The 136,867-nt window shown below is 66.8% G+C and overlaps 2 protein-coding genes across 7 annotated transcripts; one reads left to right on the top strand and one right to left on the bottom strand.

Annotated features, from left to right (window-relative positions):
* The first annotated feature begins 43,064 nt into the window (after positions 1–43,064).
* On the top strand, positions 43,065–98,230 carry SHISAL1 (shisa like 1). Of its 2 annotated transcripts, none has more exons than XM_070053028.1 (5): positions 43,065–43,379; positions 64,367–64,465; positions 66,506–66,719; positions 73,348–73,665; positions 97,077–98,230. In XM_070053028.1, coding segments are annotated over exons 2-5 (600 nt in total). In that variant the 5' UTR covers positions 43,065–43,379; positions 64,367–64,398; the 3' UTR covers positions 97,078–98,230. The 2 variants fall into 2 exon arrangements, with proteins under 2 accessions (XP_069909129.1, XP_069909128.1); XM_070053027.1 differs by lacking the exon at positions 43,065–43,379 and adding an exon at positions 57,885–60,908.
* A 16,580-nt stretch (positions 98,231–114,810) lies between these two features.
* On the bottom strand, positions 114,811–134,121 carry PARVG (parvin gamma). Of its 5 annotated transcripts, none has more exons than XM_070051517.1 (13): positions 133,836–134,121; positions 132,491–132,640; positions 131,305–131,369; positions 130,015–130,117; positions 129,162–129,302; positions 128,477–128,592; positions 127,753–127,808; positions 127,053–127,075; positions 124,678–124,736; positions 124,350–124,418; positions 121,823–121,924; positions 119,651–119,723; positions 114,811–115,241 (listed from the first exon to the last, which is right to left on the bottom strand). In XM_070051517.1, the coding sequence occupies exons 1-13, from the start codon at positions 134,017–134,019 to the stop codon at positions 114,859–114,861; spliced, it is 1,524 nt and encodes a 507-aa protein (XP_069907618.1). In that variant the 5' UTR covers positions 134,020–134,121; the 3' UTR covers positions 114,811–114,858. The 5 variants fall into 5 exon arrangements, with proteins under 5 accessions (XP_069907618.1, XP_069907613.1, XP_069907616.1 ...); XM_070051512.1 differs by having other exon boundaries at positions 132,491–132,568; positions 133,836–134,110; XM_070051513.1 differs by lacking the exon at positions 114,811–115,241 and adding an exon at positions 118,749–119,181 and having other exon boundaries at positions 133,836–134,102.
* Positions 134,122–136,867: the final 2,746 nt, after the last annotated feature.

The following is a 136,867-nucleotide window of genomic DNA, read 5'->3' as shown; positions in this document are numbered from 1 at the left end:
ACGCCTGCCCTCCCCAAAGGAGCGCCCCCGCCCCTGCCGTGCTGGGGACCCCGTGCAGCTGCACCTGCCTGCCGCCGTCACCCACACTTCTCTTGGGCACTTTCAGGGTCTCAAGGCTTCAGGCAGGGCTGGCAAAGGGCTTGGATCTCAGAAGCCACCGGAGCCCGTGGACAGAGGCTGCCGGGTCTGACCTGAGGAGACCCTGGGGCCTGCGGGGGGTGGGGGTGGGGAAAGCTTGTTGGCAATGTCTCCAACGGTGTGGAGGCGCGGGGTGGCTCAAGGGCCAGGCGGGTGCCGGGGCCGGCGATGGACGAGTGCAGACCCCCATGATCCCCAGGAAAAGTCATGCGGCCTCCTGAGTGTCACGCCCAGTGCTTGCTGGGCAAGGCATCGGGAGGAGGTGACCGTCCGAGGGTCAGGGCGCGCCCAGGAATGACCCCAGCCCGGAGCTGGGTGAACCTGCAGGAGGCCGAGGTCCCGGGAACCTCTCAGCTCCTTGGGCACCCACGGCGCTGTGCAGAACCAGCCCAGCGCTCCCCGACGCAGGTGAGAACAGGCGAATGAGGGAGAGCCTGGCTCACAGCCCAGAACCCCCGCCCCAGGCTGAGGGCTGCCCTGTGCACCGTCCAGGAGCTGCCCACTCGCCTGGTGGCTGAGCAGCTCCCAGTGGCCTCCTGGTGACGTGGGAATGGCCCTGGCACTGTGACGGCAGCTGTGGGTCCCTCACTCCATCTTTACCCAGCCCCTGTGAGAGGTGAGTGTTGCTGTTACGGTCCTCCCAGCACCACCATCATCACCATCACTGCCACCATCACCCTCACATCACCACCATCGTTGTCACCACCATCACCACCACCATCATCAATATCATCACCATCACCACCATCACCACCACCACCATCACCACCATCACCACCACCACCATCACCACCACCATCACCACCATCATCACCACCATCATCATCACCATCACCACCATCACCACCATCAATATCATCACCACCATCACCACCATCACCACCACCACCACCACCATCACCACCACCACCACCACCACCATCACCATCACCACCATCACCACCATCACCACCACCACCATCACCATCACCATCACCACCACCACCACCACCATCATCAATATCACCATCACCATCACCATCACCACCATCACCACCATCAATATCATCACCACCATCACCACCATCAATATCATCACCACCACCACCACCACCACCACCATCACCACCATCACCATTGCCATCAATATCATCACCATTACCATCACCATCACCACCATCACCACCACCACCATCACCATCACCACCATCACCACCATCAATATCATCACCACCATCACCACCATCACCATCATCACCACCACCACCACCACCATCACCACCACCACCACCACCACCATCACCACCACCACCATCACCATCACCACCATCAATATCACCACCACCACCACCACCACCACCACCACCACCATCACCACCACCACCATCACCATCACCCAGCGTCCACTCCCCTGTCCTCTGTGCCACACTGCCTTCTGTTCCTCCCATCCAGGGCCCTACAAGAAGATTCTAGAGAACGGCCTTCGGGGGACACATCTTTGTCTTCAAGAAAGACCCAGTATTTGGGAGACGAGCGGTGTGTTAATCCACTTTACATTTTTATAGTGAAATAAAACATCTAAAGCAAAGACTCCACGCAGGTCCCGGGTGAGGGCCGCACCTGCGCCAGGCAGCTTCCTGTCGTTCTAATGAAGTCCCTGAGGCAGGCTGGCTTTGTCAAGACAGGAGAGAGGCTGGCAGATCCTGCGGCAGGGTGCCGAGGCGGCAGGGGGCATCTCGGCCCAGAGGCAGGGGCTGTGTGTCTGCCCGGTCTCTGTCCCTCTCCTTGCGAAGCCACCAGGGCTCCACCCTGTGACCGTGTCTAACCCTGGTCACCCCCAGGACCCCACCCCAGGACACCCGAATTGGATTAAGTCCACAGCCTCTGGGTGTCTCACAGTGGGGTCGGGTGAACACACAGACCCTCGCGGGTGCTCAGATCACAGCCAAGCCTCGGCAGGCAGACTGCGCCAGTGCCGGCTCCCCAGGGCGCATAGCACGCCCTCCCAGGGCCCGAAGGGGAGGAGCCCCTGGGGCCTTCCCCCGGGGTCGCGAGCCTCAGGCCAGGGTCAGGCTTCAGGGCCGGGGATTTCTTCAACCCTGCCCGCCTCTGGGAGCGGAGCAGAACCAGCATCAATTACGAGGCATTGTCAGGGGAAGGAAGCCGGCACTCTCGGTCTGGAATTTACAAACCGCTAATTAGGCCTGCAAGAGGCACACCTCTGCCAGCCACAGACGGTGCCGTCTCCCGGGGCCCAGGTGCCTGCCAGCCCAGGCAAGGAAGCGCCAGCGCGCGAGCAGGGGGCTCCAGAGTGTTCTTCCCTGGGCTCCAGCGCCGGCGGCACCTTATGGCTGCCCGGGCCACCCTGAGGCCACCGGCTCCTCCCAGGGACGTCTGTGGTCTGGGACGTTGGCACCAGCCTGTCCTCAGAGCCCCCCAGTGACTTTCCTGTGCAGCCAGGGCCGACGACCACAGCCCCCTGGCGCCAGCACTGCCCGCTGCAGGGGGCCTGCTGGAAGCCCCTCCTCCAGGCTGCGCCCCGCGGGGCTGCCGGGACTTCCTGCCTGCCTTGGCACGGCTCCCGTCAATGCCCGACGAGACCCCCGGGCAGGGCTGTCGGACTCCAGCCCCTCGCCTGGGCCTCGCATCCTGCTCTCTCTATCCCGCATCCCAGGCCTGCGGTGCTGGCTCTGCCCTGGGCCAGGCGGGGCGTTGCTAAGGCTTTGCCGGGGAATGTGGCCGGGGGCGGGGGGTGGGGGTGATGCTGAGGGAGGCGGAGCAGCAGATGGCGGAGGAGCTGCCAGAGCGGCTCCTGCCTTCTCTCACGTGAGAAGTGCGGTGCCTTCACCCCTAGGAAGCAGTTCCCAACGACCCAGCGTGCTAAGCAGTTGCTGGGGGGCTGGGGGAGGGGGGGCGTTGGTCCTCGGCAGGTGGTCGTGCTGTGCACGGCAGACGGTTTTACGCTAAACTTTTTACAAGCAGACAGAGCACACTCTAAAATGGTGATAAACAGGACAACCAGTAACGCACCGGCCGGTACTGCATTGCTTAGCACAAAGCACCGTGTGCTATATAATTGTACCTGCTCCGGCGGGCACGACTGGGAGCACTGTAGGGGGTTCACACCAGTGTCACACGCGTGCTGCACGTTCCACAGTGGCATGTGGCAGCCACTATGCCACCAGGTGGTAGGAACTTCCTGGCCCCACCGTAACCTCTCAGGGCTGCACACGTGACGGACATGTGCTGGCCAAGATGTCGTGGTGCGGCCCAGGACCGTGCCTGCCAGGCCCTGGGCCCGGCGCGGGGACGAGATGAGGTGGGAGGGGCACAGGCTTCCTCCTGCCCCCTGGGGAGCCTGCTCTGCTTGGGGACACAGAGATAAAAGCCACGTAACTCACTGGGCAGCATGGCGGCTTCAGGTAGCAAATGGGCCAGGGAAGCAGCGGTGACGGGAGGAGGCCCTGAGAACTGACGTGGCAAGCGGCCAGGCGAGGAGGTGGGACAGACGGATCCGGTGGAAGGAAGGGGTCGAGAAGTCCTCGGGGGCTGGCCAGAGCTCGAAGCATTGGACGGCCCAGGGGCCACAGCCAGACTTAGAGGTGGAGAGAAGCGGGGAGAGCAGAGCGGTCAGGAGACCCTCAAAGACCACCTGGGCTCCCCCACACAGTGGCACTCAGCGTGCGGCCAGAGGCCAGGGCATGGGTAAAAGGGGGAGGGGAGCCACACCGTGGGACCTGAGCCCCTGGCCAGGAGAGAGCCACAGGCTTGGCCTTCGCCTTTGCAGTCAGCAGGTGCCACGTCGAGTTCAGCACACGGGGCTGCTCCTGTGGGGGACCGGAGACCCCGAGAGGGGACGTCCTCCATCTGCAGCCCCCTTCTCGGGTCTTCTGAGGACTGCATTGCAGGCAGAGCCCCGGGGGCTGTGACGAGATGGGAGGCGGCTGGGGGCAGCAGAGCAGTGCGTCAGAGAGGCGGAATCTGCATAGACAGGGAGCCCGCCGCTGGGGACAGCTGCTCGTGCTCAGGAAGTGGACACCATGGGACCAACGGGGGAAGGGAATCGTGGGAGCTTTGAACTGAGCTGAGTAGACTATGAACTGGGAGGAATCTGGTCTACGCTTTGCTAACACCCTGACGCCCAGCTGAGACCCCAGAACTCTGGCGTCAGACTTGCTCTGGATCCCTCCTGTCCAGTCCCTGCCAAGATCTACAGGGAACGGATTCCTGCCGGATGAGAAGGGCTTAGGGAACACATCAGTTTCCTTGTCCATGCCAACAGCGTATGAGCCAAGTCCATGTGAGTCAAAGTCGGCAGCTAGTACTTTACCTGCTCACAAAGCAAGAGACACTCCTCGGAGGAAGACAGCAGAATCTAGGGTCTCTGCCGTACGGGACCCACAATGTCCAGCAGCCGACCAGAAAATCACTAGACACGACAGGAACACGAGCTCGACGAGGAATGAAAGCAGTCAACGGGATTTAAACCTGAAGGTCCTGGTGTGGAGCTCAAAAGACAAAGGCTCTCTACAGCCGCGATAGAGTCATTCAAAGAAGTAGAGAGAAAGCACCCCAGAAACTGAAGACGCGTGGCCGGGCCTTGTGGCGCCGTGGGTCCAGCCGTGGCTCGGCACACCTGCGTCCCAACCTGAGTGCCGCTCTGTGTCCCGGGTGCTTGTTCCTCATCCAGCTTCCTGCCAGAGCATCCCGGGGGCAGCGGCTGATGGTCCAAGTACTCGGGCCCCGACTGTTCACAGGGCAACCCAGGTGGAGTGTGGGCAGTGGGCAGCTGAGCTGGGCTTCTAGAAGCTGCGGCAGGAGCCCAGGGCCAGGATGGGCCCAGGCTGGAACAGGCTCACGCCCCCAGGCCACGGGCTTGGTGACCCTGGCTGAGCCTGGGGTGGGGGGGTCAGGGCAGGGGCAGGAGAGAGGAGCTCAGGTCCCCGCCTGGGTGGGGAAGCACAGAGGGGCGGGGAGTCAGGCAGGGGCAAGGAGGGGCCCCTCCCAGGATACCAGGGCTCTGCCTTCCCTCCCTCCGAACGCCAGCAGTGAACACGCACCGTGGCACAGAGCAGAGCAGCCAGACAGGGCCCTGTGGGCTCCCCCTGGCCCTCCAGAGAGGGGAGTCCAGACGCACACATGTGGCTCTGGTCATCAGAGCGAGGGGGAAAGGGCTATGATCCCCACCTCCCCGGGCGGCTCTGCAGGACAGGCCCAGAAGGGACCACCCACTCGCTTCAGATGCCCCCTGCTTCTCAGCCGCTGGAGGGTGGAGGAGGCCCTGGTCGCCTCCTGTGTTGGCTCACCTGTGTGCCCACCTGGGGGAGGCCCCGGCCAGCTCACCTGTGTGCCCACCTGGGGGGAGGCCCTGGTCGGCTCACCTGTGTGCCCACCTGGGAGGAGGCTCCAGCCAGCTCACCTGTGTGCCCACCTGGGGGGAGGCCCTGGTCGGCTCACCTGTGTGCCCACCTGGGGGAGGCCCAGGCCAGCTCACCTGTGTGCCCACCTGGCAGGAGGCCCAGGCCGGCTCACCTGTGTGCCCACCTGGGGGGAGGCCCAGGCCAGCACACCTGTGTGCCCACCTGGCAGGAGGCCCAGGCCAGCTCAGCTGTGTGCCCACCTGGCAGGAGGCCCAGGCCAGCTCACCTGTGTGCCCACCTGGGGGGAGGCCCTGGTTGGCTCACCTGTGTGCCCACCTGGAGGGAGGCCCTGGTCGGCTCACCTGTGTGCCCACCTGGGGGGAGGCCCTGGTCGGCTCACCTGTGTGCCCACCTGGGGGGAGGCCCAGGCCGGCTCACCTGTGTGCCCACCTGGGGGGAGGCCCAGGCCGGCACACCTGTGTGCCCACCTCGGGGGAGGCCCAGGCGAGCTCACCTGTGTGCCCACCTTGGGGGAGGCCCAGGCCAGCTCACCTGTGTGCCCACCTGGGAGGAGGCCCAGGCAAGCTCACCTGTGTGCCCACCTTGGGGGAGGCCCAGGCCAGCTCAGCTGTGTGCCCACCTGGGGGAAGGCCCAGGCCAGCTCACCTGTGTGCCCACCTGGGAAGAGGCTCCGGCTGGCTCACCTGTGTGCCCACCTGGGGGGAGGCCCTGGCCAGCTCACCTGTGTGCCCACCTGGGGGAGGCCCTGGCCAGCTCACCTGTGTACCTAAGTGAGAGGAGGCCCTGGCCAACTCACCTGTGTGCCCACCTGGGGGAGGCCCTGGCCAGCTCACCTGTGTGCCCACCTGGGGGGAGGCCCAGGCCGGCTCACCTGTGTGCCCACCTAAGGGGAGGCCCCGGCCGGCTCACCTGTGTGCCCACCTGGGGGAGGCCCCGGTCGGCTCACCTGTGTACCTAAGTGAGAGGAGGCTCACCTGTGTGCCCACCTAGGGGGAGGCCCAGGCCGGCTCACCTGTGTGCCCATGGCAGGAGGCCCGGCTGTGTCCCTGAGGCCCCCACAGTGGCAGCTGCATCAAGCGTCCAGCACGTGGCCTCCTTTTCCTCAGGAGAGGATCAAGGGGACAAGAATCCCCAGTGCCCAGCCCCCTGGGCCCGGCCTGAGCAGGAAGCCGCGGGGCCTGGGGGCACAGCAGGTCTACGCGGTACAGTAAACAAACAGGGTGGGTCACACCTCTCCCGTGAGCTGAGTCCGCGAAGGAGCGACCCTGGGGTTGCAGAGCTGGAGGGTTTGCAGCCGAGCCCCACGCCGTGCCCACCCCCAATGCTGGCAGAAGGCGCCCAGCCGGGAGCTGGGGTGAAAGTGAGATCTTTGTGGACAGCAGTTGGGGCTGAGAGGGGCTGGACTGGGGCTCCTGTCCTGCTCCTGGTTGGTCCCTGGTGCTGGTGCCTTGCTCTGATTGGTCGGTGGTGCCAGGCTCTGTAGGGGGTATTTACCGTGGTCTGGGGGCTGCAGGAAGGTGGAGCTTCCCCTCCGCCAGACCTGGAACTCCCCGAAACAGACCCTCGGATCAGGGTTTTATCCACTGGAGAGACAAAGGGCGCCCTCAGCTGGGGGACCAGGACCCTGCAGGGCGGCTGCTCCACCCCTCAAGCCAGGGAATTGACGGACGGGCAGGGCCACCTGGGGCTGGGGGGGCAGATGAGGGGCTGGGTCCTGCCTGTGTGGTGGGGACATCTGTGGGGGGGTTCGGGCTCACCCACGGCCGACAGGGCCACCTGGGGCTGGGGGGGGGCAGGCGAGGGGCTGGGTCCTGCCTGTGTGTCAGGGACATCTGTGGGGGGGGTTCGGGCTCGCCCACGGGCCTGTGCGCCTGGCACCCCCCCTTGTTGTCACAGCAGGCCCTGGGACGGGAAGTCACCGCTGGCTTTTACGGTGAGCGCCGGGGGGGTCAAGCGGTGTCCCAGGGCCCCAGGTGGAGACGGCTGCAACCAGACAGCACCCCCTTAGGGCAGCCAGCATGGCCCAGGGCCCGGCATGTGCAGGACCCACGGGGGCGGGCAGGGGATAGCAGCAGCTGTGGGGCTGGGGGTGAGGCCCGAGCATTGCCAAGGTCAGGCAAGGGGGTGGGCAGGGGGACCAAGGGACCAGGAGGCAGGCTGGGGCGTGGGAAGAAGCGCATGAGCCCTGGACACTGGACGTGGTGGCCGGGCAGGTTGTCAGGAGCCTGGAGGAGTCCATGTGGGGGACGGGCGCTGGACACGCGGCCCCTGCCCGGCCGGGGAGAGGCTCAGACACGCCCCCTCCCCGTTGCCATCTCTGCTCCCGGCCCTGCCGCCTTCATGTGAGCCTGCTTGTTTTAGGTGAGGACGCTCGGGTAGCACGGGGAGGGTGAAGCCCAGTCTGTCTCAGCTGAGACCCCAAGGACCACCGCCTCCAGAGGCCCCGCCCCTCTCTTCCGGAACCTTCTTGTTCTTTGCAAGCCTCGGCTCAGCCCGCGAACGGGCGAGTTTGAGCCGCTGGGACTCAGCCGGGATCCTGGTGTCTGGGGAAGGGCCCAGCTCTAAAAATAACCTGCTCGCCTCCGAGAGCCCCCGGGCAGGGCCTGGAGAGCCGGAGCTGCCGCCTCGCAGCAGGTGGCCGTCAGGAATATGTGACCCTCGACCCCTGGAGGCACCCACGCCCACAGGCACCCTCACAGCCGGGCCCCAGCCCAGGACGAGCTGCTCAGAGCGAGACACGGCCTGCCCCAGGGAGAGAGACACGGCCTGCCCCAGCTGGTCTCCGGCTTCCTGCTGGACAGAGAGAAGCCTCCCCACAGGTAGGGACGGCTCCAGGCCGAGGGCGTCCGCGGCTGGGGCAGGGCAGGAGCCGCGCTGCCCGGATTCCTGCCTCCTCCCTCCACTCCCACTGCCCCTCGGCTTCTCCGGCTCGGCACCCCCAGCCCACCGCCTGCTCTGGGTGGGTGGGGGGGTCCTTGCTGTGCGTGTGCGCACTAGAGGCTGTGCACTGGGAGGAAGGTGGGCCCCGGGGTAAGGCTGGGCAGGATCCAGGTGGAGCGGTCCCCAGTCCCGGGAGGAGGCCGGACAGGGCTGCGAGGAGCCGGTGCCTGGGGGGTCGGATGACAGGGGTTTGGGGGAAGGCCTGGCCGTTGCAGCCGAGGCCCTGCCGTGGACGGCCCGGGCAGTGGGCGTCTCTGGGAAGAGGGGAGAGGCAGGTCCCCGTGTCTCTACTGTGCCGCAGGCCCAGGACTGGAGGCTCGTTTTGGTGGCGGCTGCTGTGGCGTTGAGGGAGGGGACCCGCCTGGCGCCCCCGACCCCGAGTGCTCGGAGGGGGCCCCAAGCCTGCCTTTCTGCCCAGGGACTGGGCAGGGAGTTCTCCCCGAGGCAGAGCGACCGGGGCTGAAGGCCTCCATGGAGGGGGCCTGCTGGGGACCTGGGAGGGCAGAGCCTGCGGGCACAGCTGGGGGGATGTCGGGGGGGTCTGCTCTCCTCGGCCTCCTCCCTCCCTTCCAGCTCCGCCCCCGACCCAGCAATGCCAGAGACAAGGGACAGGAGCTGGGGGGGGGGGCAGACCGGACCTCCTAGGGGCTCTCAGCTCAGCCCTGCGGGCACCCCACCACCTCGGCTTGGGGCCTCTGGTCCTCTTCACCCTTGGCCGCCGGGCTTGAGGCCCAGGCTGTCCTCTGCGAGGACTTGGGCTCAGGCAGGTCAAGTTCAAGCCGCCTGAGTGCACTTGGCCGTCTGCCAGGCTGGCCCCTCAACCTGCCCCCCCCCCCACAGTCACCCGGGCAGGGATGTGTCTCCAGAGCCCCGGCCGACTCCTCCGGGGATGTGACCCGTCGTTGCTGGCTGGCCGCTGACCCTTGGTCCTGTCCCCGGCTCCTTCCCCAGCCATGCCCAGGCCCCATCCCCCAGCACTGGCCAGAGGTCAGACTGACCTGTGGACAGGGTGGGTACGTGGGGTCATAGTGAGCACGGGGGGCCTGCATGCAGGTAACTCCTTCACCAGGGGTGGGGACCCCAGAGGCCAGGCCCAGCTAGCTGCTCCTTCCAGAATGTTCTCTCTGCCCCTCTGCCTTGTTGGTCACACAGCCGGAGCTCATGGTAGAAGCTTGCGTGACCGCCAGAGCTGGGTGAGCCTGCTTCTGTCCTGGCTGTGACCGGGACGATAAGGCCACTCCTGATGCCGCTCTGGGCCCTGCCACCTGAGTCCCGGGGGCGCTGCAGCCTCCCTCCCACCCTGAGTCCTCCACGATGCTGTTCCCTCTGCCAGAAATTCCCTCCCCTCTGGTCCCCGCCAGTCTCCTGAGTGCCCCTCCCACCGCCACGTCTCTCCCCTCCCCCATCCCTCTTCTCGTCCTCTGTGGCCCCCGTGTGCTTTCCGGAAGGCACAGGGACGGGGCCTGGGGACTCCTGGTGGCCAAGGACAGCGGCTCCCGGGCAGCCACAGAGGGACCCTTCTCCAACAGGAACCCATCCGCCTCAGCACAGGGTCCTAGAGCGGGTGCCTGTTCTGCCTGCGCTGCCGCTCAGGCCGGCCCCAGAGCCCAGGTCCCCACGCAGAGCCCAGGGTCACCTGCTCTGGACTTCTGAGACACCTAATGGGGGAGAACCGACTGAGAGAGATGGGCAAAAGGAGGAGGCAAAGGAGTGAGCGTCCGTGGGCCGGATCAGGCCCTGGGCCTTCCTGTGCAGAGCGGGGGATGGCGGCTCAGCCCCCACCCGGCTGGGGCGGCTGCAGAGGGCAGTGAGCTGGGATCAGGGCAGCGGGAGAGGCGCAAGCTCGGGGCAGAGGCCCAGAGGGGACTTTGAGCAGGGCAGGCCCAGGAGGAGAGGATTTGGGTTCCCTGCAGGCGGGGGAGTGAGTTTCACGCCTTCCCATGTCCTCTGAGACAGGTGGAGGCAGGGCAGCCTCCACCGTCCGGCTGTGCTCGGGGGGCGGAGCTTGTGGGTCAAAACCCAGGCGTCCTCCTAACCCAGAGCCATCACGGCCCCGCGCCGGACCCTCCCTGGCGCCTTCCAGGTTCTCGTCCACCCCCTGCCGAGCCCAGGCCGGGTTCTCCCCATCGCCCGCCTGGAGAGCAGCTCGGAGGCCCGCAGCCCAGCCCCCGCCTCGCTCAGCAACTCCGGAGCTCTGTGATCTCCACAGGATCCCTGGCTCCAAGGGCCGAGCCGCTCCTGGCGCGCTCCGACACGCCCGCCAATTAGCCGCGCGGAGGTCTGCCGGGAGAGAGTGGCTTACAGAGGAGACGAGACCAGGAGGCAATCAAAGCCAGCCTGCCTGCATGCTGCCGGCTCCGTGGGTGGGCAGAGCCGAGGGGCCAGAGGCGCCAGGCGCCAGTCACCGGCGTGTCCGCCTCGGGGAGACGCTGGGGCCGAACCCAGCTCCTGCCCGCTCCAGCCCTGAGTGACTGCGTGACCTGGGGCTCCCCAGAGGCCGGCGCGGCGAGAGGGGCCTGGCCCACGGTGGGGGCTCAGGGACTGGGGACCGACCCGGATGCAGGCAGCCTGGGTCATGTCTGCAGAGCTGTGCGCGGTTACGTGCCGAAGCAGGGGACTTGCCGCGCAGACTGGGATGTGCTGTGCTCCGGCCGGGCACATGCTAGGAGCCATGCAAGCATGTGCGGCCAGGCGGGGGTCGGTGCTAGGAGACGCTGGGCTCCGCGCGCTCTGCTCGCTCTCCCAGGTTAGGCCCGCCTGGGCTGTGTCACCTCGTGGGGGCCACTTCACCTGTCTGTGCCCCAGCGGTCTGGCCTGAAGCCGCAGGCAGAGGGGAGACGCCGTGGCTCAGGTCCGTGGCACTGTGCGTCCCCTTCCGGTGCCTGCTGCCTCCGTTGCTCTGTGAGACCTGAGGCCCCTCCAGTCCCAGCACGCGCTGTAGCTGCCCTCCAGGGCCCTGTCCACCTCCCCCGCAGTCCTCAGCCTCCCACGCTCTCTCCGCCAGTGGAGCCCCCTGCTCTCTGGCCCTGCCCTGCCCTGCAGCCTCACCCCTACCCCAGGGTGCCTGCCCGACTCCTCTGCCGGCTGCCTGGATCCCCTCCCAGCCCCCCTCATACCAGCCGTCCTCGGCAGGCCCACGCTGGGGGCGTCAGGGGACCCGCAGCTGAGCGGCTGAAGCTGGGAGGGCAGCAGCTGGCTTCGTGCCTCTCCGCAGCCCCTGGGAGCCGGGGAGGGCTGTGGCGCCAAGTGGACAGGCGGCGTGGACGAGCTCCGGCGGGGAGTGTGATCTGACACTGACAGCTGTTTGTGAGGGCGCAGATCCGAATCCTCGCAGGGCCAGGCGGGGCACTCTCCCCGCTCCTCCTGCTGCCACCCACCCACCACCGCGGGGACGCGCACCTGCTGGGTCATGCCCAGGTTCGCGAATTCACCCGGCCTCATGGCGTTCCTGCACTCCAGGGGCTGCCCCAGGCCCCCGTGCAGCCAACAGGACGCACCCACTCCCCAGAGCCTCTCCACCTCTGCCTGGGTTTCCCTGTACCCAGAATGCCTTTCCCTGGCCTTCCTGCTGCAGTTGGCTGCTACCTCGGGGCCACCACCTGTGCCACCGCCCGTGCAGCCTCTGGGCGGCTCCTCTGCTCTGTCTCCAGGCCGGGGCTCCTCCCGGACAGGGCCCCGCCCTTGCTTCTCCCTCCATCCCCGAAGCCAGCACAGGGCCTGGCCGGGGCGGGTGGCTGTCCAGGCAGTGGAGAGAAAGGGTCGCTCTGGCCGAGCAGGCGACGCTGAGGCCCAGATGTGCTGGAGGTGGCCGTGGGACAGCCCCCAGGGCGCGGGAGCTGCGTGCAGAGACCTGGGGGGGCAGGGGGTGTGATCCCCAGAAAACTGCTGAGACCCCCAGGCTGGGGCCAGGCGCTCTCCGACAGACCAGGCCTGGAAGCAGCTGTGGGCGCAGGTGTCCTGGGTCACCCTGTGCGACGGTGCAGCTGCAGGTGGCCCCTGAGCCGGCAGAGGGCCCCGTCCTGCCCGCCTCCCCTGCCCCAGGCCGAGCTCGGCTGGGAACTCGGGTTTCGGTTCGTTTTGCTCTTTTGCCTTGGCGAGGGCCCTGGACTGTGTCCCAGCCTACACAGCGAGGCTCTGCCTGGCCACGGCTCGTTCCAGGGCTGGGGCCTTCTGGTAGGAGCAGGACTCACCCCTCTGCCTGCCTCGGTTGTCTCTGCAACCTGCTGGACGGGCATGGAAGCTTGGGCTGGCAGCAGGGAGTGGTGACAGACAGGTGGCAATGGGGCTACCTGGGTTCAAACCCCAGCTGTGCCGTTCGCCAGCTCCAGGTGCGCTGATGGAGCTCCAGGCCTCAGTCTTGTCATCTGCAAAGTGGGCACATGTATGCAGGTTTGTTACGGGGTGGGTGTCCTTGGTTGTGTTGTTCTGAACCCTGCAGTAATGGAGGACTCACCGTGACCAACGGCCCACTGCCCCGTAGCCTCACTTGCTCGGCCTCGTGCCGCTTCCTGTCTGACCCACACGTGCCCCTCGTCCAGGCTGCCCTCCCCCGGTTTGTTGCTGTTCCCCTACGGTCCCACCGAGTCGGCAGCTGGTCCTCCCTGCAGCCCTGGGCCCCCGCGGCGGGGCCTGCGCCCAGCCCCACTCTGCCCTGCCGGCCCCGCCCCCTCCTGCCCTCCCACTCCTAGTTCCCTGTGCGCTGTGAACCTCACAGGCAAGCATGCAGGGGGAGTGCCAGCTCCGCTCCCATGCCCCACCCAGGCCCTCCTCCCGCAGCCCCCCACAGCCGTGCCCAGCGCCGGCCCCTTTGTAACTGAGCAACGCCTCCAGCTCTGGGCTTCACAGGCTGGCTGCACCGGCGCCCTCCCACCCTGCCCCTGGCCCGACTGCCCCCATGTCCCCCCACCCCCCTTCCACATCCCCACCATCAGGCCAAGCGCCCCAGGGGGCCCTTGGATCAGGGCTCATCCCGAGCTCGGATCCCCAGCAGCTGTCCACAGCGCCCACGTGACCTGGGCCTGGGGCCTCGCGAGCCCGCCTTGCACCTGTCTCCCTGCACATGCTGGAGCCCTGGCCACCCCATTCTTCTGCCCGCCCCCTCCCACTGCCCCCCACTGTCCCCCAGGGGCGACCATGTCCGAGGCCCCCGGTGATTCTCACCCACGTTGTCGGGCTCCTTGTCGATGCTCCCGCGGGAGGAGCCGTGACCGTGGTGGCTGGGGCAGGGCCTGGCCCTGCGTGGGTGACATGAGGACGGCCTCGGCCTCTGGCCCCTCTTGGCCAGCACCGGGGCTGTGGAAGTCACCCCCACCCTGCCCCCGCCCCCGCTACACCACCTCAGCGGCTCCTCTGTGGGGGCTGAGGGGACCCACGTGAGCAAGCGGTGCTTACAAAACAAGGTCGCGCCCCGAGGAGCCACAGCCCCGGGGGCGCCTGTCTGTGGACTGGCCGGGCTACCCCAAGGCTGGAAAACGGCCCTGCAGGAGGAGCCGCCTGCCTGAACTCACACACACCGCGCTCTGCCTCGCCCTGCGGTCCCTGTCCCACTGTCCTCCCTGCGCTGCCTGGATACTGACAGCCCCGGGCTCAGGTGCACGTGGGGGAGGGGAGGGGGAGCAGGTGCTTCCTCTCGGCCGGCGCGTCCCCGCGGACGGCCCAGCCCTCTGCAGAGCTGTGCTCCTGACCCTTCCCTCAGAAGCGTGGGAGCCGCAGCGGCGGGGGAGCCCTGATAGCGGCCGGCAGCTTCCCTCCCCCCACCGGCGTCACCGCGGAGTGGCCCGGGCGCGGGTGCTTCTCCCTCCTTCCCCTGCCTGCGACCTGAGGAGCGCGGCGTTTCCGGCGTTGTTGCTGGAGCCGGGACGTCCCCTCCCCCACTGGCTGCGGCTGCCGGGTCTCCCCCTGCCATGGCCTTGCCTCGCGGTGGCCACCAAGTTGCCTCCTGGTCCCCCAGAGCCACTGTGAGCTGCGGGGACGAGCGGTGATGCGTGGCTCTGCTGCTCACGTCCGCAGTCTTCAGTGTGGCTGCTTTTTTAATTATTTCCTGAAAGGCAGAGTGACAGAGAGCCAGAGAGAGAGAGATCCGTTACGCTCCGCTTCTCTCCCCAAATGCCCCCACAGCTGGGGCTCGGCCTGGCCACAGCCGGGAGCCTGGAAGTCCATCCCGTCCCGTCTCCCATGTGGACAGCAGGGGTGCAGGCACCTGAGCCCTCACCGGCCGCCTCCCAGGGTGCGCATCGGCGGGGCGCTGGGTGGGAGGGGCCGGGACCCCATCCAGGCGCCCCGCGGTGAGATGCCCGTGTCCCAGCAGCGGCGCCAACCGCTGCCCACAGCGCCCGCCGCTTCAAGGGTCCTCAGTGTGCCAGCTGTCCGGTCCCTTTGCTCTACCACACAGCTCCCGGCAGGACCGGCCTGGGCGCATCGTCCCTGTCACCAGCATCTCTGGTTAACTGGGGGAGGGGCAGAGGCGCACCCCCTGCCCCCACGCTGTCCTCTCTAGCTTTGCCACGCCCGACCTGGGCTGTTCCGGGGCTCCCGGGGAGACCGCGCTCTCGCCCGTCTGCTCCTCGGCGCTGCTCCGTGCTGTCCCCTCCGCAGGGACCCCACCCATCCCTCTGTACACCTGCTGCTTCTGGCCGGTCTGGGGACTGGCGGGGGGCGGGGGACGGGGTCTGGGAGCCCAGGGTGCCTGTCCTGGTGGGGCTTCTCTTGGCGACTGGATTTGTTTTTGTTGCTTCCACGGAAGTAAATCCCAGGGCGCTGCTCTCCCCGGCTCACCCTCCGGCCAGTGGCCGGGGGCCGTCTGCTGTGTCACTGCCCGTTTTCCAGCCGGGTTGGCTCTCACCGCCCCAGCCCCATGAAAGGGACTTTGGTGGCTCCCCACAGCCCCCTCGTCAGCATGACAGCCTGAGGTCTCACTCAGCGCGTGTCCCCGCTGCCTTCTGTGTGCCAGGCCCTGGCTCAGGCACCAGGCAGGCGCCCTGGACGGAAGGCAGTGCCGGGCTCTGCAAACCGGTGACAAACGGAAGCAAGTCCTGGGGCTCAGGCTCCTGCCGTCTGACGAGGACAGCCAGGGACGCCAGGGTGAGACAGGGGAGGCCCACCCAGCCCCAGCAGTGGCGAGCCCTGCTCATCACCCCAGCTGGCAGACGGGAAACTGAGGCTCGGACCCGCCTGTCCACCTCAGCTCCATCCGTGGGAAGGCTCAGGAGCCAGGGCCGCCAAGGCCATCTACTGTACCTCACTCAAAACCACGCGGGCGGGATTCGCCTGGGGCAGGGGCGAGGGCAAACGGCTGGAGTTGCTGAAATGCAGTGGGAACTTGGAGGAGAGGACGGGCTGGGGACTGAGGCCAGGGCGCTGGGACCGGGTCCCCAGGGCGTCACATTTGCATCGTAAAACCCACCCAGAGTGCAGAGAGGGGAGCCGGCAGAGGTGAGTGCGTAACAGGCGGCAGCCAGCACCCAGGACTCCAGCGTGGGCACCCAGCCCTGCCCGCCCACCCTGCTTCCCTGAAAACGGTTAGGATGTAGAGGGAGGAGCAGCTGGGCCCAGGGCCTCCGACCCCCGTGTGGCCTTCCGGAAGCCACAGATCCCGCTCCTCTCCTCTGAAAGTGCAGAGGGCATTCCCGCCTCCGGGAGCTGCAGAGCCGCCCGAGAGAGGGACCCCGGGAACAGGTCCCCGCGAGCAGGAGCAGCCACGTCAGCCTTCCCCAATCCCCTCGTGCGTCCGCGTCCACGTCCACGCCCACGCCCACGCTCTACGCGGGGAGGGCTCCTTGCCGCCCGCTCTGGCCTCTCCCGAGTCCCGGCCACGCGCGGTCAGCTGATTGGACTAGCGCTTTGCGTGCGAGGCAGTGGGGGCTGGAGAGTGGTTACCCAGCGAAGCCTGGGGAGCACCACGCTCCTGGCTGCCAGGCCTGGCCGAGGGGGCATGGACGGCGCCTGGGTGCCTCCTCCACGTTCTGTCCGCAGTGGAGAAGCTGAGCTGACTGCCGGGGAGGCTGAGGCCAGGCAGGGCCATGGCGCCCAGCCCAGCCTTCCCCAGGCGAGGCAGGCAGAGGAGGCGGCGCCACCACGGTGCCGGTGCTTCCCGGTGGAACGCTCTCTGACCCGGCTCCACCATCTCCCACCCACCCGTGGCTTTCCCGGTGCCCCGAGGTCCTTCCAGGGCCTGTCTGATCTCCCCTGCCCCAGCCCCTCCTGTGCACACGTCCTGTGGTCTTCTTTCTGCCCGTGTGCCCCTGCCTCAGTTCCCAGCCTCTCTCTCACCCCTCACATCCAGGGACTGCTCCTCCGGCAGCACCCCCCAGGGCTATTGCTCCTCCCCAGTTCCCATCGCCCACTCCTGCAGCCCCGGGCTCGGCACTGACTCCTGCAGCTGCCCCGAGCGGGGCAGACACAGGGAGGTGCCACCACCGCCTGTCCGGCAGAGACAAGTCCCCAGCACTCCTCACACCAGGTCGGATGGGGCGTGGCCCCTGGCAGAGCTGCAGGGAGCCGTGAGCGCAGCCCGCCCCTCCCCACCTGCCCGCCCACCTGGACCCACCCCCCAGTGCATCCAGCAGAGCCCTGTCAGTGTCACCATGTCCGCAGCCACCAGCAGCTGGAAGCCTGGAGGAGGCTGGGGTGTGGTGGTCGGGAGGAGACGGGGGAAGCTGGGGTGCGGCGGGTTGGGGGAGATGGGGGAGCTGGGGTGCGGCGGGTGGGAGGAGACTGGGGAGCTGGGGTGCGGCGGGCGGGAGGAGACTGGGGGAGGGGGAGGCTGGGGTGCAGTGCGTGGCGGGAGATGGGGGAGCTGGGGTGCGGCGGGCCGGGAGGAGACGGGGTCACGGCCGCTCACGCCTGACCTGCACCCTCGTGCCTCCTCGCCCTCCGCGAGCCCATCCGGCTGCTCTCGCTTTCTCACTGTCTTGTAGATGGGGGGCGGGGGTTCAGAAGGCCGGGTCCTGCGCCCGGAAGTGGCAGGGCTGGGGTTCCAGCCCAGGCTACCTGGCCACGGAAGATGGACAAGGTCAGATCTGCACGGGTGCTGCGAGTGTGGGCTGAGGGCAGCCGGGCTGGCACTGCGCGAGGTCCGAGGCCCTGCCCACCAGGCCCTCCAGCTGCCTCCTGCACCTGTCTCTGCCAGCTTTGCCGACACGAGCTTGCTCGGTCCCCATCACCATCCCGCGGGTGCGCGGGGCCTGCTTAGCCGGGAGTGGGACTGCTGTGTGCATCCCTGTGGTTTGCATGCCTGGGCGGACAGGTGCCCACTACCACCCTCCCTGCTCCTTCCTGGGCTGCAGCTACTCTGTCCCCGCCCCGCCCAGGGTGTAGGATGATCCAGGGAGAGCGCTGGGGGCCCCCTCTGCCCCTGTCTTCCTGGTCCTGCCCCTGCCCTGCCTCCTCCTTGCCAGGAAGGTAACAGCTCCCACAGTGACTCCCAGAATCCCGTGTGCCGTCTACACCGCACACATCACGGCACTGCCATTTCACAGCAGAGGACACCCAGGACCCAGAGAGGCTGAGGCCCTGACCCCGGGGTAGGGAGACCGGGGGTGCCAGGGCTGGCTCCTAGCCGTGTGTGCAGCCACGAGGCCCCTGCCCCGCGTTTGGAGACGTGCAGACAAGCCCCGCCCCCATGCCGGGGTCTGGGGTCTGGCTCCTCTCTCCACAGAGCCCACCTCCCCTCGCTGGGCCCTGCCCCCAGGCGGCCGCTCCCACCAAGGCCCTCTTTGTCCCCTGACTCCAGCTCCAGCAGCGCTGCTCCGGGCCCTGCAGCCCGCTGGGCCTTCCCTCCCTCCGAGGCCAGCGGCCACTGCCCGTCCCTGGCTCTCCGGGGTGCGCCTCCCAGGCGGGGCGAGGGAGAGGGGAGCCAGTGTCGGGTCTGGCGTGATTGCAATTAGCTGGGTGAGTGGAGCACGCCCCCTGCTTCCTGGGGAGAGCGGTTGTTCTGTGTCATGGTGCGCGGTGGGAGCCTCAGCTCAGGGGGACGGCGGTGACTCATCCACTCACCACCCAGGTCCCTTCCCACCCAGGGCACCCAGCACCACCAGGAAGCAGGAAGCCTCTGGGGCGGGGGAAGCCACAGCCTGCCCCTGGGCGAGGACAGACCGGCCACACGGCCCCCATTAGGCTGGCGCCCGGGGTTCCTCTCCGGTCCAGGCCAAGGTCATAGAACTGGGTCTGTGTTTGAGCCACTGGCCCATGTGACTTTGGGCAGGCGGCTTCCTTTCTCAGAGTCTTGGTGGACCCATCTGTCCAATGGGATCACAACAGCCAGCTTGCCAAGCTGCGCTGGGGACTGGGGGGGGGGGCTTGCCAGGCGCTTCCCCCAGCCCGCCCTGGCCTGCCACTTTCTGAGCTGCTCGTCCCCCTCCTCGTCTGCACGCCGAGCTCCAGGGAATCGTACCAAAAGACGCTGGTCAACAACCACAGCCTGCTCTCTACTGGGTGCCGTGGTCAGGAGACCCGACAGGGCACAGCAGGGCGGCCTCTGCCCCACACCCTCTGGGAAGACCTGGGAGGCCCCGTGCCACTCGGGGTCGGCTGGGGAGTGGCCGTGGGAAGCTCTAAAATCGCGTCTCAGATGGCTGAACAGTGCAGGAGCAGCCCTGCGCCGCGCGTCTCCGTGCTCAGCCGGGTTTCCCAGGAATCCGTCCACTTGCACCGCGTTGTAAACTCCTCGGCATAAGGAGGTGCCCACAGCCTTCTTGGTGGACGCTGGAGGAGGCCCCGGGAGCCGTGCCTGCGCGCTCCTGCCGCTGTGTCCTGCACCTGTCCCATGCGACCTGGGCAGGGGCCCTCAGGGCTGCCGACGAGCCGCTGCCGTCCCTCCTCCCTCTACCTGGCTGTCCTCTGACCCTCCTCCCTCTTCCTTCTCGCCTTCGGTTTCTTTATTTGCTGTCGTCTGTGTGGTTTGGGGCTTCCTTCTGCCTGTGGAAACAGAATTTAGCAGCAGGGGGCGATGGTCATTTGGGAAGTGAGCCAGCGAATGGAAGACCTCTCCGTCTCTCCCTGTCTCTGTAACCTCGCTTCTCAAATAAAGTAAACTTAAAAAACCACCAAATACTTGCAGCTGGCATTGTGGTGTAGCGGGTGAAGACCCAGCCTGTGACATGGCATCCCACGGGGGCTCCGGTTCAAGTCCCGGCTGCTCTACTTCTGATCCAGCTCCCTGCTAACGCGCCTAGGAGAGCAGCAGAAGGTGGCCCGAGTGCTTGGGCCCCTGCACCCACGTGGGAGCCTCAGATGAAGCTTCTGGCTTTGGCCTGGCCCAGCTCTGGCCCTTGTGGCCATTTGGGGAGTGAACCAGCAGATGGAAGATCTCTTTCCCTCTCTCTCCGTAGCTCTGCCTTTCAATAATAGAAAGAAAAGTTAGGGGGAAAAAACCCCCAAACCCCAGATATTTAGATAACTGCTCTTCAGCCTTTCCCCACTAAAATACACGTTTTGAGACAAAGTTTTCTTCTAAACATTGCGCCAGCTGCCTGAGCCTCAGTGTTCTGTCTATTGTGATTCCTCATTCGCTTCCTCTGTGAGCACAGAACTGTTGTAACGGCTTAAAGGTGCTGCGGTTCACTCGTGTGTGCGGCAGGTGAGCTGCTACGGGGAGCACTCTCCCTGGGCGCCCCCACCCCCGCTGGTGCCCAGGCCATCAGCGGTCAGCGGAGAGCTGTCCTTCAGTGAGAACGCGTTAGCTCCGCCCACCGTGAGCGCCTCCTCTGTTCCTGCTTTTTGCTCTGCCGGGTTTGTGCTGTTTTGAGATGAGGCTCTGCATCCAGGCAAATTTGGAAGGGTTGCATCTCAGAGAAACCAGTCCTCTGGCCCGTCTGTGATTTGCGCCTGCAGGTCGAGCTTGCCTGAGGGCGCTGTCACTAACCCCTCTCTTCTGGCCGGAGTCGGGGCTCGGCCAGCCTTGTGCTTTGTGCCCCCCCAAGCCCTTTATTGGAGATGCCCCTTCCCAGGAGCCGGGAACAGGGGCTGCTCTGAGTGAGCACGAGGGACGGGGCGGAGGCCTCGGGCCCCCAGCGAGGGCGCAGCTCGGCCCGTGCCCGCTGTGCTGTGTCCCTCCCCCTCTGCTCTGTTTCGCGCGCACACGTGCCTTTCTCCCTTTCTGCGGGCGGGCTGGGTAGCTACGTGTTCTGTAATCGTCCTTATAGTGGTTACTCGAGCGGTGACAGCGTCCTTGGCAACCTGCAGTTTAATTCACACTCCTTTACCACGCCCTAAAATAAAAACGTGGGAGGGTCTGGGGGCACTTGAACTGGACCGGCACCTCTGTCTAGCTTGTGGCTCTTCTGTCCACAACTCCCCCTCTCCCCCTCCCCCTCCCCCTCCCCCTCTCTTCCCTCTCCCTCTCTCCCTCCCCCTCTCCCCCTCTCCTCCCTCTTTCCCTCCCCCTCTCTCCTCTCTCTCCCTCTCCCACTCTCCTCCCTCTCTCCCTCTCCCCATCTCCCCCTCTCCCACTCTCCTCCTCCTCCCCTCCCCCTCCCCTCCCTCTCCCCCTCTCCCACTCTCCTCCTCCTCCCCTTCCTCCTCCCCTCCCTCTCTCCCCCTTCCCCCTCCCCCTCTCCCCCTCCCCTCCCTCTCCCCCTCTCCCCCTCTCCCCCTCGCCTCCCTCTCCCTCTCCCACTCTCCTCCTCCTCCCCTTCCCCCTCCCCTCCCTCTCTCCCCCTCTCCCCTCCCCCTCTCCCCTCCCCTCCCTCTCCCCCTCTCCCCTCCCCCTCTCCCCCTCCCCTCCCTCTCCCCCTCTCCCCCCTCTCCCCCTCTCCCCTCCCCCTCTCCCCCTCCCCTCCCTCTCCCCCTCTCCCCCTCTCCTCCCCCTCCCCTCCCTCTCCCCCTCTCCTCCCCCTCCCCCCTCCCCCTCCCCTCCCCTCTCCCCTCCCCCTCTCCCCTCCCCCTCTCCCCCTCCCCTCCCTCTCCCCCTCTCCCCCCTCCCCCTCTCCCCCTCCCCTCCCTCTCCCCCTCTGCCCCTCTCCTCCCCCTCCCCTCCCCCTCCCTCTCCCCCTCTCCTCCCTCTCCCCCTCTCCCCCTCTCTTGTTACAGCCCTCCCCCTCCCCGGGACACATTTCCTTCCTGGAGGCTCCCTCTCCTCCTTCTGCCGGGAGTGACTTCTCTGAGTTCGTGTTTGTCACAAAGTATCGTCCTCACCTTATTCTTCCAGGGGATTTTCCCAAGCGAGCTGGTTCTAGGCGGGCGCTCTTTCATTTCTAGGTGATTTCTCTGGAAACGTCTGGGCTGGGCAGATAAGGATGGCAGCTGTTCGGGGGTGCAGAGCCACCTGGGGTGACGGGGCGGAGCCGTGTGGTGCTGGCCGCCTTCGTTCTCGGCTGCAGCCTTGCTGTCGGGGGCTCTCTGTCCCCGGTTTCTCCCACGGTCGCCGCGATGTCGCCGAGGCTCCTGATGCCTCCTGAACGTGGGCTTCGCGTCTCATCACGTCCTGACACTCCTAGAGCTTCTGCTCGCCGCCGTCCTTACTGCTCTCCTTCCTGACTTCGATTCCGTGGCCGTCGGGTCTTTCAGCTCCGCCCCACTCTCTTAGCTCGCGGGGCTCCCCAGTTATGCTTCTGCCCCGCCCGGTCCAGTGTGTCCGCGACGCCCTCGGTGGGCTCTCGCTGTCAGTCGTGTTTGCGGGCAGAGCTTCGCGCCGTCGTGTCTGCTCCAGTATTTTGATCGGCAGGGAGTCCTCTCTCTAGGTCACTTCTCCCTCTTGCTCCTATCCTGATAGGCCTGGTCATTCTCCAAGCAGCCGTAAGCACTGTGTGAGCCCTGTTCCAGTCTTCTCTAGAGGCGAGCCCGGGTCCCGCCGATCCTAAGTCACTTCTAGACCTCCGCGGGGACTCTGTGTCCGATTCGCAGGAGCCCCTGGCCCTGCCGTGGGGGGCGTCTCAGGCATTTGCAGTGTGTGCCTGTAATTGTAGATTGTTTTGTCCTGCCCATATGTTCTTAGGATAAAGCTTAATTTACACGCTTGACACAGTAAGATATTAAAAATAGTAGCTAATACTGGTGTGTGGCACAGGGGGTTAAGCCACCGCGTGTGACACCAGCATCCCGTATCAGAGTCTCAGGGGGAGTCCTGGCTGCTCTGCTTCCAACCCAGCTCCCCGCTGACGCGCCTGGGAGGGCGGTGGGAGACGGCCCAAGTGCCTGCGCCCCTGTCACCCACGTAGGAGACCCACAGGGAGGCCTGGGACCTGGCTTTGGCCTCACCCAGCCCTGGCTTGTTGCACCCATTTGGGGGTGAACCAACAGGTGGAAGATCGCTCTCCCTCTCTCTTAACTATGTAAATACATTAATTAAAAAAAATAAAACAACTATAGCAATAGACTGTAACGGAAGTCGTGTGAATATCGTCTCTCGTGAGACATTAAGACACCAGTGACTCTCAGACCCCACTGGCTGCACATAGCTGGGACCCTGGGACGTGCAGCTGGAGAGGTGGGGGCTACAGAAGCCTGATTCCAGGGGTCCAGCTGAGACACCCCCCCCTCCATGGTCCCTGCCCTCCAGTTCTCCCTGAAGCTGCGGGCCTGCTCCGGCCGTCTGCCTCCCAGCAGCCATTTCCTGCCACACCTGCTCCCCTGGGATCAGCAGGGTCTCCAAGGGAGATGCAGGGGGGTTTGCTTTGTTTCTCCTCCTGGATTTGGCTGCCCCGGCCCTGGGTGCCCGGCTCTCTCGGCCACGCCCACCTGCACGCTGGCAGACCGTGGCACAGCCTCGGCCCCCAGGCCTGGCCACCTCCCCTGTGGGCTCGCTGGGTGCTACCTCCCGTTCCTCCTCTCTCCAGGGACCAGGAAGGAGGACAGGCGAGCGGCGGCGCTGGTCCCGGCGGGGCAGGGGCTGACAGAGGGAGAGGAAGAGACAAGGATGAAGGCAGTCGTGTGTCGCTGAGGGCTGGGCAGGCCTCTCCCCGCGCTGCAGCCCTGAGCCCCCCCACCCCGTGTCCTTGTCCACTTCCCGCAGCAGCTGGAGAGGGCTGTGTCCCTTGTCCCAGGGCTGCGGGCACCGAGCCGGTCACAGCCCACTGAGGAAGCGCAGATCTGCTGAGCTGGGCTTGGTGAGGTGCGTGCCTCCCACATCCACCGGCGCCTGAGCCCCCCCGCCCTGCACCCAGCCTGGGCGCCCACAGAGCCGTCCCCAGGCCCCAGCCCGTCTGTCCCCTCAGCAGCTGGCGTGCAGGGACCCAGCTGTAACTGGGCTGCCGGACCGGTCCCCAGGCCGTTCCTGGCCCATTCCCCAGGCTCCCAGCTGTGCCCAGCCCTCACTCCCAGAGGCTGCCGGGCAGGGATGGGGGAGTGTGTGCTCCACTTAGCAGGATGCGGCCCCGGCCTGGGGCACACAACAGAACCAAGGACAACACAGTGACAAGCCCTGGGATCCTGGAGCACCAAGCTCCCTGCACCCCCCACCCCTGCCCCGCCAGCCCCTCCTGCCCGACCCCAGCAGGGCTTTGTCTGCCAAGGGGCCGGCATCCCCCGTGGGGCAGGAGCTGAGCCCCAGGTGCAGCTCACAGGGGAGCTGGTGTGAGATGGACACAGCCTGGGAGCGAGTGTCCCCCCAAGAACCGTCAGTCGGTGTCGCCCGGCGCTGAGAGCACTGTGGGTGGGTTTGGGCAGGGAGGTGGGGAGGAGGGGGCCGAGGGTAACAGACTGGGGTCTCAGACGCTGGACTCAGGCTCTCTCCTGAGATTCCAGACGCCGGTCCTTCCGGCCTCTTCCGGCTCTCCTGGTGCGGGCTCACCGACGCCGCATCACTCCCGCTGCCTCCCCGTGGCTGGTCCTCCCCTGCACGGGGGAGGGGGGAGGCCCCCGCCAGCCTCTTAACCAGTTACACCTGCAGAGCGCCTGCCCCCGTCCTGAGCTTCCAGTCACCCCAGGACAGGAGCTTGGGGGCAGCTGTGGTTGAGCCAAATCCACTGGGAGGCGTCGTGCCTTCCACACGGGGTCCCATGCAGGGGGCTCCCCTCCCCGCCATGGCTGCCCCCAGGACCCGAGCTGGGGCCCCTCCCCCTAGGCCACCCTGCGAGGCCCTGTGCAGGGCCCACCCCTAGGCCACCCCGCGAGGCCCTGTGCGTGCCACAGCCCTTCCCCCGGCATCTGGAGCCGGTTCCCAGCTGCACAGCCACAGGAAATGGGTTCCCGATGGCGGAGGCATTCACAGGTCATTAACAGCAGCCGCCACATCTGGTTTGGATGCTGTGGGAGAGGCCCCGATGGCTCCCGTGCCCCGCAGGGCACAGGCTGCCGGGAGACCGGCCCGGGGCCGTCCCCCCCATGGCACCTGCCCTCCCGTGACGCCCACACATCGCTGCAGGCCCCGGCGCCCTCCGTCTCGCCTTGGCCCACCCTGGGGATTCTCCATTGCTTCTAACACGGCGGGTCATGAAAGTTCATGGAAACCGCCCACTATGGAAACACTGTGCGCGTCCCTGGGGCTCGTGTGTTGAAAGCTTAGTCCCCAAAGTCCCAGGGTAGCGGCTGACGGATCGGGGTGGGGGCTCAGTCTGCTCGTGGGGTGTGCAGGTGGGCTCTTTGGGAACTGAATGGGGGGGGGCTCGGAGGCTGGGTGGGGCCCCCGGGGTGGTTGGACAAGGACAGACACGGGCTGGGAGGACCAGCGTCTCCGTGTCTCTGCTCCCTGAGTCACCTCCCGTACTTCCTCTGTGTGAGCTCCACCATTCGCTGCCCTGACCTGACCGCAGACCCTGGGTCACCTGACGTGGACTGGGAACCTCCAAGGCCGTGAGCTGAGATGAACCACGTGGAACTAAACTGCGTGGCTTCCCTCGGGTGTTTCAGTGGTAAAACGCTGACTATTTCAGGTTTCTGAAATCTTCACCAAAGTAAATGTGCCTCTGACTTCCGTTTCCCCACCAACTTTTTGAAGCGCCCTTGTCCACCCTGGGTCCTGCCCTAGGGCCTTTGCACAAGCCGACCCCGCAGGCTGAGGGTGCTCTCCCCAACTCTCTCCATGCAGCCAGTTGACTCCTCTCCACAGCCCAGTGTCCTCTGCATGAGCCTGGGCCAGGTCCCCCCGATCCCCTGAGAGACCAACTGCACCAGGGCTGGTGCAGCGCCTCCCCCCTCGGACTGGCATGGGTCCCACCTCACATGGGCACCGCGAGAAGGTTTGTGAAAGGGGCAGCACACATCTGGCCCCCAGCCCGACTCCCTGTCCTGCTCTCTGGGTGGCGCTGGCCGGCCCCCTTCCCCTGGAGCCTCGCTCTCTCCTGCTGACCACTGGCCTTCTCCACCCTGGCCTGGTGCCGAGGCCGGAACCAGCTCATGGACTCTGCCCTTACTGGGTCATCACAGGGCTTGGGCAGTGTGGCTGACCCTTGGGCAGAGGGGAAGACCCCGCGTGGAGTGGACGCCCCAAGGACGGCAGAGGTAGTGGGGTGGTCACAGGTGAGGTCCGGGCAGCGGCTTGGGCGGGGCTGGCCCGGGGGAGGCCCTGCGCCCCCACCCTTGCAGTCAGGGTGACTGCCTGGTCACCCGAGGCCGGGCGCTGTGGGGCTCCCCAGGTGGCCTCTGCAGGCCAGCTCTGAGGGGTCCTGAGCCGGGCCTGCCCCTCCCCCTGGGAGCTGTGCAGCCCCCCACCCCCAGAGGCACAGGGCAGCCCGTGGCTGTGGTCCTGGGTGGGCCTCAGTGACCCGCCTGTGCACCGTGGGCATAATGCATCCTTTTATCCGGCACTAGGGGCGGGGACCCGGGCGCACACACCCCTGCCCTGCGGGGCCAGCCGTGCGGGGTGTGAGGCCTGGGGCTGGGGAGCTGCCAGAGACGTCTGAGCTGGGCGGGTGACGCTGGCACTGGAGGTGGGAGACTAGGTGATGACCAAGGTCCCTTCCTGTAGCCGTGTGACCGGCTGGGGGGCCCAGGCCCACACCCCCGGGAGCTGCCACCCGCGGCTGTGTGCGGGAGGCGGGGCTGCATCCACTCGCCCCGATCCACTGGGCCAAACTGTGGCATCTGCTGGTTCCTTCCCCAATGCCCGCGATGGCCAGGACGGGGCTGGGGCAGGAGCCAGGAGCTGGGAACTCACCCGGGGCTCCTGTGTGGGTGGCAGGGACCCAGCCACGGACTTGAGCTGCCAGCTGCCGCCGGCCGGGCTGCAGTCGGGGCTGGAGGTGAACCTCTGACACGGGCGGTGGGCGTGTTGCCCCTTGCAACAAGCGCTCGCCCTGCTGTGTGCGCCGCGGGGCACGGCGTCCTCACTGCGAGCCCGGCGGCCCCTCCCAGGCGGAGAACTGCTGCGGCACCTGGGAAGCATGTGTGAGCATGTACACACGTGTGCGTGCGGGGTGTGTGCATGTATTTGAGAATAGTGTGTTCATGAACACGTGTGTGTGCATGTGAGCATGTGTGAGCACATGTGTGTGTGTGGCTGTGTGTGCTCCTGTGTATGAGTGTGCATGGCACGCATGTATACGTGCGTGTGAGTGAGCACATGTGAGCACACGTGTGCACGCATGAGTGTGTACGTGTGTGCTCGTGCGTGTGTATGCGTGTGTCAGCAGCCACGGGTGGGCTGGGGCAGACGAGTGAGGCGGAGCCCAAGCCCGGAGGCACCGCCTGTGCCTTGCGAGGGCGACTTTCATCCCGCGCCCAGGCTGGGGCTTTGAAGACCAAAGATGCTTTCTCAGCCGTGTGCGGCCCAGGGCTCACAGACCCCAGTGGGAGAACAGCCCCGTGAGCTGGCACCCTGGGGAGTCGGGGCACAGAGCCCTGCGAGCCGGGAGGGGCTGCTGCCTGGGGGGACCAGGGCAGGGGCTGCCCAGCCGACAGTGCTGCGGGCAGAGCCACTTCTAAGCCAGCTGGGAGGCACTCGGTCAGCCCCGTGCCCACCAGCTGCCCCCACCAGCCTCACCCCGGGACCCCGTCCCCTTCCCGTGGGTCTCCCATGTGCCGCTGACCTGCTGGACAGTCACCTCAGGACCAGAAGGCCACAGCCCGGGTGTCCCACGGCTGCGCTGGGGTCTCGGGCCGAGAACGGGGCGTGGACTGCCCGCTGCCCACTGCCCACTGCCCGTGTGACTGGGGAAGGCCCCTGCCGCTTCCTGTCAGCACACAGCCCCCGAGCCCCCTCACCTGGGCTCAAGATGGTCAGGAGCCCAACGACCCCTGCATTCAGACCACACGGCTGTCCCTGGCGGGGGGGTCAAGAGCCGCTGTGGTCCTCACACCTCCCTCCTGCCACCCCACCCACCTGCCACCCCATCACACATGGCACTCCCATCACACATGTCACCCCATCACACATGTCACACCCATCACACATGTCACCCCATCACACATGTCACCCCATCACACATGTCACCCCATCACACATGGCACCCCATCACACATGGCACTCCATCACACATGTCACACCCATCACACATGTCACCCCCATCACACCTCCCACCCATCACACATGTCACCCCCATCACACATGTCACCCCCATCACACATGTCACCCCATCACACATGTCACCCCCATCACACATGTCACCCCCATCACACATGTCACACCCATCACACCTCCCACCCATCACACATGTCACCCCCATCACACATGGCACCCCCATCACACATGTCACACCCATCACACCTCCCACCCATCACACCCCCACCCATCACACCTGTCACCCATCACACCCCCACCCATCACACCCCCACCCATCACACCCCCCACCCATCACACCCCCACCCATCACACCCCCACCCATCACACCCATCATACCCCCCACCCATCACACCCATCACACCCATCACACCTCCCACCCATTACACCCATCACACCCCCACCCATCACACCCCCACCCATCACACCCCCCACCCATCACACCCCCACCCATCACACCCCCCACCCCTCACACCCCCACCCATCACACCCCCACCCATCACACCCATCATACCCCCCACCCATCACACCCATCACACCCATCACACCTCCCACCCATCACACCCCCACCCATCACACCTGTCACCCATCACACCCCCCACCCATCACACCCCCCATCACACCCCCCATCACACCCCCACCCATCACACCCGTCACCCATCACACCCATCATACCCCCACCCATCACACCCCCACCCATCACACCCATCACACCCCCACCCATCACACCACCACCCATCACACCCCCCACCCATCACACCCCCACCCATCACACCACCACCCATCACACCCATCATACCCCCACCCATCACACCACCACCCATCACACCCATCACACCCCCACCCATCACACCACCACCCATCACACCCCCACCCATCACACCCCAACCCATCACACCTGTCACACCCCCACCCATCACACCCCCCACCCATCACACCCCCACCCATCACACCCATCATACCCGTCACACCTGCCACACCCACCACCCTGCCCCGCACACCCCAGCCAAGGCTGCTCTGGCAACCACAGGTGGCCTCAGTGTCCCTGTCTGTGAACCGGGAGCAGGGAACCAGCCAAGCCAGGGCTCCCCACTTCCCTCACACCCGCCCCACCTATGACATGAGACAGTTGCCTTGGCCAGTCCGGAGCGGGCGGCCAGCTGTGGTGCTGACTCAAACAGCGTCACACGGGGAGCCGGGGCGGGGCTCCAGGAATGCCCAGATGACGCTGGGAGGCGCCCCGGCCTGGCTGCCACCCCCGCGGTGTCTCCCCAGCCTGCTGGGAGCCCTTGTCAGCCTCGGGGCTCCACCCTTCTGGACAGCTGGGAGCCATCAGGGCCAGGGAGGACCCTGGCAGAGGGACAGGCCGGGCGGTCACCATGACCTCACGTCCTGGACATGCGCCTGGGTGGGGCTCTGGAGTGCTCGGCTGGGCTGGAGGTTCCCTGAGCCGTGAGCCAGAGCCGGGGAGGGGGCAGGGCGGGCGCCCCACAGCGCGGGGTTCTCACGGCCTGAGCCGGGCCCTCCTGCCCTCGCGGGAGGCTCCTGGTCACTGGAGCTCAGCGAAGCCGACAGGACCTTGCTGCTGGCCCGGGGCTGGCTCGGGCAGAGCTGCACCCGGCATCCCCGCATGCAGCCACTGGGCCCCTCCGGGCCTCGCTCTCTCCTTTTGTAAAGTGGGCTCGCGGTCCGTGCTGCGGGATCTGGGTGCAAGCAGGATACGAGTTACCGAGCAGGGGCTGGCGTGTGCCAGCGTCGGTGAGGAGGCGTCCTGGGAGGTGACTGTGGAGCCAAAGTGGGAGAGACACAGAGCCTGGGGGCGCAGTCCGGGGGGACCCCTGAGGGGGGCCAGAGGAAAGGCCAAGTGCCCAGGGCATCTGGCGGGGGGCTCGCGGCCGCCTCCTCCCTGGCCTGGCTGCCGCCCACCCGCCCGCACCGCGGCTCCCTGAACCCTTTGCTTCTGCACACGGTCGGTCTGGGCACCAGGATGACGGCACCGCAGACGTCTGGGCGCCTAGAGCAGCCTGGGGCCGCTCCCCGGGGCGCGTGCCGGGCCTGGCGGTAACTGAACCCTGGCTTTGCTCCACCAGGGGGCAGCGGAAGGTGGGACTCTCGAGAAAACCGCTGGGGGACCACGCCTGCGAGCTCAGGGGGTCCCGTGGTGTGTACCTGACCGGGTCAGCCAGGGTCCCATGGCTGGCGCTCCCCCGGGCGGGCTGGGACCCTCAAGTGTCCCACGGCCGTTAGCTCTCCCGCCACCAACATGGCTCCTTCGCTGGGCTGGTGCCACAACACGCCACGGGCAGGCAGCTCAAGCCACGCACCCGTCTCGCCGTGCGGGAGGCCAGGGGTCCGAGCTCAGACCCCAGCTTGGGGGGGGGGGGCTTCTGTGCGGCTCGCAGGTGCCTGCTTCCTCCTGCACCACCGCCACGCGGGCCCCGCCCCCACCCCGGCGTCCCCGCGTCCGACCGGCTGTGCTCCTGGACCAGGGCTGGGCCACATTGTCGCTCCATGAGCCCTGCAGAGCCCAGTCTCCCACAGCAGGGCGCCCTCATGTGAATTTCCGGGGGGATGCAACGCAGCCCCCAAGGCTGTGGCTCGGGACGATTCTAGCCCCGGAGTGACCCTCGGGTTCCCAGAGGGCCGAGGAAATTCTAGGCCCCGCCGGCCGCTTTGCAAGGGTTAAGGATGTCAGCCAGGAGCCCGGCCCTGGCACGGCTGGGATGGGGAACTTGAGACGTGTTGATCTTGGCGCCCGCCAGCCCGGGCCTGCTGTGTGGAAACCGTGGGAGGAACTGGCCAAGGACACTGGCCCCGGCCCCACCCGCCCTGCAGGGACGCAGGGAACCCACCCAGAGCCCGGCCACGGCTCCCTTCCGCTCTGGGTCCAGCCCTTTCCCACGTCCGGTCCGAGGCCGAAACCTGGGGCCGAGCTGAGCCACAGCGGAAGTGGGTGGATTCCCGCGGGAGGGGCAGTCTGGCCGCCGCCCCCACGGCCTCTGCTGGCTGCAGCTCCACGTTTCTCATGCCTGTGGTCCCCACGGGCGTTGGACAGCCCGACCAGAAGCCGCAGTAGGGGAGGATCCTGTGGCCCTGCCTGGGCAGTGTCTCCCTGGGACTCCCGTGGGCTGCGTGGGCCCGCTGTGCCTTGGCCCTGCCCGCAGCCCTGGGCTCCAGCCAAGAGGCTCAGAGGCGGCAAGAGGATGGCCCAGGGTCACACAGCAAGTGGGAACGGGAGCTGGGGCCTGGGGCTCACGTTCTCCCCTCCTCTGCTCCCTGCAGAAGCGGCCTTGGTACCCCCAGGAGGCTTCCCTGGGGCCGAGGTCACGGCAAGTTGCCGGGTCTATGAATAACAGCCGGACCATAGCGCTTGTCACCGCCACTGCCAGCCGCGGTGCCCCCTGGCCGGGGCCTCTGCCTGCGGCGCTGGGGCGGCTGCTGCTCTCCTGTGCTGGGGACGCCTCCTTGCGCGAGGCTCCAGGGCTTGGCTAGTGAACCAGGGGGGTGCGGGCTCGGTGCCCCAGCTGTCTGCCTGGCCGCCCTCCAAGAGGCCAGCAGGTGCAGCCCTCCGGTGGAGTTACCCCAGCCCCGCTGCTGCCTGCCCAGCCCCCACCCCAGTCTCGGACGGCCTTACCCCCTGGTCAGGCGGTGGGACCCCTTGTTGTCCTAGCTGGGCCTCGGCAGGGAGTCTTCAGCCCAGGGCTGTCTGTCGTCCACGGACTCAGCTGGGCCAGGACGACCCTGGGCGTGTGGGCCACACCCACGCCGGCCCCCTCCCCGTCCTGGTCTCTCTGGGTCGGACCTCGAGTCCCGGCTGCAGCCTTGCATCAGGCCGGAAGCAGAGGTGGCAGCAGCCCCGTGCCCTGGGAGACACACAGGGTCCGCGGCCAGCCTGTTCCCGGAGGAGGGTCCCCTCAGTCCCCTCTCTGCCCTCTGGTGCGGTGGCGGGGCCCGAGGCCGGGGCGGGAGTCTCAGCGTCTGTCCTCTGCCCGTGGGAACCCGTCTCGCTGACGTCTCGCTGCCGGCTGGCGTCTTGGCGCCGTGGCTGGAGGAGCCCCTGGCATAGCATGAGCTTTGGAACTCGCAGGGATGCTGGGCCGAGTCAGGGGTCCGAGGGTGACAGTGGCTCCATGGGGGCGGGACCAACCGAGCCCGGTGGGACCCCTGGGGAGGCGTCTGACTGGCCGGCGGCGGGGCAGAGGGGTGCAGGGTTCTGGCCCCGGGCAGCTGGGCCCGCGGCTCCGGGCTCAGGAGGGAGCGCCGGGACTTGGCAGCCTGGGTGAGCCAGGACGGGCGGAGAGCTCGAGGGTGTGGACAGAGGATCTCTGCAGGCCCTGCTGTCCCCACAACCCTCGCAGGAGGGGAGAGCTGGACCCAGTCCTAGGGGGAGGGCTCAGCCGAGGCCCCAATGCTCTCCAGAGCCGGGTGGGTACCAGGAGGAGAACCGAGCCAGGAGCTGCCCAGGGAGGGCCACCCTAACCTCGGAGCCCCGATCCTGTGTGCTGGCCTCCCGCTGGTCCAGGAGAAGGAAACAGTGCGGCTTTGCCCGCAGCCTCCTGGTGGGAGATGGGACCCCTGGAGCAGCCTCGGGAAGCCGCGTGTGGCCGGGAGTCCACTCCAGGCTGCAACGGCGGCTCGGATTCCCCCCACACGACAGACCCGTGCTGGGTGGCCGGGCAGGGAGACGGAGACAGCCACCCCTGGCTTGTCGCCCTGTTGGAGGATGGTCCCCGGGGGACTGAGCAGGGGAGGCCACCTAACTTCTTTGGGCTCCAGGCCCCCGCTACACAGTCGTCAGGGGACACCCCAGGGTCATGGCGTGGCCACTGCACCCCGATCTCTGAGTGGCGGATACAAACCAGCTGGATTTGTCCCAGTGACCGGCCCTGACCAGGTCCTCCCCAACCCCTCCAGCCCTCCAGCCATGGTCAGCCACCAAAGGTGGCTGCTGCGAGCCCCTCCCCCCAGCTTGGCGGCTGGGGACCTGGGCACACAAGGGCGTCACCTCCGGCCCCTCTCTCCCCTCCTCCTCACCTGCAGGGGCTCTGGGAAGCCAGCGGTGGGAGGCAGGGGCCCGGCAGGCACAGCTCTGACCCATGGACTCTGCGGTGTGTTTCTACCGGCCGTGGGTGTGGACCCCCGGGGTGGATGCTGACCCATGTGCGTGTCTATCACTGCTGTGCTGTCCCTGGGCAGCAGGGGCAGGTTACACTTGATTGCCTCTACGGATGGGCAGCTCTCTCCCTGAAGTGACCTCCCACTCACTCCCCCGCACCCACTCCCAGAGCTGGGACTGTGCCTCCAGACCCAGCCCGAATGGTCTCCCTGCTGGTGCCGGCCCTGCCCTCGGAGTCGCAGGGAGGGGGCAGCCCCCCGACCCGCACTGGTCACACAGCAGCCAGGATAGCCGAGCACCCACTGTGTGTTTCCAAAACTCCAGCTTGAGGGCCACCCCATCGCCCCCGCCCCCAAGGTGGGCCAGCATCCCCACTTCATACGGGGTAGGGGACAACTTGGAAAAGGGCAAGGGGCTCGTCTGAGGCCCCCAGGCCTGGGAGCGGCCCGTCCGGGTCTGCCCAGGGCTGGCAGACACCAGAGCCGTTAGCACCTTCACTCCTACCTCTGCACAGGAAGTCGGGGAGACCCAGGGGAGGGTGCGGCTGGCAAAGCTGGAGGCAGGGCGGCCAGGGGCCTGGGGGTCCCCGGCACAGTGGCTCCACCCCCTGAAGCAATGCCACGGTGGTCTCCTTAACTGGAAACAGAGACTAAGAGGCCGTGCTCAAGGCCGGCCCTGGACCCAGCAGAGTCGGGATTCAACGCCTTCCCACGCCCCGGCGGACCTCAAGGGCACTGCCCGTTGCTGACTCAGCACTCGCGAAGCCGGCAGTCCCCCAACAGCTGGCTGCCCGCGGGGCGCAGGGTCCTTCCACTCCCCTGCACGCGGCCGGGGGAGGGGTGCAGGGTGCCGGCACCCTGGGCTATTCTTAGCTCTGGCACCAGCAAGGTCACCCTGCCTCCCGTCTCCTGGAGAGAAGTGCCTCGGACAGGGACCTGCAGCTCCGGGAGGTGGGGCATCTCGAGGGCCGGGGGCACCCGGTGGGCCCTGCGCTGGTCCCAGTGGCAGGTGGGGGAGGGGACCCTGCTGTGGGTCTGCAGCAGGTGCCGAGGGCCTGGCTGAGCCCGGGGGGCCGCCTCTGTGCCCCGAGGCGTCCCGGGCACCAGGCCTCTCCCTGGCACGGAGGAAGGGCACAGCCGTTCACCTGTGAAGGAGCCACAATCTCACTGCTGGGAAAGGCGCTCTGGCCGTGAAGGCGGATGCCGGGTCAAGAGTGACCCCAGCCGGACTCGTGGCAGGCGCTTCCCACGCGGCCACAGCCACGGCCACAGCTCTTCCTCATGGGGCCTTGGTCTTCCCGAAAAGGAGGCCGGACCGAGCCAGGCGGGAAGAAGCTGGGGATTGTCCCAGACCCCAGGCAGGGCAGAGGCACGGGCGGCGGGGGCTGGTGTCCCGGGACAAGACACAGGACCAGGGCCTGGAACCCGGGGGACTCTGCCAGGGCCCTCCACGAGTCTGGCCGCCAGCCGTGTGACGCCAGCGCAGCAGAGGGCTGGGTGTTCCCGGCTTTGGGGCGGGGGTGGCAGGAGCAGGGTCGCGTTTCGGCCAGAACCTGTGGCTGCGTTGACAAGGGGGGGACAAGATGCAGCATGTATGCGTGTGTGCACACGTGTGTGTGTGTGTGTGTGTGTGTCCAGGTGGCCTCTGCTCCCTGACCCGGGTGTCCTGGCGTGAGGACAGCGCTTGCCCGGCCCTCCACCCCTCGCCCACCAGTACCCGCTCTGGGTGACGCAGCCCCTTCCCCGCCCCATCACCCGCGCTCGGCCCAACGCCCGCCAGACCTCCTGGAGCACCTCCCCTGTGATAATCACACGTGTGAAATGGGCTGGTTAATGCACATGTAACACTACTGCCCTCAGTAAACACTGGCGATGGGTGGGCCGCGAGCCCTGTTGCTGCCGAATGTCCAGGGACCATGCAGCCACACCGCAGGCCGGCCCTCAGCCTCACAGCCACCGCCCGCCCAGCCACCCCCACTCCTGCTTCTCCACCTGCCCGTCAACCCTCCCAGCCCGGGTGGCCCCGTGAACCTGCTCACCCAGCACCCACTCCCCCCCCATGCTCACCCTCACCCACCCCCATGCTCACCCTCACCCACCCCCATGCTCACCCTCACCCACCCCCCATGCTCACCCATCACCCACTCCCCATCCTCACCCACCCTCCACCCCCATCCTCACCCATCACCCACCCCCCATCCTCACCCATCCCCCACCCCCATGCTCACCCATCCCCCACCCCCCATCCTCACCCTCACCCACCCCCAATCCTCACCCATCACCCACCCCCCATGCTCACCCAGCACCCACTCCCCCCCATGCTCACCTTCACCCACCCTCATCCTCACCCATCACCCACCCCCCATCCTCACCCTCACCCACTCCCCCCATTCTCACCCTCACCCACTCCCCCCATCCTCACCCTCACCCACCCCCCCATCCTCACCCAGCACCCACCCCCCATCCTCACCCATCACCCACCCCCCATCCTCACCCTCACCCATCCCCCACCCCCATCTTCACCCTCACCCACCCCCCATCCTCACCCTCACCCACCCCCCCATCCTCACCCTCACCCACACCCATCCTCACCCTCACCCACCCCCCATGCTCACCCTCACCCACCCCCCATGCTCACCCTCACCCACCCCCCATGCTCACCCTCACCCACCCCCCATGCTCACCCATCACATGCTCACTCCTCCCGTCCTTGGATCTGTCCGTCCATTCCCCACCCACCCACTGTTGACCCACCCATCGGCCGCCCACAATGTTGGCCCGTCCCCATGTCCGTCCTTGTCCACCATCACCAGGGACACAAAGCCTGGAACTGGAGTGTGATGTGTGGCGGAAGGTGGGCCGGAGGACTGGAGCGGGCAGGGGAGGCCTCCTGGAGGAGGAGGAGCTTTCTGAATTGGGGTGTCCGGGGACCTCCCCTCAGGCTCCCCCGCGGCTCCTGTGCAGCTCACCTTGCGTTTGTTCCGTGACAAGCCGGCCGGTGAGGCGGCGAAGGCCCTGCCTGTCTGGGCAACGATGACGAGCTACGCAGGAGGGGGGCGGAGCCGGGGAGGACCCGCGGGTGCTGAGTGCGCAGCGGGGTTCACCACAGATCTTCACCCATCACCGTCTGTGGCAGGGAGAGCAGCCCCTGGGCTGGGGGAGAATTAAGTCAAGCAGGGTGCACGCGGGAGCTGGGGGCGGAGGTTCGAGGCAGGTGCCCGGCGCCCCGCGTGGCCAGGCTCTGTGCCGGCTCCCTGCTAGAGCCACGTATGTGACCAGGCACACGGAGGCAGGCCCACGTATGTGACCAGGCACACGGAGGCAGGCCCACGTATGTGACCAGGCACACGGAGGCAGGCCCTGGCTGGTCCCGGCCCCGGCCCTCAGACAGTGCCTGGCAGTGACAGAAGCACACACGGTGTCACCCCGCGTGACCACGTCGGGATGGGCAGGAACCCAGGGGCGGCTTCCTGGGGGGGAGACAAAGGTGCTGCGGGCTCAGAGATAACAAGGGAGGGAGGGAGGAGGGAGGGAGGGAGAGGGAGAGGAAACGGGGCGGGGGGGGGGGCCCGGCAGGATGGCATCTTCAGGACAGGTGAGAGGCACGGCAGGTGCAGGGTGGCTGCGTGGCAGCAGGTGGCACTGCAGGCAGCGGGGGCCACACAAGGGTTTGAGCAGCGTCTTTGGCTCCATTTGAAGGATGGACGGCCCCGTGGGCCAGAGAGCGGAGTCGGGAGATGACTGGCTACTGCACAGGTCCAGGCAGGGGACACGAGGCCTGGACCAGGGGGCACTACGAAGAGGGTGCTGAGAGATGAGAGCTGGGGCCTGCGGGGGCTGTGCCCAGGGAAGCCCCTCATCCAGGGAACGCATTGCTCTGTGAGCCTCTACTGTCTGGGGGGTGGGTGGGTGGGTGGGGCTCCCCCTGGCACTGGTCCCTGCGTCTCCTGCTCAGGCCTCCGGGCTCCCTGTCCTGGGGGGCCTCAGCCCTGTGGCCCCCGACCCTGGGGAGGCTCCCGAGAGCCCTCAACACGCAGCCATAGCCCTTCCTTGGCCACCACGCCAGGCTCTGCCCCGCATCCCCAGGCTGGCCCAGGTGTCCCCTCAAGCCCTCAGCGGTACTGAGCGCAGGTGCCAGCCTGGTTCCTCGCCGTGAGACACAGGCCTGGTACTGAGCGCACCACTCTCAGTGTGACTGCGTCGGTCCCCGCATGTGGCGCCCCCTGCAGGCGGCTGGAAACGGTGGCCGCGCTAACTTCTGAGGGTGCCGATACCGCATGACTGGCTCAGCAGATGCCACAGCAGGTGTGCCTGTGACGCGTGAGAGGCCAGACCCCAGGCCGTGGGCCGTGCGATGGAGCCAGGAGCTGAGGCTGGCCCAGCAGAGCCCCCAGCATGCGCCTGGCCTCGGCTGGCCAAGCGTCCCAGGGTCCTTCAAAGGGAGGAACTGCTGGCTCCATTTCAAAGCTGAGAACACTGAGGCCTGTGACTGTCACATCCGCGTGGCACATGAGGGCGGCCTTGGGCAGGTGGCCGCACACTTTGCCCCCGTGGGGTACGTACGGCTGATGTCGGAGCATCCGGGTGCTCCAAGATACTCCCATGGTGCTCTGAGGCAGGCGGCAGCCCACCCTCTCTTTGGCAATGATCTTGGGAGACCTCGGAGTGGAAGCGACTGGGACTAACCACAGAGGGCCAGGCGCCTCGCCGGGCTGGGACCCCGGGTGGCGGGGACCCCAAGGTGAGGCCCCCTTTGCTCGGGCTGGTGTGAGTGGTCCTGAGCTTGGACAGCTGAGGCCGGCAGGCAGCATCTTCCAGTCCCTGGCTGTGTGACCTGGGGCCGGGTACTTCACCTCTCTGCTCCTCCCTGCCAGCGGCTGAGAGCAAGCCGTGAGCGCTTGGCTCCTGGCAGTGCTGCAGGCTGGGCGGGAGGCACCTAAATCCAGGCTCCAGAAACCAGAGGAACGGGAGCCCGGCTCTGCCCTAGCACAGCTGGCAACCCGTGAGTGACCAGGGTGCAGGCCAGGGCTGGAGGCAGCCGCTTGGGGAGGGGCGCACCGTCCCCCCGCCTGTGGTCAGCTTCCCCGCAGCCCGGAGCCTCGACAGAGTGCCGGGAACCACCGCCAAAGGCCGCTCTTTCCGGGGCTTTGCAGAAACACAGGATTTTGCAACAGCAAAGGTTGCCATGGGAGGCCAAGCCAAACAGTTTATGATACTGAGAAAGGTCGCGCGGTGAAATCAAAGAGGCCTGGAATTCCAGCCCCGGCCGCAGGGCCTGAGCCGCCGAGCCCCCGGGGAACGCGGCCAGCCGGAGCCGGGCTGGACGGAGCCAGACAGGCTCCCAACCCAGAGCCTTAGCTCCTGTTCCCGTTGCACCAAGGTCAAGAGAAGGGGCCGGGCAGAGAGTGGCAGAGACAGACCCAGGTTCAAATCCCGGCTCCGCCGCTTCCCTGCTGGCCGACCCCAGGCAAGTCGCTTCACCTCTCTGCCCATTTTGTGCCCCGGAAATGGAGTCCACAGAGTGACTTTGGGCTTGGCGTGGGGCTTCAGGACGACCCCTAGGTGGCTCCGTGGGTACAGGGCACCCCGCGCCCAGCCCAGGATGCACAGAGAGAGACGGGAAGGCACACCCCCTGCCCCTTGGAGTGGCCAGAGGGCTCCACGTGGAGACCCTGCCCTTCCCTGACCCCCCACCCCCACCCTGGGCGGCCCTCCCTGCAGCTCTAAGGGGTCTGCCTGTCTCTGCCCCCTGCGTTCCTGGCTGGCACTCGGTGAACTGGAGAGGCACACGCCCGGGGCAAGTACCCGGCCCAGGTGCTCACAGCTTGCCCCGACCGCGAGACCAGCCAGCACAGCAGCCAGCTCTCTTAGCGCCCCGCCAGGAGGTGCCCCGTGGGCTGGGCACCACTTCCTGCACCCCCCGTGCGCTGAGCCCAGGGCCTGTGCTGCCTGCCTGGAGCGTCCTGGGACCCAGGAGAGCAACCCGGGCTCCAGGAGGCCGAGAGATGCAGGGCGCCTGCGGGCTGGGCTTCCAGCTCCGGGAAGGGAAGGGGGCGGGATCCCCTGCCCAGCCCCTCCCAGCTCCCCGTACTCCCCGGGGCAGACGCCTCCTGGGGGGCTGGGCCTGGGGCACCTCGTTGGAGTCCCCCAAGCACAGAGCAGGCCCCTTGCTGCCAGCTTCCCCCAGACTGCGAGGTTGCTGCCTTTTCTCCCCACTTCATCCTGGAGTCGTCAGCACGGGGGGCGGGGGGGGGGGCGGCGGCAGGCGCAGGGGCCCCCGGGCCAGGGCTGTGCTATCCCAAGGGCAGGCGCAGGCCGGCGGGGGCCCTGTGGCTGCGGCCGTGATGCAGCTCCGAGGGCCGGAAGGCGGGGCGGGGCACCGCTCCGGAGTCACCAGGCTCACGAGCAGGCGGCCCTGCCGCGGTGCCCTTGTTGGAGGCTGGGGAGGAACCCCTCCCAGGTTCAAGGTGGCGGCAGAGTCTGATTCCTCGTGGCTGCAGGGCGGCGGCCGTGTCTCCGAGCTGGCTGAGGTCGGGGGCTGCCCCCATGTCTCCCCTTGAGGCGCGAGACCCCACAGCTCAGCCCCAGCCTCCACACGGGGGCCCCCTGGCACCTCCCGCCAGCAGCCGCAGCAAATGCTCCGGCAAACAGGTGGCGCGCGCCCCCCACCCCCAAGCTCCACAGAGCGGAGCCAGGGTTGCAGCAGCTCAATCCCCTCCCCCGCAGGGCGTGGCCACGGGGGGGGGGGCTCGCTGCCTGCCCTCGCACCGCTGAGGCCGCCAGGGTCAGAGGGGAACAGGTGCGTTTGTACCTGCAGCAGGGAGGGGGCCTCAGGGACAGGGGAGGACAAGGCAGGGGTGGGAGGGGGCTCTCTGGAGCCCCCAGGGACGAGATGATGGCCACCGGCTCTGGCAAACCACACAGCTGGCATTACCGCAGCACTGCCGGCTGTGGCTAGGGGGCTTCCGGGACCCCAGAGGGCTCCCACAACAGCAGACCACAGCAGCAGCGCCTGTGCATTGCACACCTACTATGTGGAGAAGCGTCGCAGCCTGCAGGGCAGCCATGGGGGCCGAGGACGCGGCAGGGTGCCGGCGGGGACCAGGACTGGCCGAAGCCAGCGAGCCTAACCGCCGGGCAGCCCCGCCTCCTCCAGGCCACCTGCACTGCACTGCCAGGCTTGCACCTCCCAGGGGATGGGGCTGGGATGGCTCCCCACGCCCTCCGGGGCTCTGGGCGAGAATCCCCACCCCAGGGCCTCCACTGCCCCCTGGGGGAACAAGGGGGTGAGCCAGGGCCCTCGGAAGTGCTTCCTCGCACGCAGGGGTGCAGCCCCTTAGGACTGGGAAGATCGGAGAGGCTGGCCTCGCCCACCCCAGCCGCCCCTCGCCCGGAGCTGCGGCCGCTCACAGGGTCCGGGCTGCAGCCCGGAGTCCCGATCCCCGCGGGCGCGGCCGAACTCCGCTCTTTGTGTCTTGGGTTTGGGAAGAGGGGGCTGGGACCCTAAACTCTTCAAGTGGGAGAAAGAAAGCACTGGGGGTGCCCTTGGGAAGCGCTGCCCAGGTGGGGGGCACACTGGGGGGGCCCTGACCTTTCTCAGAGGAGGGGCGTGGAGCCCGCCCGGCAGGCCGCAGGCCCCGGCTTCTAATTAAGCGGGAGCGGCTCCGACATGGCAGGTGATCTGCCTGGGAAGCCTGGTTTTAAATTTAGCTCCCTCCCCAGCCAGCCCTTTGAAAAGGCGGCTCTGTAAAGGCTCGCATGAGTCATGCGCCAGGCCGGCCGCGAGGCTGGTGTGCGGGGGAGCAGGCCTCCCAAAGGCAGAGCAGTAGTAAATAGGACCAGGGCCCCGGGCGCGGCACACGCAGCAGGTGCTGGGAGACGGCGGGGGGCCTTTGCTCCCGTGCTGGGGGACCGTCACCTGTGGAGAGAGGTGTCCCCCGCCCAGCACCCACCGCCCGGCACGGTTCAGAGGCTCCCACCCACCCCGAGTCGCCAGCGCCCGGCCGATGCGCGGAGGGGCCGGCCGAGACACGCTGCCCCCACCCCGCCAAAGACGGCTTCGTCCTGACCCTGGGAATCTGTCTGCTTTGCCTTATATGGCAAGAAGGGAAAGGAAGTCAGGATGGGAGCCGGCTAGGGATTATCCCTCTGGGATCACCCGGGGCCCTAGAGAGGGAGGCAGGGGGCGCTGTGACCCACGGACCAGGCCCTGCTTGGGGGCAGCCCAGGGAGCCTTGAGGGTGCTGGCCTGAGGGCCCCCGGGAGCCGGGAGGGCGGGGAACACGGCCCCCGCCAGCCTGTGGCGTTGGTCCAGGGAGACAGAGCTTTGGATCTCTGGCCGGCACCACGGCCACAGAACAAACACACGTGGTCTTGGGCTCAAGCCCGTCTGTCCAGCTCCAAAAGCCACGCTTCTGCCTGCGTGCCCCGGGCCCTCCCGGAAGGTCAGAGGGGCGCCGGGGGCCGGGCAGCTCCGCTGGCTGCGTGGCTGCAGGCCTCATCCAGCCCTCGCCCGGCCCTCGGAGCACTCCCCACTTGTGATGAGGAAAGTGGGTGCCAGGAGGCAACGCCACGGAGCAGGGGCAGGGGCAGGGGCAGGGGCAGGGGCAGGGGCAGGGCCGACAGCCCCGCACATGGCAGGCGCGGGGGATCAGCCCGGCCAGGCGGGAGCTCAGGGTCCTGGCCGCAGAGGCCAGCGTCAGGCTGGGGAGGGGTCTCGCACCCCTGCTGCCGGCCTCTCCCCGTCCCCGCCCGCAGGCCCCTCACGTGGGACTCGCTCAGCCACCACGCACGGGAACAGCCACAACACCCCCGCGGGGGGGCCCGAGAAAGGGAGATGCCTGCTCTTTCCACCCACCCACGCGTGCCGACACACACGGCACACGCACCACACACACACACAAATACAGAAACCACTTGCACAACAGACACACCCCCTCACCCCAGCAACACAGGCCCCCTGCTGTGCCCCCCCCCAGCACCTGTCCTTCAAGGCCCTGCCTGTGCCTGGTGCTGACAGCTATGCGGACGGGACAAAAGTCAAAGTGGACGCCCCAAGCCCCATCCTGTTTCTCCACCTCTCTGGTCCTCGTGGCAGATGGGATGCTCCCCCTGCCCCCCAGGGAAGGGCAGCCCCTCATGCAGCCGTCCAGCAGGGAGGCAGTGCAGGGGGAGTCAGGTGCTGGGCCAAAGGCCTCGCGGCCAGCTAGGGCGAGGGGCTGCCCCACTGCCTCCGCCAGCAGCCAGGGGGCGCGTGCCAGGGCTGAGCCTGGGCACAGCATCTGCCCGGTGTCCCACATGGCAAATCCCACTGGCCTGACCCCCCTGGGCCACAGCCCCAAGAGCCCCCTGCCCCAATTCACCCTCACCCACCCGGCGACCACTCCACGAGTCACCTGCGCCTTTGGGCCTGCTTTCATTTTCCCTTACACACCCCCTGTTATCCGGTCCTCACCACGGGGTTGGCAGCCGGGGCTGGGAACCAGACACCTGCTCTGGGCCACACAGCTGCCAAGGAGCCGAAGCAACCGGGGCCCCAGCCCAGATCCACCTGACAACCACGCCCGTGCTGAACTCAGGCACCTGCCCCTTGTCCCAGGGAGAGGGAGTCGTGCCCCCCTGCAGGGAGGGCAGAGGCTCCCCAGGCTCGGTTCGGCCCCCAGGGTGGGATGAGGCCAGGGTGCACCCACCCCAGGAAGCCTGCCGGTCGGGGCGCCTCAATCTCCCCATCTACCACACAGGGGTTGAGCAGCCGCCCTGGGCTGGCCACTGCCCTAGGAACCCTGCAGACTGCAGCAGGGCAAGGTCAGGGCCACAGCCCGGGAGCAGGAGGGCAGGGGGGAAGCGGGAAGGCAGAGCGAAAGTACGGCGCAGAACGGGAGGCGAGGCAGAGCCGGCTCGCCCAGGAACAATCAGGAGCCGCGTGAGGGGGAGCGAGAGCGCGCGGAGCGCACAGGAGCTGCGGCGACGGCGAGAGGAGAGATAAGGAGAGAGGGAGGGCGGCAGGCAGCGAGGGGCGCTCGCTCGCCGGCTCGCGGCGGGGCCAGGCCGGCGGGGCGCCGCGAGCGCGGAGAGAGGGCAGCAGAGGGCGAGGAGGAGCGGGCGGCGGCGGCGGCGAGCGCGGCGGCGGCGGCGGGCGCGGCGCGGGGCGCGGGGCTGGCGGGCGGCCGGGCAGCCGCGGCGGCGCGGGGCATGCGGCCGGGCGCGGGACCAGGAGCGCGAGCGCCCGCCGGAGCGCCGCGCCGCGCCCGGCGCGCCTAGGAGCGGGCCCCTTCCGGGCGCCGGCCCCGGAACCCCGCAGCCCCCGGAACCCGGACAACTGTTGCGGCGGCGGCCGCGAGGGCACCGCGGGGGCGTGGGCAGCCCCCGCGCCCCAGCAGGCGGCTCCCGCGGGCGCCGGTTCCCGGCGGCGGAGCGAGGAGCGAGGACCGAGCGAGCGAGCGAGCGGCGGGCGCCAGGTGAGCTGCGCGCCCCGGACGAGCCGGGAGGGGGCTGCGCGGGGGAAGGGCGTACCCGGGCCGGGGTCCCGGCGTTTGGGGAAAGGGGCCGAGGGCGGAGCTCGTGGCGGAGGAGGGTCCCGGCGAGTGGGGGGCGGGGTCTGCGGCGGCGGGGTTCTGGAGAAGGGGTGCGAGCGCCCTGGGCGGAGAAGGGTGGGCGCGCGGGTAGAAGAGGGTGAGGTGCACCAGGGGTCGCAGCACCTTAGGACGGGGCCAGGGACGACGAGGGGAGGGTCTGGGAGCAGGAGCCGCGCGGGACGGCCCGTGCCCTGGCTTTGGGGTCCGTGCCAGGGTTCGCCAGGGTCGGGGTCTCTGAACCCTGGAGAGTTAGGGACCTGGGTCGGCGGGGCAGCCGTGGGCGCGTCAGCTGGGACGCGGCGGCGGAGACCGAAATCCGCGTCCGAGGGGAGGACCCGCGTCCGGGAGCGCAGCGAGCCTGGAGCCCGGTGCGCGCTGGACAGGGCGCTGGGGCCACTCTGCGGACCTGGCAGGTGCCGGGGGCCCCAGATGGGCGGCGCGACGGGTGGGGAAGCCCCCCGCAAGTGCGTGCCCCCGGGGTCCCAGCCCGCCGCGTGGCCTCCGCGGAGTCTCCGCCGCCGCCGCCGCCGCCTCCCCGGGCCCAATCGATATTGATCCCGCGCCCGGGGCTGGGCGGCCTGGCAAGCTCATTAGCGCCAGCGGTTGCCATGGTAACAAGACCCCAAGCGCCTTCAGGTTATATTTATTCTAATTATTATTATTATCATTATTAGTGTTAGTATTTGCTACTCAGCCAGAGGGGGAGAAGGAGGGGAAAAAAAAAAGCCAGTTTGTCCCGGCGCCTCCAGTGTCTCTTTGGAAAGAAGGGGGCTGCTGGAGGGCCAGGCCCCGGCTGGGGGGGTCTCCTGCGGGCTGGCGGCCCCACGGGTCGGGCCGGGAGTTACATAATCTGCAGGGAGCAGTGCTGCGCCTCGGTGCCTGCCCTGCCCTCAGCCCTCCGCTCTGGTTGCTGCCTCCTGGGGAACCCCAGACCGTGCTGGGGGCAGCAGAAGGCGCCAGCCGCCCAGGGCTGGCCGCGCGACCTTGGGCAGGGCTCGGGCCGCTCTGAGCCTCTTTCCCTGGGCTGCAAGGTGGATGGAGTCACTGCCATCCACCGCTGAGGGCTGGGTGACCCCAGGCAGCTGCCCGCCCTGCTCTGGGCCTCAGTTGCCTGGCCTGGAAAATGGTGGCGGGGGTCTCCGAAGAGGCTGTGTGTGCGCTCCTGGCTCCTGACGGCCCGTGGCGGCCACGGTAGAAGGACAAGGTCAGCTCCGACCAGATCGTGGCGAGGGGCAGTGCCCTGGCCTGATGCCGACAGTGCACGTGTGACCGGAAGCTCTCACTCGGGGCAGGTGGCGACCAGAATCTGAAGACAGCTCAGTGCCTGGGGTCAGCCCAGGACGGCCCCCCGGGCTCGCTCAGAACCCGAGGGTCCGCGGCTGCTCAGGCAGGAGCCCCCCGCCAGCGGCCATCTGTCCCGCACAGCTGCCGGAGGCTGAGATGGAGCACGAGGTACCCGCAAAGTTCCGCAGCCCCGTCCCACGGGCGCCGGCGCTGTCTCCCGCGTCAGGGAGAGGCAGGGGGAGCCGCCCAGCTGGGCCTGTGAGTATGCGTGTGTCCACCCCGCTTTCCTGGGCCGCCCGGCCTGGAGCCCATCAGGGCAGCTGGACAGGACAGGACAGGACAGGACAGGATGGGGGGCGGGGGCCAGGCTTGGACAGAAAGCAGGATCCGTTTCAGCCACTCCCTCGTCACGTGTCACACGTCGGTCCTTTTGCCCCCTGCCCCATCCCCCTCTCCAGTGAGCCCCGAGCTTGCTGCCCAACGGCTCCTTGGCCCCTGAGAAGCCAGTATGATTGGGGGGGCCTGGGGTGAGCCCCGGGCTGTGGGGTCTCACGTGGGGGCGCATCTGCCCCAGGGAGCCTGGGAGGGGTTGGGCCAGGAGGCCTAGGCCAGACGGGTCTGGCAGGAGTCAGTACAAAAAGGGAGGAGGTATAGGTGCCCTGGGCAGAGACGGCTGGGGCAAAGCGCAGGTGCTCAGGGGTGGGGCGGGGGCCTCTGAGCCAGGGACACCGCCTCCCTAGCCCCCGAGAGGGCTTGGCCAGTGGGGGAGGGCAAAGCAGAGGGGAGGGGCACTCTGGGACACGACCGTGGGTGTGCTCTCCGGGGCCGTCTCTAACCCCCGCCCGCCCCTCCGCCCTGCCGGCCACCCTGAGTGAGAGGCGAGGGTGCTGCCGGGCCCAGCCCCTTGGCCTCTGGAGGGGGTCGCAGGTGGACACCACGTCCAGCAGTCTCCCGCGGCGACTTTGCCTCCACAGCAGGGGACTGCGCCTGGCAGGCTCCCCTGGGGGCTGGCAGCGGGGGTGCTACTGTGCAGGCGAGAAGTTGGACTCAGCGTGGTCACCCCACGGCCCTGCCGGGGCCTGGCCCGGTGCCGCCCGGTTCAGAGGAGCACTGGGCCCTCCTTCTCCGGACTGGCCCCGGGCGTAGCCCGTCCCAGGCTCAGGTGAAAAGGGATCGCCCCCAGCCGACAGGTCTTGGGGACCACCCAGTCACACCCTTCTCCTGGGACATCCGGGTGCCGTCTGCTGTCCCACCCCCGACAGAGCAGGGCTGGGGAGGGACCCCTTCTCTTCCTCCCTCCCCACAGCACCCACGTTCCCCGCAAGGGGAGACCCTGAGGCCACTCGGTCCTGCCCCCGGGCCCTCCGTCACAGTGTCCTCTGCAGCCCCCACCCCAGGGAGCCCAGCCAGCCGTGGTCGTAGTGGGGGAGGGGCCGGGGGCTAGGCTGCACGGGAGGGAGCCCCCCCGCCCCCGGAGCTGCCGCTGGGAGGGAGTTGAGGCTCATCTGCTTCCTGGGTCAGGATGGGGACACTGAGGCCCAGAGCAGGCTCGGGTGGGCTCAAGGTCACACCGTGAATCCGATGTCCTTTATGGCCGGGGTGGGCATTGTCCAGAAGCCTGGTGGGGCTGGCGGGGGCGGGGGTGGGCCGAGCACCCCATGGTGTTGGCACTACAGCCTCAGGGCGCGCCCCCTGCAGCAGGCCTGGGCCCCGCCACGCGGACGCCACAGGGAGCGGCGTGTGGCCGCTGTCCGCCCGCGCCCGCACACCCGCGTCCTGGAGGAATCACGCGGGTGGCTCCCAGTTGACACCCATTTAACACTGAGTTAAGTTCTGGAAGCTCCGCGGAGCCCTGGGAGGGAAAGCCCAGTTTTCACGCACACACTTCCCTGGAAAATGAGACAAAGCCGCATCTTTAACTCCCGGCTACGGAATCCGATTACTGCAGCGGGCAGGCCCCGAGAGATGCCCGGCGCGGCGCGGCGCGGGGCGGGGGCGAGGCCCAGGGCGAGGAGGGCCGGCTGCCGAGCCCGCGGCCCGGGGCTTCGCCTTGGGAAAGCGGGCTGGGAAAGTTCGCCTGCTCTGCCAGACTCCGCAGCTCCTCGCCGCTCGATGGGCTCAAAATAAAGTGCTGTTTTCTGAGAGATCGGCACACATTAAAAATAAAGGCAAATGCCTTCCACAAGCCGGCGCGAGTGCTTCCCGCGAGGCTACCGGGCGCGCTGGGGACGGCGGCGATTTGCTTTCCTTTGTCGGGAGGGCTGTGCCTGTGTGCAGCAGCCGGATCCACAGCTGTCATTCAGGCGCCACGCTGTGCCAGATGGGGTGCCGCCCCCGGGCAAGGAGCCCTGCCCTGGCCCAGGTTTTACAAGTGGGGGTGGGGCAGAGTCAGGGCAGCAGAACAAAAGGAAATCCGGCATTGAGAGGAGTCATGGAGGGCTTCCTGGAAGAGGTGCCTGGCTGGGGTCTGGAAGGGCTCCTAGGAGTGTGCTAAGTAGGAGGGGGCGGGGCAGCTTCCTCTGTTCCAGCCTGGCTCAGTAGCTGCTTTTTTATTATTATCATTGTTATTGAGATTTATTCATGCGAATGAGAGCAAGCGAGGGAGCTTCCATCCGCTGATTCACTCCCCAGAGGGCCACAGCGGCTGGGGCTGGGCCAGGCGCCAGGGGCTCCATCCGGTCTCCCACTCTGGGGGCAGGGACCCAAGCCCTTGGGTCCTCTTCCGCTGCTTTTCCCAGGCCTCGAGTAGGGGGCTGGATGAGAAATGGAGCAGCCGGGATTTGAACCAGCGCCCACGTGGGGATGCTGACGTCACAGGTGGCAGCTTCACCTGCTGTGCCACGATGCTGGCCCCCGACAGGCGCTTTTTACAAAGCTCTTCCATACCCATTACCTGCCATCACCCCAGGGCAGGCCCCCGCTTTCTCTGGGGAGCGCCGGGCCCCGAGCCGGGAGGCTGTGGATCAGCCGTGCTCTGTGAGGCTGGGAGGGCCAGAGCAGCGAGGCCGTCACGTGGAAAATTCTCGACAGTAAACAAAGACCCGGCGCTGCTGTGCCACCGTCCAGAGCCCTGCTCCTCCGCGGCCCCAGGGCCCCCGGGCTGGGGCTGCCGGCTCCGAGCCCCTGGGGGCCGCCTCTGCCCGATCACCATGGCGCCCCGGAGGGCTTGGCCCCCGTCCAGCCCTCCGCTGGGCAGCAGCCGGCCTGCGCCCTCTGCTGTGTGCTCTGACGGCCTTTGTTAGATCGCCTGCCTTCCAGGAGCGCCACCCCGCCCCCCGCATCTGATCCCGGGGCCTGGGGGTCTTCGGAGAGTGAGCCGCAGTGTCGGGCGGTGCCGGTGCTGCTCCCCGCGCAGCCTGGACTCACAGAGGCTGTGATGGAGGCCACGGCCAACGACGCTGCCCTCCCCTGACCTTGAACAAGTCGTGAGCTCTGCGGCCTCAGCATCCTCGCCTGCAAAATGGGTCACTGTGAGACCGGCCTCGCTGAGTGCGTGTGGTGTGCGTGCAGTGCCGTGCCAGCCTCTGCTGCCTGGGTAGCCACGCAGGAGCGGGATCGGCTCATTCCAGGACCCCTGGACCCCCGGGGAGGGGCCTCTGGGGCGGGGCTGGTGGGGTGATGGGGGGAAAGCAGGCAGTAAGCAGACCACCCAGCACCGTGGCAGCCATGGAGCAGGGGGTGTGGGAGCTGGCTCGGGCCCCGGGTGCCAATCCAGCTCCACGTCAGCTGCGGCCGGCGCTGGGCTGTGCGTGGCCGGAGTCATTTTCCAGAAGGTTGGCTGTGATGGGGACGATGGCTCGGACAGTGGCTGTGAGAACCACAGGTGGGACTGTCACCGTCCAGGCGCCCGACTGGCCACGGTGCCCACCACCGTGGGTTCTCTGAGCTCTGTGGGCACTGCCAGGCTCCGGATGCCAGCCTGCAGGCTGTGTGACCGCGGGCAAGTTACCCCACCTCTCTGAGCCCCACCTCGCTGGATTCTTGCGAGGATTAAATGAGCAAGTCCAAGGGGTGTGCTTGGTGCAGGCTGGCCCGGGGGACTTGCGCCGTACACGTCACCACCGAGGTTAATGTCAGCCCCGTGCATCGCATAGCAGAGGGGGCGGCACAGTGGGAGGGCAGAGGTTAACCCCGTTCCTTGTTAGCTCTGGATCCGGCACCTGGCCCGGGGCTGGCGTGCGTTAGGTGTGCCATGGACGAAAGGAGGGAGGGAAGGGGGTGCGGGGTGGGCAGGCAGGTGCACACGTGACGCCATCAGGCGGCATCACGGGCTCGGCTCAGGAGGTGCGAGAGGCCTGGAGCGGAACTTTGCTGTTGCCAGCCCCTTGCTCATGCTGACTGGGCGCACGGCTGGAATCCGGGGCCCAGGCTGCCTGGTGTTCATGGGGCTGGGTGAGGCTGGGCTCGGCCCATGGCTTCCTGGCCTGCTGCTCAGGGGGTGCCTGGACTCCCCGGGATCCCCACATCCTCCCCACTTTGGGCAGGGGGAGGGGGATGGCACCTCCCCCCCGCAGGTGGTCATCTATGCCGGGCCAAGTGAACAGGAAGTGGAGGCGGCACGCGTGCTCGGGCTCCATCCCGGGGAGCGCCGGGGAGCGGCGTGGTGTGGGCCTCTGGGCTGTCCGAGCCCTCCTGGGGGGCGCGAGGCCAGGGCCGGGGAAGGGAACACAGGGAACTGCTGGCCGCCGGGCAGACTCCGGCCTGCGGGAGCCACAGCACGGCCCAGCCTGCTCTGCCCAGGGCGGCTGCGAGACCTCGCACACGCACCTCCCGTCATCGTCGGGACAGTCTCTGAGCGGGCGCGGGTGCCGTCCGTCTGCTGGAGACTTGGAGACGCCGGGTGACCTGGGCTAGGGCGCCCAGCAGCTGCGTGGCAAAGCCAGGGTTTGGGCCCGGCGGCTTCTGCTGCTTCTACCGGGAGGCCAAGGACACTCCAGGCAGGCAGGGCCTGGCGTGGGTGCAGGGCTCACTGCTGATGCCCGGCTGCCTTGCTCCTGTGTGCCTCAGTTTCCTCTCCTATAAAATGGGTCCACAGCAGGCCCTCCTGTGGCCACATCCCTGGGACCCAGCAAAATGGTCCCCACAGACAGGCCCTGCCCACTCCTTTGTGCTCCTCCCTCCCTCCGGTGAGGGAGAGAGCCAGCCCCTGGGGAGGAGGGAATGGGGTCTGAGGGGGCCGTGAGGGTTGTCCCCAGCCTGGAGGTTGAGGGAGGCAGGGTCTGTAACCCCATGGCTGGTGGCAGGTGCCGTGGGCGGCCATCTGCTGGGTTGCCAGCTCTTTTGCTCCTGAGACGGCCCCCACCACTGGCCGGGCTTCTGAGAGATGCAGCTGCCGTCACCTGTTCGGCCTGGACGCATGGGCCCTGGATCAGGGAAGGTGCGGGTGTGGGTGCTGGCCGAGGTGGGGAGCATCCAGGAGGCCTCCCTGGAGGTGGCAGCGACGGTGGCTTCCCTTGGGTTGATGGTTAAATGAGACAGGCAGTGGAGGGAGCTGGCAGGCCGGGGGGACCTTGGAGAATGGGTTTGGGATCTTTCCGGGCTCTGGCGTGGCTCTCGCATGGCGTTCGTGTCGTGGCAAGCGGGGCAGAAGCCTGGGCTTAGGTGTGGGCTGTGTGTTGTCCTGTGTGGGCCCAGGATGGCAGCGCGTGGCGTGACCAGGGCGGACGGTGCCAGTCGGCGCGGCTGCAGCCCCACTGGTCTCCGACATGACACCTGTTTGCCGCACTGCCGTGACTTGGGCAGAGGGAGGCGGGGTGTCGCCAGGACCCCGGGGGGCCCGGCCAGCTCTGTTCTTCGGGGAAGGCAGTGGGTTCCTGGATGTGAAGGTGCCTGGGTGCGTGGAGCCCCAGCCCCTCGTGGGCACCTGCAGGTCCACGGGACAGCGGGTGAGGCAGGCACAGCCTTGGGCGCTCCACTGGGGCTGGCATGAGCCGTGAGGTCGCCAGGGCGGGCGGGGGCCCGGCAGAATTCTGGGCAGGATGAGAGAAAGATTAGGAGACTTCTGTCTTGAAATTCAAACAATTGGACAATCTGTTCTGGATCGATTTAGAAGCAGTGGAGTGAAAAAAAAAATCAGAAAATATAGTGTGAAAGCTATTTTCTCTCCTCGGCACGGTTGGGAAGCGGATGAACCGGAGTTCATCTGTAGCCGTCCGAGGCCGTGGCCAGGCCCTCGCCGCCTCCGCCCACCCCACGCCCAGCCCCCAACCCCAGCCCCCAGCGCCACCGCCGCGTCCTCGCCCCGTTCTGGGTGTGCAGCCGGGGGCCTCAGAGGGCGTCAGCCTTGGCTCCAGCCCTGGGCAGCCAGTGGCCTGCAGGGGCCTCACCCGTGGACACCCCGAGGGGAGGGGCCCTCCCGGGCAGAGAGCGCCCCCTCCCTGTGCCTGCCTACCCCCCCCCCGTGTTCCTGGGGGCTGGGGGGTCTGGAGCCAGGACTGGCACACAGTAGGTGCTCAGTGAATTTCCTGCCCAAATGATTGATGGGTGGGGAGAAGGGAGGGAGGGAGCCGCAGCAGATCTGCCCCCCGCCCCCGGTCTGAGACATTTTGGGGCAGCCCACGCCAGCCAGTGACCCCTTTCTTTCCTGGGCACAGTGTGCCCCACTCCTCCTAACACCACGCCCACATCTCATCTTTCACGACTGGAGCCAAATGCTGATTGTTTTAAAATAAGCCAGAGCCGAGGGGGAGGGCAGGGGTGCAGAGCCAGCAGGACGGCCCCCCGGGAGCTGTGGGGAGTCCCCAGCGCTGGAGGTGGCCCGGCCGGCTGGGGCGAGCCTGGGAAACTGAGGCCCTGGGTCCCTAGAGCCTCGGCGCCGCTCCCTGCAGGCCCTGGGAGATGGGAAGTGGCTTGGTTTCCAGGAGCGGCAGCTCCCAGCTCCTCCCCCTTCCTCCCCAAGGCCCAAGGCCTGGCCTCGAGGCCCTCGCAGCAGCGGTGTGGCCTTGCGCATGGCACACAACCCCTCTGAGGTTTGGTTCTCTCTGCAGGCGGGGTGGGGGCAGTAACCCCGCCTCTCGTGGGAGTGGAAGGAGACGATGTTTGTAAGACACCCAGCATGTGCAGGACACATACAGGTGCTCACGCAACAGGCCTTCCCTCCCTCGGCCCCCGACCGGCCGGCCCTGTCCTTTGTCCCCGAGCCAGGTTCGGCTTCCGTGGGCTACAGTCCAGGGCATGTCCGCCCCACCGCAGCTGACCACAGGGGCACGAGGCTGTGTCCACCCGAGCCTCGCAGGAGATGTGAGGCTGGGGCGGCCGGCGTGATGTCCGGTGGAGGGAGCCCCGTGCCGGGCAGCCGGAGACCCCCAGAAGTGACAGCCTCTGTCCTCACGCGAGACACCGCGATGACCCCCCGCCGCCCACTGCGCCGTGCACCAGGAGGACGGGAAGGGCGGAGGAGGCCCGGCCCGGGGAGTCCGTCCGTCCGTCCATCTCCCCTGTGACACCCACTCGAGGGGGCGGCATCGGCACCCCACTTTACGTGCGGGGCCCTGGCCGAGACCAGCCTCACTCAGGCCTCTCCAGGCGGTGGCCGTGGCCGTGGCCGTGGCCGTGGCCGTGGGCCCCGCAGCCCGCACCCCCTCGCCGCGGAGCCCTGTCCGCCGCCGGGTTTCCTGCCGACAAAGCTCTTCTGCGCACGCTTTTGATGCCCCCGCGCCGCTCCCCAGAAGCTGCAGCCGCAGCCCCCAGAAGCCGCGCGCTAATGAGGCCTCCGTGACACTGTTTACCCGGACGTCAACCGCGCTCTGAAATCCGCCAGTTCCTCCCCAGTGTGAGGGCTGTTGGATCTTGAACAGCCTGAGGCAGCATCTTGGGCCGGGCTGGGCCGGGCCGGTGAACGGTGGGGGGTGAAGGCTCTGTGCCGGAGCCCTGCCCCCGAGAGGGACCCCCGCCGTCGTGGCTGGGCTGGGGCTCGGCCCGGGGGTGCTGCACGGGGGCGACCCTGGATCCGTGTGCAGCTCCATCAGGAGGGGTCTGAGCTTTCACGCGGGGAGCAAGGTTGCTGACGTCACTGCCACCGGGCCCAGGGCAGGGGGACGGGCGGGGGCACGGGCCCTGAGCTGGCCGCGGCGCCGCCACTTCTCAGTGCCAGGGCTCGGACCACTTGGCTCCGGGGCTCCGGGCCGAGCTCCTGCCGGGCCGAGGTCCCTGCTTCCCTCCCCACGTCTGTCGACGGCGGCGCTGCGGCCCGTGTCGCCGACCAGTGCTCGCTCCTTGTAAGTCTAGGGCTGGCTTTCTGCCGTGGCTGAGGGTCTGTTCTCCCCCAGTCTCCCCTGCACCTCCCCTCCACACTCTGCCTGGGTGAGCAGCATCAGCAGAGGCGGCGGCAGCCGGCCGAGCCGGGGGCCATGGAGCTGGTGAGAGAGAGGTGGCCAGGGGTCTGCTGGCACTCAGGGGGGTGGCCGAGACCGGCTCCTGCCACCTTGGGAAGCACCGTTTCCCTCCACGTTCAGCCACTGCCACCAGGCAGTCCTCCTGGGTGTGGATCGCCTGGGGCACTGGCTGACCAGGCCTGGCTAATCGCTGGGGCAGCTGACACTTGGAGCGCTGCGTCTGGCCCCAGCCTGGCTCTGGGCGGCTGCCGGCTCACCACCAGTTCAGCAGCTTTCGTGCCAATTACGGAACGTGTGGGTGGGAGAGTCGTTAACCCCCAGAAGTGGCGCCGGTTCCAGGGGGTGCCCAGAGTGGAAGACTGCCGGGGGGGGGCCCTGCAGGCTGGTGGGGGGCGGGAGAAGGGCCTGGTGCCGTCCTTGTGGTCTGGGCTGCGGCTCCATTTGCATAATTTTGAAGTTGATTGGCCTAAAGGCAGCCTTGCTTAATCACAGCTGACAAGTCTCTGCCTGGAACAGCAGCTGCTGTCAATTAGCCGCGTGTTATCAGTCCCTCACAGCTACCCTCCCCCAGCCTCCCTCCGCCCGCCCCTCACTGGCCCAGCGCCCTGGGGTGGCCCTGGCCTGGCCTTCTCAGACCCGCGGGGGCCACCCTGGAGCACAGAGGCAGAGGGCAGGGCGGTCCAGAGTGGACAGCACCAGGCAGCTCCCCGGAGACGCCGGCACGGCTGTGCTGTGGACACAGCTGGGGCAGCGAGGCCAAGCCCAGGGGCTCGCACGCCAGGCCTGCCTGTTTGTGTTAATAAAGTTTTATTGGCACCCCGCCCCGCCCAGTCGTGCGGCGCTGTGCTCAGCTGCTGGGCCCACAGCGCTGGAGCTGACAGCTCAGCTGGTGCTCAGAGCCTGTGCTGTGTGTTCTCTGTCCTCGTGTGGAGACGGCTTCCCGACTTCTGATCCAGCCCAGCGGATGGTGCAGGTGTCGGAAGCTGGGGGCAGTGCCAGTCCGCGGCCCCCACCCTGGTTCCGACCAGGTCCCAGGACCCACGAGCCTGCGTTTCTAAGCGGCCTCCAGGGAGGCGCGCGATCCCGCGCCAGGCGTCCTGGCCCACAGACCTGCCGGGATCGCTCCGTCCATCTCACCTGCTCTGGGTGCTGCCCCCGTGAGACGTGGAGGAGAGATGCCACTCACTTGTCCCGTGTCCCCAGCTGGCTCCTGTCTGCCAAACCCAGAGTCCACAGCTGGGCCTGCTGCTGGACACGGTGGCGCCTCGGGCAAGCCCAGAGTGACACCGTCCTCCTTGGGAGACCAGCTCTGGCCGGGACGGCAGGCAGCCCCTGGCCCCGAGTGGGGGCTCTCCTGTCTCCCAGCACTCGTGGGGCAGGAGTCTGGGCATGAGCACCAGTCGGTGTCATCTCCCCCCGTACCCACCCCCGCCCTGGGCCGTGACTGCGTTGAGACCAGACCTGCCCAGGTCTCCGACTCACCTGAGGCCAGGTGAGGGCTGCACCTGCGTAGCTGGATGAAGGGGGCAGTAGAGGCCTTGCAGGGTCTTGGCTCAGTCATCCTGGTGACTGGTGGGTGTGGCCGAGGGCACTCCCGGGGAAGACACCCAGGGGCCCAGGACCTCAGGTGGCGGCAGTGGGAGTTTGTGGCCTGAGTTCCTTCCGGCCAGGTCAAACTCGGAACTAGAAGAGGCCCGTGTCCCCAGTTTACAGATGAGAACATTGAGGCACCGAGAGTTTATGACCAAGAAGCCCTCAGGGGGCCACAGTGTCTAGGACTCAGCGGGGCAGGGGTTGGGTGGTCCCCGGAGTTCCCCCTCTGATCCTGGGTGGTCCCGGGGTTCCCCCTCTGATCCTGGGTGGTCCCCGGGGTTCCCCCTCTCCCCCCTCTGATCCTGGGCAGTCCCTGGGGTTCCCCCTCTGATCCTGGGTGGTCCCCGGGGTTCCCCCCTCCCCCCTCTGATCCTGGGCAGTCCCTGGGGTTCCCCCTCTGATCCTGGGTGGTCCCCGGGGTTCCCCCTCTTCCCCCTCTGACCCTGGGTGGTCCCTGGGGTTCCCCCTCTGATCCTGGGCTGTCGTCCTCGGGGTTCCCCCTCTGATCCTGGGTGGTCCCCGGGGTTCCCCCTCTTCCCCCTCTTATCCTGGGTGGTCCCTGGGGTTCCCCCTCTGATCCTGGGCTGTCGTCCTCGGGGTTCCCCCTCTGATCCTGGGCTGTCGTCCTCGGGGTTCCCCCTCTGATCCTGGGTGGTCCCTGGGGTTCCCCCTCTGATCCTGGGCCATCGTCCCCAGGGTTCCCGCTCTGATATTGGGCCGTCCCCAGGGTTTGCCCCGGCGGGGCCCTCACTGAGCGCTGTTCTGCACACGCTGCTGAGGGCCCACTGGGTGCCGGAGGGTGGAGGCCCAGGTGCTGCTCTGTTGGAGGAGAGGAAGGGGCCCCGCAGCAGGCGTAGCCGTTCCCGAGTCTTGGTGCCCAAGACCCGGCGGGCGCTCGGAGCAGTGGCCTCACGGCTGCCCCCGCTCAGAGAGGCCAAGGGTCTTGCCTGGGGCCATGCGGCCGAACAGCCGGTTCTCTGGTGCTGTGCTGGCTCCGGCTGCCCCCTTTGCCCGTCACGCGCCGTGTGAAAGTAGGCCATGCATTCATTCCACGGGGAGCCCTTGCCCCGCGCCGCGTCTCGGTCCGTCGGGAGAGCGCCCTTCCGCGGTCCGCTGCCGGACCCCTGCTGCCCTCCCCGGCTCCTCGGGCTCCCCGTGCCTGTGTCCTCACCGCAGTGTGTCCCCAGCCTGAGGACTCGCCGCACCCCTCCACGTCCCCGATCCCGGGATCACGGACAGATGGGGCACCCAGGCCGGCGTGCGCTCCGTGCCACGTCCACCAAAAGGGGCAAACGAGGAGGCTTCTCTGCGGCAGGCTTGGGGCAGGCAGGAGTCCAGGGATGGGTGGGAGCAGGGGGTGCCACTTCCTTCAAGGCCCGGCTTTCGGTGCCACCCGCGAGCCGCGATGGGGATGCCAGGCAGTCCGAGGGCCTGAGTGTGGGCGGAGCCGTGGGCAGGGTGGCACAGCCGGCGCCCTTGGGTCTCAGATGGGCTGGGACAAGTGGCCCTCGCTGGCAGACAGGACCCGTGCTGGGGTGGGGATGGGCCCGAGGGGACATGGGGGTGGCGACCAGCAGGTCAGCCTGGCTTGGAGTGAGGTGGGCTCTGAGGTCCCCGTTCCCTTCCTGACGGGGCCAGAGGGGCTGGCGCGGTGCCCTCACCAACTCGCATCTAAATGACGACAGGGGTGGCGTGTGCCATGTCGGCTGTGCCAGCAGCAGCTGAGGTGGGGCCTGGAGCCCGGTGACCTGGGGCTGAACCGTAGGATGCTGCTCCTCCATGTGCAGGCTCAGTTTGCCCACCTGTGAAATGGGACTCTGGGTGGGGAGGGAGGGGCGCTGTCGTCTGTCGTCTTAGCCCGCGAGGCGTGGCCCCAGCAGCTGAGCTGAGCTCTCGCTGGCGCACACGCCAGCCGTGGGGACCGTGACCCAGGCTGGGGGGGCTGGCTCTGCTCCCTGAGTCCCCGAGCTCTGCAGGCAGGTGAGGGGTGTCCTGTGGAAGCTTCCAGATCCACGCTGCAGGCAGACACACGTCCACCCCTGCAGAAGCCTGGGGCTGGCCGCGGGCCCTGTCACCGCAGAGCGAGGGACCTCCGTGCAGGCCGTGCACGGCCGGGCTCCTGGGCACCTGCTGTGTGTTCTTAGACAAGTTGATGGTCACCTCTGTGCCTCAGCAGAGCACAAGGGAGACAGACCCAGGGCCAGACCAGGCCCCTGCCGGTCCCCGAGCCGGCGTGGGCCACGCCTCCCTCCCTGCACAAGTGCCTGGCGCATAGTAGGTGCTCAGGTGGTGTGCCCCTCCCCTTCCCCTTCCCTGCCGCGTCCTGTCCTCCGTTGCTCCATCCCTGTCTCAGGCGAAAGGGGCCGCCGCTCTCGCCTAGGCTGCGGGTGGTGTTTGAGTTGAGGGATGGGCCCAGCCCCCACTGTGGTGCCCAGCCCTGCCCCCTGCTCCGGCTCTGTCTCCCCTGCCCTCCCCTGCTCTCCCCTCCCTTCCCCTCCCCTCCCCTCCCTGCGTCCGGTGCGCTGGCCTCCTGCCAGAGCTCCATCCCCCCCCCCACCCTGGGCCTTTGTGCCTGCTCTGCCTCCTCCCCTCTCGTTCAGCTCCCCGGATGCAGGGCAGGGCGGGCGTCCCTGTGCCCCCAGGACGTGCAGTCAGGGTTCACGGGGCAGCCTGGGTCGGAAGCGGCTGTGGCGTCTGCGGCCCCCGCTCGGCCTCACGTGTGGTTTGGGTGAAGGAACGGACCCGCAGGTGCCCCCGGAGCCCCTCCACGGTGGAAGCGTCACCCCCGTTCCCAGAGGGCTCCCGGGCTCCTCAGGATGTTGGCTCCTCCACCCCAGCACGGAAGGGGCCCCGGGAGCCAGGCCCCCGACACTGAGGGGGCCGGGGAGAGGCCGGGGGGAGCAGGAGAGGAACCCGGGCCGGCCAGAGGCCCCTCGTGCTTCCTGGCCCGTGAAATGGGCTGATGATGGCACCTGCTGCAGGCATGGGAGAAAGCAGCATTGGCTGAGGGCCAGGCTTCCCCAGGGGCCCGATGGTTAGACTGGAACAGAGCCAGTTGGCTGGGGCGGGGGGAGGGAGAGTCACCTGTGTGGCCCCACCCCCTGCGGTCTACACAGCAGCCTCCCCCCCCCCCGCCCCTGTACCCTGACACGACCCCGTTAGGCCACTGGCTGGGGACAGAGGGCACAGGGTGCACATCCCGGTCTCGAGCCCCAGTCCCGCCAGAGCCCCAGGCCGGAGCAGCCCAGCCCCCACCTGAGGCTGATGGCCCAGGGTCACCCTAGTGGTGGCGGTAAAACCGAGAGCTGTCTCAGCCAAAGGGGTGAGCCGTGCCGTGCCATGCCCTGCCGTGCCGTGCCCGGGCCTCCACCTTCTCCCATCTGCATATCTGCTTCTGTGAGTGTCCACCAAGCTCCTGTGCTGCCGGCAGTGAGCATTTATTCGGCACCTACTGTATGTAAAGCAAGGTTGGGGGGTGGGTGTGTTAGGGCACAAGGAGCTTGTATGAGGCAGGAAAGCCATTGCTAACTAAAGGCGCCGGCGCAGGCGTGGGCGTGGGCGGGAGAACTGGAGGCGTCCTGGTGTGGGCGTGGTATTCAAACACACGCTCGTTTGCTAAGGGGCACACGGGACCCCCTCCGGTACCTAAACCACCAGTTCTGGGAACAGCAACGTGGGCAGACAGGTGCGAGCGGGGTGTCTGTTCTGTCCCTGGTACCCGGAGCAGGTGGGGGCGGAAGCCAGTGAAGTGACTCGCCCTAAAGACTGCCAAAGCCCCAGCACGGCCAGGGAGACCCCAAGGCCTGGGTGCTCCCCTCGGGATCCCCCGTTTTGAGCTGGGTTCCTGCGGCTCTAGATAGACCCCTTGTCTGAGCTGTGCTTTGCCTCTCAAGTGTGGAGACAACAGTGCCGCCTCCCGCGTGTTTCTCAGCGTCTGTGCAGAGTGCTTGGCTCCACGCTGTGCACAGCCCCGGGCTCTCTGTTTGCAGTGGCCATGCCAGGGTGCCAGGTGCCGGGCCGTCCCTGGTGCCCTGGCCACAGGTGGAAGGGTCAGCTCTGGCCTGCATCCGCTCTCCTCGGTACGTGTGCTCCGGCCACCTCGGCCCCCGCCAGCACAGCGTGGGAACGTGTCCTAGTTCGCTGCCGCCGGCACAAAGGGGTCACAGGACGAGCTTTGATCCCCGTGCAGGCGTCGGGCCTCGGGAGCGCTTGTTCTGGGCTTGGCGTTTCGGGCAGCATTTCATAGCCTCTCGGTGGGGGTCGTTCTGAAAACAAAACTTCACAAGGCCGGATTAGGGCGGCTCGGCAGACGAGAGGGGCCCCTGGAAACTGCCCCAGATCGCACCGCGTGCGTGCACGTGCCTGCCAGGCACCGACCTGCGTGTGCACACGGGTGCTGCCCGGGTTGCATGCGTGTGCACACGTGTCCTTCTCCCTGGAGGCGGGAACACGCCCATCAGTCCATGTGGAAGGCCCAGGAGCAAGCCCGGGGTTGAGCCCTCACTCCAGGCCCCCGTTCTGCACGTGCACGGTGGGGACTTGGGGCTCGGCGTGGGGTGTGCTGAGAGGTGAGGGAATGGCCAGGAGGTTGGCCTGATGACTGTGCCCCTGGCCACCATCTCCTGGCTGCTGGGCCAGGCCAGCTCCTTTGTACCTGAGCTCAACACCCCCACGGAGGCGGGCCCCCGCCATGCTTGGCCCACGGTGGAGGCTCTGGGGTTTGGGGGGACGGGTGTTGAGAGGAGGAGCTGCCGCCTGCACCCCGAGTGGCGGGGAGGGAGGTCGTGGTCTGCTCTGGGGGCTGATGTGGACCCGCGATGAGGGCAGGACCAGCCTGGGTGAGGCCGGGCTGCTGAGCGCCCCCTCCAGCAGCTCTCTGCGGCGGCTGGGCCACGGCTGGGCTGCGCCCAGGGGACAGGCAGGTAACTAGTTCGTGTCCTCCGTCCCCAGTGCCAGCAAGTCAGGGCCAGGTGGGGCCCTCGGCGCAGCCAGCTTCCCTTCCCCCAGGGCCGCCACAGGCACACGGCACCAGAGGCTCCGCCCTGCACTGGTCATGTGGCAAATCCCCTCTGGCCCTGCCCTGACAGGTGTCTAGGCAGCCAATGACAACCCTGGGGGGTGGCGGCCAGAGTTTCAGAGCCCACCTGGGGAGTGGTCACATGGCGGGGGGGGGCGGGTACCCCGGCCGAGCTTCTCAGGGTGTGCAGGGGCCCGGAGCAGGTGCTGGGGGCAGAGGGGCTGAGAGAGGGCCTGAGCCCCCAGCGAGGCGGTGGGAGGTCAGAAAGCGCAGTGGCCCCAGGTTGGTGGGCAAGGCTGGGGCGGCCGGGAGCACTGGCGTGGGCATCGGGAGACCCACTGCGCGTCTCCCCCGTCAGTGGGCGCGGCCGCCGGGGAGCCACGTCCCAGTTCTGTCCCCGATGTAAGCAAGGCAGGCTGCAGCCCCGGTGACTCATCCCAGGTCACACGGCTGAGCTGACAAGAGATGGAGCCCGGATGTGGCCCCAGTTCCAGGCCTGGCCGCCCTTGACGCTGTCCAGGAAGAAGTGACCACGCAGAGCAGGACACAGTGGGCCAAGGGGGCCTGCAGGGCGCACAACTCCCTCCCCCACCCCCCGCTGCCCCGCGCTGCTGGAGTCTCCGGAACGCGAGGCCTGCGAGTGTCCCGGCCCAGCCTGCCCGCTGTCCCCTCCCCCGGCCCTCCCAGGCCGGTGGTGTCGCTCCCCGGGGGGTCCGAGCCGTCTCCCCGGCTCTGTTTCTCTTCACTTGCCCGCCTTCCTCTCTGTCCCCGGCCTCGCCAAATTTGGTGTTTAAAAATAACCCTCCAACCTGGAGCGGCAGTCCCCGGCTGACCCGAGGGAGGGCCACGGAGACGGGGGCCTGGCTTGCGATCCCGGCCCCGGCCGGCCGCGGGGGGACCTCCCACTCCTGCGGAATGTCGGCCGGAGCTGCCGTTCATTCGGGGTGGGTGCCCGCTGTCTGAGACGTGGACTCCGGCACAGTGAGGCTCGTGTGTCCCCCGCCAGAGCGCTCTGGGGGGCTCAGGAGGCCCCCGTGTCGGTGGTGGCCGGAGGTGGAGTGAGCTTTGGAGCCCACGGTGCCTGCCGAGCATCCCTGTGACCCTGGGCGAGTCACTTCGCCTGCGTCCTGGCTTCCCTTTCCAAGGTGGTGGTGGCCCTGGCTGGGCTGCCGTGGGACACCCGAGGTGAGCCTGGGACCAACCCCACCAGCCCCAGGCAGGGCCGGCGCCCAGACGCGGGCCAGGCAGGGCTGGGGGGAGGGGGCTGCTCCTGCTGCATCCTGGGGGTGGCACCTGGTGTCCCCATGGAGGGGCCCTGGGTGTTGGCTCTGGCCCTACGACCCATGCGATCGAGTGGCGACCCCGAGGCTTGGCAGCTGCGTGGACTGGAACGAGGGTCGTGGTATCTGCCGGCCACCGAGGCCCTGGGGACGCCCAGAGCAGCTCTGAGCAGCGAGAAGAGGGGCTGGCTCCTGTCCCCGCCGCCTGCAAGTGGGGAGCGTCCGCGTGTCAGCCCCTTGAGACCTGGTGGGCTCTTCGGAGCCGCCCCTGGAGCCTGGAGCTGACGGCGGCCTGGAGTCCCGGACCGAGAGGGCTGGGGCAGAGATCCCCATGGCTCCGTCTCTGGCCAGCCCCTGGGGGCTGAAGCTGGGCCATGAGGCCTGAGAGACCCCCGAGGCTTGCCCAGGACACACTTAGCCGCAGGTGGTGGGGGTGCACCTGCAGGCCCAGGCCTTGGCTGTGGGCAAAGGCAGCCCACCCAGCAGCACGGAGGGCAGGGCCTGGGGCCGAGTCCCCGAGGTGGACCCTTGCCCAGCCCCCCCAAGGGGAGGGACCCACCGTCCCTAGGCCCCAACCCAGGACGGCACCCAGAATGGGCGTCAGCAGATGGGCCTTGAGAGGGTGAGTGAGCGAAAAATGAGTTAGTGCCTTACTGAATTAGCCGAAGTAGGAGCACCCCGGGGCCAGCGCCGTGGGTTAAGCTGCCTGTGATGCCGGCATCCCGTGTGGGCGCCGGTTCAAGTCCCGGCTGCTCCACTTCTGATCCACCTCCCTGCTAAGGCAGCGTGAGATGGCCCCAGTGATTAGGGGCCTGCACCCACCTGGGAGACCCGTATGAAACTCCTGGCTTCTGCCTGGCCTGGCCGGGCTGGCTATGGCCATTGTGGCCATTTGGGGAGTGAACCAGTGGGTGGAAGACCCCCCCCTCCCCCTTTCAAATAAATCTTTTTTTAGAAAGAGATGCTAGACCTCAGTGGAAGGACAAAGTCATCCAGCTGATGGAATCAGGTAGGCTTCCTGGAGAAGGCGGCACTGGGGTGGCATCGACGGTGATGCAGGTTTGGACCCAGGAAGTGGGAGAGAGCACCCCAGTGAGCTGCAGCCGCCGGCATCTGCCCATCCACTTGTGGGGAGTGGGAGCGGCAGGGGGAGGCCAGGCCGGTGGGAGAGGCGGACGTCTCTAAGTCTCTCAACAAACCATCAGCTCTCAGAGTTGTGCCCCACAGCAGAAGTGTGGCCGCGGGGACCCCACAGGGGCCAGCAGGGCCGGGAGTCCGGAGATGCATCCCAGCATCCCCTGGCTGCGGGATAGGGCTGGGCGGAGCGGGGGAGGTGGGGCCCCGCCCGTACCCTCGCCCCCCTCGGTGCGGAGTCTGGGGCTGCGGCTTTGTCTTCCCCGGAACAAAATCCCTCTCTGAGCCCCGCAAATGCTTTAATCTCATCGCGGCCTCTGGAGGGCCCCGAGGGAGGCCAGGAGGCGGCCGGCGCAGAGCGATTAAGCCGCTTACAGCCTCCAGGGAGGCAGGGCCGGTGGGCGCGGCGGCCTGGTGGCGGCCGATGTCACCACGGCAGCCCTGATGCTCAGGCTGCGCCCTCGGTGCCTCTCACGGCCACCACAGCCGGGTCCTTGCTCCAGCAAAGCAGATCTCCCCGCCCCTCTGGGCCCTGCCTCTGCCTGCCGGGCGCCCTTGACCCTGGCCGCCACCAAGCAGCACTCAGCTTCCTGGGGTCCGCTCCTGTCCCCTGCGCCGCCCCTGGCCGGGCTGCAAGCTCTCAGGGCCCAGTGCAGGTGCCCGGGGCAGTCTGGGCGCTCAGCGGGTTCCTTTCTTCAGGGTGTGCGCTGTTTCCTGTCTCCCTCTCAGATCCGGGGCAGCAGGTGGCCAGGGTGTCCATCTCTCGGGCTGTCCCCTGGAGCTCAGGGCCTGAGCACGGACACTGGAACCCGGGAGTCCACTCTGCAGGCGCGGGCTCTGGGCAGCTCTGCCCAGCCAGGAGGGCCCCTGGGGTCTGCACCCAGCGAGCCCCTCCCCCTAGCAGCAGACCTGGCCAGCAGGGGCACAGGCAGCGTCCCTCACGCCTCCGCGTGGCCCCAGCCCAGGGCGGGGCTGTGTCCATTCACAAGGACCACACGGTGCAGCTCCACCGTCCAGGAGCGTGGAGGTCCCCGGGGAAGGGTATGGGCGGGGCTGGTGCGGGAGGGCCGGGGTGTAGGCCTTGCCCCAGCTTCCGGGATTTGCTGGTCCACTGCCTTCTCTCCGTGGCTTGTGTCTGCGTCTGACTTGTGTATGGACACCGGTCAGTCACGTGGGACAGGGGAGCCTCCCCATGGCACCCCCCATCTTCACTGTTCCTAAACCAGGTCGCTTTCCGAGGGGCTGGGAGGGAGGCTCCAGCGCCCATGTCGGGACGCACGGTCCAGGCACAGCAGGTGCCCGAGGCGGAGGCCCCCAGCCAGCTGATCACTCCATCACCCATCCGTCTTCACCCCAGCCCCAGACGCACCAGTGAGCTGGAGGACGGTGGGGCATTGCCAAACTCCTCTCGGTGAGGGGCGGGCATGAGCCCCCTCCTCCACTGGCCGCCTCCCCTCCCACCCCAGGGTCTTTGCACCTGCTGCCCCCCAATCTGTGCCTGTCTTCCTGCAGGCACGCGGCTTGCACCTGCCTCACCCAGGGGTTGCCCCACCCCCGCCCCCACCCGTGTCTGGAAATGGCGTCCTGCTATTGGCCCCGTGAGCGTGACCGCGTGGCTCCCTGGTTGCGGTGCGGTCCCAGCCTCCGTCCTTTGTGGCTGGCTCGGCTCGGCTCGTCCCCTGGGGCTGGGAACCCTTTGTTGTGAAGTCTGAACAGTGCCCCGGGCGTGGACGGCCATGTGCAGCTTCTTTGTCCACGGTGGGCTCTCGGGTCGCTTGGGGAACAGCTGTGCTGAGAAGATGGGGTGCTGCTGTGAGCCCGGAGCCCTACCAGTTGCATGTGCCTCCTCCTCACTGGGCAGCCCTGGTTCGTGCCCGGTGAGCTCACCGCCGCGTGCCCATGCCCGGCAGGTGCCCTGCTCCGTGCCTGCTCACGACACAGCGTGGGGCATTCCTCCCCCAGGCCGGAGCCCCGCGGGGAGCCCAGCAGGCCGGGCGTCCTCCCGCATCTGCGACGCTGCCCTGGCGTCCGCCCGCGGGTGACGTCCACCCCCTGAGCTGTCCGCCGCCTTTGATTGAGTCTCCTCTCGCTGTGTAAAGGAGGTGGCGGCGGACCGGTGGGGGAGGGCCCTTCGTTCCGGAGAGGAAGGTGCCGGGTGGTGGCATCTCGCGCCCTGGGAAGCCGGTGCGGGGCGCGCAGCCCACGCCCGGCCTCCCCGTCTCTCTGCAGGCGGCTCCGGGCGGACCGATGCCAGCCAAACGATGACCAGTTGTGGCCAGCAGTCCCTCAACGTGCTCACCGTCATCTTCTCGCTGCTGGTCTCTGCAGGTAACGCCCCTGCGGCTGCCCAGCGGGGAGGGCCGGCCTGGGGCGGGGGCCCGGGGACGGCGCCAGCCCCTCGGGGTCCTGGGGGCCGGCAGGTGCCCTCCTCTGGGATTCCCCTCGTGACAAGCTGATGTCCACTGCGTGATCTACCCTGCTCTCGCCACGAGGAGCCCAGCTGGCTGCTGGGAGCCCGGGGGAGGCCCTGCCCATCTTGCAGGTGGGAATTAGGCCGTGTCACTGTCGGCCCATCTAACAGATGAGAAAACCGAGGCTCGGGGACAGGACAGCACAGCTAGTGGAGGAGGGCGCCAGCTGTCCCCTGGTCCCACTGGGGTCCTCTCCTGGCTACAGAGATGGGCATAAACCAGGCCCTTCCATCCTCAGGGGTGGGGTGCATTCACGCCCCGCCCCTCCCCAGACAGCAAGGGCCGCCCAGCGTGCCAGCCTGGGCCTGGGCACCGAGGCCCTGCTCCCTGCCCCATGTCCCCGTGTCTTTCCATCTCTGTCTCTCTCTCGGTCCCTTCGCACTCACTCAGGCTGTGACAGAGCCGTTAACTGGGCCTGGCAGTTTTCGGGCCCAGATGATTCCTCCCCTCCCCTCTCAGGGTCTGGGGTGTGGCCCTGGGGAGGGAGGAGGCAGCACCTCACTTGCTGCAGTGCAGCCGGCCAGCAGCCATCACTTAAATGTGGATGCCCTGGAGCCCAGCCCAGGCACGAGAGGGCCCTCTCCATGGGGGGCAGGCCTGCCTGGTCACCCAGCGCCCCCGGTCCCCCACTCGTCCATGGGCCCTTCCTGCTGTAAGCAGGGCCCATGCTCCACTCATCCCAAGATGCCCCTTGGAGCTCCGGCCCCTGGGCAGCCGTCAGGGAGAGGAGGGGCCGGGGAACCTGGGCCAGAGGGCCTCGCAGTTGCCATCACCTCCTGGAGGGCCTCAGGCAGGCGGCGGACCCTGCCCCAGATGAGGGGCGGCTTTGTAAGGACCCCAGAAAGCAGTGGGTCTGAAACCACACTGCAAACAGCAGCTCCGAGCCCGCGTTTCTCCCCTGTACCGTGGGAATCAGACGGGGTGAGCCCCTGCACCCTGACGCCAGGCATGAGACGGGGGCCTGCCCGGCTCCCCTGACTGCCCCCCCCCCGCAGTGGCCGGCCCACCCCCCGCTGGGGCAGGCGCCATCCACTCCCCCCCCCCCCCCCCGCCCAGAGCCAGCCTTGACCCCTCCGGCGTGCTGCCCACCCGCTGGCGCAGCCAGCCCGGCTGGGGCTCCCCTCGGCGGCGGCCGGGGCGGGCGGGGCGCTGTGTGGGCTGCCGTGCAATGACCTCTGGCAGCCGCGGCTTTCAAGTCGTGGACGAGCTGTTGCGGGGGAGCTTGGGCGTGCGGAAGGTGTTCCGCCAGCCCCTTTCAGCGCTACAAATTAGATACAGCGGCCGTGCAGGAGGGCGCTAATGAACCCTGGACAGGCAGCCCCAGGATTTTTCCATTGTGAGCCGAGCTGCCTCTCTCCTGCTTTGTATCACCATCTTCTACTCCGCGCCTGGGGGCGGGGGGGGGGGGGGCTGGGCAGGGAGGATCCGAGGCCCGGTGGGCTCTGTGCCCTGGGGGGCGGGGGCGGGACCTTGTCCGTCTCCTCCACCAGCCCCGGTGGGAACAGAGCAGTGAAGAGGGCCCCCGAGTTTGAACCCAGGTGGGCCTGGGTTCGAGTGCTGCTCTGCCACCACTTAGCAGCTCAGGTGTTGGAAGCCTGCGGGCGCCGGGGTCTCCATCTGCAGAGTGGGATCCCCAAGCCTGCCTGCTGGGGGGGCACATAGCCGGTGTGCAGTTAACGCGGGCTCCCTAGTTGGTGCCCGCTGCAGGCCGGGCTCAGCCTCACCTGAGCCACAGCTCCCCGCCCCCATCCTCAGGTGCAGAAGGGGTAACCTGGGTTGTCCTGAGGAGGGGGCTTCCTGGAGGAGGTGAGCAGGGACGGGAGAGGCTGTCGGGCCCTGCCCCTGGGCACCGAGGGCCGGTAGGGGCCCCCAGCAGCCTGGCCGCTCCGTGTTCCAGTGCTGTCGGCACATTTCCGGGTCTGCGAGCCGTACACGGACCACAAAGGCCGCTACCACTTTGGCTTCCACTGCCCGCGGCTCTCGGACAACAAGAGCTTCATCCTGTGCTGTCACCATAACAACACGGTCTTCAAGTACTGCTGCAACGAGACCGAGTTCCAGGCGGTGATGCAGGCGAACCTCACGGCCGGCTCCGAGGGCTTCACGCACAAGTGAGTACCCGCCGCGGGGACCCGGCCCCGAGCTCCCACCCCCTGGGGAAGCCCCCGCGGTGAGTGGGGTCCTGGAGGGAGGCTGGGGAGCAGCACTTCTGGCTCGTTCTGCCCCCTGAGCTTTAGTGTTCCCATCTGAGAAATGGGCACCCACTGCCCGCCTGTCAGGGCTGCCGGGGAGGACGGAGAAGGCTGTGTCTGTGCAAGGCCTTGGGGCACGGGAGCCGCTGGGCGCAGCTCCTCCCCTCACCCACAGCTCACCCGGTACATACCAGGAGGCTGTGGGCGCTGTGGGCGCCAGGTTGAGGTCAGGGCCCAGCTGGAGAAAGCGGCGCGGGCGGCAGTGGTGTGCGTGCCCCTCGCAGGGGCGAGGCTGGCCGGCGTGGCACGTGTGTGGCGGGCCTGGCGTCTGTGCTCACGGCTCTTCTCCTGTGTCTGCACATGGGCTGACAGGAACTCTACATGTGGAGGGAGCGCGATGAGGCGCCAGGGTCCACTCGAGGTCCTTGGGACGCTTTGCCTAGCCGCTGTGGAACGGCCTGTAACCGGTTCTTATTCTTTGTTCCTTCTGGGTGCTTTTTTTTTTTTTTTAAGATTTATTTATTTTAGAGGCAGAGTTACACAGAGAGAGAGAGAGAGAGAGAGAGAGAGAGAGAGAGAGAGAGAGGTCTTCCATCCGCTGGTTCACTCCCTAGATGGCCGGAGCTGAGCCCATCCAAAGCCAGGAGCCAGGAGCTTCTTCTGGGTCTCCCACATGGGTGCTGGGGTGCAAGGATTGGGCCATCTTCTGCTGCTTTCCCAGGCCATAGCAGAGAGCTGGATGGGAAGTGGAGCAGCTGGGACTTGAACCGGCGCCCATATGGGATGCTGGCGCTTCAGGCCAGGGCATTGACCTGCTGCGCCACAGCGCCGGCCCCTCCCTTAATTTTTGCTACAATTGGATTGGGTTCGTTGAGCAGCCCCGGGGTGGACTTCCGTGGCATGGCTGTGTCAGGCTGTCTTCCACGTTTTTTATCAGGCCGCTGTGGACAGGGCATCTTTTTTTTTTTTTTTTTTTTTTTTTTTTTTTGACAGGCAGAGTGGACAGTGAGAGAGAGAGAGAGAGAGAGAAAGGTCCTCCTTTGCCGTTGGTTCACCCTCCAATGGCCGCCGCGGCCGGCGCACCGCGCTGATCCGATGGCAGGAGCCAGGTGCTTCTCCTGGTCTCCCATGGGGTGCAGGGCCCAAGGATTTAGGCCATCCTCCACTGCACTCCCTGGCCACAGCAGAGAGCTGGCCTGGAAGAGGGGCAACCGGGACAGAATCCGGCGCCCCGACCGGGACTAGAACCCGGTGTGCCGGTGCCGCAGGTGGAGGATTAGCCTAGTGAGCCGTGGCGCTGGCCGGGGCATCTTTCAGTGGTTGTGCGGAGCTGTGCCGTTTATTTCCAGTTACCTCTTTCCATATTCCGCTTCTGCACCGGGTCTTGCACTGCGTCGTCTGTCCGGGTGACAAAAGCGAAGGATCTCTAGACTTGAATTTTGTGCTCAGCCTGCAACCTCCTAATTTTTTGAACGTTTTTATTTCTTTGATTTTGATTTGAAAGACAGGGAGAAAGACAGAGAGGAAGTGGTCCCCCGCCTGAGCCCAGAGCCCAGGTTTCCATGCCTGGCTTCCACGCCGGTGGCAGGGACCGGCTCTCTTGAGCCTCCCGGGGCCGCCTTCGCAGGAAGCCGAGGCCGGGCTCGAACCCTGGCTCTCCGACGTGAGGTGCCCGGGCGCCAGCCGCCTGCCCTGTGGTACTTTTCCGGTGCCTATCTGAGGTTTGCAATTAGGCTGTTTGCGAGTGCCGGGAGCCGTGTGTCCTGCGTCCCAGTTTCTGTACCTTTTTACTGCCCAGTGCCTTTGGCCGGCCGCCCACCCCCTCCCCGCCCCCCTGCATGCCGCTGGCTCCTGGGATGTGTTTCCATGGTGAGCGGTCTGCCCCAGCGGGGTGTTTGCTGACTGGCACGTGGCGGGCATGGCCTGCCAGGGGGCGTGGCCTCACCCTGGAGGAAGCTGCTCTTCCCTGGGGTCGGGCAGGGGTGCAGACTCCCGGCTGTCAGCCGCCTCTCCCCTCCCTCCTCGTGCACGCTGGGATCCCCTGGATCTTGCCTTCTGCTCAGGCCTCGGAATCCCCCTGCGTGCGCCATTCTCCCCGGAGCCCCGCCCGGCACGCTGGACCGGAACCAGGCCTGGCTTCTGACCCAGCCTCTTGGGAGACCCAGGAGGGACTGCCCGAGGGGCGGTGGTGCTGGGCCTGGGGTCGGCCTGCAGGTGCCCGTGAGAGCCAGGCGGAGGCTGGCGTGCGGCTCGGCGGCCAGCGGCCTCCCCCGGAAGCGGGGTTTCTGATCTGTGGGTGGGCACAGGACTTCACGCGGCCGCCCACAATCAGCCTGGGAGGGGAGGGGCGTGGTGAGCCCTGGACAGAGGTGGCCCCGCGGGGCTTTGCTCAGGGCCCTGGGTGTGAGCGCCGGCGCTGGTGTGCAGTGGGGAGAGGCTCAGGGGCCGACCCCCTCGGCAGGTTCTCCTGGGAGGGGACAGGAAGGGACTCCGCGTCCCCAGAACCCGTGCTCCTCCGCCACCCGGTCAGCCCGGCTCCTGCCGTGTGACCTGGGGCAAGGCGCTTTGGCTCTGCGCCTCCTGGGGCCCTCCCCCGGCCTCCGGGTGTAGCCATCCAGTTTCAGAGGGGAAACTGAGGCTTGGCTTTCCAAGGCCGCAGAGGGAGTCCCGCAGAGCTGGGATCTGGGTGCTCCCAGCCCTGGCTTCTGGGGCCCATGCCTGGTTCCCTGGGTCGTCCGTCTTGCTCCCGGAGGGGCTCCGTTCTGCGTCCTTCAAGGCTCGGCTGAGGGGTGTCAGCCAGCCAGGCGGCCTCCGGCGCTTTGTCAGGGGTGGGGGTGCGGGGACTCCGGCGGCTGCCCTGGCCCAGCTGCACCTGCTGCTCCCTGCGTACGCTCACGGAGTCGTCAGTCGGGGAGGTTAGCTGATCGCTTAGGAGGCAGAAGCCCTGGGTCGGCAGATGCTCGGGGCCGCACTGGGGCGTCAGAGCGCCACCACAGCCTTGCTGACTCCGCGTGTCGCCCCGACAACACCCTGACAACAACACCCGATGACGCACACCCCAACTTACACCCCGACGACACCCACCTTGACAGTACTCTGACACACACCTCGGCGCCACACACCCCGACACCCACCCTGACGCCCCAACAACGCCCACCCTACACCACACACCCCAACAACGCCCACCCTACACCACACACCCTGACAACACACACCCCGACAACACACACCCCGACACCCACCCTGATGCCCCAACAACGCCCACCCTACACCACACACCCTGACAACACACACCCTGACAACACACACCCTGACACACACCCTGACATGCACCTCAATGACACACACCCCAACAACACACCCCGACACCCACCCTGATGCTCCAACAACGCCCACCCTACACCACACACCCCGACAACACACACCCCGACAACACACACCCCGACAACACACACCCTGACATGCACCTCAATGACGCACTCCCCAACTTACACCCGACACCCACCCTGACGCCCCAACAACACCCACCCCACACCACACACCCTGACAACACACACCCCGACACACACCCTGACATGCACCTCAATGACGCACACCCCAACAACACACCCCGACACCCACCCTGACGCCCCAACAATGCCCACCCTACACCACACACCCCGACAACACACACCCCAACAACACACCCCGACACCCACCCTGACGCCCCAACAACGCCCACCCTACACCACACACCCCAACAACACACACCCCACACCACACACCCTGACAACACACACCCCGACAACACACACCCCGACACCCACCCTGATGCCCCAACAACACCCACCCTACACCACACACCCCGACAACACACACCCCGACAACACACACCCCGACACACACCCTGACATGCACCTCAATGACGCACTCCCCAACAACACACCCGACACCCACCCTGATGCCCCAACAACGCCCACCCTACACCACACACCCTGACAACACACCCCGACACACACCGTGACACACCCACCCGCAGCACACACCCTGATGACAGCACACAGCTGCACAGGCCACGGCACCCGAGGGGACCGAATGTCCACGTCACGTGTCTTGAATCACCACCTAAAGTTAAGGAAAGTGCTCTGACCCTACGCATCCGGGCAGCCCCAGGCCGGCTGGCCTTGGAGCGGGCGAGCTGCTGGGGCGGTGTCCCTGGCCCAGGCCCCCACCCTGCCGCCTCTGGGGGGGCTCCCTGAGAGGCTCAGCGCCCTGTGTTCTGTGGGCGTGAGGCCGAGCTGCCCGGGTGGTGGCCCCAGTCGTGTCCTGAGCCCCATGAGTGGCGGCAGGGCCGGCAGCATCGCACACACGCGGTGCCGGCGGCCGCGGACACGCAGGGCGCTGAGGACGGACCACGTCCCTGTGCCCACGTGGGCAGGGCGCACAGGCCCAGGGCCCCTCTCTGCACACCTGTCCCAGATGGGACCTCGTCATCCCCCCTCAACCTGAGGTCTGATGGACCCGGGTCCGAACCCCAGCACAGCTGCACGCCTCCCCTGTCCCCCTGTGTGAGGGGACACCAGCTCCTGCGCGGGGCCCGAGCACTGGCACGCTGTCGCTGTGACCCTGAGCGAGGCACACGTAGAGCGTCGCGTAGATGTCGGTGACATCTGTCACCTGCTCCCATCCCCTACTCACCGTGCACTGTCAGCAAGTGCTGGCTTGAGTAGCCCTGTGAAGAGGGCTGGCCGCTCTGGGACGCCCTGGACCCCGACCCTGCCCTCCGGATGCCCCTGCTTGAGGGGCAGGGCGTCCTGCGAGACAGCGACCACAGCCATGTGCTCGGGGAAGCCCAGGGGAGTTGGAGCTGACTCTGGGCAGCCAGGAAGGCTTCCTGGAGGGGGTGTCCGCTGAGCTGAGCCAGGGCAATAGGACCAGCCTGGTGCACGTTCCGGAGAGGGGAGTGGAGGCAGGAGCGCCCCCGGCTGGCGAGATGAGGCGGCGCCCTGGGAGGGGTGAGTGGAGGCAGGAGCGCCCCCGGCTGGCGAGATGAGGCGGCGCCCTGGGCGGTGTGGCGTGGGGCTGGGGTCCCACCCTGAAGCCACCTGCGGAGTTCCGCCCCTGCTTCTGCACTGACCGCCCCTCAGTGTCCATCTGAGACAGGGACGTTGTCGCCGGCACCGGGGCCTCCCCTGGCCGCCCGAGCTCCAGCAGCGCCGGCCGCTATTCCTGAGTCCCGCTGGCTCCCGGCCATGGCTCCCGGCCGCTGAATGGCGTCTGCTGCCCCTTCCTCCCCGCCCCCTCCCTCAGCCCCTAGGCTGCTGCCATGGGAACCACGGAGGGGAGGCCCGGCCCGGGGAGCCGCGGGGGCTGCAGGAGAGGACGCTGGAGAAAGCAAGGGCAGCTCTGTGCGTGAACCCCCCGCTGGGCCTCGCCACCCCCCACCTGCCGGGCCTCAGCTCCCCACCCCCGCTGGGCCTCACCCCCCTCCAGGCCTTGGCCCCCTTCCCCGGGCCTCGCCCCCTCCCGGACCTCAGCTCCCCGCCCCCGCTGGGCCTCGCCCCCTCATCCCCGGCCTTGGCCCCCGCCTTGGCCCCGCACACTGGGTCGGCTGTCGCCCTCTGCCCTGTAGGAGTCGGGTGCTCAGAGGCCCGGGCAGAGCAGGCATCCCGACTGTCCGTCACGCACACCTTAGCCGTGAGACCCCTGCAGGCTTCTCGGAGGTGGTGGCCGGAGGCGGGGTGCCAGGGCCAGAGCAAGGTGGGAGCTGGGGACGGGTCAGTGGCACAGAGCGGAAGGAGGTGCGTGCAAGATATCGGGGCGGGCACACAGTGCGGGGAGGGGGCTCAGACCCCAGCCTCAAGGAACAGACGTAGCCTTGGGCAACAGACCTGGCTGGGGCAGGCGTCAGGAAAGCTTCCTGGAAGAAGTGGTCCCTGAGGCACAGCTCGTGGCTGGGAGCAGGAGCAGAGCACGCTCCCTAGTGGAGAGCTGGTGGTAGCACGGACCCTCCAAGGGCTTTTGTGGGGACACGTGGGGCGAGTGGATAAGAGAAATGAGGTGGGGGTTCCGAGACCCCCGGCCTTAGGGTGGGGGGGATGAGGAGGGCGTGAGTGGCAGGTGGCTGCCGGGAGGCGTGTGGAGGGGCTGAGCTGGTGGACGGAGGGAGAGAAGTGGGGGGGGGGGGCTGGGGGCAGGGGTGCCTGGGCTGGGCTGACCCGGGACGCCAGGCCTCCCGCATTTATCTGCCTGGGTCCAGTAAGATGCGGAGGGGGCTGGGGGCAGCCTGGAGGGTGGGTGTGGGGGGTGCCCACAGGGGACACCTGGGGCGGGCGGAGGGACAGGACGTCTGGGAATGAGGGGCAGGACGTCTGCGGGTGGAGGGGCCGGGAGGTCTGGGGGTGGGGGAGGCGGGAGGTCTGGGGGTGGAGGGGCAGGAGGTCTGGGGTGGGGGCGGGAGGTCTGGGGGTGGGGGCGGGAGGTCTGGGGGTGGGGCGGGAGGTCTGGGGGTGGGGGCGGGTGCCCGGGTGCCCCCTCGCCCCCCGCCCAGCGCCTCTGTCTTCCCCAGCAACTACACGGCCCTGCTGGGAGTGTGGATCTACGGCTTCTTCGTGCTCATGCTGCTGCTCCTGGATCTGCTCTACTACTCGGCCATGAACTACGACATCTGCAGGGTGTACCTGGCGCGCTGGGGCATCCATGGACGATGGGTGAAGCAGGACCCCCGGCGCTGGGGGACCCCTGCTCGGGCCCCCCGGCCGGGGCCGCCCGCCCCCCAGCCGCAGCCGCCTCCGGGCGCCCTGCCTCGAGCCCCCCGGGCCGTGCACACGCCGCGGGGAGACCCCCACAGCCCACCGCTGATGACCTCCCAGAGCTCGTCCGCCTGGTGAGTGGTTGCCATGGAGACCCGGCCGCCCCGGGGTCGCCTGCCTTTTGCGAATCTGGAAGATCCCCGTGGTTATTGCCGCTGCGGGTGGCTCGCCTGTGGCCTGGTGACTTGCCGATGTCACCGTGTTTGCCGGGAAGCGTTTGCAGCTGCCCGGGCTAGCACGCGACACGTGCCCCGGGCAGAGAGGTCAGCATGAGGGGTGCGGGCAGAGCTTGCAAGCTCACTGGGCGCAGAGCCCGAGTCGTGCTGAGCCAGACGTGAGGTTTTGAGCTTCCGAGCTACCAAGGCACAAAGGGAAACGGGACGGCGCTGAGGCCGGTCAGAGGAAGCCAGTCAGCGTGTCTGGGGCTGGAGTTGGCAAACAAACCGATTGCTTGTTCCTCCTGTGTCCCTCCCCTGAGGGGAGCCAGACAGGCTGTGCGGGGACGGCTCCGGGGACTGGAGGGAGACGGGCACAGACGGTGAGACTCAGGGGCGGCTCCGGGGACTGGAGGGAGACGGGCACAGACGGTGAGACTCAGGGGCGGCTCCGGGGACTGGAGGGAGACGGGCACAGACGGTGAGACTCAGGGGCGGCTCCGGGGACTGGAGGGAGACGGGCACAGACGGTGAGACTCAGGGGCGGCTCCGGGGACTGGAGGGAGACGGGCACAGACGGTGAGACTCAGGGGCGGCTCCGGGGACTGGAGGGAGACGGGCACAGACGGTGAGACTCAGGGGCGGCTCCGGGGACTGGAGGGAGACGGGCACAGACGGTGAGACTCAGGGGCGGCTCCGGGGACTGGAGGGAGACGGGCACAGACGGTGAGACTCAGGGGCGGCTCCGGGGACTGGAGGGAGACGGGCACAGACGGTGAGACTCAGGGGCGGCTCCGGGGACTGGAGGGAGACGGGCACAGACGGTGAGACTCAGGGGCGGCTCCGGGGACTGGAGGGAGACGGGCACAGACGGTGAGACTCAGGGGCGGCTCCGGGGACTGGAGGGAGACGGGCACAGACGGTGAGACTCAGGGGCGGCTCCGGGGACTGGAGGGAGACGGGCACAGACGGTGAGACTCAGGGGCGGCTCCGGGGACTGGAGGGAGACGGGCACAGACGGTGAGACTCAGGGGCGGCTCCGGGGACTGGAGGGAGACGGGCACAGACGGTGAGACTCAGGGGCGGCTCCGGGGACTGGAGGGAGACGGGCACAGACGGTGAGACTCAGGGGCGGCTCCGGGGACTGGAGGGAGACGGGCACAGACGGTGAGACTCAGGGGCGGCTCCGGGGACTGGAGGGAGACGGGCACAGACGGTGAGACTCAGGGGCGGCTCCGGGGACTGGAGGGAGACGGGCACAGACGGTGAGACTCAGGGGCGGCAGAGGCCAGGCGTGTGCAGACCTGGCATCGCCCGCTGTGACGCCATCTCTGCCCGGGACCCGTGTGATGGGGCTGCCGTGTGCCCACCGCAGGAAGCCTGGTGGTGCAGCCTCCAGAGGTGGACGGGGAGACGCGGGGTCTGCGTCTGGAGCGGGACCCCGCCGGGAGGCAGCACCGGGGAAGGAGCCGGAGCCCGATGCAGGGGTGGCGTGTGGGGCTGAGCTGCAGCCGCGGGCATGTGGGGCTCAGGGGGCCCGGGCCTGGGAAACCGTGACCTTGATCGACGGCTGCAAGATCCATCCCCGAGCCTGCCTGCTGGCCGAACGGGACGTTCCAACCCAGCGACCACGGGGCTCCAGGTCAGGAGCTCGGCGGCCCCCACCCCACGCCCCCCGGGCTGCAGCTCAGCACTGCTGTCTCCCCTTCCCCTGGCTTCCGGCGTCTCCTTCTCGCCTCTTAGCACGGGTGCTTGTTGAAGGAGCCCAGGGCGCGCGCGCCCCTCCCCCGAGCACAGAGCAGGTGCACGCGGAGCCTTTGTGGCTGCCTCCCCGGCAGCGCGTGTGCGTGCCAGCTGATGGCCATTTAAATACCCAGCAGGTAGCGACCTTTTCAATAATGAATGACTTAAATCGTTACTAAGATGCACTTAGACGGACTCGTGCCCATCGATCGGACCGTGCCCCATCCATCACGTGGGAGACAGAGTCGCCGCCCTGCCTGGCTCGATTTGACAAATGCCGACTTGAGCCGCCCTGGGGCAGGGACTTCCTGCTGGGCTCCTGGGGACGCAGAGGGAGGGGGTGCCGTGGAGAGGGGAGCGGGGAGGGGCGCCCCCCCCCACCGAGGCAGGGAGGAGCTACAGGCAGGGAATCTTCTGTGATCCTGACACCCGGGTCCTTGTCACGCTGGTGAGCTCCGAGAGCGCCACCTGCAGGCAGTGCCGTGCGAGAGCTCCGGAGGATGGACTTCGGCAGCCCCCGCCCCACCCTGCACCTGCCCTGCTCGCGCCCCTGCACACTTGAGAAGTGTCGCGGAGTCTCCCTTGCTGTGAGCGCCTCGTCTGTCTCTTCCGCGGTGCTTGTCACCAGCAAACGCCCGGCGTGCACCTGCCGCTGCGGCGGCCTCGGGGTACAGGGCTCCAGGACTGTGGAGGGGGAGGAGCTCCTTCGGCTCGCCAGGCACCCCGAGCTGCGCGTGCAGAGGGACGCTTCCGACGGAGGAGCGCGGGGCTCAGGGCGCCGGGCCCATAGCCCCAACGCTGGTGTTTGTGCGGCCAGGACGGGGCCACCCAGGCCGCCCACCGGACGCGCTGCCCCTCTGCTGACCTCAGCTGTGTCTGCTCTGGGGCCGGCCCTTTGCTGTGGGAGATCGCAGCTTCTCCTGCCCCCGGGGGCTTCTCCGTCACCCGCCTTCTCCTCACGCAGGGAGCGGGGGGCGCCAGGAGAGGGAAGAGGGTGGCAGCCACACACACCCCACCTGGGCCCCTGGCTGGGCCGCGTCAGGTTCACCAGGTCCCGGGAGGTACTGAGAGCCCAGGAGGTACTGAGAGCTGGGGAGCACCCCAGGGGAAACTGAGGCAGGAGGCCACAGACACAGGGGAACTGGGGCTCCGGGTGCCCCACACTGGGTTCTCCCAGGAACCGGGCTCAGCACGGCTGCACCCCCCTTGGAGGGGAGCAGATGCTGGGGCTCGGGGCCCTTGGTTAGCTGCCCCTGTCCCCCACACAGCCTCCCTGGGGTGGGGGGAGGGGCCGTGGCAGCACTGGAGGCCCAGTGGCGCATGCCCGGCCATCCTGTGGACACGTGTCCCATCTGTCTCTGTCGCCGGGAGTCTGACTGCACAGATGGGGTGCAGGGCGCCTGCCCCGGCTCTCTGCAGCTGAGTGGCAGTGCCCGCGGGGGGCCCGCATGCCGCTGCCTCGGCTTCTGAGCTCCCCCCCACTCGGTAGGAGATGAACGCAGACCGGGAAGTTTCACACCCGGATTCTCCGCACTCGTGGAGCCCCCCTGCCCTGAGCAGCAGCTGCCGGTGGGAAGCCCGGGGCTGGGTGGGCCCTGTGGTGTCGAGCGCCGTGGTGACGAGCTGCCCGGGGTCTCCTGTGCACACTGGAGGGCTGGGGTCTCCTTGCAGGGGTAGGGGCACGCTCGGCTCGCAGCCGGCAGCTCCACCTATCAGGCCCACCAGGCCTCTCCCACCTGGTACCCGCTGCCTGCTTTACTTTCCCCGATACTTTCTGCCCGGTGCTGGGTGTCGCTTACCTGCGCCCAGCACACAGCAGGTGCTCAACGGGGTGTGTCCATGCCCCCGTCTGTCACGTGGGCCTTCTCTCGCTGACCTCTCGGCCTCCTGCTGGTGCTGCCCCAGGCTGACCACGAAGGCCCACGGAGGCTCAGCCCCGAGCGGGGCTGCCACGGTGGGGCTCAGTGGGCTGCGACTGTCATTGTCCCTGTGAGTCAGGGGGGCCCACTGAGCACCTACTGTGTGCAGACACGGCCAGACACAGCTCCTGGTGGGAACTCTGGCTCTGCCCCCCACCCGCCTGACCCCAGCCTGCACTGTCTGACTGCGATGTGGGCCTGCGGCTGTGAGGGGTACAGGGGCCTCCTCCCCCCACCTCCTCATCCCTGTGCCCAACTCCCCTCCCCAGAGAGGGCCTTCCCACCCCGCACCCCCGCTGGGCTCTCGCTGAACTCCAGGCAGGTGCACCTGGCACTGCCAGCGTTTCCGTGGCCCCGTAGCTCCCGGCTGGGACTCAGCCGCTCGGGGCTCGGCGTCACCCAGTGCATCCGGGAGCCTGAGCCAGGGTCCCCCCGGGCCCACGTCCGACCTTGAGCCGGCTGTCACCGGGCTCTTGCCGACTTCCGAGCCTCGTCCCTCCCACTCCCGCCCCACTTCTGCTCTGGCTGGATCCCTCCCCACCCTGCCTCTTCCCAGAATGCCCTTCTGTTACACCCCGGCGAGCTCCTATTCATCCTTCAAAACCTCCCCTGGGCCCAGGGCTCCGCCAGCCTGGGTGAGGCGGTGGCTGGCAGGGCTGAGCTGGCCTGGGCAGGGGTCATCCGTGCGCCTCAGATCTTGTGGGTGTTCAGACCCCTGGGGTCTTGCTGGGTTGGCCAACTCTGATGCGCGAGGTGTGGGGTGGGCCTGGGACTCTGCGTTTGTAGGATGAGCCTGATGGTGCTGATGCTGCCGTCCGGGGGTTGCAAGGACAGAGAGGCCACTAGAGAGGGGGCACGGGTGGCGAGGGAGCCGTTACCCTGGCCCCCGTGAGTGACAGCAGCCCCGGGGACTTGGCTCCAGGGACCCCGTCTGTGCATCGGCCCCTGCTCCCCCCAGCCCCTGCAGAGCCCCGGCTCTACCCTCCCTCCCGGCTCTCCTCCCTCCCGGGCGTGCCTGGCCCCGGAACCTTCTCCCACGGAGCTCCAGCACCCGCTCGCTCCCGGCTCTGCAGCCGCGGGGCTGAGTCCTTGGGGCGTGGCTCCCCCGGGGAGGATGCCAGCCAACAGCGAGAAATTCCAGAAAATTAGAAGACCAAAAAGGGAGAGGAGCAGGCCTCTGCTTCCCCTGGCGTTGCCTCAAATTCCAGGGCAGCTCTGCGCACGGTCAGCGGCCCCGCGGGGTAGGGTTGCACGCCCCAGGGCTGGCCGTTGGGCCCAGCTCCGGCCGGCCCCGGCTCCCGTCTCTCCCCGGGCCCTCCTGGCCGCTGGGCCCAGCTCCGGCCGGCCCCAGGCTCCCGTCTCTCCCCCGGGCCCTCCTGGCTCCCGTCTCTCCCCCGGGCCCTCCTGGCCGCTGGGCCCAGCTCCGGCCGGCCCCCCAGCTCCCGTCTCTCCCCCGGGCCCTCCTGGCCACTGGACCCAGCTCCGGCCGGCCCCCCTGGCTCCCGTCTCTCCCCCGGGCCCTCCTGGCTGCTGGGCCCAGCTCCGACCGGCCCCCGGCTCCCATCTCTCCCCCGGGCCCTCCTGGCTCCCGTCTCTCCCCCGGGCCCTCCTGGCCACTGGGCCCAGCTCCGGCTGGCCCCGGCTCCCGTCCCTCCTCCACTGGTTCTGCTTGCATCTCGCCAGTGCAGCTCCCTTCCTGTCCGTTCACTGGTGCTGCTGCCCTCCTAAGGCAGTGCAGTGTTCCCAGGGGACAGTGACAGACGGCCCAGAGCCAGGGCTGGGCCTGCTGTGTGCCCCTGGTGGCCCGCTGGCCCCCTCTGAGCCCCAGTGCCTCGGCGGGTGATGGTAACGAGAAGTAAGGGGTGCACACAGTAGGGCAGCAGGGACAGTTGGTTTTCCTTCTGTCCCTGCCCACGCCAGGGCCCAGCTCTGAAGCCCCTGGGGTGGGGGGCCCGGCCTCGGCTCCCGGAATTAAAGTCTTTGCTGCTCCTCAGTGCGTAAGGGGAAACATAGAGCCGGGGTCCGGGTGCTCCCAGCGGAGGCCTGGGTGAGGGTCTCTGCAGGTGCGCGCAGGGGCTGCGCTCCGCTACACGGTCTGCCCAGCCCCTCCTCCTCGGGGAGTCGCTTTATGGGTCAGCGATGCCCCCGGGGGTCTCTGAGGCTTCTCTCTGCTCTTGCCCTGCCCTAGGGGCCACCAAAAACTCAGCCCAGGCCTCAAGCCTCGAAGGTGACAGGCCAGGCTGGCGAGAGAAGCCAGGGGCCCCCTCCACAGCAGGCGGCAGGGGCTGCGCGGGCCAGCGGAGGGAAAGGCCCTCCTGGCTGTGACAGGTCCTGCAACCCCTGGCCCCTGCCCCCACAGGCTCCGGGGTCCTGGGGTGGGGCCAGCGCCCCAGTCCCAGCCACGGTGAAAAGTACTTTTTGTTATTCTCAGTTCCCGCCCGACGTCCTGTGCCTCCACAGGGGTGGTCTCAGCTCCTAACTGTCCACCGCACCCAAGTCCACGTCCCTGGAGGACGCTGGCCCGGGAGCCAGGCGGCCCCTCCCTCCCGGCCTCTTCTCCCGATCATGCGTCGCGCTGTGCTGGGGTTGCGTCTTCCCGCAGGCAAATCGTGGCTCGGGCGTCCCGTGGAGCTGCCCGCACACAGCATCGGGCTCCCTCGGACTCCCAGGTGGCGTTTCCCAGCTCTGCCTGGGACCTGCCCAATGCCAGGTGCAGCCCAGGGCCAGGGCACACTCGGGGGCCGGGGCCACACTCGGGGGCCAGGGCACACTTGGGGGTTGGGGGCACACTTGGGGGCCGGGGGCACACTCGGGGGTTGGGGGCACACTCGGGGGCCAGGGGCACACTTGGGGGTCAGGGGCACACTTGGGGGCACACTTGGGGGTCAGGGGCACACTCGGGAGCCAGGTCCAAGGCTTCTTTCTCCTGGAAGCACCTGGACCAGCCTCGGAGTCCAGCTGTCCCGTTGTGGTCAGGTGGCCGCAGGGCCTCCGGCAGGGGATCAAGCAAACTCTCCCTTTGCCCAGCAGGGTCGGGGAGAGAGGAGGTGGGGGCGGACCCCGGCCGGGGACATGGGGACATCACTTCCCAAGCTCGACTCAGGTTCCCCAGAGCCTCTCCTGCCTCTCAGGGCTGCCCCCAGGGCCCACGGCCACGGAGGAGGGGGCGGCCAGCGCTCGGGGTTTCAGTGGACACACAGGTGTTTGCTAGAAGTAGGGGGAGGGCAGCGGGAGACAGTGGTGCAGGCGCCGCCCCAGGAGGGACAGGACTGGGCCCCTGGCTGTCCCCCGTCCCCAGCACTGGACCCCAGGTTGTCCCCCGTCACCAGCACTGGGCCCCTGGTTGTCCCCGGTCCCCAGCACTGGGCCCCTGGTGGTCCCCCCGCCCCCAGCACTGAGCCCTGGTGGTCCCCCGCCCCAAGCACTGGACCCCTGGTTATCCCCCTGCCCCCAGCACTGGACCCTGGTGGTCCCCCGTCCCCAGCACTGGGCCCCTGGTTGTCCCCCGTCCCCAGCACTGGGCCCCTGGCGGTCCCCCATCCCCAGCACTGGACCCTGGTGGTCCCCCCGTCCCCAGCACTGGGCCCCTGGCGGTCCCCCGTCCCCAGCACTGGGCCCCTGGTTGTCCCCCGTCCCCAGCACTGGGCCCCTGGTTGTCCCCCGTCCCCAGCACTGGGCCCCTGGCTGTCCCCCGTCCCCAGCCCCCTTCTTGGTCCCCTTCGCTGTTCATTTCCCAACCTCGCACCCCCGAGGGCCCTAGCTCCTTCCTGGATCTTCATCTCCGTCTCTGCTACTCCCTGGGCTCCAGCCCTGTCCTCGGCCTCCCCCAGTGTCTGACCCTCCCTGAGTGGGCGTGGCCGCCACCCCCCCCCGTCCACTGCACCTGCTCCTCCCCTCCCCCACCATCAGCAGTGCCCTGAGAGGAGCCCCCAGCCCCAACTTGCCCATCTGCCGTCACTGCCACCTGACCCGGTGTGTGCAGCAGTGGGGGTCCTGGCCCAGCGGGACCCTTGGCATCTACAACAGTGCCTGGCACGTGGCCGACACAGTGAGCGTGCGTCGGACTGGCGGGCCTTCTCTGCCAGGGCCTGGTTCTTCGAAGGCACAGGGGGAGGGGCAGGTGGACGAGGGAGTGGCACTGTGGGCAGCGGCGGCCGCCCCTGCGCTGGGCCTTGCCGGGCGCTGGGGCACCGGAGCTCCGAGTCATGGGGGAGTGAACGGAGGCCCCGGCCGTGGGGAGCCGCACCGTGGCTGCGCCGAAGCCCAGGCTCCTGGCCCCAGGGGAGGTCCCCGTCCCCGCCTTTGCCCAGCTCCTAAAGCGTGCGGCCATGCCTGTGGTCCTCTGTGATGCCAGGCTGGGCCGGGGCCCCAGGTGTCCCCCAGAGCACGTGAGGCCTGGGTCTGGGGGGCGTTCGCGCCATGAGCCCTCTCTGGTTCCGGGAGCTCGGCGGGGCCCTGTGCGGTTTGACTCAGGCGGGGGCGCTGTGCCTGGTGCGTGCCCGGTGCGTGCCCAGCTGGGTCACTGCTTGCTTCTCCTTGGCTCCAGCCTTCAGCCTCCCCTGCTGCAGCAGGGAAGGGTCTTTCCCAGCCCCCAGACTCCCCCTGGAGCCTGGGGAGAGGCCGGGGCAGCCAGGGGTGGCCCCGCACCCACCTGCCAGCTCACCGCCTGCCTCCTTCCTGGGCAGACCATGCTGAGTGGCGTGGGTCCCCGCACGGCACAGCACAGGGCGTAAAAATGCAAGAGCCGTGCTGGTTTGGCAGGCAATCTTCCTCCTCCCCGCCCTTGAGCGAACTCGCAGGGCGGTGAGCTTGGGACTGGCCCTGTGTTCAGATCCTGGTGTTTTAGTGAGAGCCACAGGCAAATCACGAACGTCTCTGAGCCTCAGTGTTCCTGTCAGTGAAATGGGCACAGGCAGCCTTCCCAGGAAGGGTGATCATGAGGGTAGACCAGGGCTGCAGGTGGCTCAGTGAACAGTAATTGTTAGGATGATTGCCCTGTGTTATTGTAGAAGCAAAAAAACAGAAGAGCCACACAGCCTCTCACGCTCTGTCTGTTTCACATTTTTCTGTCCTCCTACGCCTGTGACTATTTTTCTAATAATTGTGTGCATAATTTTGCATTCCATTCGCACGCACTTGGCGTGACCTTGCTGTTACCCTGTGACCCTGGTCTGAGCAGCAGTGACGTAGCTGTAGCCACTTCCGGGGTATTCAGCCACAGACACCAGCGAGGAGGGGGGATCCCGGCGGGAGGGTTCCTGAGCCGGGGTGGCACCGTCCCGGCGACAGCCTCTCTCCCATGGGGCTGACCAGCGGCCTCTCCACCACGGGGGTCCTTGTTTTATTTATTTTTGTGAAAAAAAATTATTATTTTATCTGGAAATCAGAGTTACAGAGAGAGAAGGAGGCATGGAGAGAGAGGTCTTCTATCCGCTGGTTCACTCCCCAGATGGCCACAACGGCCAGGGCTGGGCCAGGCCAGACAGGAGCCGGGAGCTCCATCCAGGTCTCCCACGTGGGTGCAGGGGCCCAAGGACTTGGGCCGTCTTCTGCTGCTCTCCCAGGCCACAGCAGAGAGCTGGATGGGAAGAGGAGCAGCCGGGACTAGAACTGGCGCCCATGGGGGATGCTGCACCACAGGCTCTGGCTTTCCCACGGCGCCGGCCCCGGGGTCCCGGGTCTCACTCGCCTGCGTCTCTGGGCCCAGTGGCGAGAGCGGCCGCCTCTCCCACCTCTGTTCATTATCCCGCATCTTCGTTTGCGAGCTGCCCATGTATTTCACTGTGCCCCCGAGACAGCTGATAATTGAAACCATTTCCATAAACCAACGTTTATTTTCCAAATTTCCGTTCCTTGGCGTCGGTCTTGCCTGGCGCTGTTTACTTAATCCATTTTTAATTGACTCTAAATCAAGGCGCTGTTTTTAGAGGACTCAGCCTCGCTCTCAGCACTGTCGCCTCCGGCTCAGGGCTTGCACGTTTCCCGAGGCGCACGGCAGCCGCCCCATTACCTCTCCCCGTTTCTGGGGGACCCGGCATCGCCACAGCCCCAGGAACTAGCGGAGCCCCTTGTGATGTGTCAACCTGGATCAGCTTATGGTTAAACAGGCCACCTGCAACCCGAGGGCGACGCAAACTGAACCCTCCTCACTAAATTATACCACCACGTGGACTGCTCCCGTGGCCTTGACGTGGGCCGCGTCTGTGGCGTCTGCGTGGGGTGTTGGGGCCACGGTGGCTGCTGTGCCTACCTCCTACCCCTGCACTCGGCCGGGTTTACCTGGTGGGAGTCGGCCATGCGTGCTGCCAGTGGTAGTGGCCAGCGGGTTCTGGAAGGTTCCATGCATTGGCCTTTTTCCGACTCCTGGCCCTTCTGGGGACAGAGAGCAGGGAGGTGAGAAGGCAGGAGGACGCCTCCCGTGCCTGGGTCCTAGCTGCCCCTTCCTGCACTGCCGTCTCACGGCCTGGTGTGAGTTCTCTCGTGGGTTTAAGGTCGCCATCGCGGTTGCACCCCAGTTGAGAGCAGCAAAGACATCGGCATGGGCTCCTGGCCGCCGCCGGCCTTGCTGGAAAGATGGGCGCCCTCAGCCTCTGGGCCCCCGTACCTTCCGGAAGGTTCCCTCTGAAGATGCCCGTCTGGGGTGAATCGGACTGGGCGTGTCCGTCCCCCATCTCTGACGGGGCCTTCAGGACTGGACACAGGCGGGGTCTGCGTCTGGATCCCCGCATTTGTCTGTGAGGGTGGGGGCAGAGCTCCCTGGGGGACAGCGAGGCGGCGCTGGGCCCTGCAGCAGGTGCAGTGCGGGAGCCTCCTCCCACAAGGGGCGGAGCCTGCTCGTTGGGACTCTTCCTTGAAGCGCCCTGAGGGGCTCCGTGCCCACTGGCGCCCGTGTCTGTGTCCCTCGCCCTGATCCTCCCGCCCTAACTGTGGAAGGACTCGCTTCTGAGATTAGCTGGGGGGGCAGCAAGTGCCCCCACGGGGGTGCCCCAGCTCCGTCAGAGGGCGGGGGCCGAGGCGTGCCTGTGGCTAGGAGGCGTCCACTCCTGTGCCCACCCCCCAGCCGCTCTTCTTGCTGTTTCCATGGTGCCCAGAGGGTGCCAGGCGGGGACCCAGGACTGGCCGTGTGGGGCCCTGTGTCGGGGAGCGGTGGCGGGGGGTCGCTGGGCCCTGCTGCTGGGGAGGCTGCCCTGGGGCCTTGCCCTGTGCAGCGAGGGTCGGGTTGGGGCTGGGAGTGGCCGCAGGAGTGATGTGGGACGGACAGTGGGACTGGACGTGGGGTGGGGGCAGGGGCAGTACCGGGGCAGGAGCTGTGGGCTCAGCGTGGTGGGTGTGTGGGGACAGTGGGCGCCAGGAGGCAGTGTCGGGGGCAGGAGTGGCTCCTAGTGGCTGGGTCCCAGGTGAGCAGGAGAGGAAAGCTGCCAGGGACAGGTAGGGGCCAGGGGCAGCGGGGGCCCAGGAGGGACGGTGGACACAGGCCACTGCCTGGGGGAGGTGGGTGCCAGGGGCAGCGGGGACCCAGGAGGGACGGTGGACACAGGCCACTGCCCGGGGGAGGTGGGTGCCGGGGGCAGCGGGGACCCAGGAGGGACGGTGGACACAGGCCACTGCCCGGGGGAGGTGGGTGCCGGGGGCAGTGGGGACCCAGGGGGGATGGTGGACACAGGCCACTGCCCGGGGGAGGTGGTGCTGGGTGGGGTGGGCAGAGCCAGGGGTGTGTAGGGTCTGTGAGGCAGGGTGTGTCACACAAACAGGCACACACACATGCACAGACACATGTACACGCAGGCACACACATACACACATGCACAGACACATGTACACACAGGCACACACATACACATGCATGTATGCACAGAGACACATACAGAGATGTACACACAGGCAGGCACACATGCGTGCACGTGCACATGCACATACACAAGTGTGCACACATACAGGCACGCAGAGATGCACACACCCATTTACACATATGTACACCCCCACATGCACACACCATGTGCACATACACACAGGCACACACACTGATGCAAACACACATGCGCACGCACAGGCACACACCCATGTGCACATACACACACCTGCATGCACACAGGCACACACACCAATGTACACAGGCATACACTGGTACACACAGGGCACACACACCGATACACACAGACACACATACCGATGCACACAGGCACACACACCAATGCACACAGGCACACACTGATACAGGCACACACCGACACACACAGGCACACACTGATACAGGCACACACACTGACGCACACAGGCACACACACCGATGCACACAGGCACACACCCAATTGCACATACACGTGCACGCACAAGGCATGCAGACACGCAGATGCACACACACAGGCATGCACAGACACATGCGTGCACACACAGATGCCCACATACGCATGCACACGGACACACATGCACACAGACCCGAATGCACACACACAGATGCTCACACACGTGCACACTCACGGGCACATACACCTGCACATCCCCACATACACACAAGTGCACACACACGCACACACCCACACGTGTTGGATCTGACCCTGGGTCAGGGCCCGGGTGGCAGGAAGGGCCGGGGAATGGGCCGGGGCGGCCAGAACAGTGGGGCCAGGGGAGCTCCAGACGGGAGGGGCAGAAAGAGGAGCGGATCCTGGGGCCAGGGGGTGGTGATGGGGACAGGCAGGGTGCAGTCACCCACGGAGGGGAAGGGGGCAGGACACCCACGGGGGAGGGGACACCCACAGTCACCCACGGGGGGGTAGGACCTGCAGTCACCCACAGGGGGGGCAGGACACCCACAGTCACCCACGGGGGGAGGGGACAACCACAGTCACCCACGGGGGAGGGGACAGGACACCCACAGTCACCCATGGGGGAGGGGACACCCACAGTCACCCACGGGGGGAGGGGACACCCACAGTCACCCACGGGGGAGGGGACAGGACACCCACAGTCACCCACAGGGGGGCAGGACACCCGCAGTCACCCACGGGGGAGGGGGCAGGACACCTGCGGTCACCCACAGGGAGGGGGCAGGGCCCAAGGCTGCGGCCGCCGTGTTCCTCTGCAAACCTCCTTGACCTTCTGTGTGCCCGATGGAGGCGCCAGTGGGACCAGAATGGATGCAGGAGCCACTTTTAAAAATTCATGGCGAGGCCGGGCGAGGGTATTTCTGGCACTCGGGCAGGGCCGGGTGGGGGGGGGCGCAAACAGAGGCCGCAGACGCAGATGGGGGCGACTCGGGGCGCTTTGTGGCATTTAATGGAGAACATGGGTCTCAGTCCACGCTGCGGCATCAAATATTTAGCACCGTGGCATTAAAAATTAACCTTCAGGAGGTGGATGTTCGGAGGCGGGCCTTCCTGGAAGGCTGCAGGACAGAGGGGTGGGAGGGAGGGGCTCCCGGCAGCCCCAGGGCAAGGCAGGCACTCCCAGAGCGGAGCAGCCTCCAGACCCCCACGGGCGGGGTCGGGCCCGGCCTCGACCAGGCTCTGCTGGGGCTCCCGGCAGCAGGACGGGCCCTTGGCTGGCACTCGGGCCCTCGCGGCCTCACCCCCGCCCCTCTGGGCAGCTGACCGCTGTGGCGAGAGGGACTGGGGCTTCCAGGGTTGCAGGAGCCCAGATGAAGTAGGGGCACTGTAGGCATCGGGGCCGGCATGTGCAAAGGCACTGGGGCACAGCGCGTGTGTGCATTTACGCACCAGGAGGAGGGTCTGGGTGGCACGTGTGTGGGAGGGAAGGGAGGCAGGGGGGAAGGGTAGGTCTCACTGAGCAGGGCCATGGTGAGGAGTGGGCTTCACCCAGGGACGGGGAGCCCCAGAGAGGCCTGGCTCCGGGTCCCTGTTCTAACAATGTCCTGCTCAGTGCTGGCTGAGTGGGGAAGGGAGCCAGGAGCCCACCCAGCAGACCCCATCTGCCTTCGAGGAGGGGCTGGAGCCCGTGGGGCTGGCTGAGGGATGGGGTGGGAGGCACCTGGGGGGATCCAAGGAAGGTTCTGGGGCACTGGGCGGGGCAGCCGGGAAGACGCTGGTGCAGTTTGCCCAGCCGGGTGCCCTGGGGCCAGCGTGGCTTTGGGGATCAGCAGTGTGGGTTGTCCGAGGGTGGGGGAGGCCTGAGGGAGGAGCTGGGGGCAGGGGAGCAGCAGCGAGGGGGCGTGGGGAGCCGGCCGCCCTGCCCTCTGCCTCACGCGCTCTGTGTCCTCATGTCCTCTGGCTCCGTCCTGTGCGTCAGAAGCAGCCGGGTGTAGCTGGCCCTGCACAGCCCACGTCCCCTCCCCCACCTCTGGCCTCTCACGTCTGCAGGGACACCGGACGGCTCGCTTGCCGCGGGAACAGAGCGAGGTCAGTTCTGGGAGACGATGCCTCCCAGAGCAGGGGCTGGGTTTGGCGGCTGTGGGGGGGAGGGGCAGTCAGGGAGTGCGCCGTGACCCCCGGCAGGTGCCCCCAGCCTCACAGCCAGGGCCGGGCAGTGCCGGGAGCCCTTCATGGCTCAGCCACCCTCCACGCAGCCCAGTGACCCTGCCAGGAGTGTGCCACAGGCACAACCAAACCCCAGGGAGTCTGCCACCACAGCTGACCGTTAGCTGTAGCCGTGGCCTCTGTGCCCCAGGCACCTGCAGCCACACCGGGTCCTGTCACCTGCACAAGCCCAGTCCACCGGGGCTCCCGGAGAAAGGGGACGGCCAGCTGGGGGGGTGGACCGAGTGTCCTGCAGGCGGGCGGCCCCCACGGGAGCTGCACCCTGGCCAGCTCCTCTCACGCAAAGCAGAAGACAAGGCCGTGGAGCCGCCATCCCCGCCGGCCTGGGCTGGAGCCGACCTCAGCGGGCGAGGACCCAGTGGCGCCCTCTGCACCTGCCACCCTGGGTGGACAGTGGGCGCCGGTCCCCTGGGCTGTGCAGGCCGAGGCCGGAGCCCCATTCCCCGAGGGCGCAGGGGAGGGTGACCTTGCCGGGTGGCCCCCCCAGCCATCCTGCTCCCTGGGTCTCCCAGGATGTTCCGAAATGGAGCAGCCACTTCCCCCATCCCGGGAGTGCGTGGCTCAGGGTCTCGCACAGGGCTCCAGCCTGGTGTCGGCCGGGGCTGCCTCACGGCGCAGCAGGGGACGGTCTATGTCCCCGCTCACGCTCGTGGCTGCCGGTGGCCTCCGCCCTCGCAGACGGGAAAGCTGAGGGCGGAGCAGGAACATGGCCCACCCAGCTGGGTCCAGGGCAGGTGTCCTGGCGGAGCCCCGTCAGGGACTGTGGCTCACCGGGGAGGCCTCTGACTCCAGCCCAAGGTGCCCCGACCCTGGCCAAGGAGCAGGAAGCCGGGCCGGGCTCCAGGCACCCTGCCTGCCCGCTTCCATGGGGGACGTCCCACGTGAGTGACGTCAGTCCTGGTGGCTCCTCCCCGAGGGACAGGTCAGTGAGGGGTAGGAAGGTGCGTCCAGCCAGCAGCGTGTGCAGATCCCCCCCCGCCCCGCTCCCTGTGCTATTCATAGCTCCGTGCTGGACGCGGAAGAGCCGGGCTCTGTGGCCCTGAGCCTCGCTTTACCCAACTGTAAAATGGAATCGTCAACTCTGCTTTCCTCCCAGGGAGGTTACAGAATGGAGCGAGTCAGGGGTCTGCCCGGGCTCTGACACCCTGGGCAGGAAGCGGGAGACCCTGGTCCCTCCTGGCCTGGCCTGGCGCCCAGTGACAGCGTCAGAGCCCTCTGGCGCTGGCCTTGGGAGCCCCAAGCCAGCCTGACTCGCACGAGAAAGGGAGGGAAGGATTCTTTTCTCAGCTCCACTCCCGAGACTGGGGTCAGGCCCCCCTGCATCGGCCGCCACCAGCTTCCAGAGGACCAGGCTTCCGAGTGCAGGGCCATGGCCAGCTGTGGTCACACACCCAGCCCCGGGCTTCCGTGATCGGGGGCTGACCCCGGGCTGGCCTTGGAGTCAGGCCGAGAGGTTCCAGACGCAGTTCAGGGAGGGGAGCGGACGTGGGGAAGGGCGTCTGTCGGCCGGCACCCTCTGGACCCTGGGCCCTCCATCGGCCCTCGTGGCGCTCCGGTGAGCTGGTGGTGTCGGCAGGTTTTGTTACCGGCAGAGCTGTGCAGACGCGTGTACTTTCGAGGGGCGGGGCTGTCCCAAGCAGCGCCTTGTGTGGTCCCTGCAGAAAGTGTCCATGGCGCAGTGCCACGCGCTGTCCCCCGTGCCCAGCCGAGCGGGAGGGGGAAGCGGCTGGCTGGGTGCATCCATCCTGTGGCACAGACGGCCCCGAGGCCCGGGGTGACGTCCCCCCAGCGGCTGTCACCGGTGAACCAGCCTCGGTGGCTGGGAGTCTGCTCTGGGGCTCAGGGGTGCCTGACAGCGTGTGTGGGCAGTGCGGGCTGCTTCCGGGAGCTGCTGGGGGTGAAGTAGTGCCCTCGCCCAGCTCCTGGAGAGGCCTCCTGCCGTCCTGGGCCTGGGCCCCTTCCTGCACTGGCCTCGGTCCTGGCGTCCCCTGCACACCTCCCTCTCTCACCTCCTCTTCCGGGTACCCCCGGGATTGCATGGGGCCCAGCGACCAGGCCAGGGTCGCCTCCCCTGGCAGCCTCCTCCCCTTGTCACACAGCAGGTCCCTTTTACCTCTGGGGGGCGAGACGTCTTTGGGGGCCGTTGTACCTGCACAGGTGTACACCTGGGGGACAGGACACGCACGAGAGTCAGTGCGTGGAAGACGTGTATTGTGGAGAAGCTCTGCACGGATCCCCCCCCCCCCCGCCCCGTTCCCCCAGGTAAAATGCATCTTTCAATTCCGCCTTGCTAGGAACGTTCTAGAAGCCTTTTGTTGCGCGTTAGGACCGGCGCCAGCCGCCTTGGGAGAGCGCCCGAGCCGTCTTCCAGGGCCTGCAGGGTCAGTCTCCAGTCTCGGAAGTGCTCGGGAGACACCGGCCGCAGCTTAGCTCCAGAACTGCCGGGACGTCACCGTTAGGCAGCCGTAGCCGGGAAGCCACAGCGTGGGGACCCAAGGCGCCGAGGGCCGTGGCCGCGGGTCCGGGACTTCCGGGTTGGGGGGCCTTGCCTGGGTGACAGGTGAGTTCCGCTGCTCCGCCTCCTCGCCCGGCCTGTGCCCCGCCCAGCCGCGCTGGACGTGTGCGGTGGGGGGGGGGGGGCGCTGCCGCTCCTCGCTCCTCCCGTGAGCAGCCTTGGGGTCTCCACAGGAGCTCACCCGGCTCCCGCCCCCCGGCCTGGGTGGCCCTGGGGGTTCAGCGGGAAGCCCGCGCCGCCCCACACCCACCCTGGCCGCCGCGGGCTGCTTCGCGGCTCACCTGGCACTTACTCCCGTTGGGCCGCCGCCGCCTCTGCCGGCCCCCGCACCGCCAGCCTTTCTGTTGCCAGGCTGACAGTTCTGGAAGCTTCATTATGCAAATTGCCAGGTGCTCCCTTATCTTCCCTGTTAGGGTGCAGACGCGGCCCGCTGTGCCAGCTGCAGATGGGGGGTGCACTGCCCGGCCCACACGACGGTGGCCGTGTGGCACCAGCTGCAGATGGGGGCTGCACTGCCCGGCCCACACGACGGCGGCCGCGTGGTCCAGTGGGCAGCAGCAGCATCGGCGGCTGCCCGGGCCTTGGTTTCCTCACCATAGATCAAGGACAGGTTCTGGGAACCAGGCCCGGAAGAATCAGCACACACCACGGGCCCCCTCCTCCCCGCCGCTCCCCAGCCCCGCGTGCTCGCCTGGCCCCCACCCAGCCAGGAGCCGCTGGTGCAGACCGCCGTGGCCCCCTGGGGGCTCAGCCTGGGCGTCCCCTCCTCCTGGTGGCGTCCCCAGGCCAGGCCCCCCAACACTCAGCGCTGAGGCAGCCGGCTCCCTGCACCTGTGGACCCACTGCGTGGCGGGGCGTGGCCACCACAGAAGCAGACAGGAGGTGACGTTCACTAGTGGTCCCTTCTGGAAGGCAGCTCAATGCCAAAGCGGCCCCGAGGCGCCGAGAACCTACGAGCAGGGTGCACTGTGGTCAGGGGGTGTCCATGGCAGTGAGGTTGACCCGCAGCCCACGCGTGGTGCCTTTGGGGAGAGTCCAAAGCCCAGAGAAGCTGAGTGACCAGGCCGGGGCCGCACAGTGCGTGAGCAGCAGGGGCAGGACCTGAACCCCAGCCTGTGTACGGAGTGCCAGGCCCAGGATTGTCGGGGAAAACAGGGCGGCCTGTGTGGCTGCAGGAGCCCCGTGGAGGCCACGAGGCACCGAGGGCAGGAAGGGCCTGGGGCTGGGCAGCCATCGGGGCTGGACTGTGCCGAGCACCGAGCACTCCGGCTTCTGTGCTGAACACGCCCGGGGAGGTGGGAGCAGGGACACCTGTTAGAAGCACTGAGCGGGGCAGGCGGCGGGTGCGATTTGGGGTCTGTGTTCAAAATAGAGCCAGCGAGAGAGGCTGACGGGTGGCCCTGGGCGTGAAAGGCAGGCAGGCAGGCGGCAGGGCAGGCTCGGGGCTTCCAGCAGGACAGCCAGGAGGGAGGGGCAGGTCCAGACGGAAGCTCGGAGTCGGCCCTGGATGCGTTCAGTAGCCAAGGTGGGGGAGGGGCCCCTGGGAGGCAGGTGTGAATCCAAGACAACTTCCAGGAAGGTAAGTGGCAGTAAAGCCACAAAGCCCGGCAGCGGCACCCTGGGAAGGAGAGCGGGGGGGCGGAGCATCAGGACAGGGTTCTAGGGCAGCCACGGACTGGGTCACGGACAGCGGGGGCCCCTCCGCTCCCTGCACCGCTCCCGAGCCGCAGCCTGAGCCGTGATGGAAGAGCCGGTGCACCTGTCGCCCCGGGAGGCGCGTCTCCAGGCTGATGGCCGGGTGCTGCAACGTGGGGTTGCCCAGACATCAGGCTCCAGGCCCCCTGCCCGCCGTGAAGCCGAAGCCGCACCTGCCAGGTGCCTCACCCTCGGTCTCTGCCACCGCGATGCAGGCCGGGCGGGCGCGGGAACCTGGCGGTTTCCCACGACAGCTTCCGTTCGCATCGTGCTTGTCTCGGGTTTTGGAGTGGCTGCCTCACGGCGTCTGCCTCTCTGCCTGCCCCCCACTCAGACTTCTCCCTTCCTGGATCCGTGGGGTGACCCCCTGTGCTCTTGGAATTCACCCGTTTCGCGGAGGCTTTGTGATGGCGTCGGGTGCAGCCACGCGGGGCTCCTCGGTTCCTTTGCTTGGTCGGCGCTTCTGCGTCAGGATTCTCCCGAGCCGAGCGTGCTGTCGGCCCACAGGAAGGCCAGGGCGAGCCTGGGGTAGGGGCAGACAGCGTGGCCTGAGGGAGGCGAGGGACCAGCCCTGGGTTGATCGGGGATGAGAGATTGGCAAGGCTGGAGATGGCGTCTCTGGGTGCTTTAGGGAGGCTGAACCAGAGGACCTGTGCACCAAGGGCCGCAGGGGCCGAGTTCCAGGGCAGAGGAAGGTTGGGATTTTCGTTTGGGGCAGGTGCAGTTTGGCGCCGCTGTTAGGTGACGTCAAGCGTGCGTGCTTTGACTGACAGCGTGGGTGTGGGTGTGAGTTTGAGGCTGGGGTGATGTTGACATCCCTGGGAGGAGATGACAGCTTGGGGGTGCATGGAGAGGAGAAGGCGAGGGCCGGACTGGCCAGCGGTGGGCAGTGACCGCTGGGGGCCTCAGGGGCAGGAGGCAGGATCGCTGGGACCACGGCCGCTGAGGGACGAGTCGGGGGGCCGAGCGCTGGCCCCCAAATTTCGCAGCATGGAGGTCTCGGCTGACGTCTGCAAATCCCTGTGGGAGCCGTGAGGGAGGCGGAGGCCACCCACCCCCTCCGTGTCTTGCGTGTTCAGTGCCTTCCGTGCCTCCCTGCTCTTCAGTAAAACCTGCGGTTGGATTTACTTGTTGGCTCCTCCTCTTGAACTCCATCGCGGTTGTCCCTTTCTTTCTTTCTTTCTTTCTTTTTTTTTTTTTTTTGGCAGAGTGGACAGAGAGAAAGGTCTTCCTTTGCCGTTGGTTCACCCTCCAATGGCCGCCGCAACCAGCACACTGTGGCTGGCGCACCGCGCTGATCCGATGGCAGGAGCCAGGTGCTTCTCCTGGTCTCCCTGGTCTCCCATAGGGTGCAGGGCCCAAGCACCTGGGCCATCCTCCGCTGCACTTCCTGGCCACAGCAGAGAGCTGGCCTGGAAGAGGAGCAACCGGGACAGAATCTGGTGCCCCAACTGGGACTAGAACCCGGTGTGCCGGCGCCGCAAGGCGGAGGATTAGCCTAGTGAGCCGCGGCGCCGGCCGGTTGTCCTTTTCCTGTCCTCAGTCTTCCCTGGGCTGTTTTTCTCCAGCGTTTTTAGTTCAGTGATTAATGCTTCCCTGTTTATTGATAACAGCGACGGTTGCGGCTCTGACTTTTCCTCCGAGCAACGCTTTGGTTCCAAGTCACGGTTCTTAAACGTCAGAGTCTCTCCTCTTGCTGTTGCCTAAATATTCTGCAATTTTTATTTTTTACCATTTTTGACTCACAGGTTAAAGAGTTGATACATTTCTTGGGGGTAGAGTGGCTTTATTAACGTTATCGAATTCTAGTATATTATGCAAGAACATCCGATTAATACTTTCTGGAATTTAATTTCTTTGTGGCCTGATAGTCATTGTGTGTGCGTGCGTTTTCAAGAGCGCTGGGACGGAAGGAGGTGGCTCATGTTCAGTGCACACACACACTTCGTCACTTGTTAGGTTGTGTGGTTTCCTATGTCCTGGTCGTTTTTGCTAACTTCTCCTGTCACAGGGGAGCTGGACTGAAACGCACCAACGTCGGCATTCGCCGCCGCTTCCTTCCCAAGTTCCCAGCAGCCATTGCTGGCGGACCACCGAGGCTGTGCTGTTTGCCGCCTTAGCATTTGCTACTGTGAAAGCCTCATGGTGACTCGCGCCCGTGTCACAGGGTCCTTGGATTTCTCCTTCAACTGTGTCATCTCGATCCAACTTCAGCCTTTTTTAAACACAAGGTGTATTTATTTAAAAGGCAGAGTGGGGGCCAGCGCTGTGGCGTAGCGGGTAAAGCCACAGCCTGAAGCGCCGGCATCCCATATGGGCGCTGGTTCGTGACCCGGCTGCTCCTTTTCCCATCCAGCTTTCTGCTGTGGCCTGGGAAAGCAGAAGATGGCCCAAGTCTTTGGGCCCCTGCACCTGTGTGGGAGACCCAGAAGGAGCTCCTGGCTTCGGATCGGCACTGTTCCAGCCAACTGGGGAGTGAACCAGTGGATGGAAGATACACGCACACACACACACACACACACACATATCTCTCTCTCCCCCTCCCTCCCTTCCTCTCTCTCTCTCTCTCTGCCTCTCTTCTCTCTGTGTAACTCTTTCTAATAAATAAATAAATATTTTTTAAAAATTAAAATTCAAAAGCAGAGTTAGAGAGAGAGGGAGACAGGTCTTCCATCTGCCGCTTCACTCCCCATGTGGCCACAGTAGTCACAGCTGGGCCACGCTGAAGCCAGGGCTTCTTCCAGGTCTCCCACGTGGGTGCAGGGACCCAAGCACCTCGGCCGTCTTCTGCTGCTTTCCCAGCCCATCAGCAGGGAGCTGGGCTGCAAGTGGAGCAGCCGGGACTCAAACCTGTGCCCCTGTGGGATGCCAGCAATGCAGATGGCGGCTTAACCTGCTGCACAACACCGGCCCGCGCATCTCCTCGCTGGATCCCGGCCCCTGGTTTCTCTTGCTTTGAACTTGTTTCTGCCCGTACTTCTGAAAGATTTTGGTGAGACGCACACAGCATAACACTGACCACGGGTCTGCGTGTTGAAGGCACTCCCGCTGCCACACAGCCCTCCGCACCGTCGTCTCCAGGCCGTCAGTGGCCCTGCGCGCCCTCCCTCCAGTGCCTCTGTGTCCAGCGGGAGTGTTTCCATTCCGTGGCCAGCGTGGCAGGTGCGCTTGCCAGCTTCTGCCATCGTCGCGTCCGCTGGGCTCCCAGCTTTATAGCTTTCGTGGGGGCTGTGGGCTTCCGCAGTGTGGTCTCTGTGTTTCTGTCTGATTTCTAGGATGTGTCCTGTGATCAGTTGGAGACCATGCTGTTGACCCTGAGGTTTCTCATCCTGGTTACAAAGTTACAATGGGACAGGATACCTTCCTTCCCATAGAACACGCCATCTGCCCCTACTGAACGTCAAACTAGAGCCCTCGTCTTCCATTTCAACTGGTCTTCTGTTGACCCTTGCACTGCTGACTTTAAACATCTGAGCAGTTTTTTTGTTTTGTTTTGTTTTGTTTTGTTTTGGACAGGCAGAGTGGACAGTGAGAGAGAGACAGAGAGAAAGGTCTTCCTTTGCCGTTGGTTCACCCTCCAATGGCCGCCACGACCGGCACACCACACTGATCCGAAGGCAGGAGCCAGGTGCTTCTCCTGGTCTCCCATGGGGTGCAGGGCCCAAGCACTTGGGCCATCCTCCACTGCACTCCCGGGCCACAGCAGAGAGCTGGCCTGGAAGAGGGGCAACCGGGACAGAATCCGGCGCCCCAACTGGGACTAGAACCCGGTGTGCCGGCGCCGCAAGGCGGAGGATTAGCCTAGTGAGCCACGGTGCCGGCCCTGAGCAGTTCTTTAGCACCCAACTGTGCAAGATGAGGGTGCGGGGTACCTGTGTCACCCGCCCCTGCACCCCTGCACCTGTCCGTTACCCGCTTCTCCCCTGCAGCAGTCATTATCCGTAGCCATGTCTTAGACCCAGCCTCACCGGTAGAGGGGCTCCTGCTGGCGGCCATGGCGCTGGCCATGGCTCTCCTAAGACGGGCGCAGAGGTCCACACATGCACCCGACGAGTCTTCCTGCTGGCTTTGTGCTAAACAGCTGGCTCGCTTCATTCACCCACTCATTCAGCACCTGCCGTGTGCAGGTTCCCGTCCTGGGCCCCAGCAGTGAGCAGCACACACAACCCCCTGGGGGCCGTCCGGGGCCGGCTTTCCAGGGAGGACACAGGTGGACAATGGAGGCCGGCGCACGGCTCGCTGGAAGTGGCGGTGATGGTGGTGGGTGGCGGCTGTGGCTGCGGGCACAGGAGAGGGACCGAGGAGTCGCCCCCGTTGGTGCCGGCTGAGGTTCCGCCCTCCAAGGTGGCGCTCACCTTACAGAGGTCGGCTCTGAGGACCTTGTCGCGTCTAAACCCCGGCCGCCTGCCTGCCCGTGGCTCCTCTGCCCCCGGCTTCGTGTCCCCTCACCAGTGGACATCCACTTCCTCGGCGCTGGTGACAGGGCCACAGCGCCTGTGATGGGGTCAGGGTGGGCTTCGTGTCAGCGCCCTGAGCGCCCTGGGGCACCCGTGACCAGGCCACGCTGCTCTCTCCCCGGGCCCAGCCCCATCCCGGCCCCCTGCAGGGGGCCCGAATCCGTTTGGAAATTCTCTAGTTCGTTGTGGCAAGAGCGACCCCGTGATCTGCTGAGTCGGGTACTTTTCAGGCTGAACGGGGCGGTGGTGGGCACTGTACCAGGAGGCCGCTCGGGGCGGGGACAGCGCTGGGTCCCCTGGGAGTGGCGCTCGTGGCTCCCGTCCCTGGCTTTCTCCTGTCCTGGCGTGTGGCAGGGGGGCGCTGGCCTCCCCAGCACCAAGGCCGGGCTCCGGCTGCCCTCACGAGCAGACCCCCTAACGCTGTGTCTCCCTCCGCGGGCAGACCCCCTAACGCTGTGTCTCCCTCCGCGGACAGACCCCCTAACGCTGTGTCTCCCTCTGCTTCTCCCAGAAAGCCCTTTTGCCTCAGGATGGGGGCGGCGAGACCCGGAGCAGCCGGCGCAGCCTCCGAGAAGAGCGGCTTCTGCAGAGACGCCGGGGAGCGCCGGGGCGGTGGCAGCGGACGGCGGGTGCCTGGCGCCCCAGACTCCCCCCCACGGACTCCTGAGCCCGGAGCACGGGCAGGAGGCGGAGCCCCCCGGCCACAAGCAATAGTCTGTCCTCTCCCGGGCTGGGGGCTCGCTGACACCCTGGAACCCGCTGCCTGCACGCGTGGCCCGCGGGCGTGCGCACCTGTGACTCCCGGTGTGCGTTCTGTGCGCTCGGTCCCTTGGGTGGGTTTAGCGGAGCTCCGTCCGTCAGGTCCCCTGGGGGGGCACAGGTCACCGTGCGGCTGGCAGCTGCGGCCGGGGTCTGAGGCTCACGCTGCTGCTTGCGAGGGTCGCTGACGGGGCCGGCTGAGCGAGGGTGCAGGCTGGCCGCGCCGCGGGGGCCTGGGGAGGAGAAGGCAGTCAGCGTGTCCCTGTGGCATTTGTCCCTGTGATGACAGGGGCTCCCAGGGACGGGGAGGAGCCCCAGGCCGGCACCCCACGCTCTGTCACACCATCTGGGCAGGGCAGCTCCTGGAGGAGTGACAGAGCAGAGGAGGGGTGCCCAGGCTCTTACAGCCACGAGGCGGCCAACCCCTTGGTCTGACCGCGGCAGGGACGGGACGTGCCCCCCAGCCCAGGGCCCCCAGCTCCGTCCCCGGAGCCTCTCTCCGATGCCTTCCCGCGGGGGCCGCCCCCGAGCTGTCACTGCCCGGAGCCCATGTCCACTCGCGCCTGCTGCGTGGCGCAGGGCCCATGCTGGCCAGGGGCCCAGGTGGAGGACAGGACAGGCCTGTCTCTGGGGAGCTCCCCGCCTGGCGTGAGACACACACGGGCATCTCTGCAGACGAGGCAGCGAGGGTGCTGGAAACCCTGAGCAGAAGGTTCTAGAAATCCATCCCCTTTAAGGCGGGATTCCACAGGGCCCGCTGCCCACCTGCTGCCCCGGGGCACACACGCAGCAGGACATCCCCAGGAAGTGACCTCATCGGGTCCCCGTGCTGCCAGTGTAGACACACTCCTGCCACCAGTGTTAGCGACACCCGGTGCCCGGCTCAATAAACACGTATCCACTCCAGCCCGTGTCCGGTCTCAGACCCAGCGTCCCGGCGCACACCGGCCTCGTCCCGGGGGAGGGGGAGGGGCAGGGGGAGGGAGGGGGAGGGGCAGGGGGAGGGAGGGGGAGGGGCAGAGTGCCTCCGAGCGGTGCACTCTGGGGGTTCTGTCTGAGCAGGCGATGCCGCAGCCCAGAGATGATGGACAAGCAAGAGCCAGCCACAGGCCTGGCAGGCAGGGAACCGCTGCCAGAGACGCCGGGCGGCCGGGCCCGGCGCGAGGATTGAAGGAAGAGGAGGCGCGGAACTTTCCGGAATGTGTTTTGCGCACCATCTGGCTCCTCGTTCTCTCGACAGCCCCACCCAAAACGGGACCCTCTCCGGGTTCACGGCGGGGACTCGGAGGCTCAGCCGGGTCAGGCCTGCCCTGAGGCAGCCCCAAGTCTGGGGAGGGGGAGGGTCGGGGGGGCTCTGCTCGGGCGGTCTTGGCGAGGGCCACACGGTGACCTTCTGCTCCCGGCACAGGCTCAGGGCCGTGTCCATGCGGACGCACACGCAGCTGCCCGTGGAGAGGCGCTGGTGGAGGTCAGAGGTCACCGGCTGACGTGAGGCGTGTTAGGTCGCAGGGGGTGCCGTTCTGGCCCACCAGCGGTGTTTCCAGTGGAAACTCGAAGTCCCCACGGGGGCTGCCGTGCCGAGTCCTCAGCGGGCGGTCGGCCTGGGCACCAGGTATTCTCTGGGGAGCGGGGCCTCCCCTCCCTCTAGCTCAGCGGAGACCAGGCCCTGAGCAGACCCAGTGGGGCAGCGGGGGCCGCGCCCCCTCCTCCCCGGCTGGGGGACACTGGGGAGTGGTGGACTCTCCTTGAGCTGGGGGTGGGGGCAGGAGGGAGTAGGGGAGGAAGAAGAGGAGGGAATAGGGGTAGGGAGGGGATTGGAGGGGCGAGCAGGGGAGGGGCAGGGCCCTGGGCAGGGGCCCCACCTCTACCATCTCAGAGCTGAGGGGGCAGGACGCATGCTCAGGGGTGTGGGCCCCATGTGCAAAGCAAGTGGGTGCGGTCCTGTCGTCTGCAGAAGCCAGGGGGCCTCAGAGCCAGGGGCCAGCCCCGCCCGCCACCGCCGGGGACCCCCGCCCCTCCTGCTGCACCTGTGCCCGTGGTGTCCCCGAGCGCGAGAGTGGCAGGTCCATGCAGGTGACCCCCAGCACTGACCTTGCAGGCTGCCTGCTCTCACGGTCTCCGGGGGCTTCTGGCTGGCACCGCGGGATTTGTGACCACAGCGGCAGGAAACAAGAAACAAGGGGCAGCCTGTCCACTCAAACCCCTGTCCCACGGAAGGGTTTGCATTCGGCACGGCATTCGTGGGCCCGGCCGACTCCCCCCAGCAGGTTCAGAGCGGCTCCCTGGAGACCTGTGCCTCTGAGGACCCCACCCCAGGGGGTGGCGCCCTGCCCTGCCCTGCCCTGCCCTGCCCTGCCTCCCACCCACCCCCAGCCCCAGCCCACCAACGGACCAGGCAGGCACGTACCCTTCAAAGCCTCCGTCCTGTATTCTGGGCAAAGCTATTTTCCAGTGCCCCCAGCCTAGAGTTGGGCTCCTGGGGCTGTCTGGCTCTGTCAGTGACCTCTGACCTCCGTGACCTACCACCAGCTTCCGGGCAGGGGAGGGAGTGTCCCTGGGGGCTCTGTTTGCGGCTGGGGACATTTTCTCGGGTCTCTGAGGCTCCTCTGGGAAGCCCTGGGGGAGGGAGGCACGGAGGAGGCAGCACACTGCCGGTCACGCACCCACGCGTGTGCAGGAGGCAGCTCCGCCCCCTCGCCCCCTGCACAGGGGCAGGGGCAGCCGAGCCAGCATCTGAGAGGGGTCAGGGTGAGATCCCACATACGCGCTCACACATGTGCACACACACGTGCACACGCTTACACATGTGTGCACACGCACGACCACACATCAGCTCTGAGGGGGACCGACTGAGCACACACCATGCAGGGACTCTGCTGGGATCCTTGTCCTCGCTCCACCCGGGCGGCGTGAGTGACCCCAAAGCAACACATGTGGCCCCCATGGGCAGCTACCGTCCCCCAGACCCCATCCTCCCTGCCCCCCACGATATACCCCGGCCTGGCCTCAGCCGTGGTCCCCCTGTGTCACATGTTCCCTGTTGACACAGGGTGTCCCCACGGGCCCCTGTGTCACCCTAGGAAAGAAACAACTGGGCCCTGCCCCGGTAACATGGGTCAGGACGTCCAGAACAGCCCCTCCCTCATCGCAGCTAGAAACATTGGACGAAGCGTTTTTATAAATTGCTGGGCGGGTGGGGGCAGCACCGCGGCGCGGTGGGTTAAGCAGCTGCCTGCAGTGCCGGCATCCCATACAGGCACCGGTTCACGTCCCGGCTGCTGCACTTCTGATCCAGCTCCCTGCTCGTGCTCCTGGGAGAGCAGTGGAAGACGGCCCAAGTGCTTGGACCCCTGCACGCACGTGGGAGACCCTGAGGAAGCCCCTGGCTCCTGGCTTCAGCCTGGCCCAGCCCTGGCTGTGGGGCCATTTGGGGAGTGACCCGCAGACAGAAGCTCTCTCGCCAGCGCACTCTCTCCCTGTCTCCTCTCAACTCTGCCTTGGTAAAATCAGCCCTGGTGCATGAGAGCGCTGAGCGGTGGGGGATGACGGGGCCGTGGTCTGGACGGAGAGAGGGTGAAGACGGGCAAGGGGCTGCCTGGGCAGCCACACATACCTGCACACAACAGCAGGGTTCAAAACAGGCTCCACATACGCCAGACGCCGGAGACTGGAAACCCGGGAGAGACAGGGAAGCTTGGGACAGAACCAACCAGTAACAAGAGAGCAAATGACGATCTTGGTGACTGGGGTAAGAGCAGGCTACAGACGAGGGCGCGGCGTTGGCAGAGGGTCGGGCAGGTCCAGGGCCGAGAACAGAGGCTGGGCAGCAGATGGGGCCGCGGCGGTCAGAGGGTGGAGGCAGCGCAGGGCGCCGGGGCTCTGAGGCCCACCGGGGTGGGCACAAGGAGGTGTCCACCAGCAGACGAAGCCACTCCAGACCCAGACCTGGCCCCTGTCCCGAGAGCTGGCTCAGAGCAGGCGGTGGACACAGCTGCCAGTTCCCCCCGACTGCAGAGCTGGGGGAGAGGACCCCGGAGAACCGGGGGCTTGGGACGATTTTCAGACGCGGTGCCGATGCCGGGGCGGAGAGGGGGTGGCGACTTGCTGAGAGGAGCTAGAACGAGAAACGCTGCCCTCTGGAAGACGCCGCCGAGAGAGGGAACGGCTGAGATGGAGACTGGGAGGGCGTTCCTGCCCCCAGAGCACGCCCCACAGAGGACGGCCATGCAGGCGTCCGGTGCAGCAGCTAAGCCACCACAGGACACCCACCTCTAATCAGAGCGCCTGGGTCCTGGCTCTGGGTTTGATTCCTGCTTCCTGCTGATGGAGCCAGGAGCTGGGTCCCTGCCACCACGTTCGAGACACGGATGCATTCCTGGCGTCTGATCCACCTGACCCTGCCCCAGCTGCTGTGGGCATTCGGGGAGGAAACCAGTGAATGAGAGTGCAGTGTCTCCGGGCCGGCGCTGTGGCACAGCGGGTAAAGCCGCCGCCTGCAGCACCGCATCCCACATGGGCGCTGGTGTAAGTCCCAGCTGCTCCGCTTCCCATCCAGCTCCCTGCTAAGGCCTGGGAAAGCAGCGGAAGATTGCCCAAGTCCTTGGGCCCCTGCACCCACATGGGAGGCCCAGAAGCAGCTCCTGGCTCCTGGCTTCGGATCGGCGCAGCTCCGGCCGCTGTGGCCAATTGGGGAGTGAACCAGCGGATGGAAGACCTCTCTCTCTGCCTCTCCTTCTCTGTGTGTGTGTAACTCTGAACTTTCAAGTAAAATAAATAAATCTGTAAAAAAAAAAAAAAAGTGCAGTGTCTCTGCCCCCCTCAAATAAATTAAATACATTTTTTTTTGACAGGCAGAGTAGACAGTGAGAGAGAGAGAGACAGAGAGAAAGGTCTTCCTTTGCCGTTGGTTCACCCTCCAATGGCCGCTGCGGCTGGTGTGCTGCGGCTGGCGCACTGCGCTGATCCGAAGGCAGGAGCCAGGTGCTTCTCCTGGTCTCCCATGGGGTGCAGGGCCCAAGCACTTGGGCCATCCTCCACTGCCCTCCCAGGCCACAGCAGAGAGCTGGCTTTAAGATTTATTTTATTTTACTTGAAAGGCAGATTCACAGAGAAAGAGAAAGAGTGGCAGAGACAGGGAGAGGGAGGTCTTCCATCTGCTGGTTCACTCCCCAGGTGGCTGCAATGGCCATGGCTGAGCCAGACCAAAACCTGGGGCCGGAGCTTCATCCAAGTCCCCCACGTGGGTGCAGGGGCCCAAGCACTCCACTGCTTTCCCAGGCCACAGCAGGGAGCTGGATGGGAAGTGGAGCAGCCAGACACAAGCCAGCGCCCACGTGGGCTGCAGCACCGCCGGCATCGCGGGCGACGGCTTTATTTGCTTTCCAACAACGCCGGCCCCAGCTGCCGTGCTTCTGACCCGGCCCCCTGAGGACGCAGCTGGGAGGCTGCGGGAGCCGGGCCAAGTACTTGGGTCCCTGCCAGCCACGTGGGGGCCCGAGTGGGGCTCTGGGCTCGTGGATTTAGCCCAGCCCAGCCCTGGCTGTTGCAGTGTGTACTGGGGGGTGAATAAGCAGATGGAAGATCTTTCTCTCTGTGTCTCTCCCCCTCCCCCTGTCACTCTTTCAAATAATTTTTTAAAGTAGAAAACAAGGCAGGAGCAGCTGCTGTCACATTCTTATTCGGAATAGCGCCAGAAGTTCTTGCCAGGGCCAATGAGGCAAAGCAGGGAAACCCAAGATCCACAGAGCAGGAGGGAGAAGTACCCAGTCCCCAGCCACACAGAAAACCCAAACGAGTTTGCAAAAAATCTGCTGGAACAAGTTCACAAAGACACGGGACGCTGACCGTGAAAGCATCGATCTCTACCTAACAGCGACGAACGGCTGAGCGTCAAGCGAGGATGCAGCGTCCAAGCGGAGCAGGAGACACCTCTGGCTCGGGGACCCAAACTGCGTGGCAGTGAGATTGCTTCTCTCCGGATCCATCTAAGTTTGCCCTGATGCCCAGAAGACCCCCGGGAGATGTTGTGGAAGACCTCGGCGAGGTTATTCTAAACTCTCCCTGGAAAGAGAAAGGACCGGAAGCAGCGAAAGGCTTTGGAGGAGAAAGCAGAATTGGTCCAGTGAGCCGAGGGCGAGCTGTCGCGTGGCTGCCAGCACGAGGGCCAGGCAGAGCTGCTGGAGTGACAGGTGCACGGGCAACGGGACAGAAGGCACCGCAGGCACAGGCCGACGCCCGGCCAGGGTCGGACAGGGTCGGGCAGCAGCCTGAGGCGGGAACGAGCCCTTCTCAACAGCAGGAAGCAGAGCCTCGGCCCAAGTCCCTGCCTCGTACCTTAAAGGAGACGACATCCACCTGCAGCTCCGGCATCCCATCTGGGCGCCGGTTTGAGTCCCGGCTGCTCCACTTCCGATCCAGCTCCCTGCTATGGCCCGGGAAAGCAGGGGAAGATGGCCCAACTGCTTGAGCCCTCACCTGCTGCCTCCCAGGTTCCGCGTGAGCAGGGAGCGGGGACTGGAAGCAGAGTAGCCGGGACTCCTATCGGGCTCGCCATGCGGCGTCTGCCCTGCTGCCCCGAGCACCCGGCCCCCGTGTCGGCACTGAATGCAGTAGGCCGGGCACCGATGTAGGACCCGTGCCTGGGTTTGAGTCCTGGGTCCGCTTTTGACCCAGCCTCCTGCTGGTGTGCACCCTGGGAGGCAGACGATGGGTCAAGCACTTGGGCCCCTGCCACCTGCATGGATTCCAGGCCCCTGGGCCAGAGCCCCCACTGCCAGGGGTGTTTGGAGAGCAAACCAGCAAATGGAAGATCTCTCTCTCCCTCTCCCTTTCCCTCTCTCTCTCCAATCCCCCACCACCGATTGCCATTGCTCTGCCTTTCAAGCAGACGAAAACAAGCATTTAAGAATTTTAATGCAAATCTTTTAAAAGACTGTTCATGGCAACAGATGAGGCCAGTCTAAACAGGAAGTGTGGGGCCCAGACGCCATGCCAGGCCTCTACTTAGTGCACAGACAGCGCACGCGCGGACAGGAGAGGAACAAAGAACCCAGCGGGGAAATGGAGGGGTCCCCACGGGGAAAACCCGCAGACAGAATCGTGAGAAGCCCTGAGGCTCGGGCGGAGGGGAGGGGAGCTGATTGAGTAATGAGACCCCAGCCCCCGGCCCGGCGAGCACAGCCCAGGCCTGTTATCAGTGGCTTTGAGGGAGCTGGCTGCCCTAGGATGACCTGAAAATATCTGTTAAGTTAAACATCCACGCGGCCCTCGACCCAGCGGGGAGGGGAGGTGGTTCCACGCTGGGATGGGACAGCCTGCTCTTCTCCACAGGGCACAGACCCAGCCGTACGCGGGGAAGTTGTCACGAACTTGCTGTCCAGAAAGATGCGCACACGCACACACACACACACGGATGTGCTGTGCACGTGTGTACATACAGGAGGGAGCTTCAGGAAGTTTGTGGAAAATACATACGATGAAGTTACGCGTGGATTTCAATTTTTTTGTAGCAAGAGACATCTTAGTTTTTCCTATGTATTTATTATGAGGCAGAGGGACAGACGGATGGAGAGAGACCGCTTGTCCCCTGGTTCACTCTCCAGATGCCTGCAGTGGCCCTGGAGAGGGCCAAGGCCAGAACCTGGGACTCAGCCCCGGTCTCCATGTGGGTGGCCGAGATGCGTCGCCGGGGCCACCCAGGATCCGCGGTAGCAGGAAGCTGGAGTCGGATGGCGCCCAGACGCCCCGAGGTAGACGCCCCGAGGTGGACGCCCCGAGGTGGGACGCGCGTCTGAACTGCAGGGCCAGACCCTGCGTCCAAGTTCACCTTTCAGGGCTGTTTTTCCGTGAACGTATTCTAACGTCATCCATTGGGAAGGCGGACAGTAGAGAGAGGTCTTCCAGCTGCCGCTCTACTCCCCAGTGCCCATGGCAGCCAGGGCCGGGCAGGGCCAAAGCCAGGAGCCGGGAGCTCGGTCTGGGGCTCCCACACGAGTGGCAGGGGCCCAAGTACTTGAGCCGTCATCGGTGACCTCCCAGGACGCACACTGGCCGGAAGCTGGTGTCCCACGTGGCGACTGCACCGTGGGGCCAAACTCCGGCCCCTTCTCCCTGTGTCAGTGTCCTCGCACGCCCTCACACGCGTGTCTGTGAAACACACAGTATAAACTGACCGTAAGCCTCATTCACCTCCGGGCCTCAGGGCACCGCGTTAGCAAACAGGAAGCACGCCCGCCCGGCTCTGCAGCCGCGGACCTCACAGGAGGCTTCTGTGGACATACGCCAGCCTCGTCACCACAGCCACGACCACAGGTGCCACAGGCGTCCACATGTGGGGTGAGTGCGTGGCCCCTGCAGTGGAGGAGTGTCCTCCCGGCCTCGGGCGGGGAGGGGCCGCTGACACAGCTGTTCTGTGCCACCCCCGAGGCGGCAGCAGCCCCAGACACGACGCACACTGAGATTGAATTTGCATGCTGGTTTTGAGCTCAGATGCAGGACAGAGCAGCACACCAGGCCCGGCGCTGTGGGCGTGCCAGTGCAGGGCACGGGCGGGACCTCAGAGGCTCACGGCGGGTGCCAGGATGAGGGTGTTGCATGGATTTCAAAAATATCGCACCTAAATAAACTTGCCTTTTCATTCAATTTTTCCATGCACTTTACAAAACTGATTTATTTATTTATTTATTTATTTATTTATTTGAAAGCCAGAGAGAGAGAGGAGAGCTTCCGCCTGCTGGTTCACTCCCCAAAATGACCTGGACGACCAGGCTGAAACCTGGAGCTCCATCCACACGGCTGGGAGGATCCAAGGACCTGGGCCGTCCTCCGCTGCCTCCCCAGGCACCTTCGCAGGAGCTGGATAGGAAGCGGAGCAGCCAGGACTCGAACGGTGCCCGTACGGGACGCCGGCACTGCAAGCAGTAGGCTCCCCCACGGCACCACAGCCCTGGTCCCTGTCGGTGAACCTTCGGCAGTACCGTCGTACGTGCTGTCCCCACGGCCGGTGTTAAGCGACCCGGGTGACGTCCCTGACCACAGCACGGGAAGAGCCCGAGGCCCAGGACTGTGCTGTGTCTCACAGGCGGCGGTGGCGGCGGCAACGCCAAGGGCGCCCCTGCTGGCACTGGGAGGGAAGAGACCGGAGCAGGACGTGCCGAGGGCTAGCCCCTCGCTTTAGCACGAGGGTTCCACTGGCCACAGGATCAGTTTTTCCTGAAGGCCCAAAGCAGAGGAAGCCGGCGTTTGCTGGCGCCAGCCTGCGCTGGCCGGGAGGGGCTGGGGGTGCGCAGTGGCCACCCTCTGGGGTTCTTTGCAATGATATGAGAGGGTGCACGGGCGCCCCACAGGGGACCCGAGCCGGAGGCATCGTCCAAGCAGCAGCACACGACAGAGACGGCAGAGATGGCAGAGCGTGCTACTGATCCGGTTTCTGCAACACGCGGCTCCTCCCCCTCCCCCACCCCAGCGGGCGCCGTGGCTGCCTGCGTGCGAGCACGCGTGAGCATTCCGAGGAGCGAGTCGACCTCTTCTGGGGGCCAGGGTGGGCTGAGTGGGAGGAGGGGAGGGAAGCGAGCGACACGGGAAGACAACGGAGGAGAGCGCCAGGCCGCGGAGCCGTGCAGGTGCTCCCGCGCTTGGGCACTCGTGTCATGAAAACACGTCTGTGCGCGGAGGCCCCGGCCTGGCGGTCGCTCACGTCACCTGGTGCTGTCAGACGAGGCACCCGCCAGACTCAGGTGCTGGAATTACCACGGGACGCGCACCTGACCCCCAAACCCACGTGCTGGGGGAGGGGCTCCCGGCAGGGAGGGTAAAGAGAGCTCGCCCCGTGGCGGGGCCACGGCGTGTGCGGGACGGGAGGCATCGTGGCACCGTCCTGGCAAACACCCTGGCCCACCCCTGTTCTGGCCCCAGCTTACCCAGAGCCACGGGTTCGTGGGCTGTCAGAGCCCGAGGGGGCCCTGGCAGGAATCTCAGGCTAGCATTTCACTCCAGCACTGGGGACGTGGAGGCCTGGAGAGCAAGTCGGCACCCAACAGCGCCCAGGCGGCCGGGGCAGGGCGGGTCAGCTCTGCAGGCGAGATCCAACCTCGTCACTCTCGCTTACCAGGTCCCTCTTGATTACTCAGCAAAAACAGGCTGCCTGCCCTCCCCCAGACTCCACTTCCACCCACCCATCCCCCCGTCCACCCCTCCCTCCCTCCCTCCCTCCACCCCCCTCCTTCCATCCCCCCTCCCTCCATCCCCCCATCCCTCCACCCGTCCACCTCACCATCTCACCATCCCTCCATCCACCCGCCCATATTCCAGGCACCACGTTGGTTATCAAAGACAAACACGGCACGGCTGCCCTCTCTCCATAACTGTTTGGGCCCCACAAGCTCTGTCCCCCTCAGTCCTCAGCCCCTGCGGCAGTGCCGAGCCCAGCTGGCGCCGTGCGCTCCCTGTCGCCCCGCGCGTGCAGCTGGGCCCCGAGCTCTCGCACGCCTCTGCTGGCTCACTCAGCCCTCAAGAGGTGTCTGTGGCCAGCTCGCTCCGTGCCCTCAGAGGGGCAGCCACCCTAACAGGCGGAGACAGAGATAAACCAGAAACACCCAAACGGTTAAACAACCGCCTCTCGGAAGGCGCCTGGGCTCTGGGCAGGAGGCGAGGAGGTGGGGGCCAGCAGAGTCAGGCACGGTGCCGGGATGGGCCGCATGGGGTTGTGAGCAGAGACGGAGGAGATGGGGGCGTCTGGGAGAGCTGCGAGCAGAGGGAACGGTGAGTGCGAAGGCCCTGGGGTGGGGTGGGGGCGTGTCTGGCAGGTGGACCAGGAGGCCGGCTGCTGGAGCAGAGAGCCGGCTGAGAGCCGGAGGCGACCCTGGGCCAGGAGCCGGGAGTCAGCTGGAGCACACTGGGGCCTCGGGGACCCTGCAAGACCCCAACTTGCTCTCCAGGCAGGAAGCTGCCCCTGGGCAGGGCTAAGGGGCCTGCGAGATCTGGCCCGGAGTCTCCAAAGGATTCTCCACAGCTGTGCCGAGAACAGACTGCGGGTGGCAAGGATGGAGGTAGTAGGGACCTGGGTGGGGGCGGGGTGGAGGGAGGAGGTGGGGTCCTGGGCATCCCCATCCCCCCACCCCTGCAGACACGAGTGGGCTCCAAGGTGCAGGGCGTGGGGGGCACCAGAGCTGTCGGCCTGAGAAAGACAGGGCGAGGGGCGGGGACGTCCGTCATGATCCGATGGGGCTCCGAGATCCAGGCCGGGGGCAGAGATGGCAGCCATTGGCATCTCACTGGCACCTAGAGCCAAGTGGCAGGACAGGGTCAGGAGGGAGTGGCACATCCGAGACAGGAGCCACGGAGCCCTGGGCAGTCAGCACGGGGTGAGGAGGAGGAAGGACACGGCGTGTGGGTGCCAGCAGCCGGTGAGGGGCCGAAGGGTCCAGGGCCCACCCTTGGGCTCTGTGGGGCCGAGGGGTCCAGGGCCCACCCTTGGGCTCTGTGGGGCCGAGGGGTCCAGGGTCACACGTGTGCTGGGATCAGGTCTGTCCTAAGGAGCTTTGCTGTGGAGATGGGGGAGGGGCCGGGGGAGAGGGGAGCTGGACACCAGTGGGCGGAGCAGCCCCGCCCCCGGCTGACACCTGCCCCACCCCCATGGCACCCCTCACTGCTGGGCGCTCAGCTGGGGCCTGGCACGTGTGCTTTCCACAGCACCCCGAGTGGGGCCGACAGCACCCTCCCCAAGTCCCCTCCGAGAATAACCGAGCGCCTGGCAAACACCCGCGCCGATGAGGCGGGAGGGGCCGGGGCCGGCCGGGCCAGCACAGCCGGCTCCCGCTGCGAGTGCTATTTGCGGCTCCGGGCCGATCTCCGACAATGACCACGAGTAAATATTGGTCTTTGCACGGCAGCCTCTCCCACCCGGGCGGCCTCTGGTCTTCTGCAACCCTGCGGGGCTGGGGCTGTGAGGGGGGGCTCACCCGGGGTCTCGCAGCAGGATGGGAGAGACCCGGGGGGGGGACACCGGACACTCAGTCCCTCGGAGGGGTCTGCCGCTGTCCTGAGCTGCAGCTCCGCCTCCGCTCTGTCTCTCGAAGGCGCCCCCCAAGTCCTCACCCAGCTGCTGCTCAGATACCACGGGCGGCAGCGCTCACGGCCGCCAAGCAAGGCCTAAACGGATGCCATCGGAGCCATCACTGCCCCTCGGGACGGCCCCAGCCGCCCGGGCAGGGAGGTCAGAGCGAGGCCAGGCCCGGGGAGCAGAGCACGGGGGTCCACACACAGGCGTGCTGGGTGGGCAAAAGCCCATCCCCAGTGGACACGGGGGCAGGGCTGGGACCCCCCCGCAGCCTCCTCATCTGGGTTGTGCCCCCGCCATCGGCTCCCCGAGTGAGACTGTGACCACAGCGACGGACGCGTCGAGGCTACAGGGACCCCCACAGAAGGGCAGAGTCGGGTGGGGGGCCAGGCTGTACTGCTAAGGTCACTGGGTGGGGCGGGGCCGGGCACTTGGCGCAGTGGTCCGTTCGCTGCATCCCGTATCAGAGTGCCTCGTGCCAGTCCTGGGTGCCCCGTGGCTTCTGATCCAGCTCCCTGCCACTGTGCACTGCGGGACACAGGGGTGATGGCTCGGGTACCTGGGCCCCTGCCAGCCGTGGGGGAGACGCGGGCTGAATTCCCAGGCCCTGGCTTAGCTCCCCAGACCAGGGCCGTCTCATGCATTTGGCAGTGAACCGTGGGTGGCCTCTCTTTCTCCCTCTCTCTCTGCCTCCTAAAGAAATAATTAAAAGTTCATGGAGAATGCATCTTATGGAAAAGCTCTGCAAGGACTTCAAAATTTTTTGTACCAAGATAAACTTGTCTTGTTATTTATTTATTTGAAAGGCAGAGTTACAGAGAGAGAAAAGGAGAAAGGAGAGAGAGAGAGAGAGGTCTTCCATCTACTCGTTCACTCCCTGAATGGCCACAAAGACTGGGCTGTGCCAGGAGCTTCTTCGAGGTCTCCCACGTGGGTGCAGGGGTCCAAGCACCCAGGCCATCTTCTGCTGCTTTCCCAGGCAGCATTAGCTGGGAGCTGGATTGGCAGTGGAGCAGCCGGGACTCGAACCAGCAACCACATAGGATGCCGACACTGCAGCCGTGGCTCTGCCCACTACACACAGCACAGGCCCCTCTTTGAGCTTGTTGAAGCACCTCCATACAAAGCCCAAATCCGCCCCCCTCCACCTCACCGCTGGCCCAGCGCTGGCCTCCAGGGCCTGCACACCGACCTCCCCTGCCCAGGGAAAGCCCCAAAGACACCGAGGAGGGTCCCCCCGCGCCTTCCCTGAGCGCGTGCCGAGCTGACCGGCGTCCCCCAGAAGATGCCTGCGCCCTCATCCCCCGGGGCTGCGACCTGACCCCGTGTGGCCGTGGAGTCGAGACACATCACACAGGGGTTGCCACTGCACTGCCACGTCACAGACCTGAGCCGGAGCAGGGGCGCCCCCGAGGAAGGCGAGGGGTGCTGCCCCAGCAGCCGAGGGAGCCGGCCCAGGCCTGGCTGCCAGCCTGCGGGAGGCCCCGCACCTGCTGACGCCCAGAGGGGAGCCCAGGGACGGCTCTTGGCCGCTTGTTACCGCAGCCCTGCCACGCCCCACCACGCCCCGCCGCCCCAGAGACACACTTGCTGAATGTGGGCACCTGAGCCACGGGCCGGGCACAGGCCAGCATCCCTCACCCTGACCTTCCTCTCGCCACCCCGGACCACGTCCACTCTCAGCATCTGCTCCCTGGGCCCGTGGGTCTCTGTGTGCACCCTGAGACCCAGCCCCTGCAGGGCTCAGACCCAGCTGTGGGAACCCCAGCTCCTCGGGTGAAGCATTTAGTAAATGGCACCAGGCCACGACGGTGCCCCAGTCCTGGCAGAAGCAGGTAGAAACCGCCCCGGGGCGGCCCCTTCGCGACCGGATGGAACAGGCGAGCAGTGACTCAGCTGAGACCCCAGTGGAGGCCCGGGTGCCCCGTGGACACCAGGACTGAGCGGACCCCGAGCACACGGACAAGAACCCCACGGAGGGGCCGAGGGCGCGCATGGAGCGGAAAATGCTGGAACCTTCTCCCTCCCCGGGGCCCACCCAGTGAGGACGTGAGGTTCGTGAGCTCAGGGGCCCGGCACAGCGTCAGCATTCCAAGGTAGGCGCTAGAAAGCGCGGTCAGCCCAGGAGCCCCGCCTGGATCGTGTCGGGGTGGAACCCGCGACAGCGCCCCGTGCATCAGGGGCGCTGGGTGTTTGTGACCGCTGAGCGGCTGCCCCAGTGCAGGCCCCCCACTCCGACGGCCAGCCCAGCGCCCCCAGGGTGCAGGCGGCACAGCTGGGCTCAACTCTAAGGACACTTTTTAAGAGATAATATTTAGGGGCCAGAGCTGTGGCACAGGGGTTAAGCCACTGCCTGTGATGCCGGCATCCCATGGGGGTGCCAGTTCATACCCCGGCTGCTCCACTTCCGGCCCAGCTCCCTGCTAATGCACCTGGGAAAGCAGTAGAGGATGGCCCACGTCCTTGGGTCCCCGCCCCCACAAGGGAGGCTAGGAAGAACCTCCTGGCTTTGGCCTGGCCTGGACCTGGCCATTATGGCTATGTGGAGAGTGACCAGTGGAGAGATCTCTGTCTCTCCCTCGCCCTCTGTCACTGCCTCTGAGACCCTTTAAATGACCCTTTAAAAAATAATTTATCGGGGCCAGTGCTGTGGTGCAGCAGGTAAAGAAAGCTGTCACCTGCTGCACCAGCATCCCGAATGGGCACTGGTTCTAGTCCCAGCTGCTCCACTTCCGATCCAGCTCTCTGCTGTGGCCTGGGAAAGCAGTAGAAGATGGCCCAAGTCCTTGGGCCCCTGCACCCACGCAGGAGACCCGGAAGAAGCTCCTGGCTCCTGGCTTCAGATCAGTGCAGCTCCAGCCATTGCAGTTATCTAGGGAGTGAACCAGCGGATGGAAGACCTCTCTCTCTCTCTCTCGTCTCTCTGTAACTCTGCCTTTCAAACAAATAAATAAATGTTTAAAACATTTCATTTGAAATGTAGTGTGACAGAGGACAAAGAGGTCTCCCACCTGCTGGTTTATCCTCCACATGGCTGCAATGCCTGGGGCTGGGCCAGGCCAAAGCCAGGAGCCAGGAACTCCACCCAGGTCTCCCCGACAAGTGGCAGGGGCCCAAGCAACCAACGGCAAAGGAAGACCTTTCTCTCTGTCTCTCTCTCTCACTATCCACTCTGCCTGTCAAAAACAAAAAAAAAAAAAAAAAAAAAAAGGCAAACAAAGCGTGTCCTGGTGAGGCGCGCACCAACCCGCAGGAGATGCCCGCAGAGCCCCAGCCGGCGCCGGCACTGCTGCCCGCTCCAGCACCACGTGCAGGCCGGGGCAGAATCATGTCTGGGACACCCGCGTCACGTGCCATCCAAAGAGCCAGCCCACCGCACTCCACTGCCCCGCCACAGCCCAGCCCCCACGGACCCACCCCCTGGGGGGTAGGGAGCCCCGAGGGAAGAAAGGCCGGCAGCACCCAGGCTGCTGCAGGAGACAAGGAAAGAAGGCGCTGCGGGGCGGGGGCGGGGGGGGGGCGGGGGCGGAGGCTTTGATTGGCGGCCAGAAGGGGAGGGGCCCCGCCTCTCCCCAGACAAGCTGTTCGCGTTCCAGCTGACTTCGGGAGAAGAGAAGAAAACCCCCAGTACCATCTGTTCCCCGCGCGGCGAAGCTGCTGTGGGGCCCGGGGCTTCCTGCGGCTCCGGCAGCCAGACCCACTTTGAGAACGCAAGACAGCTGCCCCTGGATTATTCTGGGAAGCGGTTCAACTCGGAGGCACCCCGGCCTTCGAGGCATTTCCCGTGGCGGCGCACCCTGCGCGGCTGCCAGCGCCGCCTCTGGCCTGGCCGCCTTCCAGGACAGCCCACTGCCGTGACCTGGCTTCCAGCTGCCGCGCGGCTTCAGCTGGGGTTCTTGGGATGGAGGGAGAGAGGGCAGTGGCCAGGGACTGGAGAGAGAAAGGGCTCCCTCTCCCCTCCCCCTGTGCCCCTCCACCCGCCCGCCCCCAGTGCCAGGACCTGCCTCCTCCGTGAGTGCCAAGTTCCTGGGTGAGGGCGTCCTGGACAGAGACGAGCCTCGGAAAGGCCTGGAAAGGGCTCGGGACTCAGGACGTGGCTGAAGGCCACACGAGAGCCCAGGGCAGGGAAGGAGACAGCAGGAGCCCCGCGTGTGGGAGCCACCCCCGGGCTGGGCGCTGGGGGGCTCAGGACAGAGCGGGGGCCGGTGCAGGTCCCCAAGACAGAGATACCTGGCTGCGGGTGCAGAATGGGAGTCAGAGGGGTGGGGCAGCAGGTGCAGGGAGAGGCCTGCCAGAGGGCGAGGGCGAGCAGGGGACAGGCGGACAGGACCCCACGCCTACACCTGGGGCAGCGACCCCTGGTCTGCAGGGACGGGGCAGGGCAGGGCGAGCAGCAGGAGAGGGCCAGTTCTGACTTCTGTGCAGAGGGTTGGGGTGTGCACTCAAGGGCAGCTGTGCCCTGGACAGTGACCCACGGGGGCCTGGACAGACAGCGGGACGCTGGTTGCCAGGGGCTCAGGAAAGGGAGGATGGGGCTGCTGTTTCCTGCAGAGGGGGCTGGGGGAGAGCTCCGGGGGCGGGGCTGCACCACGGAGTTAACACCCTGAAGCCGTCTCAACCACACCCTTGGGGACAGTGGGGACGGCGGGGACAGTGGGAACGGCGGGGACAGTGGGGACGGCGCTGTGCGCTTCACCACAATAACAGGCAAATGCCAGTCTGGAGCTGGAGCTGAGGGTGGCGGGTGACCCCCAGAGAGGAGGGACAGGAAGTGAGGGTGCAGACGGCATCGCCAGGCAGCAGGTGGCCCCGGCAGACCCCGGACCTACGCCCAGGGAGGGAGCGGAAGGCAGAGCAGGAGGCCTGGGTCCGTGACGCAGGGAGAGGGGAGGATGGTGCGGGGGGCAGCCCTGGCCGTGTGGGGAAACTGAGGCAGCCACCAGAGAAGGAGGAGCGGCAGAGACCTCGGGAGCTGTCCCTGGGGTCAGGGCCGCTCTGCCCACACCCGTGTGCGGCTGGGAAAATATCCAGGGGAAAGGAGTGGGCAACACCTGGAGCTCAAGGGGGCGTGGCTCACGATGGCACCCGCCCCTAACAGAAGACCCCAGCGGGTTGCCCCACAGCCTGGCGCGAAGCCCTGGGCTGGAGTCTGCTCTGGCCCTGCCCACGAGGTGAGGGACCCTCGGCAGGCTGCAGAGCGCGTCTGAGACCTCGCTGCCCAGGAGTCGTGGCCCCGCCACGCCCAGCACCTAACACGAAACCACCGGGCTCGGATTCGGAAGACACGGAGCACGGCCAGGGGAAGCCCAGAAGCAGGGAAAACCCAGACCCAGCTCCAATAGTAGAATTGGAAGACCAGGCGTCCACACCGGTACGAGTGTGCTCTGTGTTTTCAAGCAGAAGTGCGAGAGAGAAACGGAGGACACTGTGCTTTCTTAAAGAAAGACTTTATTCATGCTTTTGAGAGGCAGAGTTACAGTTACAGAGAGACAGAGGGAGAGAGAGAGAGAGAGAGAGACAGAGACAGAGAGGGAGAGAGAGAGAGAGAGAGAGACAGAGGGAGAGAGAGAGAGACAGAGACAGAGAGGGAGAGAGAGAGAGAGAGAGAGGGAGAGAGAGAGAAAGAGAGGGAGAGAGAGAGACAGAGGGAGAGAGAGAGACAGAGACAGAGAGGGGGAGAGAGAGAGAGAGAGAGAGAGAGAGGTCTTCCATCCTCTGGTTCACTCCCCAGATGGCCACAATGGCTGGAGCTGCACTGATCCGAAGCCAGGAGCCAGGAGCTTCTTCCGGGTCTCCCACGTGGGTGCAGGGGTCCAAGGACTTGGGCCATCTTCCACTGCTTTCCCGGGCCACAGCAGAGAGCTGGATGGGAAGTGGAGCAGCCGGGACTAGAACCAGCGCTCCTGTGGGATGCCAGTGCCACAGGCAGCAGCATAACCATCGCACCCCAGTGCAGGCCCCAATACAAGTGAGTTTTTAAAGCAAAAGCAACATATAGTGAAAATAAAAATATCTGTAGAAATACAACACATGACAACCATAGATGCCTCCCGGGAGGGACAGACGGAGGTGACGTCATTTAAATTCAGAGAGGAAGTGGGGGCTCCACACGCTGCTCCCCAGAACCTGCTGAACACTAGCTTGTCTTGGAAGTCTTTTGCAGGTGGAATTAAATTCAAGATCTTTTTTCTTTTTATTTATTTGAAAGTCAGAGTTACACACAGAGAGAGAAGGAGATGCAGAGAGAGAGAGAGAGAGAGAGAGAGGTCTTCCATCTGCTGGTTCACTCCTCAATTGGCCGCAACAGCTGGAGCTGCACCGATCTGAAGCCAGGAGCTTCTTCCGGGTCTCCCATGTGGGTGCAGGGCCCAAGGACTTGGGCCATCTTCCACCACTATCCCAGGCCACAGCAGAGAGCTGGATCAGAAGTGGAGCAGCCTGGACTCAAACCGGTGCCCATATGGGATGACGGCACTTCAGGTGGCAGCTTTACCTGCTACGCCACAGCACCAGCCCCCAAATTCAAGATCTTGAGACGAGGTGACCTCAGATCTTAGTGAGCCCTGAACCCCGTGACAAGCGTCCTCCTAAGGGCTCCGCAGGGCAGGGGCGGGCGCCGTGGTGCCCCGGGATACGTTGCTGTCTGGCGCCACATCCCACATGGGAGCGACTGTTGGAGAAGCTGACGCCTCTGCTTCTGACCCGGCTCCCTGCTGGTGCGCCCAGGGGGCAGCAGATGATGGTCAAGGCCTCCGGGTTCTGCCACCCGCGTGGGAGACCTGGATGGAGCTCCTGGTTCAGCCCCGGCTGCTGTGGCCAACTTGGGAGGGAACCAGAGGATGCAAGACCTCTCCACTCCCAGCCGTCACTCTGGCTTTGACATAAATAAATAAGCCTGTTTTACAGAGAGACAGAGAGCACCGTGACCACGGAGGGAGCTATCAGGATGACGCAGCCACAGCCCAGGGAGGCTGGCAGCCAGCCGAGGCTGCGGGAGGGACAGAACAGGTTCCGCTCCGGCCTTCAGCCTCCGGAGCCGTGGAGGGAAGGAACTGTGTTGCTTTAAGCCCCCCAGTGTATGGCAGTCGGCTTTGGCAGCCCCGGGACGGTCTAGAGCAACCGTGGGAAGCGCACAACAGAAAGGCAGCTCGCAAGCCGGTCCTGGCATAAACGTAGCTCCCGCCAAGGCCCCCACTCGAGAGAAACAGGAAAGAGGAAAGACAGGTGGGACATGCGGAGTGCAGGAGGCCCAGGCCGCAGCTGCGAGAGTTGAATGGGCTCGGGGTCCCTGGGAGGGGCACGGGACGGGGCGCGGGCGGGCAGCACGGGCTGCTGGTTGCGGCCACAGTTTCTGTTTGGTTTCATAGAAAAGTTCTGGATGTGGGTGCGAGGGGACTTCACAAAATTCCTGGAAAATCATGAGAAAACTGTGCATTTCAAAAACGCGCACCACAGTGAAGCGAACTTTTAACCGTTTCCCACACGAGTTTGGAGCCTCTGGTGGTGGGGAAGATGGCACGCGGCAGGTGCACTTCATCCCTCGCCGCGGCTCCAGCGATGGACCCTGAGCTTACGCTTGTCGCAGTGAGAAATGTGACCAAGCTCTCGAACCGGAGGGCGCAAGTCTTCAGATCCTATAAAAAGACGGATCCGCTTTAAATAGAGACAGCTTCAGCGGGCAGCGGAGAAAGGGCTGTGAGTGGCTCCATTAACATCAGACAAAGCGATCTCAGAGCAGGAGCTGTTACAGACAGCAAGAGGTCGGAGCCCTGCTGAGTGTGTGCGTAACAAGAGCTCTCGACAAGAACAAGAACTGACGGAATCGAGAGAGAGACAGAGATCTCCAGTGTTCACGCCTCCGCCAGCCATCGCTTTTCGGGAGGAATCCAGAAACCAGTGAGAAGGTGGAAAACCCGACCGGCACAGCCCACCAGGCCGGCCTCGTCCGCACACACACGGCCTTCCTCTCAGCGGCAGCAGGCCACGCGTGGCCCAGGACACGTCCCAGCATGTCCCCGACGACTGACGTCACACAAAGCACACGCTCCGGCCGTGGCACAGCCCCGTGATGAGAAGCCACACGCCTGGAAACCACGCCCTTGGAAGTGCCCACGGGTCCACGAGGCGCCCGCGAGAAAGCAGCCGTTTCCAGCTCCGCGCAGGTGGAAATGCACCACAGCACGGCGGTGCGCCGCAGCGACAGCTGTGCTGAGAGACGTTTCCACGAGACAAGGGCTGGTGCCGGCGTTGTGCCACAGCGGGGGATGCCGACATCCCGCGCCAGAGCGCCCATTCAAGTCCTGGCTGCTCCACGTCTCGTCCAGCTCCAGGCCATGCGCCTGGGAAAGCAGCAGAGGACGGCCCGAGGGCTTGTGCCCCTGCACCCACACGGGAGACTGGACGGAGCTCCTGGCTCCCAGCTTCAGCCTGGCCCAGCCCTGGCAGTTATGGCCTTTTTGGGAGTGACCCAGCGGATGGACGGTCTTCCTTTCTCTGTCTCATCCTCTCTGCATCTCTGCCTTTCAAATAAACAAATAAATTAAAAAAAAAATAGCAGCAAACCTGATGAGAACCGCAGAGGTCCAGTGATTGGCAAATGCAGCATCCAATCCATGGTGCTGTACTCGGTGCTACCACGTCCACCCCTGGTGCTGTACTCAGTGCTACCACGTCCACCCCGGTGCTGTACTCAGTGCTACAGTGTCCACCCCTGGTGCTGTACTCAGTGCTACAGTGTCCACCCCTGGTGCTGTACTCAGTGCTACAGTGTCCACCCCTGGTGCTGTACTCAGTGCTACCACGTCCACCCCGGTGCTGTACCTGGTGCTACAGTGTCCACCCCTGGTGCTATACTCAGTGCTGCCACCTCCCCCCCTGGTGCTGTACCTGGTACTACAGTGTCCACCCCTGGTGCTGTGCCTGGTGCTACAGTGCCCACCCCTGGTGCTGTACTCAGTGCTACAGTATCCACCCCTGGTGCTGTGCCTGGTGCTACAGTATACACCCATGGTCCTGTACTCAGTGCTACAGTATCCACCCCTGGTGCTGTGCCTGGTGCTACAGTGTCCACCCATGGTGCTGTGCCTGGTGCTACAGTGTCCACCCCTGGTGCTGTGCCTGGTGCTACAGTGTCCACCCCTGGTGCTGTACCTGGTGCTATAGTGTCCCATCGTAGTGCTGTACTCAGTGCTACCATATCCCCCCTGGTGCTGTACTCAGTACTACCGTGTCCCCCTGCTGCTGTGCCAGGTGGGACAGCACCCTCCCCCTGGTGCTGTACTCTGCGGACACAGGAAGGGGTCTGGGTGCAGGAAACCGCGGGAACCTCCGCTGAGCTCAGTGAAAGAAACCAGACGCGGGAAAGTGGCCTCCCGGGAGATGGTTTATAGGAAATTCTAGCACAGGCAAAATACGGCAGACGGAAAGCAGGCCGCGGGTTCCAGGCGGGGCTGCAGCCGGGCTCCACGCAGGCCACCCAGCGCAGGGCGCAGGGCGCGGGGCGCAGCGTCGGGGCCCAGCGCACCCCCGGGCCTGCGTGGAGCCTTCCCAGGACACCCAGGGTCCCTCCCAGGACAGCTTTCGCTAAATAAGTGCAGCGAGACAGGCTGCGGGTGCAGGGGGTGCAGGGGGTGGGGCCCAGGCCGGCCCTGGGTCCCCAGGTGGGCCACCCAGCTTCTGGGGGACAGCGACGGCTAACGTGGGGCTCCACGGGGCGCCTGGCCCAGGTCCGCCTCCAGCTTGTGCTTGCGAAACAGGCAGTAGAGCAGCCGCAGCGTGCTCTTGGCGTCCTTGTTCACGATGGCTGTGGACGGGGTGGGGGCGGGGGTGACTCCCGGTCCCCGCGCCCCTGGGCCCCGGGGCTCCCCATGGGGCAGTGTCCCTGCCAGGCCTGCACCCAGCGCCCAGCACACAGCCCCGCCCCCTGCTCCTGTCCAGGGCGCCCCTGCAACCCCAGGCCCTGCTTCCTGAGTTGGCTCCGCCCATGACTTCAGGCCCCTCCCCCTCCACAGGGCTCTGCTGCTGGGTGCCCAGGTGGCCTCACGGGAAACCCTGGCAGGAAGTGGCCGTGGTCGCCGTGTGCCCCAGGGAGGCAGGAGGCGGGAAGCGGGATGTGGGATACTGGAGGGCCCCACCCCCCCACCCCCCCACCCCCCCACCCCGGGAGGGCCCCACCCCCCACACCCTCACACCCGTGTCCCGTGTGCCCGTGGGAGATGAGAGGCCCCCCCCCCCGCGCCCCGCGCCCTGTGCCCGCTCGTGGCCGCGCTCACCTTCGGGGCTGACCGGCTGCTGCAGGAGGCCGTGGTCCCTCAGCAGCTCCAGGGCCAGGGTCACGTTGTGCAGCTACGAAGACAAGGCCCCGGGCCAGCCCGTGAGGCAGGGCCCCCGCCCCTCCCCGCAGCGGTGGTGGTCCAGCACCTACAGATGGGGCCTCCCTCCCTCAGCCACTCGCAGGCCTGCCCTGAGCAGGTGCCGCACACTGGGCGCCTCGGGGGTCGGGGGAGGTGAGCCCCGCCGGAGCAGCGGCAAGGGTGCGTGGTGGGGGCGGGGAGGCAGAGACCCCCTCAGAAGCCCCCGGTTCTTTCTCCACCGGCGAGGCAGGGTCAGGAGACCCAGGCTCAGCGGCACTCAGGTGAGAGAAGGTGCCGGAACCAGGCCTGGCTCTCTGATGCCTGGGCTAAGCTGGCTGGAGGCTGGAGGAGCTGCCCCCCGGGTGCTGTCCCCCGCCCAGGCGGGAGCCTCGGACTCCGCCCCAGACCGGCTCGGTGCCCGGTCTATCACGGCAGGACCCCCCAGAGCCCTGACCGTGCCAGGACTCATCACAAGCTCAGGGCCAGGCTGGGCCCCCACACTGTCTGCCCCTGCACCCCGTTTGCCACTGCGCCCCGTCCCTGGGTCCACAGCTTGTCCTGAGCACCTGCTGCGGGCCAGTCAGGCGACGGAGGCTGAGGGACAGCTGCTCCCTGGCCTGGAGGAGCCGCTGCCATCGCAGCCAGCAGTGACACCGTCTGCCTGTCACCTTCGTCACCCGCCTCAATGGGAACGGGAGACAGCTCGCTGGAGGGTGGCCCAGGCCCCGCGAGCCGGCTCCCCACGCTCCACGCAAGCCTCGTCCGCCATCCTCGCCGGTCTGAGCTGAGGACGCTAGCCTGCTCTGCTCCCCCAGCCTAGGGAAGGTCGTGACCTGGGAGGGCCGCTCTGTCCTCTGGGGAAGAAATCATTGTGAGCGGGAGGGAGCCGAGGCCTGGCGCTGGTTCCGTTTGTGCCGAGCCAGCGAGCCCGCGGTCACCTCCCTCCCTGGTCCCCAGCCTCTCTCCCCATGGCGCCTGGCAGGTGCAGGGGCCGCAGCTGCTTCTTCAAACCCACATCCTTGGGGCCCAGGGAGGCCCTGGTCCTCCACCCGCCTCCACGCTGCCTGCTGTGGGGAGCAGGTTCGGAGACAGGGGCCAGCGGCGGGGCCTTGGGGACGTGGGACACACTGAGCCCGGGGGTCCCCGCACCCGAGCGACAAGGAGAGGAACCCCGTCAGCTCTGGGCTGCGCTCTGAACCCTGGGCCCTGACAGTGCTGCCTCCTGCGTGGGGGCCCTGCCTGGACTCTGTCCCTCCTGAGCCCTGGCACCCCCTGTTCCCCCAGGGGTCTCACCCTGGCCCCTGGGAAAGAAACTAGGAGAAGGACAAACCTGGACGCCGGCCCGCCCTCCATCATGACCAGCAGGGGTCGCTCTCGGCCGGGCCCCGGCCCCTCTCTGACTCGGTTCCCCCAGGAGGACGCGGCAGCGGGCAGGACAGCGCTCCCCTGGCCGATGCTGCTCCCCCCTCTGCACCCACCAAGGCCACGGGTACGCTCTGGCCGGCGGCAGGAGCTGGTAGCGGAGCCCCCCAGCCCCACCCGGGCTTACGGTGCCCTGTCTGTAGGAGCACCTGCCAGGGCTGCCCACTGGTCCCCGGAGAAGCACCGAGGCACCCAGCCAGTGTGGCCTGGTCACCAGCCAGTCCCAGACGAGAGTGCAGGCCCAACCGAGCCCCCCGCCGCCAAGCCCGGCCAACTCACAGGTGTGGTTCCAGCCACTGGGTTTGCGGGTGGTTGGCTGTGCAGGCCCATGGTGGCACCGAACAATTGGCCCGGGGCCTGGGCATGGTGGGAACCCCAACATGCTGTCCCTGCTGCTACCCCCTGGCCTGCTGGCCCCAGCCCACAACCCTGTCCTGGGGAATTGAGCATCAAGAGCGCCCCCTGCTGCCGGGGCACAGAGACCACACCCACTAACAGTGGCATCTCTCAGGGCTGGTACGGCGCTGCAGCGGTTAAGCCGCCGCCACAGCACTGGTGCAAGTCCCAGCTGCTCCACTTCCGATCCAGCTCCCCACGGATGCACAAAGACTGCCAATGGCGTAGACCTGTGCACCCAGAGGCCACCCGGGAAAACGTCAGCAAACTCACCTTTTCCGCAGGAGAACTGGGCGTGAGGTAGAATTCCTTCAGGTGCAGGAAGAAGCCTTGCAGCTGTCCGATCAGCAAGAGCAAGATGACCCCATCTGCAAACTACAGAAGACGGGGCTGGGGCCGGGGCCGCCGCCGGGGGACAAGCTGCAGCCGACCACCCTGGCCGAGTCGCACAGCCTCTCTGAGCCGGGGGACAAGCTGCAGCCCGACCACCCTGGGCGAGTCGCACAGCCTCTCTGAGCCGGGGGACAAGCTGCAGCCCGACCACCCTGGCCGAGTCGCACAGCCTCTCTGAGCCGGGGGACAAGCTGCAGCCGACCACCCTGGGCGAGTCGCACAGCCTCTCTGAGCTGGGGGACAAGCTGCAGCCGGACCACCCTGGGCGAGTCGCACAGCCTCTCTGAGCCGGGGGACAAGCTGCAGCCGACCACCCTGGGCGAGTCGCACAGCCTCTCTGAGCTGGGGGACAAGCTGCAGCCGGACCACCCTGGGCGAGTCGCACAGCCTCTCTGAGCCGGGGGGGACAAGCTGCACCCCGACCACCCTGGGCGAGTCGCACAGCCTCTCTGAGCTGGGGGACAAGCTGCAGCCGACCACCCTGGGCGAGTCGCACAGCCTCTCTGAGCCGGGGGACAAGCTGCAGCCGACCACCCTGGGCGAGTCGCACAGCCTCTCTGAGCCGGGGGACAAGCTGCAGCCGACCACCCTGGGCGAGTCGCACAGCCTCTCTGAGCCGGGGGACAAGCTGCAGCTGGAGCACCCTGGGCGAGTCGCACAGCCTCTCTGAGCCGGGGGACAAGCGGCAGCCCGACCACCCTGGGCGAGTCGCACAGCCTCTCTGAGCTGGGGGCCCTTTTTGAGAAGTGGAGAGAACATCCCTGACCTTCCAGGGGTGTTGTAACCAGCAGGTGCCAAGCCTGGGCCGTAGAACACGCCCAACATACAGAGCTCTTTCTCTAAACGACACACGGTTCCAGGCGCTACAGAGACCCAGGAGAAAACGGGCGTAGAGTCATCCCATCAGGAACAGGCAGAGGCTGGAGCACGGGGCTCACTCTGCCTGCTGCCGCATTAATATTTCTGTCTGTTCTCTCTGGGCTCAGAGACGGAGCTGTCGTGCCGCCACCAGCAGGTCGTGTGCTAACATAATCCCATCGAACTCTTCAAAGACTCAAAACCCAAGATCGGATATGGGAGAAAATCCACCCCTCCCAGTCCTTAATGGGATTTCCTCCCATTAAGCCTGCTTCAGTGTTGTTAGCTCCGACCCAAAATCTCTCCTGCCGGAACTTCCCGGGAATCCAGATGCCACCCCCGTGCGCACCACCACGCTCCAGACATCGCCTTGCACCAGGGGAGAGAGGAGGAAAACACAGGCTGGGCCGAAGCCAGAAACCACAGTTTGATCCACGGGAAGCAGGTGAGAGCCACGCCCCTGCCGCTCACCCTGCTGGGTCGCATCCCAGGCAGCCTGCGTGCATCCCCCACGTCCCGTGAGGAGCCTGGCGCTCAGAGGAGCCCGGAACTGGACAAGGTCACGCAGCTATGTGGGCGGGCCATCCTTGGAGCCCACGGATGCAAGTGCAGAGGCACACGTCTGTCTGGCGCGGGGGGCGGGTGCTCCCCACCTGCCTCGTCTCTGGCACATGGGAGCAGGCGCTATGAGCACAGACTGCCTGGGTTCGAATCCCAGTCCCACCACTTACACGCGGTGGCACCTTGGACACGTTAATTAGTCTCTCCGAGCCTCAGCAGCCTCATCCGTCAAATGGGTGGCATCGGGCGCCCATCGGGGGCTGTGGTGAGGCGCCCGTGAGCTGACACCGGGAAAGCCCTTTGTCCACCTCAGCCGTGGAGCAGTGTGTATCCGAGGAGGAGTACCCCGGCTAAGACCCTCCTAAGCCACCAGCCCCTCTGGGGGCAGATCTCGCCCTTCACCTCACCCCCAACCACACGGCAACACCCAGGCAGCCCGAGGCCCGCAAGGCCGCCAGCGGCCAGCAGACGCCCAGGCCACCGGGAAGGCCCCGGGCTGACCCCGGGCTGGCGGTCAGTTCTCTGCTCCTGTGTCCTGCTGCGCCGTGGGCCGTAGCACCTGGTGGAAGGCCGTGGCCACCTGCTTCTGCCCAGGACCACTGAGTTTAACTGGGCCAGCGTGGGCTGAGCTCCGGGCAGGCCGCGTCCGTGCCCCCAGGAATGCCTGGCCCCAGCGTCACACGTGGCACACGGCACCGGCCAGCAAAGGTGCCTGAGCCTGCAACCGCCCAGGGAGGACCCACGGGCCCCTGCGCGGGCCTCTCGTCGTCCACGGTTTGTCATGAAAGCTGGGCAGTGATGAACAGTCGCGCCAGCTCTGTGCGGGGCTGCACGGCCCCGCCTCCCCCCCGCCCGGGACGCCCCTGGGAGAGGAAGACACTCAGTGTCCAAGAGGTGGCACCCCCGCCCCCGCCACACAGGGTGCTCCCAGGCCAGGGGCACCACGGCCCCTCCCTGCCTGGGGCCCCTCCCCTGCCCGAGTCCCTACCTGGGTGTCCAGGTTCTGCACAGACAGGCCCAGGCGCTCCAGCTTCTGGTTGACAAAGGTCACGATGGCCTGCCCCGGGGCGAGAGGGACAGCACCTGGCATGGAGCAGGCCAGAGCGAGGGCGGGAGGGAGGGGTGGGGAGGGAAGGAGGATGGGTGGGAGGGAGGGAGGGGTGGGGGGAGGGAGGACAGGCAGAGGGAGGGATCCAGGGTGAGAGGGAATGAGGGAGAGGGAGGGGGGAGGGAGGGAAGGAGGATGGGTGGGAGGGAGGGAGGGGTGGGGGGAGGGGGGCGGGCAGGCGGGGCCGCTAGCGCTGTGCTCCCCGTACCTCGCTCACCGCCTTCACTTTCTCCGGCGCCAGCTTAAATAATTCATCAAAGACGTCCCCTGCAGACCCAGATCCAATAAACAGCTCATTACGCGGCCATTGCCCCTTGCCAAACAGGGGACTGTTCCTCCCCACGGAAGGTTCCAGAATACCGGCCCGGAGGGAGCGGGAGTCAGTGCCTCAGGCTCCGGAGTGGTGCGGGCCCTGCTCCCCGGCTCTGGCCTGCGTGGGGTGACAGAGGGGGCCCGGGCCTGGGCCTGGGCGTCCTCACCTGTAAACCTCCCGGGGCGGGGGGCGGGGCCGAGAGCCCCGGATAGCCACAGGTGACACAGCCGGTGACGGCAGCTGGTCACAGGGAAGCGGCTCTCCCCTTGGCAGCAGACACCTGGCACCTCCCTCCCCCGAGGGCTCATGGGTGGCTGGGCAGAGCCGGGGTTTCTGGGACCCCTGCAGGGTGCAGAGGCCAGCCCCTCGGGCCCTCCCACCGGCTGGGGGACAGAAGGGGCCCTGGGCGGCTCAGGCCCCGCGTCCTCGGGCTTATGCCCTCAGCATGCACCTGGCTTCCCACTACTGGCAGCGAGCACCCCCACCCCCGCCCAGGGCACCCCCGTCCTCGGGAACCGAGTGCCTACACTCAGCGCCGTCCTGTGCCTGTCTCCTCAACTGGACAGGAGGAGGCTGCACACACAGCACCGTGCACTGGGGTCCCCGGGCCTCTGGGCCTGGGGTCAGGGAGAACGCGGCCCCAAAGGAGCCGGGGCTCTGTGTCCCTGCCCACCCTCACGCTGTCCTGCCCAGAACCCTGCTCCCTGGGCGGCCCCTGTCCCCAGGCCGCCTGGACATCTGGCTGACCCCTGCTCCCCGTGCTGCCTCCCCCCGCCTCTGTCTCCAAACCCCTCCCAGGTTATCAGCTCCCCTCAGGCAAGCTGCCACCCGCAGCCGCCCTGCTCACCAGCACTGAGTGCTAAGTACCCACAGCCACCCTGCCCACCAGCACTGGGTGCTAAGTACCCACAGCCGCCCTGCCCACCAGCACTGGGTGCTAAGTACCCACAGCCGCCCTGCTCACCAGCACTGGGTGCTAAGTACCCACAACACACCCTGCCCACCAGCACTGGGTGCTAAGTACCCACAACACACCCTGCCCACCAGCACTGGGTGCTAAGTACCCACAGCCACCCTGCCCACCAGCACTGGGTGCTAAGTACCCACAGCCGCCCTGCCCACCGGCACTGGGTGCTAAGTACCCACAGCTGCCCTGCCCACCAGCACTGGGTGCTAAGTAAGTACCCACAACACACCCTGCCCACCCAGCACTGGGTGCTAAGTACCTACTGCTGCCCTGCCCACAGGCACTGCGTGCTAAGTACCCACAGCCACCCTGCCCACTGGCACTGGGTGCTAAGTACCCACAACACACCCTGCCCACCAGCACTGGGTGCTAAGTACCCACAGCACACCCAGCCCACCCAGCACTGGGTGCTAAGCAGGGAGAGTGCAGGAGGAAAGATCGTGTTAGGATGAATGGGTAGGTGGATGGTTGGGCAGGTAAATGAATGAATGGTTGGTACATGGGTGGATGGATAGAGGGCTGGGTGAATGGGTGGAGAGACGAATGGATGGTGATTGGGTGGGTGGGTGATTGGATGGGTTGGTGATTGGGTGAGTGGGTTTGTGGAGAGATGGCTGGATGGGTGATTGAGTGGGTGGGTGGATAGATGGGTAGATGGGTGGGTGGATAAGTGAATGAGTGGGTTGGTGGTGGCGAGATGGACGGGCGGGTGATTGAGTGGGTGACTGATTGGATGGGCGGTGCCGAGATGGACGGGTGCGGGGTGGAGTGTGGGGGACTGCCATGTGGGTGAATGGGCGGCCGGCCAGACCAGCTGCCCTGGGAGAGGGCGCCTGAGAGGTACAACCTCACGAGGGCTGGTCGGGTGGGGCACGGCCGCGCCATGTGAGCACAAACCCTGCCCCCGCACCGTCAGTCTCCCCTCGGGCCCTGCAGCCCCTCAGCCAGGGCAGCCATCGCTGGTTTACAGACCAGCACACCGAGGCACCATGGCTCACTGCCCACGCTCAGAAGGCGGGAAGCAGCGTTCGACCCCACCCCTCGGCGTCCAGGCCCCACCCCCGACTCCACCGCTGCCCATGCCATTGTAAACCTCTCCGTCCACAGGAGCGGCCCTGGGAGGGAGCGGCCAGCCCCACGGACAGACGGACCGAGACGGAGATGGAGACAGAAGGCGCGGATGGGAGCAGGGGGGGCTCGGGGCGCAAGCAGCAGAGGCAGGGAGGCGGGGAGGGGCACCAGCTCTGCCCACCGTCCTTCCGCGTCCCCCGCGAGGTCAGAGCGTGCAGGAGAGCGCACTCACCAGGAGGCCCGTCCTTGTCTGCGCTGGAGGAGAAATGGTTAGAGAACTCATCAGGGAAACACGGAAACGGTCCACAGACCTACAGACCCACAGCCGCTCAACAGGAGGGCGCCGGCCCTGAGGCCGGAAACCCGGGCCCCTGGCCCCCTGCCCTGGCCTGTGTGTGTGTGTGGTCTTGCCGGCCGGGGGCGGGGTGGGCCTCGTGCACCCGACACTACAGCGTGTGCCTGTGTGTTCTAGCACCCGAGTGGCCCCGGGGCCTCCCGCCCAGGTTCTCGCCTGCCCTGGCCCCAGGCGAGTGACACCGCCCACTGCCGCCTCCTTGCAGCCATTTTGGTTGGTGGGGACAGACGTTCTCTTCGCTTCTGGGCTAAGCCCCAGGGCCCAGCAGGCTCGGCCCTGCTGCCCGTGCAGAGCCTCAGGGGCACAGAGCGCCGCTGGCGCTGAGCAGGGCTCCGACTCGCTGGGCAGAGCCCGCCTCCCCGACTGGGGGCCCCACCCCGGGGAGGAGGGCAGGGTGGCCGGAGGGCTGCGGCTGGATTGAGGGGCCAGCGCTGCCCTCCGGGCACAGGGCAAGCCAGCAGTTCAAGGCCCCCGCCCGTGGGTGTCAGGTGGATGGAGCCCCCACCCTGGCCCCAGGCCCAGCCGCCACGCCCGCAAACCCAGGCAGGCCCCGCCCTGGGCCCCAACCCGTCCTCACCCGCACTCGGTGAGCTGCTCTACCGAGGTCTCCGACTTCAGACCCGTCCTGGTGCTCTGCGAAGGGAGGAGGGGAGACGTGAACGAGCGAGTTAATGAATTAATGATGTCTCCTCTGACTTACATGAGAGACGTACACAAATCCACAAAACGGCCCAGCACGGAATTTTGATCTATGTTTTTGGAACGTGTGGGAGTGACTCCTGGGCTCGGTTTATCATCAGGGCAGGTCGGGAGCAGACGGGTCGGTGGGGTCCCTGTGTGGGGTGGGCGGAGTCTGCCTGGGGGCAGAGGTCGTGGATTCCAGCGTTCACTGTAGCCCAGGTCCCACACAGGCTGGAGAGTACATCCCACGGGGTAGAAGTTAGAGAGGGCTTCCTGGAGGAGGCGGCAGGCAGCTCCACCGCCGGGACTGACAAGGGACGGGCACCACCGCGGGGCGGGGCAGCGGCTTCGCCCCTGCAGTGTGCAGGCTCCCGGTGGCCGCGACCAGACAGCCACAGGTGGCCCCGGGTGAGATCTCCCACGCCTGGCCCCAGGAGCCAAGCGGGACTGGCCAGCCCCCGGCCCCTCTCGGACCCTGGCCGGGGTCTCTGCCAGCCAGGACCCCGTCACCGTCCCGGGGGAAGTGCGATCTCGCTCTGCTCCCTGGGCAGCAGCCCCCCGTAGGTGTGGCCACGGGCACCCACGACGGGGGCAGGCAGCCCTCAGGGCTCGGGCCGTACCTCGATGGTGATGACCTCCACATGGACGTTGGCTGGGAGGGGCAGGTCCGGCTGGAAGCGCTTGGCCAGGGCCACGAGGAGGTGCAAGGTGGCCAGCAGGTCCTTGCTGAAGATGGCTGGGAGGGGAGGGGACAGAGTTCAGAGCCGAGAGTCCTCCAGGACCTGCAGCCAGAGACCTCCTCCCCCTCCCCTTCCCCCTCCTCGTCCTCCCCCTCGTCCTCCTCCCCCTCGTCCTCCCCCTCCCCTCCTCCTCCTCCCCTCCTCCTCCTCCCCCTCATCTCCCTCCTCCCCTTCCCCCTCCCCCTCCCCCTCCCCCTCCTCACTACCTCGCTCACAGACCCAGGGGCCCGCGTCCAGGGACCTGGAGACCCCGCGGCGTGTTCAGAACCCACAGACGATCATGCTGGTCCAGCCCTTGGACGCCCGCCACCCTGGCTGACCCTCAAGGCCAAGGATTATCATTTCAAAACAGCAGTGCCATCGTCCTCGTCTGCCCCACCACCCTCCCTGCACTGAGCTTCTCTGATCCCCACGCGCGTCCCGCACGCCCTGGCTGGAGGCTCCGGAATGAGCTGCCCCCGCTGGCCGCTCCCTCGGCTTGCTCTCGGCCTGCAGAGGAGGGCGAGGGCCGTCGAGGGGCCGTCGGACCCCGGCCGCGCCTGACCTCCCCGCGAGGCCCCCGTACCCTCCACGCTCCACGGGACCTGCCGCTCCTCCACCTGCAGGCTGCGGTTCACGGCGTCCAGCACCACGGCCAGCTTGCGCTGCTGGCTCGCAGAGGTCAAGGCCATCTCCTCCACTTCCAGCCGCAGCGCCGCCAGCTTCTCTGTGGGCGGGAGGCACAGGTGAAGGCTCCCGGGGAGGCCAGCACCCCGGGTAGGGAGCGCCCGGTGGCACCCACAGCCCCAGCTGCCTGGGAGCCCCCTGGGGAAGAGGCCCCATGGGCACGCAGGCCCCGTGACGTGAGCAGGTCGCCACCCGCTGAGCTGCCCCCGGCCCCTCTCCCTTTGACAGCCCTGCACCTGCACCCTTGGCTGCAGGGTGGTGTGGCCTAGGGGTTAAAGCCTAGCCCACCCTCTCATGCCCAGGCTCCACCCCATACTTTCTCAATCTGCGAGCCCCTCAGGCCTGGCAGGCGGTGCTGGGGCAGCCTGGTGGTCCCTGAGGCCCAGCGGCACCTGCTACCAGGGGACTCAGTAAGTTCTGCCGAGCTGGGCCCCGGGCCCGGCCCTGAGGACGTGGAATCAGGCCTGACCCCGCCCCAGGACCACAGGAAGACCGACCCACAGCCCCCACGGGACCCGCCTAGGGCACAGGGGGAGGGAGACTGGGGCAGGGGGCAGCCCTGGCCGTGCAAGCAGCAGGCGCTCAATACACGCTCGAGGGGCAGTGTGGTGCGGTGGCAAGAGCGTGGACCCCAGCATCAGCGCCCAGGGGCAGCCCCGCCTCGCTGGCTGGCGTGGCAGGTGGCCCGGCCCCCCGGGGCTGTGCCATGTCAGGCCCGGCTGAGACCTGCAGCCCTGGGCGCGGCCGCTTACGGAACAGGTGGTGCAGGATGAGCCCGTCGAACAAGTCCTCCTCCAGGCTGCGCGCCACGATGTGCTCGGGCAGGAGCGTGGCGTTGATCCACTCCATCAGCACCTGCGGGCCGGGGCCGGCCACCAGGTCAGGGGTCACGAGGCCAGGGGTCGTCTCTGCCCATCCCCGTTCTACTCCGGCCTCTGCCCTGAGTCTCTGCCTCCCACCAAGCCCTCCTTCAAGGCCTGGTCGGATGCCGCCTCCTCTGGGAAGGCCTCCATGATCTTCCGGGCTCCTCCCGCAGGGCCGTCTCTGCTGTGTGCATGGTGCTGGTGCCCCACACAGGGACATGGCACGTCCTGCAGACTTAAGGCGCCCACTTGGCCATCGTGACTGTGAAGCACGGGCTGCTGGGGTCCTGTCCCGGCCCCACTTAGCTCCGCCTGGGACCACACCCCACAGCCCCCTGAGGGGAGCAGCCCCGAATCGTGGGTGTGTGAACATCCCAGCGCCTCTGAGGTCCCTGCCCTGCGCTGGCTCCCGGGTCCCAGGCAGCTCCACCCCTTCCCCCGGGTCCCCCTTCCTCCCTGGACCCTGGGACACCCTCCCAGCTCAGCTACTTGCACCCAAATCCCCAGGTCCGCTTCTGGCGGGTAGGTCAGCCCCTGTCAGGTGGGCCAGGAGGGACCTGCAGGGCTGGGCCTGGTCAGCGCCAGGCGTGTTTGCTCCAGTGGGACAGGTGCGGGGGGAGTGAGAGAATGGGGGACGGGATGGGAAATGGCCCACCAAGCCTTGCGGCTGGAAGGTGATATAGGCCTGGAGGCCTCCCTGGAGGAGGCCACACGGAGATCGGAGAACAGGACAGAAGGAGACAGAGGCCGAGCCCGCCTGTACCCAGCTGGTCCAGCGGCCGCAGCAGACCGGCCAAGGAGAGGCCTGAGAACTGGGAGACTCGGGCCCCCGTTGCCCTGGGCAGCTGAGAAAGTGGCAGAGGACGGGGCTTGGGGCTGGTGGCCTGGGTCAGACCCCAGCTCTGTCACTGGCGAGCCGTGTTCCCCGCACGGGTGCCTAGCTGTCCCCTCCCTGGGGTTCAGGGGACAGCAGACCCCACGCGCAGCAGGGAGGCCACATGGGACATGCGTGTAAAGGCATGCAGTCGGCGCTCACTCAGTGCTCACCCAGCAGCCACACAGCCTGTCGCCCAGAGGCCTCCGGGCCCCCTCCCCCAGCCCTGCTGTTGCTGGTGCAGGTGGGTCGCCCCCCGCGGGAAGCCAGGGCCCCGAGGAGCACGGTCGCCGGCACGGCCGTACCTGCTGCAGCTCCTCAAACCTGGGGTCCTTCCGCGAGGCGGGTGCCAGGTACTTCTTCTTCTCCCCTGGAAGCAGAGTGGGCGTGGTCGGGGGCCTCGCTCACCTGGCGCTCCCCACACCTGGGCGGCCCGGGGTTTAACAGACGCCCCCGTCCCTTGCTGCCCAGAGAAACCACAGCCCAGGGGCGGAGGGCAAAGGTCGTGCCCTGGCTCCCAGCAGCTGGGGGGGCTTCACCCGACCCCCGGCGCACCTGCACCCTCTGAGGCCTGGGTCAGCCCCTCCCACATGTCAGATGCCAGGAGCCCACAGGACGTGGGGTTTAGGGGGATTCTGAGGTCAGCTCACCCCAATGTGCACAGGGGAAACTGAGTCAGCGGGGGGGCAGCCTCGCCTGAGCCCACGGCTGTGACCCCGCAGGAAGTGCTTCCCGCACGTGCTGAGACCCCGCCCGTCGCCGGGCCGTGGCCTCTGACAGCTGAGGAGGTGACAGCCACGCGCTGGACAAACTCCCGGGGCCGGTGAGCGGCCTCTGTCCCGGGAGCTGCCCTGACTGGAAGCGCTTCCCAGGGGGCCAAGCCCCACCACCCCGACCCACCAGGACCTCGAGACGCTGCCCAGGCTGAACCATTTAAAAACGGGGGTCCCAGACGGCCAGGAAGCCCAGCCCCCTTCTGGCTCCTACCGCCCTAGGGGACCCTGCCTGTGTCTGTCTCTGAGCCAGCCCTGGGGAGGAAGACTGGGCACCCTCGCCCCGGGCTCTCCCCGCTTCCAAAGGAGCCCACGCGTGGGAAGGGGCCATGTCTGCAGCCCCCAGCCTGCGGGCGTTGGTGCTGGGGGGCGGTACTGTGCGGTGGGCGTGGCCCCTCAGAACCTGTCACCGTTACCTGCCCCCACCCCCACCCGTTGCCTCAGTTCTCTGGTCTGGCCAGAGCAGGAGGTGCTGCCCACCCTGTGTGAGGCGCTCACGGGGCCCACGGGTGGGTGCAGAGCCGGCTTCAGCCACCGGCTTCTGTCAGCAGTGGCATCGACAGCCTGGGGTAGAGGCTTATGTGGGTAGCTACGTGGAAGGTTCTGGAAGGAGGCGCCTGGTGGAATAGGGAGGGACCTGCCAGCTGGGCGCTCGGCTGACAACTGGGGGTGCGGGACCTGCTGCCCACCAGCCCCACCCCCGGCCCCGGGCACCCACCTGGGGGGAGCTCCCCCTCCGTGGGGAGCTGCTGCAGGCCGCGGGAGGACTCGGGCTCCATCCTCTCCCTCACCCGCCCTGGAGGGTTCGGGGGACAGAAGGAGTCGTGGTTGGAGCACGGCTCTGAATTCACTCTGTGCTCAGCGGTTCCTAGAGGGCAGGAGGCACCGGGCAGGGGTGGGAGCCGCGCTCTGGCTGGGCCAGTGGCCAGGCCGGCCTGGGCAAGCGCATGGGGTCCCCGGGAGGAGCAGAGGCTGGGCGGAGATGTGGGGCCCTCGGAGCAGGTGCAGAGCCGCCCGCCCCCCGCCTGCCCCCCGCCCCGCACAGGATCCCTGCACCAGCCCGCAGGACGGAGCAGGGGTGTGGCTGCCCCAGAGCTGCCGGGGCCCAGAAAGCCCTGGGGCTGAGTCCAGGGGCACGGCCCCCCGGGGCAGCCTGTGTGGGGCTGGTGGAGAGGAGCTCGGGCCAGGGAGCTCCTCCTTGGGCCAGAACTGGGCCTGCCCCTCGCGCCCTTGGCACGGCCAGCCTGGGAGCAAGTGGGCTGGAGCTGGGGTGCCAAGGCCACCCAGCCCCCCCCCCCACTGCAGGAGTGGCTGTGAGTGGGGCTCTCTGCAGGGGGCTTGGGGGTCTCGGGGCTCTGACCCCCACACTCACACTTGATGGAAAGGGTGCACTCCCAGGGGCCCAGGACCCTGCCCGCTCTTCCTGACGCCCGAGCAGACCGGAAGTCAGCCTCCCTCCTGACCCCAGCCACTTCCTCCCGCCTAAGGCCCCTCGCTCTGCAGGCAGCTCTGCCCTCTCCCGTCCTCTCCCTTCAGCCCTGGCCCTGCCCCAGCGTTTCCAGTCCTGGGGGGGTACAGGGGGCATGGGGAGGAGTTGGTGGTCAAGGCAGGAGACCCCCAGAGATGTGGGGAGACTGAGGCCCAGAGCCACCCCATCAGACAAGCAGCTGGAGACCCTGTCCCTCCCTGGGTTGTGCAGGGGAAGGAGGCTGCCCCTGGGGGGCTGTTGTGCCTGCAAGTCCCAAGCTTCCTGGGGACACAGAGACCGGGGGAAAATGGCCGGGCCAGGGGGTGGGGGCCCGGGTTCCGGGCGGCTCCTCCTCCCTCTGGATGGGTGACTCTGGGCCCCTCCCCCGTGTGCAGGGATCCCTGTGCCTCTCTGAGCAGCAGTGGGCGGGGGAGGGGGGGTTCGGGGTCTACCACCCCCTCCCCGTGCGGCCCCAGCTAAGCTCTCAGCCCGCCTTCCACATGGCGTGCCAGGCCCGCTGTGGCCTGCAGCGCCCGGCAAATGGACAGGCCGACGGTTCTAGCAGCTGAGGGCCCCCGGGGCCGGAAGGACTCACCTGGCTGCTTCCCGAACAGGGAATCACGGCCTCGGTGGCTCGGACGCTCAGAACACGGGCAGCTTCCGGGTCCCCGGGCCGCGGGGCTGGGAGGCAGGGGCGGCCTCTCACTTCCTCCGCGGCTGCCACTTCCCCCATCCCGTGCTGTACCCACAAACCCGCGGGAGGCCAGGGGCCTGGCCATGCCGACTGGCCCCTGCCCGGCTCTCAGAGACTGTGTCTCTCCCTCCCCAGAATAACAGCCTTGGGGCCAGAAGTGTGGGGTCAGCCCTGCCCCAGGCCAGCAGTCACCTCTGCCCACATCTGATCCCAGCAGGGCTCAGCCGGCACCCCCAGGCCACCACGGGGCCCCTGCCTCCCTGCCGGGGCCATGCCAGAGCCCCAGGTGCTCACGCCCACTGCCCAGCCCTGAGCTGCTCTCCACAAGCGCCAGGGCCCTCGCTCCCTGTCTGGGCACAGCGACACAGCCGGGGCAGCCACTTCACAGGGTGAGAGCAGGTGCAGGCCAAGGGGCCGCATCTGGCGGTTGGCTTCTTGCTGTCCAGAGCAGGTGCAGGACGTCACACAGCCAAGGACAGAGGTGCACCTGTCCCTCTCCCTCTCCTGGTGCAGCCACTGCCAAGGGAGAACGGGGGCTCCACACCGTGAGCTGAAGGAACCCTGACCTCTCCCAGAGGCCCCGCCCCCACCACAGTCAGCTCAAGTCTCCACCCCTGGGGCCGGCGCTGTGCCACAGCTGGTAAAGCCACCGCCTGAGAACCGGCATCCCACAGGGGCTCCGGTTTGCATCCCGGCTGCTCCACTTCCGATCCAGCTCCCTGCTGTGGCCTGGAAAAGTGCTTGGGCCCCGCACCCACGTGGGAGACCGGGATGAAGCTCCCGGCTCCTGGCTTCCACCTGGCTCAGCCCGGCCATTGTGGCCATCTAGGGAGTGAACCAGTGGGTGGGAGATCTGTCTGTCTCTCCCTCTCTCTCCGTAACTCAAATAAATAATTTTTTTAAAACATGCAGGTTCAAATAAACATGCATTTATATTATTCTTATTGCACATATATGGAGAGAGAGGGAGAGGCGGAGCGCAGAGGAAAATGCAAACGTGGAGTGACGTGAACGAACACCCCTAGCGAACAGGAACTCCGGGATCCTGCAGACTTCCGGTACTCGAAATCGCGCTCGAGGAAACGCCGGAAGTCCTCAGGCTCACCTGTCGCCAGGCCAACGCCTACTTTAAACTCCCGTGTCCTGCCCGCTTCCCTCCGATGCTCCAATTACGTCCCCCGGCCCCCGGCCCCCGGCCCCCGGCCCCCGGGCGCTCGCTGGCCTGCACGCCGCCCCGCGCTCGCCTGGTGAACGCTCCCAGACTCGGCGGGGGAGGAAGTCCACGGGCACCGTCCAAAGGCTCCCAGCATTTGCGTGCTGAGCATGAATCTGCATGTGGCCCCCCCGGACCCTGCCCGGGCGGCTGGAACCAGGCACACGACCCACCCAAGCGCTCGGGCACTGGGGAACTGACAGTGTGAGGCTCAGCGCCAACCCCTCCGCCTAGGGCCCCCCACCCAGCTCTGTCTAGCCCACAGCACCGCCCCCTCTCCCCAGCCCTGCTCCTGCCTGCCTTGCCCCGCCCCCACTCAGGCCGCCACCTCCCTGGGCCCGGCCCGGCCCGGCACGTGGCACACAGCAGGTGCTCAGTCAGTACTGACCCACGTGATGGAGTGGGTTCCCATGCCCCAGTGAAAGCTCCCTAGGGACTGATGGTGACGTGTGGAATCAGACTGAAACGCCAGGGTCCGGGGCGGGGGTTGTGGCACAGGGGTCGAGACACTGCTTGGGACACCGTGGCTGCTCTACTTCCCAACCGACTTCCTACGAATGATGTGGGGGGCGGCAGAGAACGGCCCGTGTGGGAGACCCGGGTGGGATTCCCGGCTCCGGGCTTGGCTCTGGGCCAGCGCTGGCTGTTGCGAGCAGCTGGGGAGTGGACCAGCAGGTGAGAGACGCCACGCCCCGTCCCATCCCCCATCACTCTGCCTGTCAAAACTGGACGAATGCATAGATAGATGAACGCATGCACAATTAGGTGAGCGCATAATTAGATTGTGCAGGAATAATTAGATGAACGCATAAATAATTAGATGAAGGCATATTTAATTAGCCAAACGCATAAGGTTCTGCATCAGTGAAACCTGACTACAGCCGAGCTTCCCGCCCGTCCCAGGTCCTGCCAGCCGGCTTCAGCCAGGGAAAGGTCAAACGAGGTGACCTTCCCGGTCTCCATTCCTGGATCCGGCACACTCTGCCATGCCAAGGACAGGTGGCCAGGTCGGGTTGTGGTTTCCCAGAGACCACCATGAGGGAAGGAGGGGACGCAGGCCCCGGGGAGGTGACAGGTATGGGGGCGGGGCCTTCCCTGAGAGCACCCTGCTCACACCAGGGTGTCGACTGGAGACCAGGATGAAGACCACCCCATAAAAGCCAAAGGGTCAGGGCCGCCCAGAGCAACCCAGTCCCCACCTGAGGCCCCCAGATCCTGCTCCTCCTCCCAGCGGCTCCACATCACCACCTCCTGGGGGCGGGGCTTCCACGTCACCACTTCCTGGGGTGGGGCTTCCATGGCACCACCTCCTGGGGGTGGGGCTTCCATGGCACCACCTCCTGGGGGCGGGGCTTGAATGCCACCACCTCCTGGGGGCGGGGTTTCCACATCACCCCCAGTCTCCCCAGTCCCTCCTGGGCAGGGCAGCCACCCCCTGCCCCGCCCCCAGTGCCCTCCACAGTTGAACGCACACTCCATGTGCGCAAAAGCAGGAGTCCATGTCTTCCTGGCCCCTCACCACAGGAGTGGACACACCAGAGCCTCGGTGCACATTAAACAGGACCCAGGAGAAGACGGGCCCTGGACCCACCTGGCCACAGAGCGCGGGTGTCTACGGGTGTTTCGTCCTCATGGATGTTAACAGATGAACCCCTCCCACCGAGGGCCCGGTTGAGACAGGCCCTGGGACCTGGCTGCCAACACCGACCTCAGCACAGTG

Source organism: Oryctolagus cuniculus, chromosome 11 (assembly GCF_964237555.1).
Source record: "Oryctolagus cuniculus chromosome 11, mOryCun1.1, whole genome shotgun sequence".
Taxonomy (NCBI): domain Eukaryota; kingdom Metazoa; phylum Chordata; class Mammalia; order Lagomorpha; family Leporidae; genus Oryctolagus; species Oryctolagus cuniculus.
This window is presented reverse-complemented; position numbering and strand designations above follow the sequence as displayed.

What these genes read in the sequence shown, in the direction of transcription:
- SHISAL1 (XM_070053028.1), top strand. Translation starts at nt 64,399, where the DNA reads ATGACCAGTTGTGGCCAGCAGTCCCTCAACGTGCTCACCGTCATCTTC. An exon ending in CTCGCTGCTGGTCTCTGCAG is followed by an intron (nt 64,466 to 66,505) that starts GTAACGCCCCTG and finishes TCCGTGTTCCAG; the next exon opens with TGCTGTCGGCACATTTCCGG. An exon ending in TCCGAGGGCTTCACGCACAA is followed by an intron (nt 66,720 to 73,347) that starts GTGAGTACCCGC and finishes TGTCTTCCCCAG; the next exon opens with CAACTACACGGCCCTGCTGG.
- PARVG (XM_070051517.1), bottom strand. Translation starts at nt 134,019, where the DNA reads ATGGCCAGGCCCCTGGCCTCCCGCGGGTTTGTGGGTACAGCACGGGAT. An exon ending in TGCAGAACCTGGACACCCAG is followed by an intron (nt 121,925 to 124,349) that starts GTAGGGACTCGG and finishes CGTCTTCTGTAG; the next exon opens with TTTGCAGATGGGGTCATCTT. An exon ending in CCAGTTCTCCTGCGGAAAAG is followed by an intron (nt 119,724 to 121,822) that starts GTGAGTTTGCTG and finishes TTGTCTTCGTAG; the next exon opens with CTGCACAACGTGACCCTGGC.